This window comes from Helicoverpa armigera, chromosome 3 (genome assembly GCF_030705265.1).
Source record: "Helicoverpa armigera isolate CAAS_96S chromosome 3, ASM3070526v1, whole genome shotgun sequence".
NCBI classification, from domain to species: Eukaryota; Metazoa; Arthropoda; class Insecta; order Lepidoptera; family Noctuidae; genus Helicoverpa; species Helicoverpa armigera.
In genome coordinates this window covers 9,746,402-9,879,044 of record NC_087122.1, presented here as the reverse complement: position 1 = coordinate 9,879,044, position 132,643 = coordinate 9,746,402, and the positions used below count along the sequence as shown (strand labels likewise).

Sequence of the window (132,643 nt, the reverse complement as noted above, 5' to 3'; positions counted from 1 at the left end):
GCAGACACCTATGGCGCACAATGCCTTGATTGACGCACGCCACTTTATTGATCATCGTAATTTATATTACCGGAACATTGAATGCCACCTTTTTAAACCTGCAAGATTGATGCCCGCTGTATACGAAATATTTATTGAAGTTATCCAATTCGTCATGTTGTACCAATGAATGTTTGTGGGACCGGGACTTGATTCTCGGAGATCGAAAACGCGATACGAATTCAATTAAAGATTGATTGCGGCAATCAGTTTTACGTGACTGCCAACGTCGTATCTTCTGCAGTTGTACTGTTGAAATGATGGGCCATTGATCGAAATACTGTATTGTGTTTATAGTACCAGATCCTATTTTATACAGTCTACTGACTGGCAATTTAGATAGCTAATAAAAAGTATTCCAATTAATTCACAAATGCAGTTGTCATCTTTTTATGGAATAGGACGGACCATATTTTATCGACTGCATCCGGAAAGGTTGTTGACTCACGTAGAAACTTAGACATAAATAAATGCAATAGAAAGTAGTCGCTGCAAAAAAGTAAAGCGTGTGACATGTGGGTCTGATTTTCTTGTAAACTGGAAAAAAGCTTGACGCAAACTGCTTTAATGTCCTCAACCAATCAACAACTTTATAAACGGAACCATCTGCTCCATATTGGAGATTTCTGAGAGATTCTCTCAGAAATCTCCAATATGCAAGAACTTCTCTCAGAGAGAAGTTCTTGCACCCGACGAATAGATACCGTTTTCAATTCCCTTTACTAACTGGACCCAAATAGAAATCTGACAGCCTATACCCGATAGTTGAATTGGTTTATTTTCCTCTTTCCAAACACGTATCTACACAATGTTTAATAAATTACACATCTAATAAGTAACCGTGAACTTGGCGGCGGCCCATCAATAACCAGCATTAATATTGGCTTAGGTGCATTCATCGGGACCAATATGGCGGTACTCGCCGCCATTACCGTTTTGACAGTTGCAATCAATCAGTCCTGATGAATGAGGTTCGCGAGCTCAGAGCTGTGTGCGGTAGCCGAGCACACAAAAACTATAAACTACATTAATGTTTTGATTTCGAAACTGTATTTAGACATGCTATTTGGCCGTATAAGTCCGGAGTATCTCAATCAAGGGCTTATAAGGATAAGCGTTAAGAATCTTGATCGAAAGCGTAGGCCGACGAGAGGGATTATAGAATTGCTGTGTGTTTTTAATTTTGCAGTGGGCGCTGCGAATTTACATAATAAAGTTAATGTTGTACATGGTTAGGAATTTCAAACATTTCGTTGATTCGTTATTTAGTTCTAAATACGAATTCTGCTCAAGTCTCAATATTGCTCAAGTCCTTACAGAACCGTGTTCGTTTACAAGAATCTTGGAATCCTATATCTTGTAGCAGCCCTAATATCTCTATGTCTGCATCAGTCTTTGTCGTACAGTTGTTGAAGATGAAGGATTGAGCTGACAGCCGGTGGCGTGAGTCGCCTCGGGCCACCGCGCTCGGTTCATTCTCTGCCAATGAAAAGATTAAACGACTGTCCGTCAGCCGACTCGTACCTAATGTGAATTAAATTACCGCTCCATATATTACTCAATAGTCTGAATACGTGCAACAACTTATGTAATCGCATATATAATGTTCACGATATCTTAATTATCTTTGAGCAGTGTTGTAAATAATTAATTCTAGATACTAGCTGTGCAAAATGCAGCAGGGAACCTTATGCCGTTGCCTTATATGAAAGCCAATTTGTATGGGTTACCTACTACGTCCAAAGCTCTTTAACAATACAATGTGTTCTCAAAAGTGGTGTTGCGGTTATAACACAGCATTACATTGTTAGTGTTCGATGCACTCAGGATTAACCTCAACGACTTTCAAAGATGGATAGCCGTCATAAACGCTGAACAACAGCGGCACTCAGCAGGCAGGTCACGCGTGCGCGTCCGTGCCGATTGTCGCGCGAATTCGACGGCGCCCATTTAATTTGCAACATTGTTCACCAAACTGCAACCATGGAAAGTTACGAAGGCATTTGGGGGCTGAATAAGAAATCAAAACATTTTCGACTTGCAAATTAACACGTTTTAGCGTACCTAAGTAATAGAGCTCGGGCTAAGTTATGTAGCCAATGAGCTGGCACGTTCCAGGTACACTTGCATTCCCAAATAAAATGAAGGAAACCTAATACCTACGTACAAAACGACAAGCAAGCTGATCTCCATTCAGTCCCATTAATAGCAAAAGGAAAAAGAAAATGGTTTTGCGCCTTATCCCATATCTACGCAATTAAGGATCCTTCTAACTAAGCGTATTAAGCGTTTAATACGCTTAGTTAGGTTTTAAACCAGGAACTTACACAATATGCGTCACGAGCAAATCTAACGAATTAGAAGATGATACTGCTTATTGATAGTGAGTCGTTCAGTGAAATAATGGCGTCAAGTGTCTTACAAAAGGTGACAACAGAACAATACGTCGCGGGTGGTCGCTTTGCTAACTGATACACTTCTCGGAAGGTCAGACCTGAGTACCTTAAACCTCCAAGCTACTTGAGCTCGTAAACCTCTAGTCTGAAGCTCTGCAGCCTATAATTACGTATACGGAACTCCTTGGTCAGTATATGAGGAAGGCTTCGAAGGACAACCCTAATGATTGTTTAGAACGTTCCGAGAAATATTTATTGAGTTTGATGAGTTCGGAAATTAGTGATGAAAGTTTGCGTTTAGCTTTGTTTTCGGAAAAGGAATTAAGATATTAGATTATTGGTTATTAATGTTTTTAATGACTTTGAATTGAGATTTAAATTATGTATGATGTATTTTCCTTTTTGTTATGAAATACATACTTACATATTTCATAAGAAGAGACTATAACACAGGGTTGCGCTGGATTTACAGTTTCCTATTCTACTTTTAGTATTTTTTCCACAGATAAAACCTGAAAATGACTGGACTTTAATAATATACCTAGTAAAACAAATGCATCTAATTAAATTGGATATGCGGGTATTTGTATTAAATGAACCCACTGGCTATGTATAACAAGTCGTTAAACAAAATGTAAATTTTATTATCACCTGGGCGTTTCTCTTTATGGAAAATAATTAAAAGCCTGAATAGCGGTGGCGGCGGCGCGTTTGTTTAGTACCAACTAATTTTGGTATAAATAAGCAATTTGTGTGGGAGTTATGACCATAAAATGTAAACGGGTGACGATCGAATCCATATCTTTTCCTTTTGCAATACTGTCTCAAGTAGGTAGGTCTAAATACCGTTTACCTATTTTGAAATTATCCGACGCTTGACAAACATTAAATTTAATTTAATGGCAATTCTGCCAGCAGTAAAGTAGCTGGTAGACATAAAATCAAATCTAAATAGTAATCTTATACGATTTCGTCACGGCTTGTTGGTTGTTCGCGCCGGTCCGTAATGGCGGCGGAGATATGGCCTGGTAAATGTTCCGAGGTGACATATTATCTAGGCGCACCGGTGCACTAGATTTGATGTGACGCGAGATAAATCCCAACTCGCTATCTATTTCAATTTCATTGGAGCGCGCGATATCGTACAAATCTCGGCCTTATTCTGTCCGGCTGGCAGCGCTCGCGGGCCGCCGCGCGCCGACGCGGACCACCCAAGACGATTCACAACCACTCCTAAACATAGCGTCTGTCTATCTATCTGTTTATACTAAACGATACCAACAGATACAAGAATAACGAAATCCGAGATGAATGTCAGCTCATTCGTTTTATTATCGCCCAACGCGTACATTCGTATTTTCAGCTCGTGAAGAGTCCGAAATGAGCCTTTATTATTAGGTATTGCATATTCATTGTGACGTATCAGATGATTATAAAACCTGATAATCACATCATAATATCCACTTCTGAGATCAATAAAAGCAACGTGTCGTCGTAAATAAGACCTGCATAAATCTAAAAACGATTCATTATTATGAGGTCGTAAGAACTTAATTTACCCGAATAATAAAATGAGGTATGTGCCTAAAGCCGTACTTTGGCGGTGGGTAATTTACGTATAGCTTGTATGTAGGTTTATACAGTAACGTTTTGTGAATTTGAATGCGGTTATTGTATTATGTGTTTTATTTTTCGCGAGGTAGTGTGGCGACCGTCATATTTCACGATGTCTGGTCAAAGGGGATCGCGGTCGCGGTCTCGTGTTATACGGTCAAACCGTTGGAATTTTTGATTGAGAGCATAGCCGAATGATACCTCGGCAAAATATTTAACGATAAAATATTTTATTAATTTGTTATTGTCGTTGATAAATTAGAATGGATTTTAAGTTATTGATTGAAAAACCTTTGTTAAGACCTACCTGCTCGACCTCCTTTGGTAGGTGGACCTAATTTATTTATGCTGTTTTTTTATTTGTGTATTGTATAAAGGACAAGATGAAATCTGTAGATGATCAGAGGGGCGTACTTAGGTGCGGTAAGGCGTTGTCAGTGCTACAAGGAGAGAACTCGCTCTTATCGCGGCTGCAAAGTCGTGTGACACATCGTACGGTCGACGAGAAAACTGTTACACTTTCTTCAACGCATATTTTAGTCTTATATTTATAGGAATTTATGGAAAATTTTCATCAATAAGTTAAATTGTTTCCTTATTGTGCAGGTAACATTACCCATTCACCATGATGCAATTGAAAACTAATAATTGATTCGTCTAGGATTAATTGGCCGCAAAAGATTAATAGCTGCCGGTGGAAAATCTTATGTGGTATTTTGAAAATTTCACCTTGAAAGCATCAAAGCTTTTGATGGAAATGAGACTATCTCTGAGAAATGTCTTATACATAGATATCATGCCAAATGCCAAGTTATAGTTTCAACTGCCGTAACTGTCTCAGAACATCAAACATGAGAGCCAAAATTATTAATTTTAAATTAGGCTGAAGTTTTACAGTTCAACTTTCGTACTCATCTGTACTCTGGCTATGAGTTGAGGCAGCTCGTAATATCCGTCTTCCTCAGTGTCGTACAGAAACAACAGTGTGAACGCTAATGCTTTTATTTGACTATATCACTCACATCCATGCGAAGCCTTCGTAAATCGACGTGGGTGGTATCTCGCTCTTGTTTTCTCATAAAAACAAAAGAAAAAACTTAAATCCCCAAAGGAAATTAGTCCCTCTAAAACATGGTTTGGACATGTGTTACTTTTTTCGCTTTAAACACGTCTCTTGGTAAGATTTATGTTTTGGTTCCTCTCCGACATAAACTTGTGGTCAAGTAAACGTAAAACTTTGGAAGGATTAATTTTAAATAGAATGAAACTAAGTCTACCCACTCGTTCTGTGATCTTCAGAGCGTTGTTTTTTATCGCATTCGGTTTGTTTGATTTCGAAATCCTTCTTAGAGTATTTGCTGTTGGATTTTGTTGTATTTTATGGAATGATAAGGATTGTATTCGTTGCGCAGGTAGAGCGTAGCACAGGTAGCACAAACAGCTACTGTTCGGTCCTGAGTACACACTACACACAGCTTAGTACACAATGCATGGGGACGTGGACAACGAGACGAGGGAAAATATACAGGCTTCACTGCACACCTACCCTTAACTTACACCTAATACGAAGTTGCGTGTCGCACTTGTAATTATTATTATGTAAATGTAGGCACATGTTAAGCCTTGTTTAACACGTGTATTTACTTAATGATGTCGGTTGTAATTAAACAGATTGTTTATGAAATTAGCGGTGTTAGTGTCGCAATAACATATTACACGCGATAATGGTGTGCTCATGTCAGCAAGTAAGGTTTTGTAATTAGCATCAAAATTACAAACAAACAAAAATACGCCATTAATAACTTCAGATTAACCATGCATTTATTTCAGTGTAGTAATCTAGAGATTATTGAGGCGGTTATTTTCTCAATAAATGGCTATTCAGTCATAATATGCGATAATCCTTTTCAAGAATTTCAACAATGGCGCTTCCTATAAGGAGATTTTTTCCTACCCTAATACTCCAGAATACTTGAGAGTGCTTCTTATAGTCGATATTTAATACAATGCAAAAGTGTCGGCCAATTGGGCTGACACCGTCGCCGTTATTGTTTGTCTTATCCGGTGGCACTCGAGGTAACAAGCAGTTGCTAACTGTGTCGGTAAACAGCCCCTGACGGCTCCGTGCTAATAGTTCCAGCCAGACTGTTGATACAGGAGCAAGACTTCTCACAACTAACGATCACTGCTCACCGGGCTACGCGACAAAAAATCATGCGAAACTTTTGTGTCGACCCGACTGACGCTAAAAAGGTGTTAGGAAAGAATAAGATGAAGTGTCTGTAATTGAAATGTTTTCTAGTGTTCTTCTTGTCGTCATGTTTTAAATTTTACGTAATAGTAATTGATGACGAACTTGACTTTAATTGATAAATCATCATTCACGTGCACATCTTTGACAGTCGTTGCGGGCTTTCAGAAGCCAAGAAATACCTCTACATATGTAGGTCTCTCTATACTTTTTACAAAACAGAATTATTATGCAGCCTGTTATAAAGCAATAATCTTGTATTAGCTATACATAAGAGTAAAACAATATGCGCAAAAAAGTATTACACAAACCACCACGTCACCATGACTAAAAAGAACAAAATCGAATAGCATCTGGTCTGGAATTACCTCGCAATGCAGACTTATGAAAGCCTGCCACCGCTCTGAGCGATTACTAAAGTACAAAATGCAGATAAATCAATTAAGTTTAATACAAAAAACATTAAAGATAAATTCAGGAGCGAGTCGCGCTCGTCATCGGTCCCACGCGATGACAGCGCGACGGATTAATGTAAATAATCGCGCTGTGATCGCTCGCCGCCGCCACGGTGTGTACCGACTGGACTTACGCAGGATGCACGCCTATCACTGAGCCTTGCTGCCAGAAAATTGAGGGTTTCCATTCAAACACAGTTTTTCCATTATGAATGCGACGACCAACACGAGAATGATCTTCCATAGTTAAACCAAAGTATGGATTCTTAACACGCCGACGAATGATGGAGTTAAGTATAATGTAGAGGTATAATGTTGTGATTCCTCTCAAAAACTGTTCTAGAATCTGATATGACTTGATCTGCTCGAGCTGCAGAATTCTTCGAAAGATTTTCTGCAGTCCTGGCACACAAAGGGGTCCAAAATAATTGAAGGGTTATTTATCTTCAGTATAAGTCTCATACTCCCCATTGTACCGTACCTACTCATAGCGAGAGGAGTCCTTTCAATTTGAAGAGCTAATAAATGAAGTCAGCAAAATAAATATATCTAATCAATACTGCAAGTAAATCACAATTTACCTACTCTAAGAACTGGAAATCAAAGTGAGGACTTTATCCATAGTGCAAAATCTAGAATGAAAACCGTAACCAGTGGCAATGGAAACAGTAGCTTAGATATAGATTGAAGAGTGAATTATCGATGTTGCGCTCCAAGCTAAGTTTGTTCAGCAGCCAAATACCACCATGACTAAAGCAAAGATAAAAAAATATAAAAAATCTGGGAACGGACGACATCCTGCCCTTTCATTAAGTTTCAGTTTTTCTGAGCGCTGACCTGCGCCGCCACAATTATCCGTTAATGATTGATTATGCTGTTTACTTTCCATTTTTGTAATGTCACTGTTTGCTTTATCGTGAGATAGTTTGTACAAAGTTTCAAGTTTTTGTCACTATTTAAACATCTTTTTCCTTTTAGGATCATAATCAAGTCCAGCCGGCTCTACCCACGGCAATTTACAGCCCATTGTGCAGCCGGCCTTATCTCGTGCGTTCTGCTAATTGAGTCATTCTACACTAGGAATGGCATTGTTTGCAAAACTTGACCATAAGTTAGCCGCAAACTATTCCACGTGGGTGGTCTTCTAGTATGATCTACAGACGTTCATCCTACTTAACTATTGTATAATTTTGCATGAATTTAGTCGTGCACATAAACTTTAATTTAAATTACTTCGAAGTTACGGACAGTTTCGTAATGTAGAAGAATGACCAGAACAAATCTAAAATGATGTTTAATAATTATTACCAGCATAAAGTCGCAACAATATCTTTGTTACTGTCGGAATTTGCAGCTAGACTTTAGAGATACATTGTATATAATTATAGCCCAAAAGCTCTTCAGTGTTTATTACGTAAAGACGAGCTGTAGCGGCTTTTAAAGCTTAATTATGTGGCAAGTTTTTGTCCTGCCAGTCTCTCACGGCTCGTCTTAGAAACATATTAATAGACAAATGCGTACAGGATGCGTGACGAAAAGCGCATGTATGGTGCTCGTCGCTAGTGCCGGGGCTCGGGGTGCGCCCGCGCCGAACGCCGAACAAATTGATTATAGCGCGCTGAGTGACAGCCGACCACCCACGACGCTGATGCAACCGCATTGTGAGCTGCGACCAACTACAGCTATTGTGAGCACGCAGCTAGCAGCAATTTGCGACCATTCAAATGTCAGGCATTGAAAGATAATCCTGTTTATAATAATCAGACTTAGCACCAGAACGTAGGTTGGGTAGCCCTTTCAAAGATTCTTCTAAAAGACATATCTTCAACTTCATTTGATTTCGCTAGTCCGATTACAAACATGATTCCTGAAAGCATATCTGACTGGATCTCAGCATCGTAGAGATTGGGAAATGATAAGGAAAAACGGAACTTGTGAATAGCGTTGGAGTTACATCTACATCATATCCAGTGATAATGAAGTGATCCAACATTTTGTTTCTGAGATAAAACCTCATATTCTAATGTTGTCCTTGTTCAGTAATTAATCGGTGTGGTTTCTTGATATTTGAATACATCTAGTCTATCTTGTTCCTATCAAATTGTTTGACCTGTAAACTCTGAGGCTCAAAAGGAAACGTAACAGCTCTATTGCTGCCTATTCAAAAATGGAAAGTTGATGTAAATATTATGATATCTAGGATCGTAGAATAAACATGAAGGTTAAGCAGCGGTGGAGGCGAGCGCTCACGTTCCTTACTATCCTTTCCTGCTATTAGACTCCTTAATTGCTCTCAAATTGGTCATGTTACTCTCTTTTATGGCAATGCGGTCAAACATAATTGTTTTTATGTGTGCCTGTTTTTTAACTCTGTATTATTAGTTTTGTAATCGGACGTTGGTGGTCTGTCATTAGTGCTGCACGGCTCGTCTACGGCATTTTAATAGTGTAATCGCTAATTAATTATTTGGTAACGATTTCAATGTCAATCTTTATGGAAAGTGTTGACACTAGATAATGTAGATATTTTATTAAACTTTTATATTTTACTGTTAATTTATTCAAGCCTCATTTATAATGTTCGCTAGGTCGGTATAATGGTGTATTTCTATCGGAATGTATCCGCTGTATTTATGTGAGTTCCTCGCATAAGCTAGATATGTATCGGGAACATGCCTGCTATATTACGTTGATTATTTATTAGCGAGCAGATAATAAATAATTATAGTTTCGCATAAATATTTTATATTTATGACTACCCATATAAAAACTAGGTTTTTTGTTAGGAATACATATCGTATGAGCGTAAGACGGTGTTTCATATTCAGTGGTATTCTCGTAGAGAGTGAAAGTGCTCTGACAGAATGGGAAGTGAGCAAGTTATTTGAACTTGTCTGTATTAAATGGTGTATAGAGTACCTACAAGCAACAACCCCTATGTACACCGAGCGCCGCTTATTACCTTTAATGAAGCTTGACGAAAGAACCAATATGAGAGCAGGCACGAAACTCAAACACGGCGCGGGCGACATCCAGCGTGCGAATTGGTACGAGTTTAAAACTCACACGTAGCGGTATTTCCTTTGTTCCGCTGTCGTCCTGGGAGGCTACCGGCCAATAAAACAGGCCGTTTCGAACAATGGCCACATAAAAATTGGGAGTACTGAACAAATGACGTACGAGTATGACGAAGTGATTCGTAGGCGACGACTTAACGCGTTGACTGTTCGGCAGTCCCATACTCGTAAAAGTTATGACTGATCTTAGGACTAACATATTAAAATTGATTTCCTCTACCTTAAACAAAATCGAAGGGCTTAATTTATTTAGGTATATTGCAAGCAGCATTTGATTGAAATATTACGGGCTTAAATTAAGTATTCCTAATAGCTGCCAGAAATTACAGGACCTTCTTTCCAGCTACATCGTCTTTCACACAATCCATCCACCGTTTTTTTGGTGGGCCCTTTCCTACTTCGACCCAAGTTCGTAGTACCTAGTATTCTTATTCGTAGCTTGTGAAAAACCTTAGCTCCATTTTGATGCAATTTGTCAAATTGAATTGTTACTTGAATATATTTCAACAAAATTGAAAGGAATTTAAAAAGAAAACCCAACAAAGGTACACAGGTCGCACAGAATGGGAAAAATTGTGCAAAATGTGAGCATGCCCTGTGTGAGATCGGTGATCGATCAACACAGAATTTGACAGGTATTGCCTTTCAATTCGTCTGGACCATTCGAATCTGCCCTCAACATTCTTTTAGCTGTATCAATCATGTTGCATGACAAAAAGTTATCTTACTCATAGCTAGTTTCTGATATATTTCACTGATTGACCGATATAACCGTTTATTTTAAATTGCATCCTTTTACGGGCACCGGTATCATTAGGGCGAACGAGTTCTAGTTACAACTAGGCAATGGTGGTTACAATTTACGCAGTCGCCACTATCGGCTGGTTTTACTGCCTATTCTAGAGCTCCATTACGTTTACGATTGAATATTAAGTTATAAATCAAGGCGGCTGCGCTTGTGCCAACAGGCGTCAAGTTTTTGCGCCAATTAACTTTATATACGGCGAAAGATGAGTACACACTTTACGACACTTTAGTATTTTTCAATGAAAGAGCATACCGCTGTCGCTCGCGCTGCCAGAAACACTTTTAACGTTATTTTTAATGTTTTATTTTCTGCAAGTCTATTTCGAAAACAGAATAAGTCTGTATAAATAGAGCTCTACGAGCAACATTAGTTATCTTATAGATTACGGACATTTTGTTCTGTTTATTTCCATTTATATCGATACTGTTGGTAATCCAGTTGATGTCGGTGGTCTACTGGATTTTATTGTTAGTTTACTCAACAAATAAGACAAATCGTCGATTTGAAATGAGATACGAAACTTGAATGTTTACATTGTGATTTGGAGGAAGTTTATGATCCTTAAACTCGACTTCAGACACTTCAATGAATGAATAGGGAATTTATTCGTAAAATGTAATCGTATTGGGAAATTAGCGTGTTTGGATGGGAGGTCGTAAAGTGGGTAGTTTGTGTGGAGGTCCGCGAGCTCGCGGGCTCGGCGCTGGCGAGGCTCGGGCGGCGCGGGCGCGTGTCACTCGCCGCGATTCCTGCAATAATCTCCCCGAGCGATTGCTCTATCCGGTGACGGAGTAAAGTATCGCTAGTTGATTATTGTGTTTATTTGCGCGTCGGGAGCGTGTGTTGGTGCGGCGCGCGTGTGTGTGATGCGTGCGCGCAGTAGTGGCCCACCCAGCGCGCGGCCACACAGCGCGCCCACCCACGTCGCAGGGGCGCCGCACTCGCGGCCCGCGCCCCGCAGCCTGCATCCACTGGCACTCTCCCCTTACACCACGCAGCTACCGAACAGCGACCATCGATATGGGCTTTGATTGACATGTGACTGTCTCCGATACAACCGTCCTAATTGAAATTTGATTGGTGGGAGCTACTGTTACGCTCCGCATGAGGAAACATGCAACTCTCTGTGTAAATGATTTATTGCCCTCAATTCTTCGAAACATCTATCTTTTATGTTTATCCACTAGTCATTTCAGCTAAGTATATCTTTAATGCATCTGTTAAATAACGTCGGTATATTCAACTTTCAGACATACTTAACAAGAAGTTAAAGGTCAAACATAAGCAACTTACATAAGAAATGAAAATGGTAAGTGGCTTACTTTCACTATCATTATTTATGTCAAATATTAATAAAAACCTTTTAGAACAATACACATGTAAGTAAAAGTTTAAGTGCAATTGAAAGTGCAAGTTGAGCTTTCCTTAACTTTTCCATATTAAGTTTAAAATAGTATCCATCATCAAAAAACCAAATTGCAGAAAAAGCTAATGAAAGCGACCGCGGATGCGTAACACCTGCCTTGCTGGGAGTACGCGCGTGCGCCGGCCGCTGCCGAATTTCGCGACCGGCGTCCGCGCACTCCTAGCTCTCATTCAGTAACCCCTGCCCCGGGCACTCACTCCCCGACCACGGCTATACGCTACGTTACATGAACTCAACAAAACACTAATGTTCATATAATTTACCGAGAAATATTGTTCGCACCTAACGTTTCGGCCAAATTACTGTGAATAATTTGTAATATCGTTATATGAGATTTATTTTTAAATTGATGTGTCTTCCTCCTATCACAATTTATTAGGTGCAAAGATGTAATTTAGTTTTTGCCGGTAAATAACAAAAAGTTACACTCAGATTGGATCGGGTATCTTTACTGAGATAGTAATTATTTGATGTAGATTTATTTATGCAATTTGAATGATAGATAGCTCTAACCGCCTATCTAGTAACTGCTGGCCTAACCAAGCCTCAAAATAATTAAACTCATCTTCTTGGGTTAATTTAGCCTATGTTGGGAAATCGAATTCGAAAACAAAATGATCAATCCAAGAGATATATCTTTTTCAGGAATCATCCAAACAAAAACCAAGGACCGAAATTACAGGCAATAACAAGTTGACAAATAACAGGAACCCTTCCAAACACGCTTCGCTTCGGCGGCGACTGCTCAAACAGCGAATATTTATTGCGATCATTACCTGATCCTCTCCACTTCACACCTTCCTAGAAATTGCTCATTAACTCCTGAAGTCTTAATGTATCGAAATTCTACAGTTAGACCACCATAGCGTCGTGACTCACGCAGACAATATTTATTTCTAACCTTAACCTTTAATTGGTTTGATTGGAGCGTGTAGCCGGTATACTCCGTTAAACAGTTATTGATGTCGGAAAGTAAGCCTTGTAGCTGACATCGTCATATATTACGCTGATAGTAATGATGTTGTAATGTAGCTGTGTAGGTACTTCTATGTATAAAGGCCTTATTTCAAGCGTAGGTAGGTTATCAATCGCTTTTTCTTGCGCCTCTTTAGAAGAGTTGAACTATTGACCTTTATAAAATCTAATGGCTGTCGATGATTTCTGAGTGATCACTTATGGGTTTCAGGAAGTTATTTTGACCGCTCCAAGAATGCTTCGTCTCCGGCGTGGAATTAGCCCTAAAAGCAGTCTGCATTTCACTCAAATTCCCAGAATGGTCCACAGCTCATTAATATCGACCAATCATTGAAAAGACAAACATCCTTAACTGTTCTAGGAAGTGATGATAACTGATGATGATGTCTCCTTAATGACAGGTTGCATATGGCCTGCGATAATAACATTGTTGTTAGGCGATATTTTAGTAAGCTCATCAGTTCAGGTAGATCGGCAGGGCCGGTAATAGGGCGAGCCCATTACTAACCGTATTATAGGGCCTGTCGCCACGTAATCGCCGTGTCCGTAGATAAAGAGTATTTTGTTGTTGCAGACACTGATGTCATAGAATATAATAAAGCTGTAGAGGTGACAATTAGGCATGTTCACATGAAAATGTTAGTTGTTGGATACGGTTGAACAATCGATGGAGATGAGTCTATACTTAAGTGGATCTTGTAATTGAATAATTTTCTACTTATGATGAAACTTTGCAATGTAAAAGAGTAATCAGGAAACTAATTCCTTATCCCCGTTATCATCAAGTACTAATAAATGTTTAGCAAAGATTACGTGAATAAATGTGGGAAAATGCAGGAAATTGTTCGCCAGCAGATGTCTGCAGAAACTGCTATTAAATTAACATATAAGGAAAGTTTATAGCAGGAAACTGGCCCTCACATCTGTTATGAGTTTATGGCTGAATCTATGTAACATATCGGAGGCTGTGTGTCGTTTAATGTAGCCGCCAGCTACTGAGAAGCGATCGGGCGAGCGGCCGGGGCGTGCCCAATCGCTGCGCCATCAATCTGCGCCACCCTATAGAGACATTAGTTCGACAGACATTTTCGTTGTGCGATTAGTCAGGAATCCGTTTCCGCTCGTTTTTTACCTATCTTCCTTTAAATTTTTCACCGCCGCTTTGTTCTTTGTATAATTTTGAACAAATTTTTCAGTCCATAAATATCTGATGGTCGCCAACCTGAAGTGGTCTGCCAATCATTGTAGATTTATCCGATGTCTATACTTCTATACTAATATAATAAAAAGGAAACATTTTTGTTTGTTTGGATGTGGTCTCCAAAAGTACTTTAGGCACGGTTGAAATTGAAACTTTTAACTTTCTTTTATTTCCACCAGTATTATCCGCATTCTACGCTTCAGTCTATGCGCCGTCTTAGGGAAATAACTTTTACTAAATCAAAGATTTATTCGTTTTTGCGATGACAAAATCATAAAGTATAATTTTATTTTATGAATGCAATTCAAGATATAATAAATTCACACTTCAAGGAAAACTTAATTACAGAACGCGCGGCTACAGACCTGTAATTATTGGCAATAGAAACTTTTACTAGTAATAAACTTTTATGCAGTTATGCATTTATGCTCGGAAATACGAAGGTTTGACATACGAGTTAAGTATTTTTATAGCTGTTGTAACAAAATATTGCTTGTAAAGTTAAAAGACGTAATGCTAAAAACGTTAAGAGCGGACACTCGTGCGCATTTAAATTTCCGAGTACAAAGTGAGTTAATAATCTCAGTTGTTGTTCCGTCCAGTTACAAAATTAAGTCATTATACGGAACGACAAGTATTATTTAATTAATGCGTGGTTGGTACAAAACAATGGCTTGATTGTTCCACTGAGCGCTCTGTCAGCGAGACTCGTCGCCGCGCGCCCACTGCGCCCGCCCGAACCGCGTTTGCTCAAAATTTTTCATTAGACACGGATGAACTCATACGATTACATAACCATTACGACTGCGGCTCTAATGTAGCTATATTTTAATTTGTTGACATAGAAATTAAGTAAAAATTTATTATAATTGTTCATACAGATATTCTTTCTTTATTCTTTATTGCACACAAAACAGTAAATACATAAGGAATACAGACAGTTATGTACCTACAACGGCGAGCTTTGGCGAATTGGGTTCTCTTACAGCCAACCTTAAAGCGATAGAGATATTCGATAGAGATAGGGTAAATTGAATTGATATTTCTATTTATTTGTGGCGTGTTTTCTTACGAATGGTATTAATTGAGCTATACCTAATTGTGTACGAAGCTGGCTATCAATGTTTACATTGCTGCAATGAAGTCTTTAATTAAGGAATTGCCTGCAAGCACTAAAGTGCCAGTAAATTCCTTGGGAATATCGTCGCAATTATGTTTTGAAGTTGAAACGTTTATATGTTTTAGATGAGTGGCTGTGTTGGAGCACTGTGTGGCGTTACAGGCGGGGACGCGTCGCGTCTCTATGGCAACGGGTTGTTCCGCCATCTTGCTCGGCTTTTTGTGCCGACGACCACCCAACACGAACTCGCTACATTATTTTATTGTACAATAAACAAATTTATTGCTCCATATGGCTATTTATGTTTTTATTTATAAGGGTTTTTGTTAACAACCGAAAGAGATGTTAGTAATCTTTCGTGGGTAATTGCGTTTTAAAGTCGTTGTAGTTACGGTTGTAACCGTGACCCTTTGCAACCTAAGTCATAAATCTTCAGTCGATACAGTTTATACAACTGTGACGAATAACAAATGATATTTCAATGAAAATCTGGTTAGAGTTATTATTATGTACCATTCATGCTGAATCAGGTACAGGACCACCAGTTTTGGAATTTTCTTTCTAATCCCTTTAGACAAAATAATCGCAAATTACTTATTTAGACAGATATTCTTGAAACGAAATAATTTAGATTCCGTAAATTAAAAATTTACTTATCGTGGGAGAGTTAGAAAGAGTAGACAGTAATTATCGTTTTTTTGTATTGTTTGTTTTATTTTTATTTATTCCTTTATTTCAACTAGGGCCATGTTTTGAAATATAGATATTTTTATGTATAAAGTCTTACTTTCAAGACTTTTGCCAGTAAAAAGTCAAGTCAACCTTAGATTTAAAACTGTGCTCGAGTGTCAGTTGTCCGTCAGAGATGCATGATGGGCGTCTATCTGGAAGGCGTCCAGCATCGGTTAAAGTTGATGCCCTTACGTGTTTGTGAATACTAACTAGCTTCCTGTGTGTTCAGCTATTGTTCTAGTCAATAAATTACTTTACGGCTAAGCTTTGCTAAATCGTAAAGCACTTGAATATGCTATACCTGCATTTGTTTCTGTTTTATAGTGTAGGAAGAAAATCAAGTCTACTAAGGTTATTATTTAATAAAATGCTGGAGTCAGCAGTGACTTGAGTCTTATAAATGAAAAATATCCCCATGTCCTGCCTACTAATTATTGTTAAAGTCTTCATAAAAAATACATTATACCTAAGGGAAATGTATAGCAAACTAAGAGATTTTCCATTTGTAATAAACAACCTCAGTGATATCAATCCTTTCTTGTAGTTTTTAGTAGACAATAGTTTAAATTTTAATCTCATCGGTGAAAAAGCATGTTCCTATTTGCGATCAAGAATTGATCATTCCAATAACACTGGCCATGGTAAGGGAATTGCACCTAAAACACTGAGTAGCTGGGCTACCATTAGATTAACGATGGAAGCAGTCAGTTATAAACTTGTACGTTTCTACCATACCAGTTTATAAACGACTGCAAAAATCAATAAAGACGAGATGTAATGCCGCTCACAGACTCTTAATTGTCATCTTAATTAACCAGTACGTAAACAGTAATAACTAGAAGTGGAATACAAAGTACACATTATTAATATTATACTTTGACTGCGGATAATATCGCCGTGAGCAGTGTGCGGGCATTGATTAAAATAATTAAACTATCAGTAGGTACACGTTAAGGTATTATAAACATGCATTAAGTATTAATTAAGTTGGTAACAAAAAATAGATTCTGTATCATTAATGGAAAATATCAGTCGGGCTTGCATTATGGATGCGTCCTGAGACGGTGACCACACAAAAGCATATATTTTCAGGACTTCTCGATCATGGTATATGTGTTTTTCTAAATAAAATTGTTCTTGATTCACAATAATGTTATTTATAACAACACATTCAATTAAAACAATACAATGTTATCGCTATAATGTAAGTTTATTTACTGTTGAAACACATGATTCACAGTATAAATATTTCTAGCACAACATTTCCATTTGAGAAGCAATTGTGACAGCAATTTACACACTAAAGGCACAATATGTTTACTACAATTGATTAATACGTCCTAGGCCAGACCAAATACAATAAATCGGTCATGAATGAACATACGATAACTCAATTGTATATCGTAGTGTGACAGATGAATAGATAACTACCCCAAATATAGTAAACAATAAAGTAGTATTGTAAGATAATACTCGGCTATAAATTTACAACAAACGCTACAATGAGATCGCAATAAAAGATAAGCATTGAACGGTTGTCCACGAAATGCTCACGGACGCTATAGTAACCCGTTTTGCTTTTACTTACGCTGAATAATAATCGTCTGATTCATTTTACGTTTCAGGGTACAATAGAAATGTTCTGCATGTCCTGAATAAATGTGGAATGATGGTGCGCCTACATTGGAGCAAAGTGGCAGATGTAGTGAATTATAAGGACATTTAGATGCACGTCCATGGCCGGCCAGCATAGAGACGTCAGGGGACCACCCACCGCGCACCTGGCTACCCAGCCTACTCGGAAACAGACTTATCTTACTAAACTGATATTATTAAAATAACACTCAAGACGCGATGTTATGATTTGTTTGAATTGGACAACTGATAGCATATTGTTTGACTTTTATATGTGGTTTTTATGACGTGTATGTGGCGATGCATATTTTTTGTATCTGATGGTTTTAAATTCGTTAGTCAATAGTGATGATATGAGTACATATAATACTTCTTCTTCGAGAGGTCCTTAAAGTAAGGCCGTTGAATTGACGTTACAGAAAGTAAATATGTACAGATATTATTCAAGTCGTTAAATAATTATGTAATATCTAAAATAATTTTTATTTTTCTGTAATAGGCACTTGAATTTACCGATCCTTGCCATAACTTTTTAAAATACTCTTTACAATGTTTCAACATAAACTTAAAGTTTCCCAGTATATCCGTTAAAGTAACAGTAAGCTTGGCTCGAACATTACTTGGATGCGCGCACGCATGGCGTAAATGTTATTCATCGGGAGCTGATAGCATCAGATCACGTTGTGACACTTGACGCACTATCAGTACTTCCCTTTCCTTTTATCCACTTTTACGACTTGTACGGCATTTATGATGAGAACAATGTTGAAATAGGGACTTATTGCTGTTATTTTTAATTTGTTTTGTCAAGTGCTACACTTAAAATGTATACTAAAAATACAGGTGCAATATGAGGTTTCCGATATGTAATTTTGAAGGTTAACTTTAACACCTAATGAGGTTATAATCAGATGCTCAAACTGTTCAGCCTTAAAAAATATCACAGACCACAGATTTACCTTTTGAACAAACCGAGTGATGCGCTGTTAGAAACATGAAAAATACCATCGTATTCAATGTATAAATTTTTGGCATCTTGGCTGTTTCTCAAAGGTTCCTTCAGCTTTTCAAGTGCAATGAAGGTGAAGCAAATTGCACAAAGTAAAGAGCACGCCTGTCTGAGTCTCGTAGTTTTGCGGCTATTCCCCTGAACTGACAAGAGCACGTCGACTATTAAATATATACAGAGGAAATGCGGAAGTAACAACATCGATAAAATCGTTTATAGTACTTTAGATAACTTTAATAGTGGCTGATAAATGCTTCCATATAAGTTCAGTAAATACAAAATGGTAGGCTCACAGCCCACCGCGCTGTCGCCTGTCATCAAGTAAGCTGTCCTATTACCGCACTATTACGATAATAAATTGCACAGTTTTTATAGAACCAGTTGCTCGTAGAAGCGTAGCATTAGAAAAGTACATGTTTGTTTAATTGCAGGCTACGTCGTAGCGTCGTAGCGGTTACGCGATAGTTGCTCAACGGGCAGGTAAAACTACAAATTGTTTAATTCAGTGTATCGTGCGTCTAACTCGGCAATTCATCCAATTAGGCGTCCGCCGGACCACCCACCGCGCTCCACTATTAAACATAAATTATAAATAATTTGGTAAAGTTTATTTTGGCTCTCGGTCCAAACTGATTGCTGCGGTTAGGAAGCTAGTGGATGAAATGTGTTCCAGGATATAACTTTTGTTTGATTTGTTATTGTTAAGTTGTTTTGTGAAAAGAGTATTTTATAAGTAGTAACTTAGATAACTGTCATTTAAATTGTCGTAATTTTACCATCATTGAGCCATTACAACCATTTTAATCGCTTTACTTCATGACCATATTTCAAAGTCAATAAAACCATTGAAATAATGTGTTTATTATAAGGAAACGTGATACGTAAGATCAATTTATTAATTTGTTGCATGGAATCGTATACTTTAATCCATAAACATTAATATTGTTAATGATAGAGAAAATGATACCGTATGGCGCCACATAGCAGTCGCAACTTAGGAGGTTTATAGTAGGCACGTAAATTAACGGACAGTGAGTTCTAAATCAAAGAATTTATGGCTATAACTACTACATTATTTAACGAGGGGCCGGCGTGACATGTTTTTATCAAGATGTCGGTGCAAGGTGCGAAACCGAAGAGCGTGCAATTAAAATACTCCAAGTGGTTGATTTACGTCCGACGCGCACGCGCATACATGAGCCGCCCAACTAATGTATGTATCAACTGCGAACGCACACGTTTTATTGTTCACCCATTCATACATGTAAACACATTTTACGAGTCATCCGGACGTGGGTTTTGTAAACGACGACTATGTATCACAGACTGATTCATTTCCACTCTCACCCGCAGTAAGATGAGTTCAGGATTTAAAGCCCAAGTAAACTATGAGAATGTAATACCATTTCTATCTAGCTACATAGTATAATTATTGTTAATTAAATATCTCAAGAAAAAAATGTTAATATAAGTAATGAGTATTTCAAAAACATTATAAATTCAGCTGAAGCACTATTCATGCATGAATATGTAAAAGTTTTTAAAGACCGACTATTTAAGTGCCCATTCGCTGTCTTATAACTTATTCGAAGTGCCATTCTGTCCTTGATCTGTCTAATAGTGTGTGTGTGAGTGTGCAAAATTACCGTATTTCAGTATCTAAATTCATCTTGTGACACGTTTCTCAGTTTACGAGGACTATAAAATGGTATGGCGACATACGCGTCAGCCGCGCGCACTCACAACATGTCAATGAGCCGACAGACCCTCCACTTAGCGCATTCAAAATCTATCTGGAAGTGTCAGACGCCAGATAACCATCTAACCACAGATTACCTTACGCGATACGATAAATGAATAATGCTAATGCATGTTTAATTGTTCCCAAGGATGTCCGTCGCCTTTTCCAGTCATGTTTAAGTCTGTGTATGCATCGGCTGGCTAAAATTCAGGTCGGCACGGTGCACCACGGCGCCATAAATTTGTCAATGTCACGCCTGTCGACAGCACGACTACTGCTAATTTTTATTAAACATCGTGATCGCTGACCAGAATGACAAAGGGTAATCATGAATGCGAGTTAGATGCATATCGCATACGCTATTTTAAAGGAGTACATCCTTTCTACATCTATCTTCACTATAATTGGTCACTAAACTTTATTTATTCCTTAATAATCTTTTCAATTAAGTGCCACATACCGACTATTATCCATCGTTGCTTATTTCCCAAGCTCTGATCTCATAATTGAAACATTTCACAGGATGGTCTCAATCCCGTACCTCACGCGAGATTCTAAGAAAACGTATAGAGCGACACCCCGCTGCGTCTTCGGCCGAAGTGTCAAAATGTCCAAGTTTAGCCACCCTTAAGAAACCAAACAATGGGGAAACTTTAGAACGAATTGTTGTAGGAATTCGATTCTTATGTTCAGCGAAATACGATGTACCGTATTGTTATAATGGTTTATCTATTGTGGTGTTAGTATATTTGCGGTCCGTAATATCGCGAGATCGATCTATCTGTTGCATTATGGGTGGAATGGATTCAATAGGGACGTTTACACCTCCACGGGTTCTGGGAAGGTTGTGCACCCCGTGAAATCGACTTGTCGTCAGGTGTGGCTTGAGATGTTAATCCGATTCACTTTATATTATCTCCCTAATGTAGTAAAGTTTTATTGTTGTTATTGCTTCTCATCAATCAATACGTAAAGATATCTTTTATGGTTTTTCGATAAAAATGTACATGTAAAATTCAAACCGAGGAAAATAACAATATAATTTTAAGACTTAGGTAATTTAATAAATATTAGGGAAAGTCAAAACTAAAAACACGGATAATGAGCAAAGAGGAGAAACGGGGAGAACAATCCACAATTTCAAAGTAAAGGCATTTTTCATTAATCGTCTATTTAACGATTTAACACTAACGTTTTTTGAGTAAACGACGAAGCATTCTCTCTCGGTTCATTCAAGTTTTAAATTGTTGTCATGCCTTCAACCTCGTATGGGATCGGTTAACTTAAATAAGCTCACTAATGAAATGTTTTAGGCGCGTTTACGTATATCACATGCTTTGGGATTTTAAGCACACGATATCGGCTTCGGCCTTAGAATACTAATATGGCCGCTATATTTGGTAATCCCCTGGTTCTGGATTATATTCCAGTCGCGTTTCGCGAAAACATGGTACGGGTTAAACTTTGCTAGTTGAGGATTCAGCTTATGTCTCCTTCCGCGCCGTCAATCAATTGTCACATTTGTCATATGAATAGGGGCTTCGAGTGGTTATGGATTGTTGTGTCTCACTGTAAGAAAATGCATAAGTATTGTATATCATCGAACGTTATGCAGAATGACGTCACAATTAATTTTAATGTGCCTGTTTTGTGTTAGAACTCAAATTAGAAAAGAAATTGAAATAATTGGGTATTTAATATCTGGAGTCAATCGGGGAGACATGATTGAATGCTGAAGAAACAGGGGTGGGTTGTAACATTAAAGTTCTGTATGTGATCCTAGACTTCTTTACGCAGACTCGTAATATATTGCAACGGAAGAAATATTGAGCAAATACTTAAAGATCCAGCTGTTATTGTGCAATTTCCTGGTAATCAAAGATCAATTACAAGAGTGTCTAGTGTCGAGTGCAGGGGGACAACGCGGCAATCAGTCAGTGCGGCCGCTAAATAAATTCATTAGTTAAATCACCGCCAGCGGCGTTTTGTGTCGGCAACATCAAAGGGCCAGCCCGCCGCCCTGCCGGGGGCGCGCTCGTCCAACTTTTTACTCAGAAAACTCTGTAAACAAAATGATATGGTGCGTCCGAATGTTTGATCCGCCTTTATTATCTGTATACAGAGGAAATGTTTAGCTAGCAAACGTACTCTCTTTGTGGTCATTGTGGGGATGTAATAACTTTTGTGAGTGCGGGTAAACAACGCTTTGAAGTGTCTCTGAGTTTCATGATCTATCCTACACTCGTGGACACCAGTCTGTCAATATAACATTTCCTCATTACATCACTGTTTGCGTTTTGCAAATGCCCGAAGGCGCTTGTTGTTTGTATTTGATTTTCCGTGCCCTCGTTTCCACTACGGCATCAAATTATACCGTCGATATCGGTAATGATAGTGTATTCGTTGTGATCCGGTGGCATTCGTAGCAGCTTCATTCAATGCTTTTATTTTGCCGCTCAGCTTCCCTCTTCCTCTCAATTGTGTGAGCGAGACAGAATCAATATGTGTGTGGTCCTCCGGCGAGGGGGCTCGGCCGTTTCCGCCGCGCTTCGGCCGGCTTCGGTCCCAAGACGGCAACATAATCGCTCGAATCATGATGGCGGCTCAACAAACATTCAGTGTACGCATTCGAAGCTCGAATCAGTATTGCCCGAGCCGTGCCGCTGTCAACACGCGAACGCGACGTCATTTTTGTTATGAAACTCGGTATCGTTCCGTGTTTCGTACGGTAAAGTGATAGATAGAAGTGACGAATTCTGGTGTACAAGTGTGTGGTTATGTGGCGGCGAGTGATATGACAGCGTGCGCCGCCAGACGGACCCCGGCCGTCTTCATGAGGATACTGGTGACAAGCCTGGCCCCGAGATCATGGTGGCTCCCGATTCCGAGGCTCCTGCGAATCCTCGGATAGCGGCCGCCGCGCACGAGAGCCCCTCCGCCGCCGAGGCGCGCCACAGCGCCGACCTGTACATCCGTACCAGCTGGGTGGACGCTGCCTTAGCGCTCTCCGAACTTGAAAAGGTGCAGTGTTCACTACATACACAACAGTTCAGTGTTGAGTTTCAATTGTCATATTGCACGTGTGATTGTTTTTCTGCGAATGCCAATCGCGTTAAGGAACGCGGCAGCGCAAAGCGGTGGCGCCGACTAGCGGTAACTGTGCGTACTATCAAGGCCGCGCGTATTTTGTAATGAAAACATCTAGGCTACCTACTTATTAAGAAGACGACATTATCAAACTTATAGTGTGGCGTGTATCATTAAGTTTAATAACTAATAACTCAAGTGCTGAGCAAAGTAACAACAATAATAACAACAAGTGGCTATCCCAACTTGGTTACTTCTCCTCTCGAGGAATTAGAATAAATAGGCTAAATTATGGTCATTAGACAGTCTTCTGTTCCATAAAAAAATAACATAAGACATAGGTATATTAACGCCTCCTGCGATCCTCTAAGCTCTAAACAAATAGAATTAAAGACTAAAGTTTTTATAGAAATCCTTGCAATTGTGGAGGTGTAGGCACGTCGTGTAACATACCACAGTGGCAGACGGGTTCGGGGAAGGTAGCGCTTTCCTAGAAGGCCGCACGCACGCCCCGCGGTGGTCCGCACCCCTGCCAGCGACATTCGCGAAACTTCCACTCTGAAATGTCTCTAGAGAATATCTACAGAACACAGAACACTACAGTCCCTCTTAGCTCAAGTATCTGCAGATTTTATATATTTTTCCTTCAGTGAAACAATTTTCAAGACGCCTTTTTTTCACAAATACGGTCTAAAATATTAAAAACGTTTCCCAAAATCATTACCAATAGTTAAATTTTCGTAGCTACATCCATAGTAAACATTTAAAGAAAACATAAAAACAGCTGTACACTGTGGTAAGGTTAATGTATCGTACCTTTAGTGGATATGTAGTTACTTATAATGTAGGAACTTGGTCGGTCGTATGCAAGATGAAGCAATTAAGGCGCAGTGGGAGCAAGGCGCGCGGGGGGCTGCGCACGCGCAGAGCATCGGCGCCGATAGAGACATCAACGCGGCCCGCACCCGCGCACACTAACCTAACATATACAGCCTTATTATTTTTCAATACCATGTTTGTTTTGGAATGGATTAATCAAACGTTCGGTCAAACGAATAATCGGAAATTATATGAAGTAATTAATTAGGTTTCCTTTTCATCAATATTGATATGAAGCCTTAATGGACTAAATCAATCGTAACATTTACACAATTGTGATTAGAATATCATCAACCTAATTTAATTTCCAATATTTGAATCTAAATAGATATTAAAACTCCTCTCAAGTTATGAACAAACATTTAAATTACATAACTGCTTCCTCAATATAAAAATAAAAGAATGCTATTCTACGAAGTTTTATGTCTGACAAGACCGCACAGAGCTCGCCTCGTGGAATTGAGACATCTTGTGGTTTCCGATCTTATATCTCTTTCCTTCGTAGCAAAGGGGCAGTTTCTTTCCCTTTCTTTAAGGTTTACATTCCATCTCTTTTCCACTAGTTTTTCCCACATATCGTCTGTCTTCGTCCAAACATTGCGTTCACAGGCGGTCGGCAGCTGCGTTGGAGACCTATAAATGATTGTACATCCACAATTTTTAAAGGTGCGTCTTTCGGGACGACCTGCTCATTATGTATTGGTCCAAACATGGTTTTTAAGGCAGTCTTAAATCTTGCCAATGTAGCTTTTTGTGCAGACGATTTGGTGGAACCTTATAAGGATGTCTAATTTCGAGTGGATGGGAAGAATTGTTTGCTAGACTATGAAATGCATGTGGTGGCAGCAATCTTGATATCAGATTACGGTATGCATTATGCGGGGCGCCACAACACGTGGCTTACACACATCATTGCACTCTGCAATTTTCCCCATCACTGACCGTTGCCTCCGTCTCAGTAGCTTTACAACACCAGGTGTTTTTCCCCTTGTTTTAGCAGCCAGTCAAGTGTAAATGGAACTTTCTGGTTCCGCATCGATGTCAGATGTAGGGAAAGTATTTTATGACCAGATTTGAAAATCAGTACTTATTCCTGAAGATCTCCGCATATGGCTCGCAAAAACTTATATCTTCCATACTATGGAATGCGTTGATTCCCTGTCCCCAAAAGAATTTGGAAGTTCTTCCCAATCGACAAGCGGATCATCAAAAGAATCTTACAAACTTCTTCGATTAACGAATTTGATTAACACCGCATATCTGGAATGGCTCCAGAATTCCGACAGATGCGCCCAGATATTTTCTATCTTCCGATCTTAACTATTAACCTAGTGCTTTACCGATGTTATCGCTATCACATGGCCGCTGGAACCGGTTACGTGGTCCACCTAACTTGGCAACTTTCTCGATGTTATTGAATGCTTTCCGCTCAGGATTGACATTGAACAAATCTCTCCACTATTGATTTGCAAATACTAACTTACATGGTTATAGTAACTTGTCAAGCGATAGTCCATGTTTCTCAATCGAGGGCAACTTATATTGCGATACAACTTTGACTCGATTTCAAAACGTCTTTCTAATATAACTTAAACGTTATGGGAAATTAAAGAATCTAAAATATTATGGATTAGGGACCAGTTATTTGAACAGTTTCGTCGTTGCTATAATATGCAGATGATCATAGTACAGGAAATAAGAGACGTTGTCTCAGAAGGATTGTGTAATTCACAGCTGGTGCTCTGATTTATCATATCAATTGTATGTTAGAGAGAAAATTCTATTAAGTAGGTACAGTAACTTATGTGATTTTAACTAGCAGTTGATTTCATGAGTTTGATTTGACCCTCGAATGTTCTTTGGTCCAGTCACCATTATGTGGGACTATGTAATACAATGCTATCCCAAAAAATCTCAAACATTTCTTGTTTGTTTCGGTCTTTCATAAAATTCTCGCACATTATGAATATTTAGTACTACGTGATATGTGGACGATAACACAAAAGCAGTTTTCCTAGTACTGAAGAATGAGGCTCTTTGATGTCTCCTAGTCTGATATGTGCGTAGAATTACGTAAAGAATTTAAGAATGTCATTGACATTCAGTGGCATTGGCAAGTGCGCGCCGCCGGTGGCCGGCTGGACAATTGGCCAAACGTGATGTCCTTGACGAGGGCCATTCGAATCTTTAATCATACATGCACACTATACAATGTAGCCTGGAAGCGATAAAACATGTCATAAAATTTCTTTTTATCTTATAAATGGCTTTGTTTTTCTCTCGCCTCTTTTATTCACACACACGAATCATATGATTTCCGTGAGTACGAAAGCGCAAAACACATTAATGATAGAAGCAGTCATTATTATGTTAATTAAGGTTTCCTATTATGGGCAATATTTTAGCACGACTTACAGTTAGCTGGATTGCTTAACTCATTAAAGAACTGTTTTAGACAACGTTAAGTAACTTCGAGTCTATCAGAATCTCTTAAAAGGAATGAGCGAACTTTCTAGAGAAAAGTTTAAGTAGGTACTGTTCTTAACCTTTTGTTTTACATCGCCGTAAGTTTATTATTGTGAAATCTAAAAAGGCGTTTATTGTTGATGGAAAGTTTGAAACACAGGCTCGTGTATTGTAATGGGATGATGGGCGACACCCACGGGCCATTATATGCAGATGTAGGGAGCCGCGTGATGGGTGCACGTCGATGCCGCACAGGATGTCGGGATCCCGCCAATCACAGCACTCACTCTGCTCGTGTTCACTCTCAGCTCGCTCGATTGATAACTCCGACATGACAGATTTGAATGATGCATCGCCCGCACTCGCTGGGATATGGCGCACATTCCTCACGTGTTTTTAGATGCAATTTCAACCATAACAATATGAACAATATTCCTCAAGCATCTAAAAGGCAAAGTTGCTCTTCAAGTTTTGTTTGAAAGATTAACTTTGATTTATATTTGGAACTTAAGACCATAGTTTATTGCGTAATTCATTCAAGATTAATATTAATATTTCGTAGCAGTTTGAACATTTAATTACCAAACGAAAACTCACTCGTGTGTGGGCCACCAGATAAATTTGACAATAACTGAATATCACTATTTTGAGACACTTTATGGAGTAATTAAATTGAGACAATTATTACACCGCGTTTGACCTCAGATAAGAAACAAAGTCAGCCGGCGAGTACTTGCATATTATCGTACGGCCTATCGCTCGGTATTCATCACTAAAATTATCTCAGAACAGTTTCCTGTAGTATGATAAAGAGTTGTTTATGTAAGAGTTTATTAATAAATAGCAAATTATACAGAAATCGTATAGCCGTATCAAGTAGTGACAAAGCGTCGGGTAGTGTAGCCTTCACAGCGATCTGATTTGATGCTCGCTGGGAGCCGAGATCGTGAGAACGTGCTACTAGTGGGCCAAACTCTTATCTGCAGGAAGCGCGGTCGCCGGCGCCGGCGCATCGCGGATTACACATTGTAAATAATCCCGTAGTACTTGCGTCAGCAGTTTACGTGTGCGACCATAGCATGGTTTCTCGTTGCTGTTTGAATGAGACAGGTACAATTGCACTCGGAGCTGTTACCTCGGTGCATGTTATGCATATGTGTACCAAATTTGGTGCATGAATGAAGCAGTGTTGGGTGGTGGTGGTGTTGCGGCGTGGTAGCGTGTTGCGTACGCTCCACGTGGGTCGCGGGCGGCGGGGCGCGGGGCGCGGGGCGCGGGCGGCGCGGGCGCATTCCGGCCGTGACGTCACGCCCACCCAGCGCGCCCGACATTCACCTCGCCCGTTCGCCCGCACCGTGCCCGGACCGTTCTACGACTCTCCACTGTATCTGCCATTATTGCTGCTACGATTTATTTATTTACGCTCGGAAGCTAAACAACACGATTCGGTGGGAAATATCGGGCAGTTCAGCGAACTCACCGACTGCAGTAAATCAGGATGATTGAGCATTAAGCGCCTGCAACTTGCTGAAATCACTAATGATGTTTTGATTGCTGCAATATTTAATGATGTTACGGTTCCGGTATCCGGTGCTTATACGATTTGTAGCGTGTTTAGGTAAAATAATGAAGATTTTTTCTTAATCTTATAGGTATAGTCTTTATAAAATATATGGGTTTATGCTGGCCTGTAGGTATGTTAAATGATTGTTTTGGTTAATAACCTTACCCTTTGTCGAGACACAGAGGAAATTAATATCATATTAAGAAAGTAGGTAAATTAAATATGAAACTGCTAATTATTTCTACATTACCGTTCGACGTCTTATCGAAATGGCCATTACTAAAGGGCAAACGTACCCTTGATCGCTTAATCGCTGCGTTCAACACGAGACGTCGATTGAGTTATTATTATGCAATTAGTAAGCGCTTCACGAGATTCGGAGTGTGTCGGACGATGTGGTGCGGGCGAGCGGCGCCACTGCCGCCCGACTGCCGCCCAGCCCACTCTCATTAATCACAATCAACTCAGAAATTATTTCGACGTTTAAAGAGTTCAATGTTATTATATCTACCGCCAAAGCGATCTCATAATCTGTGTGCTTATTGATATAACATCGGAACATTCATAAACCGACATGTTTGGCCGGTGACACAGCATTTATGGCTGCTACTGTTCTGTCGATCCTGACTACTGCCTCTGATTCTTATTTAACAAAAAACACAGATGATTAATATTAGATCAGAATGGTGTATTGACATTTGTTTGTTGTTCTGCAGGGCAACATCGAGGGCGGGCGCACGTCGCTGTGGATCCGCGCGTGGCTGCAGGAACAGTTGTTCATCCTCGGCTGCTTCCTACAAGGCGACGCAGGAAAAGTTCTTTTCGTGGCTATACTCGTGCTGTCTACATTCTGTGTCGGCTTGAAATCCGCGCAGATACACTCAAGGGTCGACCAACTCTGGGTTCAAGGTACGTTAAATTGTACTTTACAGTGTATCTCTGATCTTTATTGGTCGTGTACGTTGTAGGGGTGAGGCACATCACGATAGAGACATTGTGGCACATTGTGCATCTTGTGGAATACCAATGCAGGTGACAGGCGCGTCTGTGTTGCCGCTTCCGTCTGCGCGGACATGCGCGGCATGCTCGCCGCCACTACACAGCGCGCCGCGGTCCGTAAGCGCCCTTATACGCGCTCTAAACTTGAATTTAAATTCGTCAATCAACAATCTGAATGGGCATTTGCGTCCGGTACGCCACTCGATTTAGTCTAATTGTATTTCAATGTCTTCGCATTGTGTTTAGATGTAATGTTATTTACATATATTTTTGAATGGTAAACGTTTCCAATAAACTCATTAGAATGTTGTATTGTTCAATTGGCTTTGCCTCAATAACTCTTATACATATATGCAATAAGTAGCAGTGTGCGGTCAAATATTCATAATTCAATATTACTTTATTGTTTTTATTCGTATTCAGTTGTTTAGTTAACGTTTAACATTCTGCTACGGCGTAGCAAACAGACGATTGTGATTTTGAAATGTAAATATTGCCTTAATGGTTAAATGGTAAGGAGACATGTTCATTTGAAACAGGAAAAGATATAGGAAACCAATAAATAACAATTCGAACTTTTTCGCCTTGATGCCTGATTTAAATAAATAAATAAAAATAAATATCTTCCTAATAATACCATGTCGTAGCTATAAGGTGCAATATGCCGTTCTCTTAGACGAGACTGTATTTGAAGTTTAAATCCTGACAGATACTATCTTTTCATCGATCAACTCTCAAAAAACAATTAAAAAATAACCAAAACCTTTTACGACTACGAAAAATGTGATTGATGTGATTTATTCGTAGCAAAATCTCGTAGCGAACAATTGAAGGGCGACAATGAAAAGTAAATTGCACCAATTTGTGATTTCATATTCTTATCTGCCAGGGATATTGTCCTGTTACCTACTGTCCAAATCCCATTTCTTATTATCTCAAATAATGTTTGTGCAATTGGTAAATATTACCATTATCTTATCTACGTCGTAACGCAGCGTAGCGGCGTAGCCTTTTTTACGAGCTAAAGAACATTAGTTTCTTCAGTTATTTAATCAATCATTTCGACAATAAAATGTCCGAAAAAGAAAGAAATGGATAATAAACATTGTCGGCATCCACCGGTGACATTTCGCACTCCGTCCACGTACGATCGTTGCACGTACTTGCTTGATTTATATTCATTGCCGTGAATTATTAATTTACCTAACAATCTTTTATTGATGTGGGGACAGGCGTGTAGTTTATTCACTTTCCGGGTTGGATAGCTTCTTATTATAATACTAAATATTTCGAAGAAAATCCTAGCCACTTCTTTGAAAAAAATAGCTGCCTTCAACATACGGTTTAATTAAGAAATAAGCTTGTGGCATTCCGAACATTCAGTTCTAAAGTTTCTTCGTGAGAAATATCGTCCCTTATGACTTGTATAAAAGTTTTCAAAAGCGTTCAATTAAATGAAACAATAAACTAAACAGAATTAAGTCATATAGTCGTTCAATAGCAATTAATTGATCGTTTTATGGTTTTATCGCATTGCTGTAAAATATCGCGTCGCACTTCAACTTGTTTTTATTTACTTTTATTTGTCAGTTCTGATGTCTCCATGCTATTAAATTGTTAATCTTTTAGTAATGTTTGTATTTCTGTTTTATTGGAAGCCTTCATACGACTTTCACCGTATAAACTTGAATGAAGGAAATACATTAAGTTTTATTCCAAAGTTCCTTACAAAGTTACTCATCTTAAGCTGTTATTTACCTTCAAAGAATAGAAAGTAAAGAAGAATAGCCAATGTTTTAAACTTCATGTGCAAGATTTTAAATCCTCAAAGGTTTAAAATTTATGTTTTAAGATGCATACGTTTATTATGATCCCGGAACAGCGACAAGACGTGAGCTCCGCGCATGCGCGCCCGAACACCAAGTATCTCTTATGGACACATTCCACCATTAAACTTTACTATTTATTATCTACCAGCGTTTGCTTTCAACTTCTTTGATGTAAAGCTCGTTAATCCATTTAATTGATATGGCACGTACAGCGTCCTGCGCTGTCACCAGGATGTTATTATAAAGTCTCCTTATAATAACCCAGCAATGCGAATTATTTACTCAGCTCAAACAATTAATTCCGATGAAAGAAACGACGGTTCATAAGTGGTACTTCAATCATGATATCTGAAAGTGGTTAAATCAGAGACGATTTTATTGACACGAGGAAAAATGTTATTAATACAACGCGAATAAAATAAGAAATTAAGATAACAGTCGTAAAATGTTCCGTCTTTAGTAAGGAGTATAAACAGCTGACGTTTACGATTGCGAATGGGCGTAACAACCATGTTGATGATACACGAAACTGTAACAGTGATATAACAATACTGCATTGTGAAAACTTTGGAATAAGAGCGCTTTTTAAAACAATTAAAACTCTTGGAAGCGTCTTTCAAAACCAAAAAGGATGCATAGCAGTAAATAACTGAACTTTTTTTCTTCATTTCGACCCTTTACAACGTTGGGTGGTCTCAGGTTTATGAATGTAAGAAATGGTACACATTAATCGACTAGTTTATTTTTCGAAGAGTATTTTTTAATTGGTGTGTGACGTCACGAAATAGGTTGGAAGGAAGAGGCGCGAGTGCAACTTCCGTGATTGCAACATCCCGTGGAAGGTGTACTTGATCACGGAGATAAAGCTGTATCAAGTACTTATATCATATTTAGATAAAGTTCCCAGGCTTTGGCCAGTATTTTAGTGATTACGTACAACTATTGCAGTTAGGTTTAAATATTACCTAGTGATTATTAGTTATACGTAAATAAATCAGTTGTATTATGATGATAATTTTTTATAAATTGTTTATGTACTTTCCACAATTTTTTTCCCGAATGATAAGGCTCTAAAAGCTTTGCGTCCTCGCACAAAAATCAACAGGAAAGGTATTTTAAAAAAAACTCGCAAAAGGGCGGACGTACAAAAAGGAAGCGAACGATTTTATTGAAGCACCTGCTTCGACACCGGCACAACACCACCACACAGATAACGAAACTTTATTCGCGATGTTACCAAAGATTTAAAGCCTTGTACCCACTTCACGATGATTTTTATCAAATTTATAAATCTTAAGCCTTTTCTCTGAATAATGCGATTGAAATGTCAATTTATATTAAATCGTCGGCTACTGTCCAAACAATACAAACACATCGAAAGGTAACTGCCTCCCAGACGTTATCGCGGAACAAAGCCGGCACAGTTAAACAATGCCGAAGGTCCCGAGTCGCCTAACAACTTAATTAGGTGGCCCGCGGCCGCCCGTAAATATCCCTACGTAAAATTACGACCAATAAAACTAAAAAAATGTATAACATTTCTATTGACTCACAAAAAACGAGGGATCTGATTGTCCGGCCGCTTTTGTGTGAAGACGCCTCGCTGCGCGCCACGCTCGCCCATTGTACGCCGGCCCCTTCTAACCTGAGCCTGAACCTCTGTTCTATTGACCATGGGATGTGGTCGAGTTCTATGTAAACTGGTGTTTACTTGTGCAGCGTAGAGAATCATTATACTACCTATTATTTGCGGAACTTGAAAGGACTTACGGTACCTATTCTGCTTGCTAGACAATTGAAAAACAGTTTACCTGCTCCGTAATTAAATTGTGAACTGCAAAAAAGTATTGTCTTAGCTCTCTTTTATGAGAATTAAAATCACTAGAAATTATAATATTCTAAATGATACTACAAAAGCGTCTATTTGGGTATGAAAAGAACAAAAAAAATATTGTTAAGTTACAGTGCCACGTAAAACGTATTGTAACATATGGTAAACCACACTCGACCTACTAAGCTTAAGTAAACACTCAAGTGCATCCCATGCCAATAAACAGAGATAGTGGCATAAGGCTATATTCATGTATAGCCGGCTAAAGTAGGCTGTAAATGTTCGAGGGGCCTCGTAGATGCAGTTACGTAGTTAAGTCAGTGTGGTTCGAATGTCAAATGAGATGTGGCACACGTGTTATTTGTAACTGATACATAATACAGCGTGGTATAATCTGTCGGTTGATAACACGCGCGACCACGCCACCGCACCGCACCGCACTCGCTCGACCCTCGCTCGTACTCGCTATGGAACTTCTAAATACGACTAGTTTTTGTCCAAAAACCGGCCTCAAGCTCGATCGATTTAGCGACCATGACCGAAATGTTACAGATTTCTCTTGTACAAATCTTTCGTTTGATGTAACATAGAAGTCACTAGACATCTACATTCGTACGGGTAGAAAGCTTTGGAACCAGTTCTTCAGTATGGAAATGCTTGTGTGTCGCACTTGATGTGTCAATTAAAGGTTCGGAGAGCGTGCGCTAACAAAGTCGCGTCATGGCTGTGCGACCGCTCACGCCGGCCGCAAAGGACGCGGTTTGTTTATTCCGCCATCCATCTGTTGTCTACGCTCTGGCTAATTTGCATAGAGGGCCAGCGGGGGCGCGCGGGGCGGGGGCCGGACCACACGGGCTCGGCACGGCGGCGCGCGGGTGGCCACAACCACATGCGCGAGCGCACGTACCGCCGCACTCCCCTCGTCCTCGGAGCGTCCGCGACGTCATTCATTGCAATTGTCCGCGGTGCTCGTCCGCTACCACATCGAGTAGAAATGTTGTGATTATCGACGCACACGCATCCAGAATGCAATAAAAGGTTTGAGATTCACATTGATTATTGTCAGCGTACATTGACAGATTTAGTTACCATTCAAGCGGTCATTACGCATTGTGTTGTCAGATGAGCTGATTGTTATGTTATGCAATAAGTATGTACGCTGTGCGATAAGCGCAAGTGTAGCTAAACTGTATAAAGACACCGCCCCCGCTGCTGCTCGGCCGATAACGCGCGATACGCCGCGGTGAGTGTGAAAGCTGTACTCTGGCAGACAGACGCGATAACCCTGCGTGACCTTGCGATGTTTCCGTGCTCACTGCCCGCCCTATGGCGTTATTATATTTGTATCAGAAATCGTCTTTCTTCGAAAGTTTTTTATGATGTCCTGAATGAGGACTGGATTTAAATTCTGAGGAATCAGAAGTCAGGGGTTTGAAGTCTATATTCGACGATAGAAAGAAACAGCGGCTCGGTAGTTTCCACAGTCGTTCGAACTTCGACTTAGTTTTGCTACAATGTGAGCACTTGGCTATGAACATCGATACTGATACTTAATCCAGGCTGACGCGATCCAACATAAGCGTGGCATGCGGAGTCGTAAATCGCGCCCACGGCCCGGTAGGTGTTAAAATAGAGGCGCCCTGTGCGGCCCAGCGGCCCACCGGCCCACCGGCCCACCACGCCATCTCGACACCACGCTCGATTCCATTCCACTTGCTTTATGATAATCCCTAATATCCGGCACGAGTGCTATGTTTAGCCTGAATGATTACGAAACGAACGCCCGCGCCCTTCACTTGGAACGACAGTACGACACTTCCAATGTTGATTTTTCTACGTCGATAGTTTTAACTGACGCTTACATTTTATGTGGGTTTGTTGGCTAAGTTAAACTTACATGAGCTTATGAGCGAGGAAGGCTGGAATATTCCAGATTATTCCTAGCACGAGTAATATAGTTGTTGTTTTTATTTTGAGCCAACTGATTGATTTAGAGCCTGTTTTGCACTGTCCGGAATGCCGGAGAAATTCAGCTACGACGTTGTTTGCATTGAAATAATCTTCATGCTCATGTATACATTCAATGAATACTTTGGTTTAATATAAATAAAAATATAAAACTTTAAGCATCACCAATTGTACACATAAACACGCAACCATTAGCGTTGTGTCACGAACATAAAACATTTTCGAAATTCCTCTACCTGAACTCTGGAGAAGACATCACTTCACGCAGTTTATTTTTGAACAGAAAAAGTTTATTCTTTACTGTCCGTTCCTCTTGAAAGCCCAAAAGGGATCGTATTTATTAGTAGAATTGTAGTTTAAGTTTCTTTGTAACATCAGATTATGGTAAATATCTTCAAAGTCCCTCAAATCTGTATCTTTACGATCGTACATATTAGTGGTTCTTATGTAAAGCATTTCATAAACTTATCATTGGGTAGTACATGTTACCGATATTATAAAATACTTGCAGAATTCTTATTGATCTGAACGTACTTATGCTAACTGGTACAACCTCATAAATACAGGTAACACAGCACGACTTTGTTTTTATAAGATTTTTTGTTCATATTCATTTTGTAATTTTATGCTTATTAAGCTCATTTGCATACAAAGTGTTCTGCGAAATGCTGATGACATTAGCGTTAGTAGAATATCTGTAGCTGTGAACAAATGACTGGCGACTGTCAGGTGGTCGAACATTAACATTACTGCCATTGCGACACTAGCCGCGTAACCACGGCACTATTCCTAGCCTAGCTTAGTGTAGTATACTGATACTAAAGGGCTGTCTACATATTTAAAGCTAAGGCACTTAATGTAAAGTTTTTCAGAAACTTGTTGATTATTAGACCAAAGTAGTATTGTTTAAACTTAATTTACTATTGTTATCCACACTAACTCACAATTATGGCACTTATGAAAGTAGGTGTATAGGTGTTAATAGCTCAGTGCATATTAAAGGTAACAGGCGTGAAATTGTTACACTGACCCTACTATTAGCCGCTAGGAATAAGTCATTACGCTTGAGGAGTTGGGGCTATGCAAATAGCTTCGTTATTCATTTGCGTATTGCTAAGTCATTGTGTTGTGAACGCTTTCTATGCACTACATTCACCGGTCACGCTATAAATTAGCTACAAAAATAAAATAGCATTCCGAGCGAGGAGCGAGGGCGTTAACTGCCACTGTTTCAGTGTTCCACGGAACACATGTGAGAAATAGTTCCCAATGTGGGATCGACGGGATTGTTTCAAGTGCCCCTCGCTTACCAACTACTCTCGAATAGAAGTTGCCGTGGACGTGTTACAACTTTTGAACTTTTTTGTTCGAAGTTATATTGCAACTGAAAGTTGTTTACGATTTTGATCGTTCAAAGACACTGCACCACTTATATTTTTGGCTTTAATAACAATGTTCCGCGCCAAGTTGTGTAATTCCTGAACGCGGACACAAAGTGCGTGCACAAACATTCATTAGTATCCTGCTGTTTTCATTATTATTCTCAGATGAATTCTAAATTTATACTCTGTAGTACATAAATACACTTTTTATACCCAGTACCCACATAATATAGTGTGTCTTCGAAAGATAATTTAAGGTTAAGCGAAGCTGTCAAACCTTTTTTTATTCTAACACGTCGTGCACCTAATTCGGCACAAAAAATGTTACAAACCGGCTTATAAATCAGCGGGACGGGTGTTAATTGGAACGAATTCTCTCGCCGATTCGCTGACAACATGCGAAATGACTCCGGCTTTACATGCGACAATCACGAACCTATTTCAATTTAGAAATTATTGAGTCTTCGCATACAAACTCATCGTGATTAACTTAAACGTGAATTAACTTGGTTTATGTTGCACCCAAAAATAAATAAGATCACATCACGTCAAGAATGTAATAAATAGTCGTCGAAAGATTCAACATCTGTTTTAATTAAAATAAATTTTGACTATTTCTAATTAAGGGGTGTCAGGCGACGATGCTCACTGGTGACAGTTGGAGCACAGTGGCGTCGGGTAGGAGCGCAGTAAATCACTGGTCGTATGTGTTAAGTATCGCGTTGTCGCGCCGCCTGCCTTGACCCTCGGCACTAATGTGGCGTCTCCACAATGCTAACCTGCGTACAAGAGGGGTGCCGGCTATATTTGGATGTTTCACACATTAGCTTTAACTATCTTAGTGAGAAAAACTACCACTATTGTTTATAATAAAAAGTCATCTGATAGTTGCTATTATTCGGTTATTCCTTATGCGTTATCTTGTTTAGTTTTTTACTTTTATTTAGTCTGACACTGGAGTAAGATAAAAAGTTTTATAGCAAATGAACTAAAAATAAATGACAACAATATTTGTTATTCACACCAAAATACTCGGCAGGAATGTATATAAATGACCTTGTAGAAAATTATCGCTACAGGTTACCGACAGGGATATGAATACGTAAATTAAGAGGTCTCCGCTCGTAACGAGTGTCGCATTAAACATAAGATTTATTTTAATGAACATATGAGGCCAGCACGCGATAAAGAAAAATATACTTCAATGCAAGTTAATTGCCTTTCCATCGATACATAATAAGAGTTTTTGCTGGACTCGCAAATTGCGCGCTAATTTGATGTTGATGTTAATACTCTGTCGCTTTCCAGAGCGGATCAAACGATGACATGTTATACTTATAATAAGGTCTCGTTTCTTTACACATTTTGTAACATGCAACTTCTTTGTTGACAGAGGGTGGCAGATTAGAAGCCGAGCTAAAGTACACAGCGAAGGCATTGGGAGAAGCTGACTCCTCGACGCATCAGCTCATCATACAGACTGCGAAGGATCCTGACGTGTCACTGTTACACGCAGGAGCGCTGCTCGAACACCTAAAGGTAATCTTTCACTCCAAAATAAATACATACACTCTATGATCAAGTCCTGAGCAGATCTGTGCTTAGAATTATCGGAAATTTTAAGTTACCCTTAATATATCAGTTCTATAAATATATTTTTTTTCGTAGGTGGTCCACGCAGCAACCCGAGTCACAGTTCATATGTACGACATAGAGTGGAGGCTGAAAGACTTGTGCTACAGCCCCAGCATACCCGACTTCGAAGCTTACCACATCGAGAAGATCATCGACAACATCATTCCATGTGCGATCATTACGCCCCTCGATTGCTTCTGGGAAGGATCCAAGTTATTAGGACCTGATTACCCCATTTACGTCCCGTAAGTACCTCTACTTTTCAAAATAATAACTGTTTACTTATGATGTCTCTGAACATTAAAATGATTGTTAACTGTCTTTCACAGAGGTCTTCAACATAAATTAGTATGGACTCAATTACATCCCCAAGAGGTGTTAGAAGAAGTGCGGAAGCTGAGGTTTCAGTTTCCATTCAGCACGATGGAGGCGTACATGAAGAGAGCCGGCATCACCTCCGCCTACATGAAGAAGCCGTGCCTCGACCCCACCGATGCCCACTGTCCAGACACAGCCCCCAACAAGAAAACAGGCAATGTAAGTTTCGCTAATCCTCATACTTTATAGTTCCCAAAACTTCTGGCAGTTTAATCTCCTTTGTATAGTTGTTGTGTATGCGTCATTTGTTACGGATACGTGAGAGACACATTAGGGACCATTACGACAACTCCCGGTCCTTTTATGAAGACTTCAATTTACGACAGTTTTACTGGCACATAAATAAAGCGTGTAGGATCACGACAAATAAAATATCTTTATCGAGACGAACGCATAAACTTTAAATACTTTCCATAATAATAAAATATTTTTGGAAACGGTAATAAGGCAGGATGAAAGCGGTCGCCGCCGGGCAGATGGTGCGACTACCTGCCGGCGAGCTCCACCCTACGAGAAAGTTATGTTACCAACTACGTGATAACATCATCACCAAATATACGTTTCGCAACCGAACCTTCCCTTGCTGCTCATCAATTATACTGTTTCAATAAAAACGTGAATCAGAAGAAACATATCAATCGGCTCGTCCAATTGTTCTTTAAGTAAACACATTTTCTTTAACAAATAGTGCATTCGTGGTGGTACTCAATTGCATTGGTTTGGTTTTTGTGCGTTCGCTGAGTGTCTGTCGCCACCCACGTTCGGCGAAGGGTCGGGCGCAGATCGGGCGCGCATTGTTCGGTGCGCCCGCGCAGCCGGACCGCCGCATTATACGGGCGCATTGTACACGCTTCAATGGGCTTCGTTTGCCGCAGCTATCGCCCGTCACAATGACACTATTATATCAATAATGCTCATCATCCGATGGAGGCGAGCACTTCCACGGAAAACTCATAAATTTTAAAGTTTACTTTGTTTCTCATTGTCAACGTTAATGACATTCCGGGAATTTGTATAATTTGTTAACTGTACATCATTCTGTAGTATACAATAGATGTTGTTGTTTACAAATATTAGGTCTGAGTAAACATAATTTTACAACGTTGATAGAAAAAACAAATGTCTACAGCAGTGTGTTGTTTTGAAGGTTCCAGACGTAGCTGCGGAGCTGTCACATGGGTGCTACGGTTTCGCGGCAGCATACATGCAGTGGCCCGAACAGCTGATAGTGGGTGGAGCCACGAGGAACTCCACGTCAGCCCTGAGGAGTGCGAAGGCGCTGCAGACGGTGGTGCAGCTGATGGGCGAGCGCGAGATGTACGAGTACTGGGCAGACCACTACAAAGTGCACCATGTTGGATGGACGCAAGAGAAAGCCGCTGCAGTCTTAGATTCATGGCAAAGGAAGTTTGCTTCTGTGAGTATAAAACATGATTAAAATCACCATTTTCTAAATTAATTAATTTATAAATTAAGACATTTCAACCGAAAGTTGGTCTTAATTACTTTTGTGTCTTTTGATGTTACAAATACTGAAGATTATTGATTAATAATAGAGAATTATCCTAAAAATCTTATACTTATTTGGAATTGATTTCCAGGAGGTGCGAAAAATGACAACATCCGAGTCGGTGTCGCCATCATATAGTTTCTACCCATTCTCGACGTCAACACTTAACGACATTCTGGGCAAATTCTCTGAACTGTCGTTAAAGAACATCTTGTTGGGATACATGTTCATGGTAAAAATTTTCATTTTTTTCACTGGCTTGTTTATTTATTTTGTTTTGTTGGCGTTATTTTTATGTTTTTTTATTTGGTTTATTTCAGTTAGTTTATGTAGCCGTGACACTTATTCAGTGGCGCGACCCTGTTCGCTCGCAAACCGGCGTGGGTATAGCAGGAGTTCTGCTACTTTCCATCAGTGTAGCTGCTGGATTAGGCTTCTGTGCTTTGTTAGGTGATTATTTTTATTTTATTTTGGTTTACTTTTTCTTCACGCAAGCTTAGCAACAAACACTTTTTCTATGATTTAATGTCAAAATTTATTCTGGTCCTTTTTAAAAAATGTGGTCTTAACTTACCGTTACATTTCGTTCCCTAGGTATACCATTCAACGCATCAAGCACGCAGATAGTTCCATTCCTAGCTCTCGGATTAGGCGTGCAGGACATGTTCCTTCTCACTCACACGTACGTGGAGCAAGCGGGAGATGTGCCGCGCGAGGAGCGAACTGGCCTGGTGCTGAAGAAGAGCGGCCTCAGCGTACTGCTGGCTTCACTGTGCAACGTCGTCGCTTTCTTAGCAGCGGCTTTACTGCCAATACCTGCTCTGCGCGTATTTTGCCTACAGGTAAGATTCCATTCATATGTATTTTCCGTTTATCAATTTTTATTACAAGCTATCTATATGTCCTTAAAAGTCTTTGCCTTTTTATGTAAATTCCTGCAGATGATATATTTTTTGTCATCCTAGTCGTATATAAGAATGTTATGTTATGTTTATAAATTAAAATGTTTTATCCTTCCCAGGCTGCGATTCTCCTCCTCTTCAACTTGGGTTCAATCTTGCTTGTCTTCCCTGCAATGATCTCTCTGGATCTTCGGCGGAGGTCTGCAGCCAGAGCCGACCTGCTATGTTGCTTGACGCCAGAGAGTCCCATGCCTAAGAGAACTAAGAAGCTTGGGGACCGATCCCGGGGCAGGAGCGGAAAGACTGATAAGGTATGTGTACCTCTATACTCTGATTAATATTGCGAAGTTTTTGGAAACTTCAAAATAATTTCTGGAATTCACAAATGTGTTTTTAATTACAGACTAATTGGAAAGATACGACGCGACAACCATTAGATCCTGAAGATACGGGGGACCAGTCGCAGGTGACGTGCTGCCTAAGTCTGTCGCTCACCAAGTGGGCAAAGAACTATTATGCGCCGTTCATCATGCGACCTTCCGTTAAGGTATATTTGGCATAGTATATAACTTACCCCTTATATCATGAAAATATTGTTTGAAGTACATAATCATTGTATCACAGACCACAGTTCTAATGAAAACGTTATTTCCAGGTTACATCAATGTTAGCGTTGATCGCAGTTATTCTGGCGAGTGTTTGGGGAGCTACGAAAGTCAAAGACGGTCTAGATCTAACAGACATTGTGCCAGAGAACACGGATGAACACGAATTCCTATATCGACAAGAGAAATACTTCGGCTTCTACAGCATGTACGCAGTCACTCAAGGAGACTTCGAATATCCCACCAATCAGAAGTTGCTCTACGAATATCACGACCAGTTTGTTAGGATACCAAACATCATCAAGAACGATAATGGCGGACTTACAAAGTTTTGGTTAAGTTTGTTCCGAGACTGGCTTCTAGACTTGCAGGCAGCTTACGATAAGGATGTGGAGAATGGATGTATAACGCAAGAGTACTGGTTTAAGAACGCAAGCGATGAGGGCATATTGGCTTACAAACTTATGGTGCAGACGGGACACGTGGACAATCCCATTGACAAGTCACTAATTACCACCGACACCAAGAATGGTCACAGATTAGTTGATAAGGAGGGTATTATAAATCCGAAAGCGTTCTATAATTATCTATCAGCATGGGCTACGAACGATGCCCTGGCGTATGGGGCTTCACAAGGAAACTTAAAACCCCAACCAAAGAGATGGACGCATTCCGCAGGAGACGTGGAATTAAAGATCCCAAAATCCTCACCTCTGATCTACACACAACTGCCATTCTACTTATCAGGTTTAAGTGATACAGAAAACATAAAGACCCTAATAATGTCTGTCCGAGATCTTTGTTTGAAATTCGAGGCAAAGGGATTGTCTAATTTCCCATCTGGAATTCCTTTCCTATTTTGGGAGCAGTACTTGTATTTGAGGACATCGCTGCTCCTGGCCCTCGCCTGCGCTCTGGCTGCTGTTTTTGTGGTAAGTTTCCCTAACCAATTATAATTATTATAGACTTTAATTACATACAATATACTGCTTGTCCAAAACCTGAACACAAATAACGTTGGCTAACCGACATCATTTTTGCAGGCTGTAATGGTATTGCTGCTGAACTTCTGGGCAGCCGTGCTGGTAACATTGGCGTTGGCTACATTAGTGCTGCAGTTATTGGGCACCATGGCACTGCTAGGAGTCAAGTTATCAGCCGTGCCAGCTGTTCTACTAGTCCTTGCCATTGGCCGGGGCGTCCACTTTACTGTGCATTTATGTCTGGTGAGTTGACTGATAATACACCTACATATTTTTCAAAACATGATTATCATTGTCTGTCATTTGTTTTCTTCTTGTGAGCTTTTGTACTAATTTGTGTTTTGTTTTATCCAGGCTTTCGTAACATCGATTGGATGTAGGCGTCGGCGAGCGTGCCTGGCCCTGGAGTCGGTGTTGGCTCCGGTGGTACACGGCGCGCTGGCTGCCGCGTTGGCTGCATCAATGCTGGCTACCAGCGAGTTTGGCTTCGTTGCCAGACTGTTCTTGAGGCTACTGCTAGCTCTAGTTCTACTGGGATTAGTGGATGGACTGCTGTTCTTCCCAATTGTACTAGCTATTCTGGGACCGAACGCTGAGGTTGGTTTTTAAAGCAGCCTTAATTATTAATTAAGGCTGCTTTAAAAAAATATTAGAGATTCGTTCGCTCGACTCGTTCGTGTGTGCATTACTACTTACGCTCTCCGTCTTTAAAATTCATAGAAGAAGTCTATAGTGTACTTATATGGACAAAAGTTACATAAGTTTAAAGCTCGATCAAAGTTCTGTGCTCTGTGATATTGTTCAATTAAATCGAAAGCGGATTACGAAGATATCGCTGTTTTTAGTGATACCGAAATCTAATAAACAGTGATCAGCTGCTTGTGACAGGTGAGTCATCGCGCGCGCCGTCCAGTCTACCGGTCACACTATCGCTGTCGCCGCCGCTTCCATACGTACGGCCTATTGCTGCGCTGCTTGCTCATATATCACGCACCGCCACTCACTCGGCGCATGTACTCGCCGTGCCGCTTGCTAGCTGAGTCACTGCCTTTGTTCACGAACGCTAACGTTGTTTTGCGATAATTCAAAATGAATATGATTTGTGATGTTTGTAGTGAAGATATATCTTCGAACAGATCAATTAAATGTAAACGGTGTGAGAAAAACTATCACCCGGTCTGCGTATATGTAACACCAGACTCCGCTAAATCAAATGAAAACTGGGTTTGTCCTTCTTGTTGGGCTAAAACACCACTCCATAACACCAACACACCTGTCTGCCCATCTTTTACACCAGCAGCGATTGACGTTACGCATGTAAATACCCAATCTCGCGCTTACAAACGCATGGCGAGTGATTCACCAGGCCGTGATAACCTGGAAGACTCACTCTCAATTGCCTTAGAGATACGTTGTCTTCGGAACGAAGTTAATGCGTTAAGGACTGAGGTCCGTGAGTTCCGCGAGGAGTTGATGGGCAGAGTCGACGCACTGGAAGTCCGAGTTACTACGGTGGAGGAAAAAATCGAGCAAACGGTCTCTCCTCGTCTTGCAGAGTTAGAAACGACTGTTGGTGAACTTAAGCTGCAGCTCAATGAGCGTGAGCAGGAGTCGCTACTCAATGACGTGCAAGTTTCCGGTGTGCCGGAGACTAAGGGGGAGAACACAACCCAGCTACTGAACGTCCTGGCCATTAAATTAGGCGTGTCGCTTGATGAGCGTGACGTGGTATTTGTAAGGCGCGTGGGTAATGTGCTGCGAGACCGCGTCGAGGGAGAGGATGCTTCTCGCCATCGCATTATTGTTGCCAGGTTGGCAAGGCGCACTACTCGTGACAGTATCCTGAACGCCGCGCGTGTTCGTCGGAATCTATGCACTGCTGACATTGAGTTGCCGGGGCATCACAACGGATCTATGTGAACGAGCGCCTGACAAAATCTAACAGGCAATTGTTCTACATGACACGTCAGGCTGCGACTCGTTGCGGATGGAAATATTCGTGGACAAGAGATGGGCGTATACTTGCTCGCAAGGAAGAGGGCAAATCGGTGGTGCAAGTTAGAATGCAATCCGACATTGAACGTTTTTTCCCCGTCAAATAAGTTGGCTATCATCTTCTAACATAATTACCGGAATTTATAGTTATATGGTACTTCTCGAATATTGTCAGTGTATTAGAATTATAACTTTGTTTAAATGCTTTGCAATATGTTTCGTGAATTTTGCTACTTTTAGGTTTTTAAATGATATTTTTATGATATTGTATGTGCACAAAATAACTTATTTTTGTATTTGCCTAGTGTGTACACGCATATTTGCTTATAGGTACTGTTGCATTGTTATGTTTGCTGTTGCTGTCGGTTCTAACTATTGTGTATTTCCATTACTGTATGTAGCCCACGGTGTTGATCGCTTTCTTTGTTCTGATTTAATTTATAATATATTTATGTTAAGAGTTACACGTCACAAAATCTGTATATATTTATATAACACATTTACAGTCTTAAGGGCAAAAATAAAATGACAATAAAATTACTCAAAGTTGGGCTTTGGAATGCTGGCTCCTTGGGAACTAAACACGATGAGCTTACGGTGGCTGTGCTACAGCGCGATGTAGACATCATGGCCATTAATGAGACCTGGTTGCGGGTCGGTGAAGAGGGGCGTGCACCCGTGATTCCTGGATATAGACTACGCCATATACCACGACCATTGTCGGTAAGGGGGGGCAGGGGTGGAGGCGTTGGTTTCTATATCAAACGCGGTCTCACTGTGCGTAGACATACGCATCCTACTGATCCATTATATGCCTCTGTGGAACAAATGTGGCTCACGCTCAGCGTTTGTGGGGCTAAACTCGCAATAGGCACAGCATACCGCCCGCCTTGGCAGGATGTTGATTTATTTTTGGATGCCATATCTTGCTCATTAAATAGTGTAACTCAGTGTGACTTTATAATATTGATGGGCGATTTTAATATTAACTTGACAAATGACTCTGACCCAAAAACAGGCAAGTTACAGTCCTTTCTAGATTGTATGAACCTAAAACAATTAGTGACTACACCGACACATACCACGGTACATGGAGACACACTGATTGATGTTATTTGCACAAATGTTAAGGCCCGCTCTGTGGCTGTGGAAGCTATACCTGATTTGGGTGCGCACGCACTCGTGACGTGTGAGATGAATTTCAAAAGACCAAAAATACTTCCTAAGACAATCTGTTATAGACCTTTAAATCAAGTTTCAAAGGAAGAAATTGAACAAGACTTGAATCTTTTCAACTGGCAGGCTATAACTGAATTACGTGACGTTAATGAAATGGTTAATACGTTTAATTCATTTCTAGTTGCGTTATTTGATGTTCACGCACCAAAGAAAACATGTACTATAAGAGAGCGTTCTTATCCTTGGATAACTGACACCATTAAATTAATGATTCGCTTGAGGAACGAGGCTAATGACGAATACCGGGAATATAAAACTGAAGGCAAGAAAGCTTGCTACAGTGAGCTTAAGTCTCTGGTTAATGTGTCATTATATCGGGAGAAATCTGCTTATTTCACGCACAATATCAACCATCAGGCACGGGACCCCAAATTGCTATGGAAAAACTTAAAGAATACTTTGCTTCCACCTAAAAATGACATTGAATTACCGTTGCATCTTAATAATCCAGATGCTATATGTGACCACTTTTTAAATGTGCCAGGTAATGATGAAGTCAGTCTTTCTGAACTGACCTATTTCGAATTTTCGCGACACAACTCCTCAAGTTTTACTTTAAAACCTACAACGCAGTCAAATATCGCGAGAATTCTGAATAGTGTTAAGTCTAACGCAGAGGGATGTGATAATATTAATATAAACATGGTAATTTTGACATTGCCTGCAACATTAGAATGTATAACATCTATAATTAATAGATCTATTGAAATAGCAACTTTTCCCGAGGTGTGGAAATTGGCAAAAATTCGTCCACTACCTAAAATACCTAATGCCGCAGATATTAAGGATCTACGACCGATTAGCATTTTGCCTGTGCTCTCCAAGGTTATGGAAAAGTGGTTTCTTCGCAACTGGTTGATTACCTAGAGAAAAATAATATCCTGCCCGATATGCAATCCGGATTTAGGAAAGCCCGTAGCACTACCACTGCGCTTCTGGATGTAACAGATAATATTCTATCAGCACAAGACAACGGGATGTGCACACTGTTGGTTTTGTTGGACTTTTCCCGTGCTTTTGACTGTATTAATATTCCTCTTTACTATCTAAAATGACTTTTATGGCTTTGACGTGGACACAGTAAAATGGTTCGATAGCTACCTTAACAGACGCACTCAGTTCGTAGAAATACGACATACAGACGGTTCCATAGATGTTTCTTCTTATCGTTCGGTTAGTAGAGGCGTGCCGCAAGGTTCCGTACTCGGACCTATATTATTTAATTTGTATTGCGCTGACATAACGACGAATATAAAAAAATGTAGTTACCACATTTACGCGGATGATACTCAAATTTACATCTCCTTTAAACCCCATGAGTACGAAAGAGCACTGAAAGACCTGCATGATGACCTGGAGCGAATTGTAAATTGGTCCAAGCGCAATTCCTTGGTCTTAAACCCACAAAAAACTAAGTACATGCTTTTTGGTACTAATACCCAGCTAAGCGCAATTAACGCCGCCACTTTCTGCATAAGAGTAATGGGAGAACCTATAGATCGTGTTTATGAGGCACGTAATCTGGGTCTGATTATGGACGCGGACCTTCGTTTTGAGAAACATGTCACTGAGGCAATCCAAAATTGTTTCTACAGGCTAAAAGTGATTTACAAAGCGCGTCCCTATCTGTCTGAAGATTTGCGTATTTTACTTGTTGAGTCTTTGATTTTATCTAAGCTCAATTATGTTGATTCTGTGTATGGCCCGCGCTTACTATCCAAAACGGAACGTATGATACAGAGACTTCAAAATGCATGTGCGCGATTTTGTTTCAACATACCATTTAGAAGTCACGTTACTCCATTTTTTAATAAACGCAACTTGTTAAAAATGAATGCACGACGAAAACTGCACTTAGCCAGCTTAATGTTTAGTGTCATACATTCACGCACACCCCTATATCTGTATGATAAGCTTGAATGGACACATGGTTACACTGGCAGAGTACGAAGGAATTGTGTTCCACAACTTTCTATCCCGAGACACAGGACCGCAGCATTCAGGGGGAGTTTTCGCTATGCAGCAACAAAGTGTTGGAATAATATTCCACCCCCCATTAAAAAAGCAAAAAGCAGTGTGACTTTTAAGGTGAAATTAAAAGAATTTCTACTACTGCATCAAAAACGATATGAAAATGTCTGTATAACCTCTTCTCCCATATAACCTTTACAGGCTTCGTATGGCTGCTGTTTGTTGTGGCTTATATTGTCTTATTTTTGTCCTTTCTGCACGTGTAAAACTATAAAACACTAGGTACACTCACACTCACTGACACACACACTAATCATTATATAATAATATCTATGATATGTATTTACTAACTATTATTAATCTTGGAATAAGGAGTGAATTTTAAGACGGTATCGGTAGCAGTAGATTTTAATAATTTCGAGCGTACGACACTCGTGGGTTGCAGCTGAAAACCAGCGTCGGGTGGCCAGTACTGTTGTACAGTGTGGTCACTTGACAATATGCTGAGCTGTGACCTTGTTGGCACAATTTTTATTATTATATTTTTAAATGTTGAGCCTATTTTATTATTATTTTTTATTTATTTTTTATCTGAATTGTTTTCGGTGATACTTTTATTTTACTGTTAATTTATGTTATATACTGTGTATGTATTGTGCCAATAAAAATATTTTTCTTTCTTTCTTTCTTTCTTTTTCTTTCTAATTTGATAACTAATTTCACTCGTTGAACATCTTAGTGTTAAAGAATTAATGACAATTCTGACCAATGATATTTTTGTAACTAGGTTCGTCCACTAGAACATCCTGAAAGACTGTCGACGCCATCACCTAAGAGTTCACCAATACATCCAAGGAAGTCTAGCTCAAGTTCAGGCGGGAGCGACAAGGGTGGACGTGGTGGCAAGTCAGCCCCGCGGCCCTCTGCCCCCTCACTTACGACCATCACGGAGGAGCCCCCCAGCTGGCACTCCTCTGCGCCCTCCGTGCAGTCTTCCATGCAGTCCATTGTTGTACAGCCTGAGGTGGTCGTCGAGACTACTACGTATAACGGCAGCGACTCCGCATCTGGACGATCGACCCCCACTTCGAAGACACCTCATCCAGGCGCTATTACTACTAAGGTTGGTGTTGGTTACTTTAGTGACATTGAAATTAAATATGAATCCAAAATTAGTTTAATATTTTATTATAATGATTATTTGATGTCTAATCGTATAACTTCTTTACAGGTAACGGCCACAGCTAATATAAAAGTTGAAGTAGTGACACCAAGCGACAGGAAATCAAGGCGATCCTACCACTACTATGATCGACGTAGGGATCGCGATGACGATAGGGAGAGAGACCGGGACCGAGACAGAGATCGGGAACGAGACAGAGACCGACATAGGGACCGAGACCGAGATAGAGATAGAGAAAGGGACAGGTCCAGGGAACGGGATCGTAGAGACCGGTTTAGAGATGAAAGGGACCATCACGCCTCACCTAGAGAAAACGGCCGAGACTCCGGCCATGAAAGCGACTCCTCACGACATTGAAGACGCAGAGACTGTTCCAAACTGTGTGTCACTTGATAAACGATCCACACCGTGTCAACACGCTGTGACGACTAGTTATACTTGCATGAATGCAACTAAATATACTGTATGTAATGATCTGATCAATGAATCTGACATCTTTACCTAAAGTTACGGAGTTATGTCTTATAAGCTGAGCAATCGTTCGTTAAACATGTGTTAAGGTTGGCAATGCCGCTTATAATCAGTAATTATGAGAATAGTAATTTTAAGTTTACTCTTCATATGGATGTAGTGGAGGCTATATTGTAATTCGGTGCATGATGGAAGTGCTTGTATCTAACGAGAACATAACTGTTAGTACATACAGGATGGTACTGAAATCATTCCATAGCGGGCACTAGTTGGCACTTCTATCTCGCGGTTCAGTATAGATGTGTTCCAGTGTCAAAGCTAGTGAATTCTTTACTGTATAAACCAAATATCATTTGTAGACGATATCTATACATTTGTTTGTGTGTTCCTATTTTAAAGACATTTCCATTTGTCTCCAAACTCTTTGTTACATTTATACTTCTAAAGACTGTGGTCAAATATTATTAATTTATAATATTATTTATTTGTATGTCTATAATTATTCTGTCACCAGGAAAATCTGTGGAAATCTCAGATTAATTGTACAAATTATTTAGGTAGTTATAACTGTAGGTTAGACGGCTATTTATGAGATTACTTAGTTATGTTTTATACCTAACTGTATTGTTGTGATCTTTAGGTAAACTTAGTAATTGTGAAGACTGCATTTAAAGATCAAAGCACAGTATTGTGTGTATGCGTGGCGATTGTCGCGTCGCCGACAGGAATACTGACCTCACGTTGTTACGTGTTACGTTGTAACGTTTTGTGCAAAGTACTTAGTAGCATATATTAATTTATACGTACCTATATAACTTAATGATATTGTGTAAATATAGCTGTAGTGGTAGCTAACTATGTGCGTAGGCAGCGCCCCCGTGCGGCAGCTGGCTACATTTGTATCATTTATTTTTATACAATTTTAACTGACATATTGTCGAAAAACTGTAGGTGGTAACTAAAAGGGAAGCGTTTATTAACTTTTGTAGGATTTTTTAAAAATTAACAAATGATAAAATATAATTTTTTGACAGTGTTCTTTAATGAGTATCAAGTAGCATTTATATACAACGAGTATTTGAATTTTATATTGATATTTTTGAACAAAAGTCTACATAGATGGGTCTTATGAAAATGAAGACATGTTTGTTACAGAAACAAGTACATTATAACTAAGTTATAAATATTGAAACAAGAAAAAAATTATATGTAATTGAAATCATAGAAAGTTATAATTTGTCAACAAAATTAAATTAATTATGCCGTAATATTTGTGACAAGAAATGTTTTTGTTAACACAAAAGTTAATGTCGACTGTATTGAGAAAATAAAATACTTTTAAACAACATATTATAATCTTTTATTTCACCTTAACCTTTGGAGTACACAGCCGTCAGTTAGATCAGGCAGTTTATAAGTAGATATGGAAATGAATGGCAGTACGCACATAATAACGATCAGGTATTTGGTCGGCATGAGACCGACTAAAAACTTCCATTGATTACATTTTTTTTAAGTTTTTTTTCTTACCTTCGCGCTAACTGTCAGCGGACTGTTAGAATGCTGTGTGAGGGTATTCTTAGATAAATTCTGATTTGAAAACCTACTTCAAAAACGATCTTCAGCATTACATGATTCGTTCGCAATAGCTTTTTCGCTGTAAACAGTAAATTAATCAAAGAAACTATATTGATTTCTAACACTTTACGCAAATAGGTATTAGATATTGAAATAAAACTACTTTTACGGATTTGATCGCCAATAATAGTCAACAAAATGTAGGGTAGCTGTGGGTAACTAAAATATCAAGACGACCAACGCCTTAGTATGCCCGTGACCATGGATGATATAAGGAATCCGAAACGTCGGGATTAAATATAAATTAAATGTAAAACTAGTTTTATTCAAAGAAACTATATCTAGTGATTGTTTGAATTACTTAAGTGACCACTGTTTATTAAGTGCGTATTTTGACGATCCCAATAGCGCAATGGTCACCATGCCGGACTGCCGAACCTGAGGTCCCGAGTTCGATTTAAGAGCGTGTACGTCAACCGCGCGCCATTTGGCCTAAAAAGGTACTTTTCAAACCACTGTTTCTCATTAACTACTTATCCTATAACTATGTTAATTTATAATAACGCAAGTTAATTTCACTGTCTATATAGTTAATTGAACATAAATTTCAATTTGTGTAGTTTAAATACTTAAAACCCCTATAACGTAACAGATGATTTATAAAATTCCCGTTCAGCGTCTATTTCGAAGCTTAAATTCATGTGAAAATAGTGGCATATCTAATCATATTTATTTTTTTACTCATAGACGAAATCCCCATGCCTATAGTTAGTTGAAAACATTTTTTGATTTAGGTCTCTATCTTTCAGAAAAAAATATTTTAACAATGTGAAAAGTTGTGAATTTCAAATGCTTTTTTTACTTACCTATCTTACTTAATTTAATATAACAATTATTTACTATAGTAATATAACTCTTTTTTTTAAACATAGACTTTACATTATAATTTAATCTCTCGTTTTTATTTTTTTATAAATTATTTAAAAACTACTATAAAACGCTGCACGCGAGTCAACTCAAACCAGACCGCCGCAAGGCTTCACAGAGAGAGGACGTGTCGCTCCGTCACATCGCGTAGGGTGAATAACCTCTGCCGTGGATACCGAGAATAGAGTACATTTCAAGCGCGACCAACAAATCTTGATACATTACTATTTTATTTAAAGCTCAATTTTGAAGCATATTTTTTTTTATCGATTGAGTTGAAATTTTGTTTGAAAGTTCAGTTTTAATGACAATGTATAATTCTATATCCAATATGGGGGTATACCCAAGATGGACACAAAAATGTTTTAATGCATTCCTACGATATGGGTATCAAATGAAAGTGCTTGATATGAATAACTCAACAAAAAAATGTGTCGCGAGTCTTAATCCAATATGGCGGACTCCTTAGGCTAGATAGGAGCAGAGCTATTTATATGTTCATTTTGGATGTACCCTTGACTTTTGATCCCGAATAACTTTTGAAGCATATAGGATAGATAACTTAAAACTTTAATTTTATTTATTTGGTAAACCCAATCTCTTCACCAATATTTGGCTTTCCGGCAATTGTTGTTATTTGACCACAATTTTTCGGTCTGGATGGACTGGACCATTCATATAAACAATCAATTTTTCAAATCGGTCCAGGCGTCTTTGAGAAATCGAGAACAATCAAATTGAGAACAATCACAAAACAATCTAATTGAAACCTCCTCCTTTTTTTGAAATCGGTTAAAATACAGAAACTCTTACATTGCCATTAATCATCAGTCGACTATTTCGTACTGTTGAAAATTGTATGTAATATACAGAAAATCCTCAAAACCAAGATTTTCATAGGTGTCCGATTTTTTTGCAAAAGAGTGTAAGTATTAACGACTTATTTTCACGCCTTTATATTTTAGTCATCCATAGACTTACACTATTTTCTCGCTATTAACTATTTACTAAATAATATATTTTTTGTTCTACTAATTTCACTCGAAAGGATCAAAATGGTTTGTGTGACTATACGTGAAGTATGATAGGCACGCACACAGCCGCGACGCTAGTCTGCGCGATTTTTTGCGTTGAATTACCTAAAGTTGACATCGCGCGGCGAGCGTACACGCTCTTAAGGTCGACATTTGTGTGGTGAGCATGCTTGCTGGTTGTGGTCTGGGTGTTATAGTATGTATGTATTTATAAATATGTAGGTCAGTTGTGTTAGCATCCATAACACAAGTTAATTAATAACCCACAATGACATGGGGCTAACCGGCAGTGCGTATATCAAAATTACTTTTTGAAAAAAAATATTTAGGTACATGTTGTGACTATCCTCTGAAATGATGGCTGATGTAACCAAAAAGTAACTTGGGTTTGACTTTTTATCCGGGTTTGGAAAGTAGTTCTCTTTAAACGTAGGTAAAAATGCAAACACACTAGTTTTCGAGATGCCATTGCTTTTTAACATTGGAATATATACAGATTTGCTATGCAAAGTGATACTTTGCCAAAAATAAGATAAATCTAATAATAAAAAATAAAAGGAATAAAATCAATAAACCATAATGTATTACAAGTTCACAAGTACATCGCTACTTAAACGATAACTTCGAAGTTATTTAGTTATCAAAAGTTACAAGTTAGAACCATGCATTGCATGTAGGCAGATAGATACGATTTAAGTGAAAACTCTGAAGTATCCAATTAGATGAAGGAAGCGGGTTTTACCCCTTGCCGTCGGTAACAGGCTAGTGAGCGTTGCGTAAGTAACAACCAGGTGTAATCTAGACTACCTGAGCCTTCAGACGCGCGTAGGGATGTCGTTTGTCCTTAATGGGTTCCTACTCTTAAAGCGTTTCTCATAAGAGTTCCGCAGCTTTCTATGTATGTAAGCTTAAAACAGTAATGTGGTCAATGAGGAAAACAACCGAGTTCCAAAATCATATAACAATTACTTACAACGAAGTCTTAAAATTGAAAAATAAAACTTTTGTCCCTCGTCGTTCGTACAAAATTTAATTCTTTTAATATCTTCTTTAAAGGAAAATCCCTTAAATTCGTTAAATGTAACGAAAACAATCTATGGAGCGTACAGTGATCCGCTTAACTCAAATTATAATAGTGGGAGGGTGAAATTTTGGCGGTAGCAACGCCTGCGACATTCCTTAGAAAGCGGGAGCGCGGGAATCAATAAAGGATTTCCTGGCGCCTTGCCCACGCATGTGCGTGGCGGCCGGTGTCGCGGCCGGCAGCTCCTCGCGCCACCAGCTCCCCTCGCCAGCGAGCTCGGCACCAGCTCGGAGCCAGCTCGCTGCTGCCCCAGCCGCCCTGCTGCGCGCCGCGTGCCACGCGCTGCTGCGAGTACTACGCCGGATGTTGTCGTAGAAGGGCTCGAGACGTTCGCCTCGGTCGCTGACCATCAACCCTATGTATGAGCAAATAAATCTCAGTAATAAGTAGTAGGCCGCTGCGTTATTGGGCGTATGATTCGCGCGCAGCGTCAGTGCGGGCGCGGGGCTGCGGGGCGGGGTGCGCGGGGTGTGCGCGGGGCGGCTTGGCGCGCGACACGCTTGTCCTCGCTCGCGGCCCGCCCGCACGACACCGGTCCCTAACCTGCCTGACACTACCACTCGATGACTCAAGCACAAACGTACGCCCTGTGTGACACTGTCGGGAGAGTTTAGTGCGAACGGTGTGTGCTTCTATGTAGGAACGGTCAGTGCTGTGTCGGTTGTCGTGTGCCCTTGTCATGTGGGGAGTGCGATGGCGCTGATGGCCGGCATGTGTCCGCGGAGGCCGCTGGGCCTGCTGCTCGCGCTGCTCGCCGCCGCCGCGCTCGCCAACCAGCTCGAAGACATCCCGCACAATGAGTAAGTCACCGCTAACCTAGTCTTACATGTCATGTACCCACACTGGATTTGTAGAGCACTGACATTTAATAATATCTCGTAGTAATAAGTTCTAGTAATAAGATAAAATTATTTATCAATTAACAATATTAATAGCATATTGCTAACACTGTGTCATGTTCCTAGAAGATAACAAGCTTATTATTGTAAACTACTTATGTACTTTGATTAATTTATCATCTAAGTTTATTACATTACGGATCCGAGCATTATAATTATTCTTCGCGTAGACCTTTTTCAGTATTGTCCCTTTTATACATGGAATGAATTTCAATACTACCTCTACTTATTTACCGAATTTCTTTCATGGTGAAAAGTTACACAACCAAGACAGATCTTACATGATACCTGAAATCCTACGTAACATTAGAAATTAGTTATTTTCAGTTGCGAATGCGGCTCACAAATACTAGGATTGCTGTCACCAAAAGTAATTATAGATTACTTTTGGTTTAGAGTACATTTGACATTGGATCTTTGAAAAATTTTATCAGTTTGTTAAAGCGTTTTCTTACTATCTACGAATAATGTATCCCGCGTTTTATGGTAGCAAGGATCATCGCCCTATGGAGGTGATATACCAACATTATGAAATGTAGCGTGGGGTCTACTTATGTGTAAAAAACATTGTAGTAATCGGTCGTGTAGCCCACGCTTTACTCCAATGTATCGTAGTACTCTGGTTAATGAGAAGCAATAGGAATTATGCGTAGGTGATATCCTTACAATGTGACAATGATTAAGAAGAAGATTAGATTACGTGGGCGCTGATTTTGAGAATTTACAAATGCCATAATGTCACAAACTCTGTTACCTAAGTACTAACTTATGACTTATTAAATCATTGGCCTGAAATGTTACAGTTCAGTAAACGTGGGATACATGTAAATCGCACTCATAATAAGTCAGTTGTCAAGCATTTAAAGTAAAGAAGAAATATGTAAATTAATTCATAGTGTCCGATTCTGATACAGAACAAGAGTAATTTAGTTCCACTGATGTATCCATATACAGTATAAACCACAGTTATATGGCATATTATATAACTACCATAGGCTATCAGAATTAAGGCAGTATTTCAACCTTGTCTTGTCAGCAAGAACTGAAATCGTTCCAAATAAGTTTCACCTGCTAATACATTCGATTACGTGAATGGCCGACATCTAAGACCTCTTCAAGGACACCTTGAAGAAGGGTCAAAAGTTTATTTCTTAATGTAGAAATATTTTCTTTACATAGATACGATTGATCTCTATTTGATACTTAACTTATATCATCATGATCCTCCTGCCCTTATCCCAATTAGTTTCTTTTCTCCTTTAATACTCTTCTATCTGCTGTCAAACTATTTCCCACAAGTAACATTCTTTCTAGCCATATCGACTTGATACCTAACTTATATGAGTTTATCAAATGAAACGACGAGATTCACTTTGAATTATAATATAAGATATCGATTTCGTTCGGTCTATATGTAACTTAAAGTTATTATAGGATTTGATTAATTCTTAATAAGTTATCGATGAGAACTCTTATGAGAAATTTGATTAACATTTCACCTTAATACATAATTAGAATTCTAATTATAGGGAAACGCCACAACAATATGAGAGTCTCGTTAGATTGCCCATTATTGTAGTACTAATAATAAGTACCCCAATGAAAACCCATAGCAAACATGGAATTCTGAAACAACAAGAGAAGAAACTAAAATTTATATTTATAAAATTAATGAATTTCATTTTTTTTTTTCTAAAAAAGATGCAATTTGTAGTAATTTAAAACGCAGTAGAACCTTTTAGCAGCTGATTCGCTTACGTCCGATATAAAATTTACGAACACACAGCAATGCACACAAGCATGGTTGCCTGCCTTCCCCGTACATAAATCATAGTATTTGTTCACCTGTTGCGAAATTCGCATCACATTTTCCTGTAATTATTCTATTTATGGTCATTATTCTATTTATGGTATAAAGCTTAAATAGACCTGGAATGTTTTGAAAGGTAATTGAGAATTGGTAATTATATAAGAGAAAGAATTGCAAATACTATTCAATTTATTACAATTCTCTAATTAACTCTTGATCAGCTATTTACAAAATTAAATGAGTCTACTTCTACTACTCTTGACATGATATTTTTTTCGGTAGGTTTTTAGTGCAGTCACTTGTTTTGAACGTAGAAAAATAAAAGGAGACATTGCAATTGACCGGCAGAAAAACAAAGATGTTTGCGAAACACGAAGGAAGTCGTCATAGAAACTAACCTAAAAGCTTTTGCTACAAAGTTACATATTGGACATCAAACATATTCAATTCTAAACAGTCCTGTATTAATTGACAATAGGTACCATTAATTCATCACAGTACTTTACTAAAGCACAATGACGATTTAAATTAATCTAAACCATAGAAACTGGTTTAAACAATACAACAAACTAGATCCGATATTGCTTTTAACCAAACAATAATGATGATTGGTCATGTAAAAACCATATGTATTTACATATTATTATAGGTATATAATTTCAGTTTTCAATATAGACTATACAAATATAAATGACACGCTGCCATTAGTTCCTCGGATGTAATACCACACATTACTATAGTCGATACATATAATTATCTGCCTACTTTTTATATTTTTTGTCATTTATTTTCCTTCAGCATCAGGTTAAAAAGTTTCCGAGTCAGATTGTTAACTTTAGAAAGTAGGTATTTTTCCGCTTTCATTCCGTAGTTAGGTACTGTTGCATGCTTTCAAAATGTTATAATTTTAACGTACTGGATCATTGTATTTGAAACCACATTTAATTAACCTATCTGTAGGTACTAGTTCTGTAATGAAATTAATTTAATTTCTGAATAGATTAAGCAATCCAAGCAAAAGTCCAGCGAGCCTGGCTAAAACGAATATCCCTTAATTCAGACTACAATATCTTGTATTAATGTAGGTGGTTAAAAACATCTGGGTAAAAATGGAAATTCATTATAAAGATTATTATTATTAATCGACTTTCAAAGTTTTTTTAATAAAAAAATATCTGTTTAATATCTGTTTCTCCCAAAAATTGTAAGATATTTCGATCGATCGATATTTAATAGTTGCAGGGTGAAGCCGCCCTCCCAATCTAAGTAAAGCGATGCGGTTTCACTTTAACTCTAATGATTCAATAGAAACTATTACAGTTAAATATGACTTTCACCACAAAAGTCAAACAGAACAATGTTTAAAACGAAACAATTGAAGCAAAGTGATTATTTATTACTTTATTGCAATAGATTTGCATTTAGATTACATGAATCATAATAAAATGGCGGAGGTGTGCTTGAAATATGTCATTAAAAAAATATTATGCATTCTTAGAAAGAGTATCAAGGCTGCAATAATAATCGATTGGAAAAGGTTCAATGGTAGATTTAGTTGTTATTTTAGTTGCATTTTTCACCACTCTAATCACAATTTTATCCAACAACTTCAATAATAACTGCCAAATTCAAATCTTTCCCTTGAGGGTTGATCTTTAATAAAACCTTGTAATCGTGGTGGCCAGGGTCCACCCGTTGCAAGGCCTCTTGCAGTGGTATGTAGGGCAGGACGTGCTCCGCATACCCAACCAGTTTATTGACAGCCAATTACAGAACCACATTCAGCCGCGAAAGCTTATGCCCCCGCTACTTCTAACGCCCTACAACTGTAACTTACACACGTAACATTTACGTCAAAAATTAACTCCCAATTAACTTACACAAACAAAATGTAAACACTCTAGTTGTTTACGTAATTCAGTTAATTTGTTAACTGTTGCGTAAGGCGTTGATTTTCCGATCTAGTTTTATTAAGTGATTTAAGTGTAATTTCATTTTTAAGTGTTACCAAAGTATTAAGTTAATTTTACTTTATGTAAAAGCTATGTTAGCAGAATTTAATATTGACGTTTCATAGTCCCAACGCAACGATTTGCTAAACGAAAAAGTTCACAAGTGACAGTCGGAAGTTTGGAGATGGATCAATTCGTGATAAATGGTGGCATAGAGGGTCCCCACGCCACTCATACAGTGGAGCGGTTGTAAAAACTTTGAATTATTAACGAGAATTCCGGTTAAAGTAATTACGTATCCGTGCCACTGATTAAATGTATTGGGCTGGTTCATTAATCTGTATTACGATGTGTATTTGTGGAGGGGTTGCCAGTAAAGATAATTAATTAATTAGAAAGCTTGCATGCATGGTATATGAAGTTTACAGTCTGCCAATTTCGTTCATCTTGCGCTATAAGACTTTGCAACATGTTCAAAGTTTCTTACTTGAGAGTATTTTCTCAACTTCTTAGTGTAATACTCCTTCAATAGTTTCAGTTGCGCTAAAAATGCATGATGGAGTAGTAGATAGTATTACAAAAGGCAAATGGCGCCTTTGGATAAAGAGCTTAAAACATAGTTATCTAATTCTTAAAATATATAATGTATTTTCGTTTCAAATAATGATAGCAATTTGGACCCATCATTATACAAATGGGGTTTCGTCTATAGGTGTGAACGACGTGGGAGTTTCATTCAATTTCCACACATGGGAGGGGAGAAAATCTTTTTTTATATTAAGAATGCAAATGTGAAGATTAAACGAAATCAAAAAAACAGCAAGCTCAGGCCGGAGCCGCGATCACGAGCAAACAAACTCTATTAGCTTCGTACTGTACACGAAGTACCTGCATTCTATTAAATTGTATTAAAACAGTTTTAGTTAAAACAGAAAGTATAAAAGCATAAAGTTTCAAGTAATCATATAGAAAAGAAGTTAAGTAAATGTAGTTTTATAAAACGTGTTTGAAATCTTTACTAAGTTCTTTTCGATTTACTAATAATAGAATAGTAATTACAGCACTATATTTTTTTACGAATACGATATTAATGAAACAAACCATTAAAACCTTTACGTACCAGTACGTCAAGTTTTTTTGTAACAGCCTGTTCATAGAAACAGATAATACTCTGCTAATATGAAAGGAAATTATAGATACTGATAATGGTTTCCGTCTGCTCTGAAACTTATCTAAATTCACCAAGGCCAGCTATTACAGCACTTATTTATGTAAATCTATAAAATACATATTTTAGAACTTTTGACACGTGTTTTGGTTTCATTTGTAATTGTGTGTGCGTATTCATTATTGTTCCACTGTAGCACATCCTTCTTCTCATATAGAGAAGGTACGCTTGGTTAAGGTAGATTAGAGATATCAGATTTTAAAGCCCAAGTGTCCAAAATGCTTTCAATCACCTACTCAGTCTTTGGTCAATATGCACTGACTGCGCCTTTCAATAATCGATCGATGCATTATTTTGCGATTGGCTATTGAATTTTGGTATATGCTTCTCGTCAAACCAGCTCTCATTTATAAACAACGGGTGCATCGGTTATTGTAATCCACAGTTAGTTCACATTAATAGACCTATAGATCAAAATATATATCATTGTTGTTTTAAGCACAGCTAGTCTTGATATCTCTATGTTTAATACGGATCCAATAGTACTTGCTAGATATACGGGCGAAGCTTGATTAGCCTGAATTGTGGACTAAGTAATGGTATTGCGGAATTGTTAGAAATGAATACGGAACTGATAATGAGACTATCGCATATCTGCGGCTATCTTAATTGGTTTACTAAGAAACTGAGCATACAAACCTTAGTTTGACTCCTGACTCACTCAGAAAAACGAGATGGAAATTAGTGTTTTATGTTAACTTTGAATTCAAAGTTTGCTTTACATAAGCATAGCGTTTCACGATACAAAGTTGAATATTAAGCACTTCTATCCTCCATGAGCATAAAATAATCTGTAATAACGAATATAGGACATATGACTAAGGAGAAACGTCTAGTAAATAGTTTGAAAAGCTCGAAGCGAGGCTGCTACAACGTTATTACTATCTTTAAACTGTACACATGCCTCGGGCGATATTAAATTAACTGGTGTCGTTATCTCTTGAGATTTTGCCGAGCTGGGAACATAGGCGTCCTATATTTATTACTACTATATCTACTACATAGGTGGTACATACATGGCTTATGTACTATGATCGTCACTTGTTTTATCTCGCGATTATTTTGTGTTGTTGTTGCCATGTAGGTTTTAATTGGGAGTAATTTTTCAAGGTTGATCCAATATGCATGGTGAATCAGACAATTGATGGTATTTTTAAACGAAACATAAAGTAATACGTGCGTGCATATATTGCGTTTTTAGTAGTAGTGCACAATACAAATGGTCTAGGTTTCGAAATACAGGTGCTTCTTGAAAAACGTGATCTTTCTGTCGAAAATATTCTAACACTGAAGATTCACGTGTCCAAACTATGGCCACCCAACATAAAACAAGTGACATTCATCCATTGTACGTGACAGCACCGTCTTGACCACTAGTGGTCGTTTGTAAGCAACACGTGGGCTGCAGGCGAGTCGCGCCGAGCCGTTGTAAACAATAGCTTATATGAGATACGGTCATAGTTCAGCGAATCGCGATGTAAGCGCATTTGTGCAGCTCTCACCACTCAACTATGAAACGGGTAAAGAGCTGTGGGCGTAAGGTCGAACGGTTAATGTTGGCTCCCACGGAATATGTTATTTATTGGTTAAATTGGGTACTGATATTTTGGTCATTCTATTTTCATCAGCATCGGCCTTTATATTGTTTTACTACTAGACACAAGTCCCGTCAGGCTTTAAATATAAGACTCAAGTCAAAACTATTGGTGGTCCCATGGTTATCCTAACTTAATATCATAAATACGAAAGTAACACTGTCTGCCGTACTTGCAAGTCAAAATTACTAAACTGATTTTGATGATATTTGGTACACAGTTTAAAGCCTGAGAAAGTAGTTCCCTTGGGAAGCAGGTGGAACCGCGGGAAGCAATCAATATAAAATAAATAATTTTATAAGTTGTATTAATCTTTTTATAATTACAAACATACTGCAAAATAAATAAAAGTTGATTCACATAATTCTGTGGTCAGTAGGATCAACCAATTAATGTCCCCATGTTCTACAGCTCACCAATTAAGATTAACCTAATCTTAAACGTCTGAAATCTGTTAAATATACTACATAGATGTGACCTAAGCGAAATTTCAGACTTTGAATGTTTGTCTATTCATCCTCACAATGTTAAAAATATATAAAAGTTGATTCACATCATCCTGTGGTCAGTAGGACCAACCAATTAATGTCTCCATGTTCTACATCTCACCAATTAAGACGGGGCTAATCTTAAACGTCTGAAATCTGTTAAATATATTACATAGATGTGACCTAAGCCCGAGGGTAGGAGCCAAAGGTCACACTCAGATGATTCGCCAATTATAAATAGATCCTTAATTCCCTGTAGCCACAGTTTCCAAAATAACGCGTTTGTCAATTTGCCTTTTCAAACTAAACTTAGCTTCACCAAAATTGTTGCTCAAGTATTTTGACATTTAATATTACAATGAAAATCTGAAAATATTGTAGGATTTCTATTTTCGGATTTAGAAATAAAAGTACGACTTTTCGTCAAATGTTTTTCGATATCTAATATTTCTGAACAAAGTAATAACAATAAAAACCAATTTTTTGACACGCTTTATTTGTTTTAAGCCTATTAGATTAGTCCTAGGTTTGTGCTAATGTAAATATGTGCATATTATAAAATCTAAATTACAACATGTTTTTGAGAATCCCAATAAATAGTTAGCTTTAGAAACGTAAGAACTGTTGCCTGTTATCAAAGAAGCGCATTGCAGTACAGAGTTCAAGGCTATTCAATGCATAAAGACTGTCTGCAGAACTTCACATTCACGATAAGACTGCCCATCATCGCCATATAATACCTACTTTTATCAACCTTTACCAGGTTTTTTAGAATACTCTTTTCAATTTAAAATGAGCACACGTTTTACAAAACCACAGGTGAATGTATGTAGACAGTCTCATCAAATCTATAATATAAAAATGAATCGCAAAATGTGTTGGTAAGCGCATAACTCAACAACGCCTGGACCAATTTGGCTAATTCTTTTTTTGTTGTGTTTATTATTGTCAGGAGAAGGTTCTTATGAAAAAAAAAAATAGGGTAAAGTAGAGAAGTCAGTTGACGGGAGCGAAGCCGCGGGCAAAAACTAGTATTATAATAAAATCAAGCTTGATGAGCCCAGACACTCAGGTTTGACATTATAAAGTAAAGTTACCTCGTGACTTTGTACGACTTTTGATGTTTTAAGCTAATATTTTAACAAATTAATTATTTTATATTTAATTGAGATGAATGCTTTCGTCAACACCCACACATTTGCAAGATGTGTATGTCTTAAAATAATTTGCTTTTAACTTAAATTACGACGTTGCTTGATGCAATATTCGTAATAAGTATTTTGAGAAATATCTTTCTATAGTTAGTGCCTGATACACCAACGCAAAACCTTAATTGCCCTAACGATGAAATCTGCGTTGGCGAATTTTTAAATAAAATCCTTATTTTAGGATACTTTTCACTTACTAATACTACTACGTAATACATAGTTCCCTGATAAAGTGAACCCATCCTTACACAATTTAAAACACATTATATGAAAAAAATTTATTTATTTAATTAAGTAGAATTCTTATTTAAAAAACCTTGTATATACAGTATACCTGATTATGTTTGCGTAGTAAAATGATCATAAAAGCCGCGTCGCTCGCTTAGTTCCCGAGATTGATCACAAAAGTTTCTCTAGACGTAATCATATAGCCCGGTTCAAGCTCTCAAGGATAATATAAATGAAAGTTCCATTAAAACTTGTCCAGTAGTTTTAAACATCGCTAAGGAAAAACGCGCAAATGCAGTTTGAAGTTTATTCGTACTGAGTGCTTTGCTGTTGCAGTTTGTTTCTAAGAATTCATGCAAACTTGCTTGCTGAAGATAATGTTATTTATTTGTACATATCTGGTTGTTCCCAAAGGCATCTTCTTCACGCACATGGATAAAAAGGAGCCTTTCCTAAGCTCTAGAGTAGACTGTATCTGTCCGGACAGACAGACAGAGTAATCTTCGAATTTATGATAGAGTTCCTTAGTATTGGTATTTTAAATTATAGAAATTAATACATTTTGCGTCTACTGCAATCTTAAATGATTTAATTTGTAACTTTATCTAGAACTCTGCAAAAACCTAGGAGCATTTCATAAAGACAGTACATATTATAACTAACCCAAAATCTTAGCTATAGACCCAACCCATAATTGATTTACTATTCATGCATATCATAGAAAACTACTAACTATACACACAGAAAGTGTAATAGCTTTAACATAAAACACAACAGCCTTTAATGGCAGTATTAAAGTCCGCGCTAGTTACAATCGTAACTCAATTAACTGTTTCGTAGAAGCGTAGACAATTTGCACAAGCGGGGTAGGCTCGTAGCTCGTAGCTCGTAGCATCTCCCGTAGCAGTCGATGTACTACGCCGCCGGTGCACTTTGTAGCGAGTGCGACATTCAATGCGGGTAAAGGGTGAATACTTTTTCACTGACAGTTAATTATTTATGAATAGTTGTAGTTATGAACTTTTTATATATAAATTAGCTTCAGTGCTTTTATTCAAATGATGATATTATAGTAAATGAATCTACAAAAATTAACATAAAGTTGTCACAAAAAGAGTTTGCTCCCGACATTTTCCAGTAACTGTAGAGGAAAGATAGTGAACGTTGAAGTTGTTATCTAAAGTATAAACTATTATTATACCAAATAAACGTTTCAATTAAAAATTATGGTGTACCCATATAGTTAATCCTGAATATAAATTAATTTAGAGTGTTTGATTTATCTGTTGGATTGCGGCTTATCAATGATTGGCCGACACCACATGCGGTATCAACGTTTTAGTTAAATTTACTCGCTGATTGAACCAAATAACAGTTAATTTGAATTGAAATGACTGTTATAGGATATAAGTGTTGAGCGAGTGTGCTATTAAAGCGTTAATTAAATCACTCAACGCTAAAAGCAAACAGTTGAAAAAAGCAATCAGGTTAAAGTAATTGAGACATAAATTAGACGTTTTGTCAATTAAATTGGTTTTTATGATTGTTGTCGTGTCGCGGGCGCCGTACAAACAGGCAAATGAAACTAGTTATGATCTGTTTCCACAACGTAAATATTTGCAGAGCGGCACGCGGCGCGGGGCACATGTCAAAGGCGCCGGCTCCGGTATTGATCTAGAGCGGGGCGGCGGGTGTCGCGGCGGGCGCGGGCGGGGGCGAGCCGGGGCGGGGGGGGTGAGGGGCGCGGGCCGGCCGCGTACTACGGAGGCTGCCTTACGTAAGGGCGCAGCGCGTCTGACACCCTGTCTGCCAGCACTCGCCGACGCTGATTAATAAAACAACCGTTATCGACTTGCTGCAACACAGATATCATCGCTTTCTATCTCTAATTAATTTACTTTCACTCTCAAACGCCTGTTCACAATCCCTATCGATCTATTAAATATTCACAGATTAGCCATCCATAACAATAGCTATTCAACACTTTCTGCAAAACAGGGAGGGTGAGAATGTAAGCAGCGCTTCTTTTCACACACTTCATCGCTTCTTGTTTAATCATAATAAATTAAACGGAGCTCGGTGCGATCCACCCTAATTAAACAGCAATCATAAATTAGATAAGTCATTTAAAAGGTCGCTTTGAAGTCACCCATTGCTCCGGTTCAATTTTCCCACGTTCCGACTAAGTCCCAGTATTTTAGACAGAAATTTGTCATACGCAAAGGAATGATATTAAATTCAGGTGAAACGTAAATCGGTTTACCCCCGCCCCGGCCGACGAAACCCTATGCTCAGCGCCACGGTTAAACCGATTACAGTAACAAGATATTTTAAGCGGATCACTGCAGTGTTAAGACCCTTTTCTCCGTTTGGCAACCTAATCGTATAGTTTAAATTTCACGAAAAAACAGCAACATAATTGTTTTATCTCACGTAAGGAGAGTACAACGTAGCACTGATAAATGACATGCCAGTAGAACCATTACTAATTTTGAAATAAAGACCTGGCTCCTAGTCATAACAGCCTTAAAAGTGATTAGTTGAGGATGGCGTGCGCTCCGCCGTGTCCCGGGTAACGGCCGGAGACGCTGCCGGAGCCGCACACCTGCCGGCTACCCAAACGAACGTTTAAAATAATTCTAAATTCCGAACCGGTGCCGGTGACGGCCGAACTTGGGCGAACAATGCCCGCGAAACATTCTCTGATTGCTAATGAGGACATTGTGGAGCAACTTGAATTAAACGAAACGGAATAAGGAAATAAGAACGAAGTTTTGCCCAAAAATTCGCTCAGCCGTTGTCGTCTTTTACATTTCCTTTATTATTACTTATGTTATCAACAAGATCTTTTAAAAATAGATAGGGGAGCGTGATACGGTCAGAAAAGGAATGAATAAAAGAAGGCGAAGGGTGGGGCTGAAAACATTGCAAACGACTTCGAAGACATTTTGATAAAGTATACAAAAAAATCAGTCCATTAGCTATCTACAGGGAAGTCGAAACCCTTATTATTTTCTTCCCTGTTACGTTGTTTATATCGATAGCAAAGAGATCGTATCAATACACTCAAGGTTCAGAAACCTTAAAAAATCGAATACAATCTCGTTTGAAATACACTTTATAAGTTAAGTCATTGCAGATAATAACTTCAAAGCAAAATATGAAACGATTGAAAGTTATTGTAATGTTAAGAAGACGGGTGCGGGTTGACGGCGGCGTCTAGACGTGAACTCGTACTTCATCTCGCTGCAGCGCAGTCTCCATCGATTTCTCATCACAGGACTGCTCAGGACAGGGATAATCCCGCATAGATAGACTGCTTTAAGCTCTACTAAATGCTAAAGGATGGAAAGAGCACTTTTATTATGTATTAAAATTGGAATTTCCTCCACGTAGATTGGAATTTTTAAGCCAGCTCTTATAAATTTTAATCCGAAAATATTTAAGGAGCTTTCACCTTAAAATAGCTATGGGGCGGCTTTCATATTTGGAATTGCTAAATGTTACATACTAGCAAATACCTTTACAATCAAACAGACTTATTTTTCAGTATTAAGCCGGTCTTTTAAATCTCATACCTGCACGCAACATTCAGGACTGAATTTTTAAAGTTATTAATAATAAATTTATGATACCAATTGGTTTCAAAGCACTTTTAACTGCCATTAGTTACTATGTCAACCGAAATATTAAATGTGAAATAAAGTGCTCTAAAGTTAGAGTTCATATTTCAGTAATACAGGTTGGCTCTGAGAGATATGTGCATGTCAGAATAGCAGTGTCGTAATTAAGATGGCACTATAGCTAAACTTATGAATACGAACAGTATCTTACAAACTATGTATTTTAAGATATATAAAGAGACACAGAAATATACCTAGAGAGCAATTTGACAATAGGGTCGACATTGTGTTAATAAAAACTTACATCTGAGTATATTACGTTCGCATATACTACTTACTAGAAATGCTAAACTGGCTTGAATTTATTACATTTAACTAAGTTTCATACTATAAGGTACTTTGAGCTAAGCACCTCCTTCATTTATTTGTACTTCAAGATGAAATACACAAGTGTCTAAGTTATCGCAAGTTATTAAATCGTTTTAAGTAATCCTGTGTGTGTTATAAGTAATCCTATTAATGAAGGCTAATACTTGGGGGGAGAGGGCGCGGCGCAGGTATCGGCCGAGACGTTCGTCAAATTGGTCTCATCCTGCGACAATCGCTATACATTTGTACGCTGCGGCGACAAATATAAATTGTACGAGTAAGCTCCCACCGAGTAAGGGGTGCTTGACGAAGTGGAAAAAAATGCTTAACCTGTTTTCCTGATCACATTTACTTCCCCGTCACAGACTTATGATAAATGTTTAATTTTTTTCCTTCATTTTTACCTTATTTTTTGTTGCAGAGTCAAGAATTGGGCGCTAAAATTCGGTGTCGACTTATGGGAGTTTGGCCGGCATTTCACAAAAATGAATCAAATACAAAACGTAAGTAAACGATTAATATTTATGTCACAAGAAAACAAAAGACACACAAACAGCTTTATATTGGTAGGAAAGTTTGCAGAACATTCTTCGTTAATCTCGACATTTGTAGTAAAAGTTTCACGTGAAAATCGGGATTGAAAAACAAAAAAAAAAGTTTCCATTTCCTGAGAGTCGTGCGTGGAGAGTACGTGTGATGTTTCTCTCTTGAAGGCGGCGAGAGAGCGTGTAGCAAGTAAGCCGGATCGCCGGTCCGACGCGTACGTACAAAAACTACGAGTCCGCTCCCGTGGCGCCCCCTAGCGCCTCCAACACCCCCCGACACCCCCAGACACCCCCACATCCCGCGACCCAGTTACGTGTCCGACCAGAGATAGGGATACAACGACTGTTACTAAAGCATGGTATTAGTCACTTATCGATGCATCTTGATCGCTTAATGGTTTCAATTAGTTGCCATTTGTAATGTTTATTATGTGGGGACTTTTACTAGTTTTTATGTTCTTAGGGCTGTCTCTGGCTGGGGAGTTTTTTTAATTAGAAATTTCCATTATTTACTTCTTCATTGGAATTACTACGTTGAGTACGCTGAGTTGGGTTTATAGTATGATTCAAGAAATATAACTTTATTTTGTAAGATATGTCTAGACTAGAAGTATTAGAACCTCTTTAATTTAATCCTTGGTAACATAAGCTCTCAAACAATAAGGTTCTTCTTGGAGGTGGTTCAAAAAAATTAAATACAATAGCTGTCTTCTTTGTTATATTGTTTATTTAGTCTAGACACCATTTGGCTGATAAAGGCACTCTATATCGATACATATATTGATGTTTATTCAGATAAATATTAGCATTGATATTATTACATCGAAATAAAAGTATCGAGTTTATTTTTCCTTTGGATATGAAATGATAGCAAATATTTGTAATTATTACCCTTGTATATCATATTAATAGGAACTGACTTTTTGTACTTGGAAATCAATTTGCGTATTAAACATAAATTCCCTTTGAAAACCGATAATTTATGTTTGCATTTTAATTTAATGATTTTCAGGAATTTTCGTTACAATTTATACCCTTTATATAATTCCATTTCACATAATAACCAAACGTATATAGAGGTATGCACATAGCATACATAAAATTATAAATCATACACAAGCCAATGCGAACATAAAATGAATATCAAAATGCAATATAACTAAAGTAATCCAATGCCAAAAGCTACAGTTTCCGTGTAAGCTCTTACCGCAACACTGAAAATCTTAACAAAAGTAACAGCGTGTAACGTATTGCCAGTTATAATAGCACAATCTAAATTCAGAGTACATCGCGCCCGTCGCAAGTAATAATATGATGTTTCGCGAGAAACTTAGCCATCGCAACTTATTCAATATTAGAGGGCTGATCGACCCCCGCTGACCCCCTCGGCTATCACTTCAATAAATCATTTATATTATTAACTTTCTTATTTATTTATTAGCTTCTCTATTGTTGTTGTTCAGTCTACGTGCCTATCTATCTAATGTAGTTTCTTTATTAACGTTTGCTTCAACAGATAATAAAACCGTTTGCGGTCGTTACTCTGTTGATTAAATTAATTGTTAGGTTTACAAAGAGATGTTTTTTATAAAAGACTTATCAGTTTCAATTGATTTTCTTAGGTATGTTTTATCATCAATTTTGACAGCTTTATGATTTCGAGTCATACAAGCATTACGCAGGCTCATGACAATTGTGTCACATAATTTCTTCGGTAGTATCTGTTGTTTACCTTGCCCCACATCTGACAAAGGGACGGAGCGACGTAAACCCAGTACTCCGTGAAGGTCCAGGCCTTCACTATTCAGTCTACAATCAAATTAGGTTAAACTCTGAACGTCCGCCAGAGTGCGCTAGTTGTGGCCGCGCGCCGGTTCCGGCCCGGGGAGCGACACTCTCGCTTCAAAAGATTACAAGTGGACAATTGAAATTAGCGGAGTTTGTTAAGCTTCGTCTCTTAATTTTATTAAGGTAATTACTGTAAGGGTTTAATTAGGGGTAATCTTAATTTATTGTAGCGTTATAGAACTTATATCTAGCAATGAGACGTTGATATCGATTCGGAAGTGGGTAATTGTTCAGCATAGTTGATACTAGAGGGGTGATTGATTCATTTTTTGTTATATTTCACGGACCTTGAAACTTGTTGATGATTCATAGTGTTTATTACACAGTGTAGTTTGCCTGTACACAAAATCGCTTTTGCTTCAAATAGTTGCATCGAGGTCGATTAAACATTATTAGGCCAAGGATACACATACTACGTTCGCTTCGAAATCTGATGCAGAAATGACGCTGAAAACATTTAAAAAACGCATTCAACGTTGCAATAATCTGATTCAAAATGAAGTTTCACAGTGAAATGAATCTCCAGCACGCTCAATCTCGACATTCTAACGAGAATATGAAATTCCAAGACGCTCGGTCCTCGGTCTTGCCTTTCGTAAACTTAAATTTCATTAGTAATACATTTTTAATTAATCGCTGCTACGTATTAAAAGTTTGGCATTTTGGCAAGCCATCGCAATTAAAATTTAATTGGCGGGGACGATACTTTGTCCCTGGAGGTGAATTACCTGCGTAATACATTTTATTGACTGATTCATTCAATGACACTGCTATAAAATTCTGAATAACATTAACAGATATATTATAGCTATAGACTAAGTCTTAAAATAAAAAGTATCCTAAACAAAAAATGCATAAAACAGTGAAAGTTCTCAAATTAGATAAAAGCACTTTCCCACAAGCGCTGCAGCAGATATATCTCAAAAAAATCCGAACTCATACAGGTATAAAGTGCGTGCTGGGGAGCGTTTGTTTCCCGCCCATTGTAGTCCACAATAATAGCAACGAACACCTTTCATTCTTTTTAAAACTTCTGCCAAAGAATAAAAGCGCCCATCCTTGCGTTACATATCGGCACTCACCTTTTTGGTCGTATTCTGACTTTAAAATAGAAAAATATGGCTTATATGTCTTTATATTGGCGTCTTTAAGCTTTTGAGACATTTAAGGGTTTAAATATTGTTTGCTTTCAGTAAATCATCATATATTAAATTTAATTAACCTTACTACAGATTCACAGTAGGTACGATAAATATCAGGTAACTACCTAAGTTGACCTTTGCGTAATATTTCTATAAAACATCTGAAAAATTGTGTAGTACCTACATTAAACGTACCATTGTACTCGTATTAATGGCAGTTAACGATACTTACTTTTGTTGATTCTTCGAAGCAAAGAAAGTGTTAATATTATGATAAAAATATTAAACACAAAAATTACGACAACGCTTTATTTTATAATTAATTCCGCTTTCAATCACCTCTTTGCGTACCATCATAATTAAAATTATTTCCTTTTCTAGGAAAATATTCTTTTGCAAAAATAAAACATTTTGAAGTCGAAATTACTTTGTAACAAAATGTTTACAACGTTTTAATTAACATTTCATTTTTTAACAATTTCAACGAATTCTTCACCCTGCTTCTGCTTTGTACGTTGAACATAAAATTTTACAACAGAAATAAACAAGACATACGACGGCAGATACGACTGCTTACAAACTTCAAACACTATCGATTCGCAGTTTCAGTTAGATATGTAACATAGTATGTAGGTACATAATGGAATTTCTCGCCATACAAAGGGTTTCTCTTATCACACAGAAACAAAGGAGCAACCGTCGTCCCATTAGAGAAATATTCTCTGTGATAACTTTAATCAATATTTCCTTTATTTTAAGATGTATGGGTAGATTTATATGTGCGCGGATAGGGTGTGAACGGATTAGATTGCAGCAGGCGACCACTGCCATTACTTATTTCGGATAGAAATAAATAATGGCGGCGGTCGCGGGCCACGTAAGCTCCACATTCGGAACTGTTGAGAGGCGCGCCCACCTAATATATTTCCCATCGGCTCGAGTTTTGGAATTCGCTGAGGATTGTATAGCACGAAAGGCGATCCTGCCCTTTTCACTACATATTTTTTGTTGGTAAATGGAGTTCCCTTGTGCGTAGTACGCACAAATGCGGCCGGGCGGAGTGGAAAATCCTGTCCGGTGCGTGCAAGAAACGCCCGACCGCCGGCCGGCGACCGTGACGCCGCGTTTTTGCAGATATTGTTTAGCATAGCTTGATTATTCAACTGCCCCATAAGGGTCTTTAAAATTTGTACGCCTCAGATAATGCAGAGCTTTTAAAGGTCTACTATTTTTCGTAGACATCATATGAAACATGATCAAGACTACTCAAAATTACGCCAACATCATACCGTACATGGATCACATATTGAGTTACTGATCGAGCTAGTGTCGTACAGTACAGCTCGGAAGCCGTATTCGCAGATGAAGTTAATTTCTAGCTACGCTGATATAGCACTGCTGGCGTTGGACGATGACCCCTCTAAATGTTCCGCGTTCCATTCATTCAGCTATTCGTAAATCGCTGGAGCTTACAGACAAGAGGTTTTCAATTTTATTCTGGAGTTTTAGTTACTAGGTACGAGTATTGATAGGTTAGTATTAATTTCTATCGGTTGATAACTTAAAGTGGTTAAACGACTAAGCTCTATATAAATTGTGTTTTGTTTTTTAATCTGAGTCAAAGTCATCATTTACTGAACCTCAAGGTTTGTTTAAATATCTTTGAAACATAGGTTATAGTGAATAAAAATAAGGTGTTAAAATATAAAATAGTCATCAGGAGGAATACTATTCATGAAAAAGTAACATGTAAATCGATAAATTTGTTGCTCGTACATTGAAATAACCAAACGATAAGGTGATTAGGCCCTAAGAACCCTAAAAGTTTACAAAAGTATTTTAACAAACGATATTATAAACAAATGATATTTACTAATTCGCTCCGTAATTAACCTTCATGAAACACAAGTAATACAAAACTTACAAGTAAGTATTTAGCGGGCTTAGTAGCTTCTTAAAATGTATCAAAATAGTTGAATATATAGGATTAATCATAGGTCCGCGAGGGTGGTGTTGACACACAAAGCGGATTAAATTAACTGCCTTAATTGAATTTAGGTTCCTTGTTAGCCAACGTGTCCGGGGTCCCGGCGGCCGGGGCGCGGGCGTTATGCAACCGCGCCGCAGTGATGCCGACCGAAGCTCCCGACCTACCGCCTGCCGATTAAATTACGAATTAAATACAACACCACCTAATAAATTGTCTATTTCGATGATGTTCCACCAGATTTGATGTTAATTGGAGATTGGGGGTGGGTTATTGGACTTACTGTGTCTAATGCCCGGTTTACACTTTGTTAAATTAACACTGCAGGTGATTAGTGCAGGTGTTTAGTAATCAAGGTGTGAACGGAAGCGTAAAGTGATTAGTGTTAAGTGATACGTGCGATTACTACTTATTGATTAGTGCGAGTGAATAGAATCAAGGTCTATTTTTGTTGTTAAGTGACTACCCCCTCTCAACTATTCTACTACCCTCTCTCGCAATTTGCCTGTACTAATCAGTGTGTAAATACGTGTGTGTTAAGTGCGCAGTGTCAAGTTCAAAGCGAAAATGAAGTGGACGGAACAACATACTTTAAAATTCGTACAAGAATACATAAAGTTTGAATGCCTATAAAATGTAAAGTGCGCAGAATTTAAATACAAACAGTTGAGAGATGCGGCCCTATTGAAACTGAGTGAAGCGATGGGAATTCCCGATTTCAAAATTGAGTTCATTTTCTATATCAGATACCACAACAGATACAATCTCCTTAATTATTTGTCTCAATATTAGGCGCTGTTCATCTTCCATTTCTAGAGACACTATGCACAACGCACAGTACCACTATGAGCTTCTTCCTAAACACTGTGTAAACGGAGATGGAAAAGACTTCTTAACACTTGAGACTTATCGCGTAAAGTTAACGCTTAACACTTATCACTTCACACTTCGCAAAGTGTAAACCGGCCTTATGACTGACTATATCGTAAGGTATCCGAGATTGTGAATGATAATCATCGGAAATGTTTAATAGTAAATCTCAAACAAAAAGTCAAAGATGGGACACAAAATAACTGCAACATTTTAGAAATAAAAAAACGGGATATAAAAACTTTTTACGAAAAAAAAGGTACTGGCCGCCATAACATGTCATGTGAGATGTCATTTGACAACTGGCATCAAATTGGCGGGACAGTGGATTTCTTTCATATTTGGTTTTTCCATTTTCAATTAGTATTGTTTATCATTTTGGATGATAGGTCTGTTATTATTAAAATTACTTCCATTAAAATAATTAACGAGGCACGATTAACAGGCCCCGTCCGTACATAATGCAGGTCTGTGGGCTCGGCCCAAGGGTCAGTAAATTCTCCCTCCCAAGAGACGCCCTAAACTCACGTAAGCACAATTTTTGTTTATTTTTCAACTTATTCAGTATTTTTAACACAAGATTTTTTCAAAATGTTTTATATATTGCTTCTCACAATACATGTAACTGAAATAGCTTTGTGATAATGTTTTAGTTATGCTTCGTGAATGCTAAGTAAAAATGATTTTTCATAGTTAGGTAATATCACGGTTGAATCTGGAATTTTTAAGTTATTGAATTGAATCCTTTTCGTAGTCAGGGGTTAGCAGCCCTAGCGGTCCACAAATAGGCCTCATGTGTAGGGATCAAATCAAATATCCGTCGGCCGCGACCCTTCCTCGGCCATTCGGCTCCAACTAGCCCGCCACTCTATTTGCGCAATTAATATAGCTTTCCTTGATAAACTGGGTACCGAGTTACAGGTATATTTAACTTATATTGAAGGGAGCTCTCTTTTTTATATAAGTCACAAGCTTGTTAATCAAATTGACTTTATTTTATAACTGTCTATAGTGTCCATGCGATTTTGATATTCCACATAATAAATTTTTTTGGCTGACACTCATGAATGTAATGTGCAAAAAGGATTTCACTTAGCCATTTGCCTCATTTTAAAGCTCAAGGAGGCTATCGATTAAATGGGATCTCCGGGTGTCGTTGAAGACAATGTAATATGAAGGGGAGTGTCGTCGTGGCCAGCGGACGGACGTCTCTATGGCGCGCCGCCATTTCCCATCCGCCGCCGATGGTACCCTTAAAACGAACTTTATTGACTGAGCGGCAGCTGGTTTCCCGTAAAATGTATTACCCCCTATCTATAAGCTGTATTCCTTTTTATTTCCTCGCTCATCCTTAATCTAAGAGATGTTCCGAGTTAACTCTGTTATTGCAGGCTCACGTTTCCGCTACAGATAAGCGGCGGTTTTGTTTAAGCGGTGGGCTGAAACGCGAATAAAAAATATTATAAGCACAGTGAGGCATCTCGTTAGATTTGATAGTACAACAAAGGCGACATCGGGCACATCCAAAATTCAATAACAAGGCAGCACGGAGCGGGCGCCTCTGCCGAATAACAATAATTTGGCAGCCAGCATCCGCCAAATTCCGGATGTGTTCGTTCCATTTTTAAATTTGACAGGTCTCGGCCGAGTCGCGCGCTGTTTGCCCCGCGCACCGCCGCGCCGCCATGTTGGGAACCAATAACTCAACGCGTAATGTAGCGCGAATGCGACACGATTGTTGTCATTTTCACAAATTATGCGAACGCTACATGCCTGCCAATGTTTATCTGTGCTCGTGAAAGCATTAAATTACGCGTGCTCTACGCAGATATTACTTGCACTAGTCTATTTGCTGTGAACTATTGTTATGTTATATATGTATTTGCTGATGAGAGATAATCCGGTTGCAGTTCATGATATCTCTACTATACTGAAATATAAAGGCTGACACTTTGTGTTCAGGTTGGCCACCGACACCATTTATGGAATGTTGCCATAACGACCATCGTGGTGCATAAATGACGGCAAGTGGTCGCTACCCTGTACGCTGGTTTTCTCTCGCTGCGTCTATATGAAAATACAAACATACACATGCTCATGTGATACCACAATAAGGCTTTTTGTGACTGTCAATGTATCACTACTATAACAAACGTTTTAAGCACGCTATGATATTGATATGAATTAAGTGTGGCTGTAAATATAATGCTTCAGTTTATTCATAATTTATTTTAAATGTGTTTGTATTAAAAATCCTAAAACTACCTACAAAATTATTCATACATTGTTATTTTTTTCTAAAACAGTCCACATTTCATGAAATATTACAAAGAACCGTAAACCTATCATATATCTGTGATAATAACATAATATTATCTTTACCCAGAAATACCACGAATACAACGTGGATGTGGTGCGCAAGGATGGGCTGCTTCTGGTGCGAGAGCTCGCAGCCGAAGTCAAGAACCACATGGACTTCAAGATCAACGCGGTCATGGTGAGTACTGTAGAGGTTTTACCTCGTAAGTTTTTTCAGTATTCGAAAAGCTAATGGGTAAATTGTTGAAGTAATTATGAAATTATATAGTAAACATGCAGACGCAGAGCTTTTTATTTTATTATATTCTACTAATAAAAACCGATGGTGAGTCATTAGCAATTCAACTTAGCAATATGTAAGTAGGTTCCTACTATGGCCTGAGTCATAACCCTTTACAGAAAGTACGTGTGACTCAGAAAGCTTAGGTGGTTAATGGACGATTCAGTTTTGAACGCTTAAAGAAAATCAATAAAATAAAAATTTTGGAATCGATATTTACTCGTGAAAAGAAACACATGTATATGGATTGTTAAATAAGATTTCATAAATAAGTACCTATTATTTATTTAAATCAGCCTGATGCAGTCGATGTATTCAGATGACTACTATTGGCTGGACTTCTATTCAAACGCTATGAAATTGTAGTCGCCTACAAATGACGGGACTTAGATAAGCTTCTCATTTGTATTTTGTCATGTCCCTTTGTTTACACTCCCTAAAAGCACTTTTTATTTGTCAGAAAAAGCGAAAATCATTTCTCATTGTGACATTTTGGATGAGCAGATCTTAGATTATGTTCAATTAATTTGAACATTCAAAGTTTTGTGGTAGCCAAGCACTGGTAGGTACCAAATTTAAAGAACATTTGTTTAATGAAAGGATATAAATGTATTGAAAGTTGAAAGAAAAAGCTTTTACTTTGTAAAGTAAGGTCGTCTAGAAGACGACTTTAAATATCATAATTAAGAGCTTTTGGCTATAGCTTTCAACTTCAATGTAAATAATTACCATTTAAGTCAGCCTTCGATATAATCTAAGACAACAAAAGATATATTGTTCACTCTAACAGATTGCGTATGCATCAGACATAACAGTCATACACAATATAAGCGCTGATATATCTTAGTAGGTACCTAGCGTAGAAAATGGTTTGTGGTTCTTTTTCTATCAAAAATATAAAGTGAAAGTTGTATATTGTGTTAAATTGTGTATGTTTATAGCAGCTGAACGGATTTTCATAAAACGTTGCAAATAGTTTCAGGAACGAAAGCTTTTAATTAAGTAGGTACATACAAGGATGCAGAACAAATCGTTACATAAATAATAACAAAATATGAAACGTGAACGTGTTCTTCTAACTGTAAATCCTTTATTAGTTTTGGCATTCGACGCTTCACAAAATAATCCTCACTAAAGTAGAAGCCTACCTACGTAAATAAATGTAATTGAAGTTAATTAGTAGCGAGTTAAATTTACTTAAGCCGAGCGTATTGCATAGTGAGAGGACGCGACGTGTAGGCACGGCGCACAGCTAACGTACGGCCGCGCGCCTGTGTTTGTGAATCTAGTGCACAATACAGAAATCCTTTCAAAGTGAATTGTCATGCGAGTCGAGATCGAGCGACGCTTACATTCCCTGTTATGTGTGGACTCTAAACGGATTGTTCCTCTAAGTATATTGGCTTATAACGTAGTATAGCGTCGTATATGAAGCAAAAATGAAAAGATCTAGGTATATTGACTTATCTTAATAATGATAATCAACCACGAACGAGACTTATCATACAATTAAATCTTCTATTCAAAATGTAACTATGGTATTGTCGCGTATTTTAATTATACGTGTCTAAGTCCAAACAGGCAGTTTTCAATTTGCGTAACAAAAGCAATAAAACCGCTGAGCTCCATTTCGGTATAAAACTCAATAGGAATGTGTTAACGATGAGGCAGGCGAGTTGCGAATTGAAAGTAGCGATATTGCGGCGACAGCGAGCGTGGCGTCTCCGACATTAACATATTCAGCAATGGTCGATGTGGAAGTTGTGCGGCGCCTCGCCGCGCCACCGCGCCCGCCACCGCGCCCGCCACCGCGCCCGCCGCAGCCGGCCCGCAGCCGCGGACACGAGTCTTCGCGATTCGCCGCACCCATTGATATTGGAATTCTTTTGAATCTCAACTAGTCCTCTGTCTGCTGTTGCTTGAGCAACTTTCAGTCGAATGCTAAGTTGACAATTTCGAGAGAATAAATCTCCCCAAGAGCTCTTTCTTTCCGCTATACTACCGTATAAGTATAAAAGGCTTCTTTCAGGAAAGTTTTGCATAAAACCACGACGCGTCTTTGCTGTTTGATTGAGTATACACGGAATGACATGCGACAAGTATTTAGGTACCCATGTCATCTTTTCACTTAGACAAAGTTTGTTAAGCACTTACGTTTTGGTAAAACATGTAATAATTCAGGCAGTGAGAAGTTGTACGCAAAGTTTTATGAAGGAGCGACGATGTTTGGAGTGTGAAAGCCAAGTTGAGCATGAGCCGCGGCGACGTAATTATTCGATCCGTGCCACCTCCCGAATGTCATTTGTGGTTTTTGTCGGTACCCCGACGTTCTCCTTTCCGTAAAAGTTCGTTTTTGTCGAACCGTCCCCCGCCATCTCTAATGAAGGCCTACAGGATTCAATTAACCAGAGGGATTGGAATGTTTTGTGATTTTTACCCGGTACGGAATTCTATCAACGCGCTTCAATTCAATGCCTAGCAGCCTTCGTGCAAATTAAATCGATCAAAAACTGAAAGAAATGGCCGTGTACCCTATGATTCACCGTCCTTTATTTAATGTGTATCTATGAAAAGGAGAAAATACAGCAGAATGTACGAAAATATTGCAACTGTATAAGTAGTATAAAATTGTTTGTAGTTACTTATGAACAGGCGACATAAACTTAGTAAATGTGTTGTAGGAAGAGGCGGGTGATACTTGAGCACGATATTCAAAGAGTGAGGCGGGCTTGACGCGGCGCGGTACGGCACCGGCAAATCTCGCTGAATGCACTCGTTCCTCTGTCGCTGTTTGCATTCTGACTATGCACTTCCAATTTGACGCATTGTTGAATGAACTCGAACCTTGTGTTAACATTGGGCTTTCTAAACTGCAATCACTTCTAGTTAATCGAGTTTTAGAAACTGTTCTTCTCCATTTACGTACAAAAATATTCAAACAACATACTGTTTAGGCGGTGTAGCAACAAAGCATATATTTTAGGCTGACAACCTCACATAAATTCCAGTTTATTTTTACATAAACTATTTACGAGTAGCTACCTCCGGCGTATCAAAGCATCTGATTCCTTTAAAGTTGAAGCATACTTGAAATTCCTGCATGTACGTGAAGTTTAGCAACATTTCGGTGAAATTACCCGAGTGTCTGGGGCGGGGTGGCGCATCGATTGAGCAATAAATCATAATAATATAATAGGTATAATGTAAACAGTGGCCGCGGGTGATGCCCACCCTCTAACCTCTGCCGCCCGGCCCCGCCTGCCACCATGCTTTATTTAAACACAAAAATTTACAGTGGAACAGGTTAGATTGAAAATTGGGGCCTTTAACAAATATTGGCACGATATATTATACTTTTTTGAAGTTCATACTCATATATTTTTATGTGTTTCAACAAAATCACCATGTAGGGTTATGTGAAATAGGGCGAACTTCGATGCATTTTTAATAAAGAGTAGATAGAGGAACGGAGTAATGATACTCACACATATTTATTTACTAATAAGAAATTAAGAGGGATATTTATCACAAATAAACTTAATCGATCACTGAAAATAAAGTTTCCACTTAGTACTTACACTTTTCTTATTTAAACAAGATACTGATCTTAATCCGTCATAGCAAACTTAAGTCTACGCGAAATCGTAGCATGCGCTACGAAGTGTGCTACGGATTAAAAAACTAAGAAAAATCTTCTATAAAGTGTAAGGTTTTGTTCTTTATTAAAAGTAAATAAGTGTAATATATTAATGAAACCATTTAAGTGTAGTTCTGCTTGCTTGTCATAATTTAGGCGGCGCAATGAACCGGTTGCAACCCAACTAACGGCCTAGTTTCAAATGCGCTAATTGCCAGCTCTGACCCACCACTATTTCATTACTCTACATACTTATGAATACGTACAAATTTGCTGTTTTTATATCTATTTGATTGATATCATCAGAGTACTTAAAAGCATATTATTCCTTATTGCACACTTAAAAATAACTAAACACAAAAAAAGAGTCAGTTTATGTACAATCCCAGAATTGGGTTCGTTCACAGCATATTTTTTTATTTCTGGATATCATACTTTGTGAGCCATAAATGCATTTTTTATGATAATTATAACCTTTAACTCTCTTGTAACCTATTCCAAAACCTGTAATCGTTACCAATATGTCTCAGTTAATACACTTGCCTCACTAAAAACCAGTCAGTAATTGAAAAAGTGGTGCTAGTTAAATAAAGACATAGTTCATTGGCTGGCTTATTAACAAACGCTGTGCTATTGCAGTCAGTTGAGCACTCGTACAATAAATAAGTTCGACGGAGCTATGGCTGGATTTACACGAGTTCGCTGCCAGCTCGCTATGTGAAATACAATTATTTCGGAACTAGTGCACCTACTGAGCGAATTCGTACATTTGTTTGTGTTTGTTGTTAGATTTTGGTAACACATTTTTTTATTTTTATGTTACTAAACAAGGTTCAAATATATACTTTGAATAAAACGTAAATAATATCTGCTAGTTGGCAGTATTATAGTATCAAGATATAATAATAATTTAAACACGCTATGATCAAATTCCTCAGCAACAGATTCCAGCAACAATGTCTTCATAATGTAACACGATGCACAGCTTCATAGATGCATGCCTTCGCGAACTATGATAAACTCATTAATAATTCGTGTAATGTAACGCTAACAATTCATCAAGTTTGTACACTCGCTCCGCGCTTGTCGCGTGTTTGATGCAAGTTTCTGACGTCGTCACACACAACTATGCTAACCCAGGTGCTGCCTTCGAACACTTGGAATACCTACATCGACTGCACTACCAAATCAATTTTGAATTCACAACAATTTCAAACTACGTCACTCCGCCTTATTTCGTAGCAACTACGAGTATTCGTAGCGAGGGCTTTATTCGTAGCGTAAGCGTAGCAGCTCGTAGCAACTTACTGGCCACTCATAAATCTTTTCGGCAGTGGTTCGTATTAAAAGGAAATGACTAGAGTTGAAAGTTAACACTAAAAGCTTAGGAGTGTAGTGAAGTGAAAGCAATGGAAAAATGGGAAAGTTTTTTATTAGTGCTTGGAATTGATTAACTTTTACAACGAAGTCATGTCTAAACTCGAGTTACACTTTTAACTCTTTGGTCATCAACCGTTAAGCTTGTCACTCTACTATGATATCTTGATCGGGTAGCAGTACTTTTCATTATCATAACATCGCATCTCGTTGGTATTCCCAAAAGGGAATGAGCTCTTCACATAGTTTTAAAATAAACACATATCTATGTGATCTAACCTGGTGGCTGAACCCAGATCAAAACGACTTCCTGGTAGAAGACTTAGCTTCCACACGGGTATTTTATTACTTCAACTTGTAACATACAATTCATATTTTCCGTTCTTTGTGCTCCGTGCACGTAATCTGTTGAAAGTATTTTATTTTTATTAAATCGTTTGAGAGCTAAAGGGATGGAAGCCACACAAGCGAGTACAATATCCGCTTGGCTTGTAAGGTAATACGTTACGCTTCCCACGCTATACGATACAACATGTGTATGCTTAAATTCCGTAGCAAGCCTAAGTGCAAGGCGCACCGCCAAATTCCAGCGGCGTGCCGCAGGGCGTAGCGGGGGACACCCTCCGCCGGGGGGGCGCGGGGAGGAGCACACCAAGTAGACCGCTGCACTTGCCCGACCTTAATGCCGCCATCAGCAAATTGCGAAACACCAGCTGTTTGTGACAAGAAATCTCTGACATAATTCACGCCATTGGACCGCAATCGGTGTCGGAAATTGCTATGACAATCATCTCCGATGCGACATTTATGACGACGTCGCTTATATTGCTTAAAAATGTCCGCCTTTGAACTTAAAAATGCGAACGATAAAAAACGCGTCCTCAGTATTTATCATGTCATAACGATTTGAAAGCGCATTTAAAAATCTTTCCGGCGCTCCATCGCTTACATTTAAACACGTCGCGGGCGGAAGGAGGATCGAGTAATATCTGTCAGAGCGTGTAGAGGGTTATTAAATACCATCTCGGGGGCTGAGTGCACCGTGACCCATATCCAGTCGCTGCACCGCCCGACTTATACGAGTGGACTTTATTGATTCGCAGTCTTGAGACGGTGCCCCGTCCCGCTCGCACGCGCCGCCCCTCGCCAGGATAGAGGGCGGTGATTCCTGTAGGCTACTTACTCAATATTCTAAAGCGCGCACCGACGCCTGCACTACTGCCACCATACACAGATACCACCTTTTATACATACCAAATGACAACACAATTTATAGCGTCCTTGCTATTTAGTGCAATAATAACATCTCCCTATCAGTGAAGTAGCAGCTTTTATATTGCTACATAAGAAAATAAATAAAATCCTTTAAAAGATTAATGGAAGTAGCGCGGCTTTCACGTTTTTCTTCTTTTTCCGTTATGACAAAGCGCACAATGCAGACCGAGTGAAGCTTAAAAGAATTATAAGTCAGTACAACGTAACTACACATTTGATTAAAACTCGTTCTGTAGAGAAATATTATTTTAAAGTGCCGTATATATTTTGCTAGAAACGTAAGTGATAAGGTATATAAGGTACGGCTTGAGCGTGGACGCAGGGCACCGGCGCCACAGGGCAGGGATCAATGACCTGCACCGCTACCTTCGATATAAAACTCAATTTAGCGACCACTGCCTTCTAATAAACGTTACAAAGTAATCATGTTATTGTTAGACGTGCCTCCCGGACTTTTTCTTTGGAACAAAACCGAACCAGTTCATTGAGATCCGACATGCGATCATTTACTTGAATAAATTGGAAAGAAGATTGACATTGTAAAAGGCTATTACAGTAATACGTCATATTATTCAGGGGCTTTATAAAATGTGAGGCCGTAAAATTCATAGCTATTCTCGCGCGAATGTAGCAATTTATAATTACTTATAAAATAACATAAATGTTTTGTGACAAGTATGTCGACGGCTATACGATTACATCTGAATTTACTAAAAAGGGTGACTGAATTTTTATTGCTCACTTTAGGAATAAATTAGTGGGCACGTTTATATTATGCGAGGTTAATAAATTATTACGGAACATGAATAATTTACTTTATTTAGCATTTTACCATACATTGTTGTCATAAAAATTCACCACATATTTTAATCATTCGCTCTTTACTTCATAGAAATATATGATTTATAGTTTTTTATTAGTCGCTAGAAGTACACTTAGCTGCCTATTCACAGTTGGATGCACGATTCCAAATTAAATGTGGTATCAAAAGTTCGCGGCATGTGACACGTAAATAGATTTAGTTTGCTGTAGCGATTCCCTCCGAGTTGAGCTCTGTCGACACTCGGGATTACGTTTGTTCATATTCCGTAGCTAGAACATGTAGTTATACAAGTACATAGGCACTAGTTCATCTCATTTCAGCTTCGTACCTAGTAGATTCCAATGTAATATGAACGGGGAAAAATCGGAAATACTTTTGTGTTATGTCGTTATGGAATATACATGAAAGTGCTACACGAATGGTTGGTTGATTTGTATGACAACGTGTAGGTATGTACACTGAACTTTTACATAGCTTTGAGAAAGATGTGGTGACGAAAAACATGGAGTTGAACAACCTTCACCTGTCAGAAACTGACATGCTGAAAACAAAAATAAAACTTTCTTCCTTTGTTTTTGTTTGTAGTCTTAAACAACATATTAATTGCTTCAAGATTTGACCTCTTGTAAGGTCTTTACTCCCGAGCGATTTCAGTTTTGTACCCTTATTATCATTCCGAACTGCAATCGTGTTTCTGCGGGCTCCGATTGGTCGCCATACACTGTCGATAGTACAGCTCGCGTCTACGTCTCCGGGCTGTCGAGTTCGTAACTTTCAAACCTACCTCTATATCTTGCACGTCGCGGAGTGTTTGCACGTGTGTCGCAATAACTGTTATGTATGTATTACTTATTGCACAACCACTACGTGATGTATTAGCACTACAGTCACTATGTAGATCAGACTTCGCAGAACTGTTATCTCCTTTAATTAAAATATGGCAGTAAAATATCTGTAAAGCACAGTTTCCTTGTTTTATATGGTTTACATAAATATTAAACTCCTTTTAATCTCCACTGAAGTTAAGTAAAACCTAGTAAAAGAACCACTCAAACAAACTAACTTCGGTGTGAAAGCAGTCTACAACTCTGTTGAGTTAAAGATTACTTATCCAATAAAATCAATTAGCTTAGCTCGCTCACGTTAGTTTGTAGTTTTGCTCAGCTACTATTTCAGTGCGCAGTGTGTTTGAAATTCATGGAATGTAGGGGAAAGTGGTATAAGATGGGGCCTTTAAGGAAAAGTGGCTGAAATACAAACAAAAAATTATTATACGAAATAGAAACTTTAATTGAGAAACAATCAGTCTTATTTCTCTTATATTCTAATCAACAATAACTCAAAAATTTAAATCTTCTTATGAAATTTTTTTTTTTCAAAACTGTGCCTTTCTCCATCTTGCCCCCGCCAATGGGGCAAGATGGGGGTATGATTGTGGGGTGCATTAAATCAATCACTGTCGCCACAATCGGGACAAATATGTATCGCCTCATCATCATCGTCTTCAGCTCCTGCACATGGACAATGCGCCCATCTTCCACACAACTGACAAGTGATCTATCCTTCAGTAGATTGAGAATACAAACCCTGACAGTATTTAACATTCAGTATCCTCAGTGTCACTCTAAGATTCATCATTTTTTTTTGGCTGGCTTTCTAGTTTCTTTATTGGTTTTCTTCTGTGTCTTCTTATTTTTCGTTTTCAGTTTGTTACTTCTTTGTCTTTCTTCTAGTTCAGCTTTGTATGGAGATTCCGTAAGTATGGCAGTTTGTACCCCATCATGCCCCAAACGACAATTTAGCAAACTTTATTTTTTTGAGATTAGAAAACCAAAGCTACTCGATTAAAACATTGCTCATAAATTGGCAAAATATGTCAACTTTACGAAAAAAATACTTCGTCTGTCTTATTGTCACATATTTCACACAGTAACGTAGATCACTTAATCGAAATATTAGATAAAAAGTGTCAAAATCAATAAATTACTTACGAAATCTCAATGCACGAACTTTTTGCCATGATATGAATGCCACTGAATAACTTACTCAAAATGCCATTAGATGACGTTAGTAGTAATTTCAAAGCATGTTTGGAACATTCTTTTTTTCGCAATCCCCATCTTACCCCACGACCCCATCTTATACCACTTTCCCCTACTCGTTCAATTTGGCCTTGTTGTTAAATAAAAACTTTGTTAACGTTGGTCTATATAATCTTTGAATGAAACATTTAAAAGAGCATATAACCATGATTGGGCATACATGAGAGGAGTGCAATGCTTAATAGACATAAAATTCAAAACACAGAGAGAGTTCATGCACTGAACCGCGGTACCTCCAAACTCAACACACATAGCATATCTATGCCAAAAAGTTGCCCATGTGTGCGGTATGTACTGTGAAAACGGATTATTCATGTGATGGGGAGGGACGACCGCAGCACCACGCTCATGGCTGCAGACTTATTGCATTATGTCACCGCTCCGGAGCCGTCCTCGGGGCACGTCGACAAACACCGACGCCGCTGCACGACCGCCCAAATTAGATGCTACACTTATGACGTGCCACTATTGAATTATGAATTAAGTTGCGTCATTAACACTGCCGTGTTTTGCTTGCTGCTATTCCGAGTGGAAGGGAACTTGCTCCAGGATTCTGGATTCAGAATAGGGAAGTGTTTTGAGATTATGTTGGGTTTCTACGTTAAATATATGTATTCACTGTCAGTGAATACATATATATATCAGTAACATAAAAGTAGTGTATAGATAACAGTGAATCACTGTTCGTCTAGTTACTCCACATTAGTATAGTTTATAACGTTGCACTAAAGCACCATTCTTGTTTTCATTATACCTCTAATATGTAGTTAGCGATGGCGATAACATAAATATTAATTTTGTATTTTATTTTCATTGTTCTTTTGGAATTAATTATCGCCTACCAAGCCTATGATGCTAATTAAATGTGTTTAGCTTAAACATTTGATTTTCTTTAAAATATATATTCAAACTTTCAAGCACGTGAAAAAGTATAGCGCCCAATTTTCAATATATTTGCACTAACGCTACTTCAGTATTTGAAGAACATACTCGAAGATGTGAGAGAAGTTCACTGAACCCTCGAGATCCACAAAGTGTTGCGCGATATCGTATGAACTTGTAGAAAAATATGTACGTTATATATATATTGAAAATTATTCAACAATTCGCCGACAAGTCTGTATAAGTTGTAAGTGTACATAGTAGCAGTTTGATTTCTCAACAGTATCTTTGCAGAAGGTTTAAGTGTGCTTTAAACAAAAATAGATCTGAACGAAAAGAGACTCTATAGTACGTCCCTAAAATCCTTTCAAGAGAAAAGCGTAATGTCGTGTTAACGTTGTATTCACGCTTCGAACTGACTTTTAAATCACAATATATGTTTTTATTCTACTCGGTTAAGTATTTGCTCAGTGAGGCTCGGCTAATAAGTAGGCTTAAGCGAGTAAAAAATATTCCGTATATTTGTCATGTTGTAGTTATTTAGAAGCGTGGGTGTGTAGCGACACATTGAGCGCCAACGAGACGGAATCATAGTGAATACATTGAGTTTATCTGGAGCGTTTATCTTCGCTTTATTCGTCTCAACCCCTCATCTTTACCGGTTGCTGCAAATGAGAGTGCTGTATCGACACTGCCTTCTTATTTCTTTTTAACACACTTATGAGATACGAAGATTCCATGAAAGTTTTTGCAAACGACGTTTTCAAAGTAACACATCTGTTTAAAACGCGGAGCACTTATTCAAATAGAAGATAAAGTACAATACAAGCTGTGCATTCCTTGAGGGTAATTAATGTCATCGCTACTAAAACAACAAAGTTGAACGAACAATTTGTAAATAACGTTGCAATTATTAAAATATAACAGCAGAACATTTGCAAAGACTCCATTTGTCTGCTCAAGAAGCCCGCCAACAGAATAGTTCGCATAATAAGTTGGGAATAGAACTCAGCAATAGTGGGCCGAAAGCGGCGGAACTTAGCTCAACAATAAAGTTGAAAAATCGAGGGGATTGCTGCGCTGCGGGCGTCGCACGGAGAAAAAACGACGCCAACATTTCGCACTTAATGAAACTGTAGCTGAAACAAAATAAAGGAATGTATTTACGGCCGGCACTAAGCATTGTTCCAAGAATACTCCGCGCTCGGAGCCGTTCCTAATGGCTCAAATAAAATATTTGAGGTGTCTTGTAATTATTTAATTGCTGCTTTTCTCTATTAGCCGTGTAAGCTGAATCACGATAATTCTGAATACTCATTCAAATTGATTGCATGTTAGATACTGGGTATAATAGAAGATATAATTACGGCATCATTATTAAGAGACACAATTTAACTTGTACTACAAAATACATTGTGTCGCACCCAGATTAAAAGATTTTCTCCTTATTATCAAAGGATTAATTTTAATAAAAATCCTTTTGCGTGGAGCGAGGGGTGTCGGACGCTGCAAGTGCGGTGTAGTGGTGTAGGAGGCGAGCTGAGCTCAGTGCAAGTTTTAATTACTTCGCCCCCACTTCGCGAGCTTGTTCCTAGGATGGGGCTATTTCGTCTCACAACTAAAAACTCTCATTTATAAACTGTGTTTTCCGTAGACCTTTTTTTAAGCTTCTGAATACGTAATAAGACCTAGTTAGAATAATGTACAGAAAAACTGATTGAGTACGCTTTTCGAATTCAAGTGTACAAAAGTTTCATCGTATACAAACATTAGCGCATATTTTCAACTAAGTTATTTGTTTGAAACTAAATGCCAGCCGCGGTTTGTTCCTAAAATATTTGAACTACTTAATTGTATGGTATGGGTGTGCCCTAATAGCCTAGATGTTGCAGTAACAAAGTTCATATAATCGACGTGGAGCCAACTAGAAGTATAGACGCAATCAGTTCTGGGTCGTTAAGATCACGCAACTCCTATCATTATTATCAAACACTCACAGGTCACAGGATTGCCAAATGTCTGCAATGTGACCTGACTACGACCTCATTTATCTACGAAATCTTATGTCTAAGATGTTGTCTAAGTACCATATTTTACGTGTAAATCGGCTTAATTAGATATTTTGACCTTAATCTGAACACAAGCTTATCCCGTTTGTACAGATTACGACCGCAAGTCCTATTTAGCGGGCTAATCCTGTTATTCTAATATTCCCCCAAACAAATGAAAAGAAAATATGAATTTAATATTAAATTTTGGCTATTATACCAAAATTAAATAAAGAGGAAGCATTCCCTCAAAGGGTAGATAAAACCTGCGCCACAAACATAATATATCCTATCTTAGGAGGAAGGTGTGGCGCATTGGGGCTGATTATTTTTGATCATTCGCTAATGCTTGGCTGCGGGACAAAGGCAGCTATCGATCAGCCCAATTCCACGGCGGCTAATTGCCGACAATTGTCTACCCCTTTTATCCGGCCACTCTTTGTGATAGCGGCCGCGGCTCGCTCCATGACTTGACTGTTTCAACCCTTGTAAATCATGCGACAGGGGAAATGTTGACACAAATATAAACTTTTATTTTAAACCGAGGTGCTTTTAATACTTTTACTTGTGGGAATACAGCCGTAGTTTTTATTAACGTGAGGCTTAACAATTGTCATCGTTAGGAACTGTTGTCGGCTTGTGTTACACATGTTGCACTGTAATTTTATTTGTTTGTTAGTGTTTTGTTGTTTATATGACAGGATGTATTCATGTCTTTCTATTATCTAGTGTTTTTCAATAAATGATTAAATGAAAAGTAACTTTTTTTCTACAAAGGTGTTTGTTAGATTTGTTCACATTTAAATACATTTGTTCACAATTAAACCCGCCAATTGTTTAACGGCTTGTTTATCTAATACCTACCCCAATTTTTTGTTCAGCGCATCATGGACAGCGCCGAAGCGGCAGCCCTGTCAGCCGGGAACGGCGGCAGCGACGGAGCACCCGGCTCGTACTATGACGCGCGCTGGCTGAACGTGCACGCTGATGACGGGACCCTGGCCGCGAGAGCCCGACGCCTGGCCCTCACGCCGAGCCGACACTTCGACCATATCGCTGTCAACACCAGCTATAGTGCCGTGCTTATGCCACCTTATATTAATACTGATGGTTTGTACTCTCATACATTAACTAGTATTTGTATCTAGTACTTTATAGTAAGCTTCTTTAGAGTCAATTCCAGCCCGTGCAAATTCAATAATTAAACCAATGCTACAATCTGCTGGTATACAATCTAGCTGATCTTCTTCTCACCTCTAACCTTCACCATAACTTAGGTACAAGGCCTTTGCTTAAGAAATGAAAATAATATTTTGATACAGAAAGTAATGAACTTGTAGAAAATTCAAAAGAATATTTTTTTAATTAAAATATTTTAGGTCAAGGTTAGAGGCTAATTAATGAATCTTTACATGAACTTTAATACTGAATCTACTTTTTAATAACTTCGTAACGGTTTCTAGAAGATCTCGTTAGTATATTTATTTAATAAGTTAGTAATGGCAATTAATTGATTTCGTCAGGTAATCATAGTTCATATCAAGCAAAGCATGAAAGTATCTTCAATAGGGTATTTTAGTCTAGATGAGAAAAAAATTAAAAGTGTATTACAATGATTGTTTAGAGGAAAAGCAATCGGGAAATGTTAGTTTCACTTCGTAAGGTACATAAATATATTTTTTATTGCAGTTTAAAGTTTTTAGGGTTTTTTATCTGTCTTTGAACACTACGAAATGTCGCCGCCATGCTAATGACGTCATTACGGTAGTCAACAACTTTTAACCAAGTGTTTCTCATATTTATATCCACTGGTACTTGAATCCATAATTTGTCTGGTGTTTTTACACTAGTGTTCTCACATTCAGAAACAACACACCAACGATACGGAGCATAATTACTCATTATTAAAATTTTCAATACATATCAAAATATGTATTACTGACAGCTGTAGTTTGTTTTCTTACGTAATGACGTCATGACCAAAAAACAATCATGGCGTCCGTTGTGTGCCGCGTTTTCGCGAAATACGCGCGAAATTTGAAATTATGATAAAACAATTAATTTATATTCGTACATAACGTGAGAAAAAAAAATATTTTTAATTTTTTTGAGATATATTAAGACTAAAGAATTTATTTAAGATATATTTCAAAAATGCATGTAATACCCTATTAAATTACATTCGAACATCATGCTTATTTACTTTTTAGAATAATGAAATGTTAGTTAAAAATACAACTAGGCTCTATCCCTAAATAATGGAAGCTAATATATTGTTGACACACGAGCGCGAGGGGGTCGGCCCCGGGGAGGCCGCCGATGATTAATGGACAGATTGACGTATTCCTCACTATTTAGTAGTGCTCACTCCAACAAATGTATTTCAAATCTACGATGAATTATTGTTGACAAATTACACTTGTCCATAGTTTTAAAATAAAGAGAAACTATGCCACGATTCTCTGCGGCCGAGTTCTAGAACGATACTCGAGATATCTTGAATAGAGCATACATTTGAATGCATTTGATTGGTTGAATCGAGGATTCAAGTCGGGATCCATGCTCGAGTATCGCTCTAGAATACCGACCTTAAAGTCGGTCGATTCGCTGCTATTATTTATTGTATAAGCCTAGGGTTTTATCAGTTCTGACTTTGTTTGTGCATTGTATATGGATTTCATTATTGATATAGACGCTATTGTTGTTGTTGTTTTAAATAAAGTTAAATACACACATAAAATAAACTTCCCACAAAATTCTTCACGCTTCCAAAAATCCCCAAATATCGTTTGGCAGGCCGTATTTAATTTAAAGGGCGTAATTACATAGGGCCTGGTGCGTTTATTTAACAAACCCATAGTACACAGGCGAACCATTAATTTTTCCGGCCGGCGGTCCAGGAGAAAGCAATCACGGCTGCCCAATGAACCAAGTTTGCCAATTACACTTCTTTTAATGGGTAGTTAAAGAAAATCTCCCTAATTGGTGGACAGAGTGCCAACAGTGTCGCGATTATCCCCTATTGTATAACGAACTTGCTGCATTTCATACATAATTCATAAGGTTAACAGCACGTGAAATAATTTACATATAATAAACGGAATTTAAACTTGTTCGTGCCTGTGGCCGCTTCATAAACAGTTTTATTGTTGTCTATAAAAATGGCTGCCAACTATTCAGATTAAATTATATTTTTAAATTGCAATAGGTTAAACTGTTTCCGTCTGCCGTAACTTCAACTAGGTTTTATTATATTTTTATTCGGTATATGCTTTTATAAAATGGGAATGTTGATTACTTTATAACTTTTTGGACCATTATTTTACAATGGTTAATTTTAAAAAACGACCTATAGATATAAATATTAGTGTTAAAGTCAGCATGTATTAATTAATCTACTGTATCATTTAAATCCCAGTAAATAACCACGTAATAGTCCAATTAAACATTCCCGCAAGAGTGGTTCGCAATAATAACGTGGGGTTGTAAAATATCGTCCAAGTTGGAGACAAGTTAAACTTGGCTGTTGTCGCAGATGGCGAGGTACAGAACCAGATCGCGTGGTCGGAGCACTTGGACCCCCTGTTCGTGAACAACTATGAGATCGACCCCACGCTGTCGTGGCAGTACTACGCCTCGTCTTCTGGATTCATGAGGCGGTATCCAGGTAAAAGAGCCCACAGAACTAATATACCTATTGCATTTTGCACAATTTATGAATAATAGTAGGGGAGGCCTAGAAGGGATTTCGGGATTTACTCAAGCGCGGCAGATTAGTATATAGGGAGGTACCTATTACCCCATTTAACACCTCCACCAAATATAAGCCCTGTATATGCAGCCGCGCGTCTAGAATAAAGGATCAGATTAGTAAAAAAAAAATTATCATCTGACATTCTCCAGCGCGTCAGATTAAGTTAGGGTAAGTTAGTTATATGCTAAAAAGTGTATATTCCACTAATCTGACAATTTGCGATTGACGATAAGAAGTAGGAAGGTTACAAACTTGTAAAAAAAAAACGTCATCTTGACTTTCTCGAGCGCGGCTATTTTTTTTTTATTTTGAAGGGAGTAATTCAACGTTCACGAAAAATATAAAATCTGACGATTCCCGTAAGCCGAAGTAAGGAAAATTAATCGATAAAGTTTAAAGCGTGCAGCTACGTGATGCCGGTATTCTCCTCCCAAGTTTCTATTCCTCTCTCTCTTTTTTCAATTCAATTCATTTGCAATAAGTGTTAGTACATTTTGGGTCTTAAATAATCTACACTAATATTATAAAGCTGAAGTGTTTTTTGTTTGAACTCGCTAATCTCAGGAAGTTACTGGTCATGGTATGCAGATATATTGTTTTTAACGAAGACGATTCATTTTATTGCATACTTTTGTTAAATACGTGTGCCTTCCAGTTGCATTGTTTGTCTATCGTGATACCGAGAAATGCCGTTTCGTATACTTCGCCTTTTTTATACAGGTCGTGGTGGCCTAGTCATCCGGTTAACATTGGCTCTACTCTGCATAACGTGGTTCACAAATTACGCGCGTAGTGTCGCTTCATCAATGAAAGCAACTGCTATCTCTTTCTATCTGTTCTGCAAGAGTGGCAATGCGCAACTCTACTGGATGGTTTTAATTAAACTAATAAATTAAGTCTTTATACGTATTTTTTTTTTGTACCTATGAAAATAGCTGGGAAAAAGGCTGGGCAGATTATTTAGATTTTAGATTTATCTATGGGTATTAAATTGAATAAAATTAGTTTTTGTAAGATTTACGCGTAGATTATTTCCGTCAAGCCATGTTATTATAGATTCTATTGTATTGTTTATGACACATGTATATTTATCAATGTCATTATAATTAAATGTAATTATTATAGAAATTTATGTAATGTATGAGCAGATTGATACACTCCGCTAATAGCAATCATATATATCATGTATTATGTGCCTTCTTATCGAGAACAACCTTTATTATAACAGCTTTGTTGAAATGTTTGTCCGTTCTGAGATATATCTCAAAAAGTGTCTTTTTGATCCATAGATCAAAAAGTGTGTAAAAGTTGATAGTACTTAGAAGACATACTCGTAGTAGCACTTAGATATTCCTTTAAAAACTTGAGATATCAATGGATTATTTAGTTTTAACTTTTACACACTTTTTGATCTATATCTCAGGACGGGCAAACGTCAACAAAGCTGTCATATTAAAGGTTGTTCTAGATAAAAGGCCTATACAATGATATGTATGACATTGCTATTGGTGGAGTGTACGAGGTTCCGTATATTTGTGTCCATTGTCCTTTATGTTTTTCATACTTATTTGCTTATAAATAAAAGTTTTGTACTTCAAAGAATAGGTACATACTGGTTTATTTACTTGCAATTTTTTCAGTTCTTCAATTTGTTAAAAGGTTTGCAAAAAAACTTTCCATTGTCAGATTAAGCGAATTCCTCCAGATAATCGTCAGATTATAAGATGATTACGTTAAGGGTACATAAATGAACCATATATATCTTAATCTGACGCGCTCGAGTATTTCAAAATGGCGATTTTTTTTTGCAATTTCAAGTAATGGCCACGAGTTTAGGTCACGTCTAAATCGTCAGATTATTGCATAAGAGCCTTCGTTTTGGTTCACTTAACACCCCTTTTGATAATCTGACACGCTCGATAAAATTATTTTTTTTCCCATTTTTAACCCTTACCTACTACCACCCCCACCATGGAAACAGTCAGATTAATATACGTATGTTTTCAAAATGACGTAGGACGTGCATGCTATTAATATCTGACGCGCTCGAGTATGTCCATGCAACTGTTTTTTTTTACATTTTTGAAAGTTTATAGCCGCTCCACCCACCGATGAAAGTGTGTGTATGTCAGGACATTTTTTTCTTCTTATCATCTAAGCTTCGCAATCTAATAGGTCTCATTGACGCTCGAGTCACTCCCGATTTAGCACTCTCGCCTCCCCTACTATAACCAAGTAAGTACATTTTAAAACTTTGCTACGAAAGCGGAGCGCTACGATTTCTACGTGCGCTACGAATGCTATGCGCGCTACATAATGTTTACTTATCCAACTTCGCTTACCTAGATGAAAATCAAACATTTACCTTATTTCGTCTCGTACTAAACAAACAAGATCTTTGATTGATTTTAAAATTTTAGCAAATACTTACCTTTATGTGCTGATATCGTAGCAAGTTTTACCTGTGATTAATGTAAGGGTTTGTGTATCGCAGCTATGTCCTGGCCACCAGAAGACGGTTACTCGCATCACGCGAGAGATTTCTACGACTTCAGGTCTTCAAACTGGTTCGTCGAAGCGGCGACTTCCCCTAAAGATCTAGTGATCCTCCTGGATGACTCCGATGACCTGAGCTCGTCGTACTGGCGACTTGCCAAGTCCACTGTATCAGCTCTCCTGGACACCCTCGGACCCAACGATTTCGTCAACATCTACAGATACAGCGACACAATCTCCGAGCTACACTCCTGCTACACCAAAGTTCTAGCTCAGGTAAGCATAACTTCACGTCATTTTATCTACTTAGCAAAAAAATCTTGCTCCACTGAATAAAGAATTCTAAAAACATTTGCTCTTTACGCTCAGATTGAAAACACATTTATCACTCAGATATTCCTCGAAAATCAAATCTTATTTTAATATTAAAAGTATCCTAGTTTTCGATCTGAGCTGCGATTCATCTTCAAGTTGGCAAGCTTCACTGAGATCGGTTTAAAAGTTCCAACGATTTAAATGATTAAGAAATGTGAGTAAAATAGTTATGAACCATCGTTTACTTGGAAAAAGCAAGTCAATGTTTTTTATTTGGAATGTAAATAATGGATGAAACGTGTAGGGGTATTTATAAGCTGATACAATATTATATTAATGGCGGCCGTGATATAAGTGTCATAAGTTCAACGCGGTCGTGTTGGAAGCCGCGACCTTTCGATCCAACATTTACGCTGGACGATCGACTATTGGCTTTTTATTAACTTTACTTTCGATATTGCGGCTTATAACTTTGTCAAATTGATTTTATTTCGTATTAAATATATAAATAAATGCTATCGAACTTCAAAGTTGTGTGGTCAACTCTTACTTGTTTGGAAAGTTGAAAAAACTAGTAACCTAAGCTGTCCAAACTTATATCTTCATCGATCGATATCAAAAGTTCTTTGACACTGCGATATAAAAGAATATATGTTGTCTATGTGCATAAAACTCAGGCACCGTGGAAATAAAGTAGTACTATATAAACTCGTCACGTGGGTAGTAAACCCAGCTAAACAAAACTAGTGGGTAGGAATATCCGCCGGCGCTGGAATCGCTATCCATCAGTGTTTACACTCTATTAGGATATTCGATTACCTGTGCGCTAATATTACGTGGGAGCTAAGCCCACATAATGCAGAGCCGGAACTCTGGGCTTATGGCGAGCTGACTTTTTGATACTAGTTCGTTTACACAGGGAATTTTAATTCCCAGGAGTTGGTAGATTAGTTTTATTTTGTAACCATATCTACACTATTGTTTTGTACATTGTAGAGCTTGTTTGGTTACTTGAACGCGCTAATTTCAACTACTGGGCTGATTTGAGAAATTCTTTCAGCATTAGATAGTCTCTCAATTGAGCAAGACTATAAACTACTTTTTATCCTGGCACACGGAGTAATTTCCACAGGACGCAGGTCCAACCACTGGCGAAAACTAGTTTATTAAACATGTGTCATTATAACAAGCTATTGCGATAAAGCAGAAGCGTCGCTGTGGGACCAATTTATAAATCATTAAAACGTTGCTAATAGTTTCTAACGTGTTATTAGCTAAGCGAGGCGACAATCAACAGTAAATACGCGACATAAGTTTAATTAAAACGAGGGTTGCAAATACAGGTACGGAACAAATTGTTCAATGTCAGTACTGATTTAACGTGACGTAGATTGTCCTCGAATTACCTACATATAAAGCTTTTAATATCGGTTTATGCGTGTCAATTACTGGCGGGCACATTGTCCACGTTTTTGCATTAACAATGCTGGATTTAGGTCACGCCAAGATAACATCACGTTAAGGATTATACACCAAAAATGTTACCAAAAAAAACTCTGACGAACATGGAAATTTCGAGCAAAATCGGGATGAAATTAAACGGCCGCGGTTGCGGACCGTGACAGAACGGATGCAGAACACAGGACCCGTGTTTTATTAATTATTTCGTATTCCGTAGAAATTCACAATCGGAAAATCATATGCGCTACAATAATCGTACTGAAAATCTGCTTTGGCAGGTTAATGCTACGTGCAGAACTTTGGCGATGAAATTACACTTTTTTGTTTGCATACAAATACATAGTTGATTATAATCTTTTCATGTGCTGTATAAAAGCTGAAAGCGTATAATCTTGATCTTTCTAACAATGAACATACTCGTTAGAATTTATGTATTTAAGATTCAATTAAGGTCTAGTTAATAAGAGGTTAGTCACCCGAAGCCCGTGGTTCCTATAGACGAATACAATAGAATACCACGCTTTGATATAATTTTCATTTAAGGTTCGTAACCACACAATGCCCAAATGGTCAAAAGACAAAGAATACCGCATCGTTTAGGAAATCGATAGGAAACGTGTAGCTGTAGTTACGTATATTCGTAATTATAAAAGTTTATTTCTACATTTGGAGTGCGGTTAACATGGCTGGGGGGAGGTTTGCAATAGTGGGTGAAGGCACTGTTACACTGACCAGCGGCTAGTCGCGGTTGTTATAATTACGACCAAAGGTATTTCATATAGAAATGTCGTGGGCGAGGCTGCGGCCGCGGCACTAGAACAGTTATACGCCTACACGTACGTGTAGTACGTACCTACCTACGCTTATATCCATTATACCTCATCGACAACATATTTGCAGTTTCTGAAGCACGTCCACGAATAAGCAATTTACTTGATGAAACTTCGTAAAAAAGCGACACAATCCGGAATTTCGGGCCAATGGAAAACTTAATAATATTCATATTGCGAAGGAATGCGGCAATATCGGCAACCATTTTCATTAATATCGTCAAATCAGAATACCATTATTTGACCTACTGCAAAAAGACGCATAAATGTTGTTAATCACTGTACGCACAGGTTGTTGAAATTCTCTTACTGTAATATCTTTATGGAACGTTGTATTTTATGTTTTATTAGCGTGCACTTGCTCTTAGATATAGAATAACGATAAAAAGTACCCAATTGTATTATTTATTGTGTAGTAGATCAAGCGGATCTAAATAACTGTGGCTCAATAAACCCGCCTGTATACAAGGATGTAAATGATGGCGACAAATGCAAGTATCGCGTGTCGGAACGCCGCGGTTGGGCTCCGATACTCATCTGTCATCGTGTGTACGCACCTTAATGGATTCAATGGAGCCGGCTTTAATGCGACGCCATTAATATTGGGTATCAAACCATTTTAGTTTCACTGTATACTAACGCAACAATTGAGTAAATAACAAACGCAACGCTGATCACTATCATCACAATTGATGAGATTTTGACTTGTTTTATAAGCCTTTTGCAGGGGAACATTTATTATTAAAAATTTGTTAAGCTTAGCAAAACCTCATAATATTTTCCTAATTCGGGTCCAACCAGAAGATTAAGTCCAGTTTCTACACGACATATATAAATTATGAAAATCAGAGTCAAATAATAAAATAATACAAGGATTTGCTACAGCCTAAACAAAAAAATTATAAAAAGGTGATATTTACACTAAAACCTAAATGGAATACATTAGGGACAAATACAAAAAGCACTTCATTATGACGGCGGTGCCACGCGAGGGCTGTATGCGGGACATTCATCAATCGAGCACTCACGCAGTGCCCACGGGCCTACCTACCCGATGTGGCGTGATGTGCGTTAAGTGACAGATAATATTTAAATATTTATTGTATTCACCACCCCGAACTTTTCACAACTGACTTCGATTAACAGTTAACCTGATTTTATCGACCTAACTCTTTTTGATCAGATAGGATGAATTGGGAAAGATGCGGTTACATACCTAATTGATTTTATATTTCGTATTTTTCTTGACTATTTTCATGCTCAATTAAGAGGCAAGAGTTAATGGAGTGAACATTTTTTAAACGGTTTTATTTAGCTCACCCTGTTTGTTTTATTATTTATTCTTTCTTGGGTCAAATTTAGTAATTCAAATTTAAGTAGCTTCCTGTTGTCAGATTGATCTGAAATTTGGTACACACCTTGAATTCCGATGACAATACAATATAGTAATATCAATAACATTGTAAATCCAAGATGGCCGCCGGTACAAAATGGCGGATTACATATTTTTTCCACAACCCCCTCAATATGGGTATCAAATGAAAGGGCTAGTCAAGTAGAATACTGTCAGCAACCCCAGCGGGGCCCAACAAGGCCAAGGCCTGCCTGGGCTGGGGGATTGTTCGAAAGAGTTACCGTGGTCTTGGTATATAAAAGGCCTACGACGAAACAAAACGGTTTTTAGTCAGTAAGAGTTTGGCACTCCCTCACCGCTGCTGACCCATATACAGAATGAGGAATATTCGGTATTTTCATTAAATACTAAAAACTAGAAAATAAAAAATCGGTAAAAAAACTTTTAAGTTAAACGGTTTTATCTTATGTGTCTACTAGGTCATATTAGACTAAAATAAAAACGTGGGGCCCTCTGAAATCCTACCTATGGCAAAGCATATCTTTATACTTTGGTAGATCGTGAGCTCGGCGTTCGCTGGTGAAGCCGCTACGGCTGATTATTTTTTGTCAAAATCTCCAGTTACGATTATAGTAAGTCGATGCAATCCACACCTATTATACCTCTAGAAGAAAGTATTACAGCAATAGTAAGGTAATAGGCCCCACGTTTTTATTTTAGTCTAATATGACCGGGACCACCTACGTAGGTTTAAGGTAAGTAACAGTTTTTTTTTATTTTCTAGTTTTCAGTGCACATAAGATAAAACCGTTTAACTCAAAAGTTTTTTTACCGATTTTTTATAATTTAAATAACTTGTTCCCATGTTATTACACAATTCATAAAATCAGAAAGAGTTCAACATAAGACATAAGTATGCATGGATTTCAAAAAGTTCAACGACCACGAACACATCGTAAGCCGGTAGCTGTCGGCTCAATCTTTCGCTGTCTAAACTGTTAGTTGATAAGACATCCTCGCATTTCCCGAGGTGTCTGTAAAGAACTATATTTCAACGAGAATATCATCTTGGCGTGCTCACTTTATTCAGTTCATAAGTCTCGGCAAAGTTTAGAGATAAAATCAACGGTACAAAGAAGAGAGCGGCGCGTAGCTCGTGACAGGTGGGAGGGTGGCGCCGCGCCCTTATCGCGCGAGCTTGCAACTTTGTTGCGATACTTGCACACTTTCCCAACAGCGGGTCGAGCCAAGTCACAAGTCCGATCGATGACTAGATAATACTCCAGCTCCATTCGAGCTGCTGCTATGTTTTCTTGAGAACAATAGCGGCGAACAGCAAAGAAGTTTCCCCGAACACTTTATTAATCCATGTAAACTATGAAAAACCGTGCATACTTTATACATACAAATTCGTGAAGGTGTGCTTGAAATCTACCAACTTGGCTAATATACGATCCAACAATTAGCTACATGGCAAACATTCCCAGCTTTATGTCGTCCCCGGGGAAATGAAACTTTGTATATTTAAGAGTTATACGCCCCATGTTTCATTTGTATATTCTGTGTTTGTTAACATTAACGAGTCGGTAAACGGTTTATTTGTTATCTAATGACTTATTTACTGTTCGTTAGTATAGTTACATTGGTTTTATTTGATATGTTAAATGCGCATGGGAATTCTATTTATTATATTATATGCTTTGATTATATAATATGGCTTCTGAGATGGAAAAAAATATATATTCTTGGACCCGTTTTTGGCTGAGTAGGTAACTACATAAAACTTAGTACGATTAATGGAAGCTACAACCTTCCTAGACGTTAGACATTCTAGTCAAAGATATCTAAGCAATAAACGCTAAACATGTTGGTGTTAGGAACTCATAACAATGGGCCTTCGCAGTAAGTTTCAAGGTTGCTCGCCTGCAACCAGGTGCAGCCTTCGTCCGCGGTTAGACACAACTTTAACTCATCGCTAGTTGAACACATAACTTGGCCAGTTTTATTAAACAGTACGAGCCAAGGTAAGGCCTTGTAGATTCTTTTCAAGATAATTCCAATGCTGCATTATGTAGCAGGGTTATTTAGCTTTTGCAAACATCAAAGCCTCTATTCTCTATAAACTACGCCCAGCAACGTAGCTGCGACCTTCTGCAAGGGTACTTTAGCCTAATATCAATTTTAATTATTCTCATAAAACTGATCGCTGCGATAAGGAAAGAAAGGAAAGCAATTAATAAATTAGTCACATTCCTTATCTCAATGGTATCGCGTAATGAAGAGAATGTTATGAATATTCATATTTTCAAACGTGCCTTTACGTTTTAGTACGTTTTGATGTGGGCGGAATATCGAGCAATAAAATTGCAGAATATCTCCACGGCCCTTGAAGGCACTTTGTGCGTAGCTCGTGTGAGCGAGCGCCGGATATCGTAAAGTGAACTTATTGGAGTTATTGAGTTACTATGGAATAAGTGCTATCCTAGATTGAGTTAGTCTTGTGCCGATAAACCAAACGATCTGCTTATTCTGCTTACATTTATAAAAGTAACGTATTACGTTAGAGATGGAAGTTTAGACTGAAAGTTTTTATACAAATTCTGATTTATAGAAAATTCTACTTAGGTAATTGGCATCGAAGCATCTTACATAAGAACATATTTATTTTTATAATTGTTGCAGGCTCTTCCAGAGACGATAAGAGAGTTGAAAACAGCTTTATGGAACGCAGAGCTCTCCGGAGGTGTGGCTAATCTGACGGGCGCTCTCACCACAGGCTTCGAAATCTTACATCGGGTAAACATTTTATTCTTAACATTCCAAAAAGCAGCGTACTATCTACGTAATGACCTGAAGAAGGCGAAAAATTACACTAAAAAAGCTATTATCATCATCATACTCCTGCCCTTATCCCAATTTTTTGGGGTCAGCGCAAAATGTTTTCTTCTTCCATACTCTTCTGTCTGCCGTCAACTCACAAGTAACGTTCTTTCTAGCCATGACAACTTTCACACAATCCATCCATCGTTTCTTTGGTCGTCCCCTATAATATAAAAACAAAAAACCTATAATATTTTCTTTCATGTCCTTACAGTACAACAGAACAGGTCTAGGATGTCAATGCAATCAAGCGATCGCCGTGATAGGCGCCGGCGGGGGTGCGGGCGGGGTGAAGGGGGTGTTCCGCACGTGGAACTGGCCACATATGCCTGTGCGCATCTTTACGTATCGTGTGGGAGGAGACGCTACTGCTGGACATAATATGAAGGATATGGCTTGCACTAATAAAGGTAAAGTTTAGTGGTCGTTGGTGAAAATAAAAGATGAATGAATTTGGGAGAATTATTAAGAACCTTCTACTACTTCTAATTGCTACAAGCTTGTTTCATAAAAAACTCAAAGTTATAATCATTCATACACTTACACATACATATACATTCAATGCTGTACTGGTTTTCCCTACATTATGTAAATATTCCAGGTTTCTACGTGACGATAAACGAGCACTCAGAGATCAAGTCGAAAGTGCTTCACTTTGTGGAGGTGCTGGCGAGACCACTCGTCATGTACCAAACCGTGCATCCTGTGCACTGGAGCCCCGCGTACGTTGGCGGCAGGGTATGTAGTCATTCTTATACTTGGTCACTATGGATTATATTAGGTGAAAGATGCAATACATAAGCAGGCACTTTCAAATACATACTGTTATGAAAATAGTTAACACCGAAAGATTCTGAGAATATTTCTAAATCAATGAATCAACATTGTTGATATTGACGGCATGCCATAATCCATTTTAATTGTGACGTAACATTCACATTTATTTCTTCATTTTATGTACTACCAATATTTAGAGCCATATCGGACAGAACAGATCCCAAAATCTTTTTAAGGGCTGGATCCTGCACTTGCAAACAGGCAGCTTAGGGCAGGCCTACACAGCATACCCTATGTGCCAACTTCAGAAATGAAATGCTCCTTATCTTGCAATTACAGAGCAGTAGCCTCGCTGATGATGGAATGGGTCAGCTGATGTCCTCCGTCACCGTACCCATCTTCGATAGGCGAAACCACACGGTAAGTATCACTATTCCTACATTACTTACTTTTTTCTTTTGTAGTTTTGATATTAAGCCTTCTTTATCTGTAAGAAAATCTTACTTAATAGAATTCCTTTTGTTTCCAGCAAAGAGAAGCCAATTTACTCGGCGTTGTTGGTACCGATGTGCCTATCGATCAAATAAAGAAGCTCGTACCACCATATAAGGTAACCTACCATACCTCATAATATACTTACATAATTTCGTCTGAAGTATACATTACAATCCTAATCAATTTTATATTTTTACAGTTGGGTGTGAACGGTTACTCGTTCATGGTGGATAACAACGGGCATGTATTGTATCATCCAGATTTAAGGCCGTTGGTATGTATTTTTACTATCTTCTTAATTACTGTTATAACTGCCCAGAGAGTCGTATGAAAGCTGTACAATTTGAAGTAGCAATTCACAATGATGTTGATGACGAACCAGATTATAATGTATTTTTAAAACATATTATTTCTATTGTTACAGCACACAAACGAGGAAGTAAGTACAGAATGAAGTTTTCCAAATCGTTTATCAATTTAATTATCAAGAAGGAATGTTAATAAAGTTAGTCATAATTTAGTAATACTAATTATATTATATTTCGTCTTCATAGTACACTGAGACGCTGCGCCCTCTATACTCGAGCGTAGACCTCACTGATGTGGAACTGCTTGTAGACTCGGATGAGAACTCCAGGGTCAATCTAACATCACTTCTACTTGATGTGAGTATTATTGATGAAATCATGATAAGCCTTTTAAAATTAATATTACCTATGTACCACAATAAAGATTATTTGTATTTGTAATGAGTCCGAGGGGTACCCCAAGGTTCAATCTTCGGTCCAACGTATCGAAAATTCATAAGTAGCAATCATCATTTGCTGTAAGTAACCGAAGGTTGTCTAATTTACATTTAAGTAGACGTTAAAATATTATGCCGTAGTTACTTTCCGTCAACACTTCGAACTTATGTGACCAACAAATGCAACAAATTGTAGAAATAAGAAGAACTTCAAAAACATAACCCTTCTTGGCAATTTCATATAAAAAGTATTAAAAAAACATAATTACTGAATTGCGAACTTACAGCTTCGCCACGACATGATAGAACAGCGCGAAGGCGAAACCGAGATCGCAGTCAAAGTGCAATACGACAACATGAGACGCGTCGCCACCAGACGACAGCGGTACTTCTACAGCCCGGTGGACGGTACCCCGTTCTCTTTGGCAGCCGTGCTTCCCGATGGGTATGGCATGTATGAGCTTCAAGCGGAGCAAGAAGTCAAACATAGTCCTGTCAATGGTGAGTGAGATTTTGAAGTAGAAGTCTTCTGTTTTGCTTGAGACCTTGTTGCTCCTTGATTTGAGACCGTTTGTGCAATAGTATCTCTATTGCTCTCAAATAGTGCTTCACTTTGGTGCTTCTATAAGGACTCCTCTATAACATATTCCTATAACCTAATCTTTGGTAAATTCTGTCTGCTTTTCCATTTGTTATTAATTTATGTAATTGCTTTTGTAACTAACCCAAAAAATTTCTAACTGCAGTCACGGAATACTTCAAAGGCGAAAACTGGAAAGTCCATCCCGATTGGTAAGAACTTTATATATACTTTACTAGCGTTTCATATATACTCTTACTACTTTACCCGCTTTGCGGGCTTTGCACGGGATAACAGTATTTCCCCACTATTGAATGGATGTTTTTTGAAGGTTTAAGCGTACAAAGGGACATAGGGATATAGGGACAAAAAAATACTTTGTTTTATACTAAGTATGCAATGAAGATTCAAATCTTCATTACTTCTTAACTGGACAACACTATCACAAAGTGTTGACATCAACATCACAGAAACTACAACACTTTGTTTTTGTGTGTCCAGGGTGTACTGCGAATACGCGTCGACATCCGAGCAGTCGTTCAACTCAGCGGAGGAGCAACTAGTGCACTTCTTGTCTCGCGCGGGGCGGCCGGGCTGGAAGTGGATGTCGCTGCGTCCGCGAGCACTCACGCTGCATAACGCGCACAAGAGGCAGGATAGGGACTCCTATTACTGTACGTATTTAATGAAGTATAACATATTGTTTCGACAGCGAAAGTCTGCTGTTTTTATTTCGAACAGGCCATTTTTTAAACTGTTATTTTGAGGAGCTTTTATATTACATAAAATATTCTAGAAAATGAGCCAAATAGGCCTTTGCAGTCTCTTACATTCCAAAAAAACGCTCGCATGAAGAAGAGCCGGCAAGAAATTTCATGGAAACTTTTTTTAAGAAAAAGTTAGATGTTAAGCTCGTTGCAAAATCTGGCTTTCAGAAAAGAAGGAAGACTTATAGATTGAATCAACCGTCATCGCTTATTCGAAGACTTCTCGTCAATAGTTAAAATCAAGGAACCAAACAACCCTCAACCCTTTATAACTTTTAGAACACTACATTAAAAGTCTGCTTCATTTTCAGGTGACAAAACTTTAGTGCAATCATTAATTAGGGACGCAATGGTAATCAAAGAATTGGACGCTCACACTGGACATGCTAGCCATCACTCACAGTAAGTATTTGTTCTTATATTAAAGCATGATTTGCACCCAACACCTGAATATATTCAATATTTGCAAACACTTATATTTTTGCTTTTGAGAGCAAAATTCTCAGTGGCGATGCTTCCTCTTTCAATATTTCAAAATTAATTGGATATAAGCAAGTTGATTTCGTTTATGGTACTGGGCTACATTGAATAGAGCATAACTATATCATCAAACATTTTCTATCAGGAGTAGTCTCCTAAAGTGAGGGATATAAGTCGATTCGACATCTACAGTACCAATTTCCTTTGCTAAAAAAACTGGCTTCTACTTAATTTCTATGCACCGCCACTAAAAAAGGAAAATAAAAATTAACTATCACAAAACTTAGGGGTCCTATATGCATGACATTTCAGCACTTTATTTTTATTTATGTGGATGACTAATTTGTTTGTGTTTGTCACACAAATAGCCCGATAGCGACTTTAATGGCACTCCTTACAAGGTAACGTAACTCATCAGATTGGTTCACTTCCAGTAGAACTGCTAGACATACCTATGCTAATGTTACTGACTAAGGACAAACGTCTGCACCTACACGGTTTGGCTATTGGAGTGCTGTGAAACTTGGGATAAAAAATTAGTTAAGGGCTGCCGAAATTGCACTTAATTATAGCACCAAAAGGCTGTTCGGACAAATAATGGTTTAGAGTCAATACGGGTTCCTATCTAAGAATTCTGAACATCGTTCTAAGAATCCTGATATACTACTATTATAAAGTTTGCAAGTAACGCCACCTCAATATAAATTATTCACTAATTATCTAGCTAACGAGGATCAGGTAAAGTGATATAATTGTTTTTGTTTTGTGTGATTTTTAGCCAGCACGGATTATTTTTACAAAAAACACAGCAGTTATTATAGACTTTTCTGTAGGCTCTGTTTTACAGTGTACCACGGTTGACATCGCGAGGAAAGCTAGCATATATCATTGATGTGTCTTGTAATAATTTACATAACAAGTAATAAGCCCTCATTGACATGTGACAAGGGTCTTCTAAATATTAAAGATTAAAAATCTTTACAATTGTCTCCAATACCGATCATGTCAGTAACCTTATTTGACTTCGACAAAAATAGCCACCATGGCCATGCATCCAAATAAATTCCCACGAAAGCTAAAATCGGGTTCATGTCCAGATACTTACCTCATCATATCTTTGCAGACAAGGCCGGTTCCACAAGTTCGTGGTGACGCTGTCGTTCATCGCAACCCGGAGCGGTCTACTGCGGTGGACGGAGAACGTTAACACTTCCAGAAGTTCTGATTCATCTGAACCGTAAGTAGAACCAGGACCTAAACAAACCTACGAGAATCTTGTTATTTATCACTGATTTCCAATTAAACCATGATTTCATATTACAGGCACTTCAGCGAGAAATACGCTCGCGCCTACGACTCGGAATGGTACCGTCGCGCAGTGGAGCACCACGCCATCGAGCCCGAGAGCTTCGTATTCTCCGTTCCGTTCCGCGATGGCTCTGAAGCCGAGGAGTTGAGCGGTCGGCCACCGCTAGTACTGGCTACCCACGCGGTCTTCGTGGAGTCCCGCGGTCACCGCGCACCCGCCGCCGTCGTCGGACTACATTTCCAGCTAGACTCGCTAGCAAAACACTTCTTGAATGTTACTTCTGCAGTAAGTCATACTCAAACGGACGACCGTCTCTATGATATCGGTCTCATTTCCCATTTTCCTTGCAGTGTACCGGAGGCACGGCTTGCAAGAAGACCTGCGCAGGCGATGAATTGGACTGCTATATTTTGGACGACAATGGCTTTATTATTCTGTCAGAGGATGTCTCGCAAACAGGACGGTTCTTCGGTCAGGTTGACGGCACTATTATGGATTCTTTAGTCCAAGATCGGATATACAAAAAGGTAGTGGTCCACGATCATCAAGGCCGATGTCCGGATTCCAGAAACTCGTTTAGTGGAGATGGTCACAAAGTTTCGGTAAGTACCTAAACGGAATTAAACATTCCTATTTCACTTAGACGAATTCTCCCTATACTACTTATTTAATACAATTCTAATTTATGCTCATCTTGAAATGACAGCCCCTGAAACCATTGTCTTGGCTTGGCGGATACCTAACCAGCCTAATCGCAATGTGGTTCCCTCTATGGGAACCAGTTCATGCACGAGCTAGACCTTACGCTGAGGAGGAAGTCGGTAAGCACAAACACTTGAAAGTATACATCACAGTCAGTACGAACACAATGCAACAAATTTAACTGATTGTCTTTTATGCCAGATTACGAAGACTACGAAAGCGAAGATGTCGAGAACGAAGACGACTTGGATAGAGACCGTGGGACTTATGAGATCATCATCGACGGCCTTGGAGAGACCTCTCGGGACAGCGGGCGAGCACATCCCCCGCCTCCTTCCCCCGGCGCCGCCCCTCCCCCGCCACCCCGCGAGGCCGCGCGCTCGGCAGCCGTGCGGCCCTGTGACACCAGCGCCGAACTGTTCACCCTGCAGTCTTCGAGACTCAATACTGCACAGCCGCTCAAGGGCAAGCTCACTAACTGTCACAACTCTGGCTGCGAGAGGTACGTACCAGTTAACTAAGCAAACCATCGACTTGTGATCAGTTTTCATGAAACTACATGAATCTGACCATGTGACCTAGTGAAAATACCGATTGGTAGCGTTGGTTATCAGATTTTCTCCTAGATTAACTCCTGACTATTTCAAAAGATACAAAACTTTCCATGTGGGACCCACAATTTAAACATGCCTTCCGAAACACAGACAAACTTATCTACTATGTCATAAATGGTTCAACCATACCATTCATTTGGCTGTTACTCAGGCACGAGTTCCTGGTAAATAGATTCGGGATTGATTGAACGTATTGTTGTTCGTCAGGCCGTTCAGCGTGCAGAAGATCCCGCACAGCAACCTGATCCTGCTGGTGGTGGACACGCTGTGCCCGTGCGGCGCCAAGCGCCTCGACGTGCGCGCGCGCGAGGCCGCCCCGCGCGCCGCCTGCCGCCGCGCGCCCGCGCTGCACCGCCGCCGCCCCGCGCACTGCGGCTCATACCATCCCGAGGTAGCATAACGAAAATTGGAGCAATACAGAAATTGTTTATTTAACTGCGGGGTTAAATTTTAACCATATATTGGCGAATCATGACGAGGCAGTTAGGGCCATATACATATTACCATATATGACCCTAACTGCCTCGTTGGTCTAATTGTCGAAGCGCGGCTGCTGAGCACTATTCGATTCTCGGGTTCGATTTCTCGGGCTGAAATCGCTTTGAGGGTTTTAAAAACTTTCACGAAGCAACCCGGAGCCTGGAAGTTAGTGATACACCCGTGCATCGGAAAGCACGTAAATGTCGGTCCTGCGTCTGATCTCTCTCCGGTCGTGTCGGATTATCGTCGGTATATCGGGCTATGAGAGTGAAGGAATAGTGAGTGCACCTGTGTCTCCGCAAATGCTTGTGCACTATAATATGTCCTGCTCAATTGGCTAATCTCCTTATATGAGAACAGCTGCCATAGCCGATAACTGGCTCGGCGGACATCACTTATTATGTATGACCCCAGTATACTTGTCCATTTTTACAGAAGTGATAACAAGAGATGATGATTTTAGGAAATCGAGATCCAGTCATGTGGTCGCGGAGGACGCTTGCTGCCGGCGCTGGTGGCGGTGGTGACGCCGCTGCTGCTGCGGCTCGTGCTCAGCACGTGACTGCGCCCGCTCATCTAAGCAGTACTCAGCACGGGACGGGAGCTTTCTCTACCCCACTACCACTCAACCGGTCGATTTTTTAACAGTTATCTCGTAGTCTCACGACATCCCCAGGGAAAGCTTCTACTATAAAGGCGTTCGAGTGTTCTTGCGAGTCATGTGTGTGAAGCGGCGTGCGGCTGTATGTGTGCGTGTAGCGGGCGGCGTGTGTGTGTGTGTGCTCGCGCCGCCACTCGCTACAGTTTTGATCAATTTTACCGACTGAAGTTTTGGTCCGACCAAGTGAACTTTTGATCTTGTTTTGAGACAGGATTATAGTCGAGTTAGGGTACGATGATTATTGAAATATTTTCTCCTCTCTGTTAAGTTGTCTGTTAGGGAGAATTCTTGGGCTGTAGAAATGACTGAGGCTGTTTCCGAAATATAGGTACTGGTTTATTCCAACGGATGATTTGTAACAAATTATATAATTAAACGGCGCGCGACGCGTACAATTTCCACAGCTGATCGGTAAGGTGTGTGAGCGGCCCGCGATCCTCGTACGTGGCTGCCCCCCGCGCCGCGCTGTCCCCCCTCCGATGCCATCGCCGGTGGCGCCTCCATCGACGTCGTTCCTATGTTCTAGAGGTTTCCGAACAGTCACTTTCATATTGTAACTGATGCAGACGCATACGGTAAATAGGTAGGTAACTAATATCTTGTTAAATTTAAATCGAAGATTATCACAAACTTGGAGATCTTATAAATTATAGCTAATGTTAATAGGTATTGAAAGATAATTAATGTAAAATATTAATATCGTTTAAACTGTTTTAGAAAAATTTACCTATGTTGAGACCTAATTCGATTTATTTCTCGATATCTGTCATTCAAATTTATCGCAAACTTATTGAATAGTTGCTAGGGGTTGATGTAAATAAGAAGAATATTTGTTTGTAGAGAGGTTTCTTTGCTGAATTTATGTGTGCCTGTGTAATGTAAAAAAGTCGTTGTGTCGTCGAGAAGGCGTCGCAGCGCTAACACGCACTGCCATACAGGGGAACAAACTTAATCATAGCACGTTGTTGTTGAGCTGCGAGTCGGTCGGCGGGCAGGCCGGTCGGTGGGTCGGCCGGCCGGTCGGTCGGTCGGTCGGTCGGTCGGTCGGTCGGTCGGTCGGTCGCTCGCGCAGGCGTGTCCCCGGGCGCGGCGACGCGTCTCTGACGACTTTCCATTCTAGTCGTTAGTGATTTTCTCGCCTAATCTTCGAGTAATGTCGTAAAGAAACTGTAAACAGTTTCGTATTTTTATTGTAAATATTTTACTAACTTAAATGGCCTATTACAATTTTAAGAAAGTGTGTTGCTAATATATAGGTCGTTCAAATTCGACTTCTGCTGTCGTAAAGAATAACTTCATCATATCGATCTGTAACAATAATTGTTTGCATATCATAATGTTCTCTTTCGAACGTTTCAAGTGAAAAGACAAGGCCTCGGGACATTGGATAAGTACTGACAGTCTACTTTCATACGTAAAATTTCAAGTTTCGGAGTATAAGAGAATAAGTGTATTTACCTATTAACTTGTTTGTACCTAACCTAAATGTGAATGTTACATAGAGTAATGATCAAATCCACATACTTACATACATTAAACATTGAATAGAGTTTTATATATCATATTACATATAATATTGAATAGTCGATTAATGTACACGAGTATACGGCTTGCTATTGTCCATTTTATTGCAAACTTTTGAAATAGTACAAAAGCCATACATGCCTATACATATATTCCTAACATAGCTGACAGAGATTTAGTGCCAAACCACTGTATTACAATATGTCATAGTTCACACGGATATTATTGTATGGACCGATAGTGAGTTTATGTGTCTGAGGCGCGTACGTGACGTCGCGTGACCACACGTACGCGGGACAATAGCAAGCTACACATTATATACGTAGATTGATTACAGTAATCTCTTGATGTGTACTTCGTATTATAATATTAAGTGGAAAGCGAACTGAGCGGGCTTAGACATGTTTAGAATAGCCTATTGTCGGCCAGTGTATATGCAGTTTACCAACATTTATATGGTACAGTAGTTAGCATACATTACCCAATAAAGTTTTAGATATAACAATTGTGTTGCGTACAATAGAGAAGTAGCAAACGAAAGCAATAATAAAGTAAACTCGGCATATCCCCAGTGAGTAACAGCGAGATTACTGTAGTCAGTGTGCTCAGGGCTCATGTCACCGGCCGCTACATACTCATATCACGGCATACTCACAATATACTACAGATATCGTTGATTGAAGGCGCTTTTGAGAAATTGTACATTTTGTATAAATAATACAGTAAGGAGTCGATTTAATGGCGTAGAGATTGTTTAAACTGGTGAGTGGCGAACGACTGGTAATGTATTGAAAGTGCTTCTAAGTAAGCGTCGAGTCTTCCATAGCAGTCGAACGCGGGGGCGAGTGTTTACTGTTACGTCTAAGTATTAAACGATAATAATAGCGTATACTTATCATAGCATAGGCGGAGCTCGCGTCTTGTACCATGTGCAGATATTTTTACTTGCACTTCGCGGGATTTAGTTCTATGTAACTATAGACACAAAACAAATACCTCGTTTAGTTACTCAAAATGTAATAGTTAGACAGAGTTAGCGTTTATTTCGCGTTTAGTTCTTGGACATATCAATTCAGGCACCAAATGAGACTATAGCGTAAGCAATTTTTAAATTTTTTCATGTATTACAATATTGATATCGATTATTTTAATAAGGTCTTTATCAATGTTTTGTAGAGTCGCGGGACTGGCGCGCAAGTTAATGATCCCACATTGACAGGGTCCTCGTTAAAATAGTTGTGTAGGCGGACTCTGGTGTACTCACTATGCCACGTTCACTTCATCCCTATATCTTACATTTTTGTAAACATTATGAATTCTTACTTTATGTCAATAGATCTGTCAATTCGGTTCTAATGCTTTTTAGAACTATAACGGTGTGGGTATTTTTTATAACGATTCGGTTTGGTAAGATATGACGTCACTTTGTTTTACGTATCTTAGTTAAAAGTTGTATCATTGGGCACGGCGATCTGTGTGAACATGGTTCTCTAGCGTAATTCTAGTAAAATACTGTTCTTTTTGTTACTTGCCAGTTCATGCTATAGATATACAGTAATTACAACAATAAAGTTCTCTTATAACATTGTGACTATGTGCTTTATTTACCCCTTCCCCACCCCATTAAAATATTCTACTTACATGTTTACTTAGTGTTGCCAACTACATTGCAAAAAATGGCAACCCTAGATGGAAAGCTTATAAGTAGAAGTGGCTAAATAATGTGTTTAACGTTTTGTTACTCATACTTGTAAAATAGGTGAGATAAATAATTTTAAAATAATACTACAAAAACTATAATAGAATACGCTTATATTAAGTCAAGGAATAACATTAACATACAGATTACATGTAGAGACTGGCGGCGAACACAATGTCTCTCTTCAGCAGTTTGATGGCTTCGCTGAACTTGTTCTCCAGATCTGTGTTGCCGATGTTCTTAGCTGCCTGGCAGAGCTGACGTAGTACTTCTTCTAGACGACGCATGCATCTGATTATGGAACCTGGAAAAGACGATAAGCTATTTAGAACTGCAGTTAGAACTCAAGAAAAACTGCCATACCGTATATGTTTAATAACATCATGTCAAACCGGTTAAAGAGCATTTTATTTCATTATATGGCGGACTGGCCACAAACAGCGATGGACAGAGAAAAATGGAAGGCTATGGGGGAGGCCTTTGCCCAGCAATGGGACAGCATAGGCTAATTAAAAAAAAAAAATGGCAGACATAAACCGTCCATCGAAGATCGATCTTTGAATCGATTAATCGACGCTCAAAATGGTAAAAACTAAAAAACAATTAATTAAAGTTAACTGAGCCATTTTATCAATTCATGGCATCGATCAACTGTCGAACTATTCTAATCTCTACTTATCGATTCTAATTATCTCTTAAAGTAAATTATTCGAATGTCTTGCAGGGTTCATTTCAAAACAAGGAAAAGAATTATATCCCTGGAACGGTAATTATTTTCTAAATCAACTGACCTTCAAACACATCAGTCATCTTACAGATCTGCAGGAAAGAGGCGCCCTTTGCCCACGCGAGCACGACGTCCATCAGCGTACACTTGAACTTGCCCACATACTCGTCTTCATCCACGTCCATCTTAGCGTCCTGAGACACCTTCGCTATTCTGCGGGCGTATTCCTGGAATATAATGATAGATGTTACAATACAGGATATTATAGGGATATGTACATTTTTCTTTTGAATTTTGGACGTTTCCTGTGAAATTGAGGACATAGATTGGAATACCTACGCAATGTGAATCGATAAATATTACATCCTCAGATTAGCAACTTCTATGAAAGTTCTCTCTCTCGCAGCGAATTTTTTAGTTAAGAAAGTTAGAAAGTCCAAAATGAATTTGGATATATTTTTTGGGAAAGTCATTATCCGAATACAGCCGTAAAATCAAACATTATTGATGAGACATTTTCAACCTTAAAAGTATATTCAGGACGGTTACTGTACCATCCAAGTAAATTGGCAAACCAGCAACAATGGGTATAGAATCGCAAAAAAAAATGTTTTTGGGATGTCTGTTAAAAACACAAAAGCGCTTTGATACTATTGGCACCAGCATCGTAAATCGTTGCTAATATTTATAATTTGATCTCTTCAATATAATTCCATCTACAAGTTCCAGTCACCTGCAGCTGCCGCAGCACCCCGCGCAGCTCCTCGCCGGAGGCGGAGGCCTGCGAGGAGTTCTCGTCGCACACGAAGCAGCTCACCAGCGCCGCGCTCTGCTCAGACGTCAGGCCGTTAAACACGCCGTTGAATATCAGCTCCGTTAGGAGCAGCTCGTCGGCACTGTTGGCGAAAAATTATATTAGTTATAAGTCCTGAACGAGTATAAAAATAATAATGTTCTTTTGAAGACCATACAATAAGTGTGTTTCAAAATTAATCTCAGTATATTGACTAGAGCTCACAACGTCAACTTTACACTTATCTCAGAAATACAATATGGTGATACAACAATACAATATGGCGTCAATGAGGTCACAAGCAATGGCCAATATACTGAGATGAATTTCGGAACACCGCCAATAAGCCTCAAGATGGAAAAAGCCAGATAGAAAACTTCATGTGGTTTTGGATGAATCCCTCAAAATTAAGTTATGAGATTACACTATTATAATATAAATAATAATAAATAACATTTATTTCAAGTAACTTTGACTCAAACATAATATACAAAAAATACCAGTAAACACAAAAAAAAACAAAAAAATGTTAGTATAACATAAGATATTTAGAATATATGTATAGTTTCTTTCATCCCATATTCATGTAGAGAGCAGATATATATCATCAAAAATTATTTTTCAACCTAACCTTCCTATTCCTCAATTAAAACAAAAGACCAACCTGCTGAGCTCGCAAGCGATGCGTCCTTTAAGTTCGATGACATCAGCGGCGGTACAGTAGCCCATTCTCCTGAGCACTCGTTTCCTCTTCTTCAGTTCGTCCATCTGTAGTATACTCTTGGCTTTCTTCAGCTCAGCTCTGGCCAGGGTCAGTTCCTCGTGAAGTTCCTGTTTCTTCTCGTAAGCCGCGGTTAGGGCGCCGCGGCTCTTGTCATTATGTAGTGGATGGGCGTAAAGTCTGATGGAAAATATGGGAATGGTTTAATCAGTTGGTGAATATGAGTGTGTTCGCTCGGAATTAAAGGTTTCGACGAGAAAATGTAGGTAAGGTATACATAAATATACAGACAATATAAAAAATAAACATGAAGGTAATCTAAAAAATAAATATGAAGGCAATATAAAAAGGCCACGTCGAATCATAAAGATGAATCATTAAGCAATATGTTGGGAATTAATGTAAACTCTCGGTGTTCACTATAGTATACAATGCTTTAATCTGAAGATGACCAAATATATAACTCACCTTTCTTCTAACAGTTTTATTCTCTCAACACATTCTTTAAACACTGATTCATTGATCTTCATGTCTTTTATAGGATTCAACAATGGCGGTCCGTCGGGGAATCGTTTTTTCACTTCGCCAATAGTTTTCAGGACTGATTTCCTGTTATCTGCTGGTCTTAAGTCTTTAGGATAATATACTCTGAGAGAACTTATTTGATAGATGAGTGTGTGGATTACTGGGACCACTTCCACATCTCCTGCCTGAGAAAGAGTAACAACTATGTAATGTGAGTAAAGAAATCCACAGTTTACGAAGTTAAAAAAAAAAAAGTGTAGCGTATTAGATTAGAAGACATTATTTTCCGACTCCACTTGGCATTCTGAGAATAAAACTTTTTTCTCTATTATTGGTCAACTTCTACAACTTCTATGGCAAATATCATAGTGAAGCCAAAGTTAGCGGCTTCCTGGACTCCTATAATTTATGAAAACCTGTGTGTATATATCCTACAATAGTTATGAATTACTCTAATACAGATGAAGCTACACTACTCAAATCTATACATGTAATAAAATGATAGGAAAGTCAAAACTGTACATTGAATATTTAAAAAAAAAGAAAAGTAGTTTTTTTTTAATTTTTGTCTGTATGTCTGTTTATCTGTTTGTCTGTATGTTTGTCCCTGATAAACTCAAAAAGTACTGCATGGATTGAAATCAAATTTTGCATGACTATTACCTGGGGGCCGGTTCAACACATAGGCTATATATTATCACGCTATCACCTACGGGGCAATGAGTGATCAAATGAAAGAAATTGGAAAATTGGAAATTCTATATTGCCCACGCAGACGAAGTCGCGAGCAACAGCTAGTAAAAAATAAACTAACATTTGATTACGGGATCCGCAATATATCGGGTGTGTCGTTCATAATCACATTAAATGAAATGCGTAAATATACTGGTTAATATACGTCGATTAACACAAAGAAAAAAATAAAATACGTAAAAATAAAAAAATGATTTTTTCAAACAAAGTAAATAGAATAAAAATGTGCGAAAATTAGAACACCATATAAAAGTCAGTCATTACAAACAACTGAAATTCTCCCTTGAAAACTGACAGCTGTCAAGTGATCAAAACATTCGATACTCCTAACTTTATCTCTGTTTTACACATGATGTTGTAAATTATAAAAACGAAAAATGACTCCTGTGGTTAAACCACTGAATGGATTAGGTTATTTTTTCTACAATTCGGCATAGAATATCATAAAGTATATGCGATAGGATTTAATGTGATTATGAACGACACACCCTGTATAAACATTTCTTACCTCGCCAGGTGGACACGGCACCTTCTCCGAATCTTCTCCGTCAGCTTTCTTCACATGCAGCAATATATCCACAATGATGACAGACTCGGATGACAGTGGGTTGTCCTCCCCCTTCTTACCCTTGCCTGTCCGGTGTCTGAAGTTCACTATTATACCCCAGTCGAACTCGTGCTTTTCTGTTTTTATCTGTATAATATAAAGAATAGGTCTTAAAATAGTCTGAATTATAATTATAATTGTTGGACTTTATAACTAACTTACAAGTTTTGAAATTCGCAGACAACTTTAACTAAATGCCTACAAGCGCTAATTGTAAGAAACTAGCTTATCGCCGTTCCGAGAGAATCGCTTCCCGTAACCAGGTAAAGTTTCGTTTCTCAAACCTCTAAACACGGCTACACATGTAAAGCAGGGGTTTAGCCAAACTTTTTGTCGTCTGGGAACATGACATGACACAACTAGGTCATTAAAAACCTTTGGCCAATAATCATAGCCTTGTAATAACTAACAACTAACCTTAACAAGACGTCCAGGTTGTAGGAAAGGCTTCAAGTATTCCGGCTTGGTGATGAAGGAGCGGAACTGCGCTCCTAACAGATCGAGCTGCGACCTGATGCTGCAGTACGAAGCTATCGAGTGCTCCTCCGCCACGGTCAAAGCGTTATACTCTTTCTGTTTTGATTTTACCTCTGTTATGGGGGAAAAACCATTAAGTTTCAGATAGTAGGGGAGACTTCTGCAAAGCAGTGGGACAATATAGACTAAAAAAAAGGAAAAAATAATTGCATAAGGTCCAATCTTGCGAACTTATTCGAATTGTTAATTCCATGTCATGACAGTGAAATGGATGCATACCTGATATAACTCATGCATGAATTGCCAAAAAAATGTAGCAAGAAAAGGATAGGCTTATTTTCAACTGTTTTCAGTAAATGTTGACGTTCTGAAGTAAAATAAAACTTACTATCTATTAGATCTGGAATAGTCGCTTGATTTTGGAACTGGAAGAAACTCCTCTCTAACATATACTCTGGATTTATTTCTTCCACTCGCAACAAATTGAGGACCTACAAATAACATTATTCAAATAATCCAAATACCATTAAAACTTTGAATTTATTTTAATTTAAATTTATAAATATATACCATATTATAAGTGAGATGGAAAGCAGAGTTAATAGGGTCAGCTTTACCCTGCACCATGCCCTTGACTACAGCAGGGGTAACCTTCTCGTCAATCATGAGTATAACGATACCCTTGTCGTCTAGACCTCGACGGCCGGCACGACCTGACATCTGGATGTATTCGCCTGAAGTTATCTATAAAATGACGTCACAATTAAAACAGTTTACAAGAATCACTAGCATAATATTATACTAATATAATATAGAGGAATATTTATTTCGTTTGGTTGCGTGTACCTTAGTCAGAACATACTGATCCAATTTGTAATAATCTTTTGCTAGTGGAAATTACACTATTCCCGAGTAACACAGGCTGCATATTTTATGCAGGTCCGAGAGTAAATTCCCCAGAAAAACAGGTAGTAGACATTAAAAAAATATATATATATTTATACGCCTTGTAAAGAAATATGAAGAATACTCACGAATCTAAAATCTTTTCCGTCGAATTTCTGGCAGTTGGTAAATACCACAGTTCTGGCAGGCATGTTGAGACCCATGGCAAATGTTTCCGTCGCGAACAAAGCCTAATATCAAGAAAAAATAATTAATTCTTTTCAAATCACATACTTAGTTATATGTAAATATTGGTTTCTTTTCTCTCACCTTAATAAGTCCCAAGCCGAACAGAATCTCAATGGTTTCCTTGAGAATGGGCAACAGACCTCCGTGATGTATGCCAATACCGCGCCTTAGCAACGGAATCACATTCTCAACCTGAGGCAGCTTTCGATCCTCCTCGGATAATACGTCCATTGCATTGTTGAATACTTCATCTACTAGTTTCTTTTCCTCAACTGCAAATGGTTGAATACAATTTTGTTTGAATAATAATCGGCATTTTTACAGTTATCAAATAGGGCGCGTCTAGACAAGCTACATTTTTGTCCAATTTGTGGCTGCAATTTGGCATTACATAGCCAGCCAGCCATTACAAAAATATTTTACAGACACTGACATCCAAGCAATCTATGGCTCAGTCACACATTGCACAAAAAGTGAAGGCACGGAAATAGCTGGCGGAAGAAATAAGTTCTGAAGGAGCTACATTGAATAATAGGCAGCAAGCTTCAAAAAATATGGATAATCATTTTGGATTATACGAAAAACCATCTCTACTCACTTGTATTAAAGTCCAATTTCGCCATCTGCATAGCGTACGACTCACAGTCCTTTTTACTGAAACTGAATATGATGACAGGAGCGAAGTTTCTTTCCATGATCATCTTGACGATGTTGAATATGTTTGTCTGGTTGCCGCCGCGGGGGCCGCCGCGGCGACCACGCTGGTCCCCTTTCGCTGCGTCACCGGCGTTACTTAGTACTGCCATAGCAGTGTTGAAGTTGTCTTCTTTGAATATACCCTAATTTAGGAATAGGTTATTAAGTTTTTTTTTGTACATATTTCAATTGTATTTACATACTCATGCAAGCTTATATTACAAAAGCTTTATAACTATACAGCTGTATAACGAAATCCGTATGACTGAGAATGAGCTTTCTTTATAAGCAAGCAAATATCAGTTTAGCTAGTTAGTTTAGATATTAATAATAAGCAAATTTTTTTGGGAAAGTCACTAAAATCATCATTGTGATAAAAACATAGTGACAGACCGCATTCATACCAAAAATTACCATATAATTTTATTGGACCATAATAACATCAGCTTACAACATGCAATAGGTACATTGTTTTTTATATTGTCAACTGTACCTTTTCATCAACCACAAGATGTATGCCATCTCCTCCAGCCGGGAATATATAATGCTGCAGTGGAGTAGGTCGGAACTCCGTGTACACCACGTGACAAGGTTGCGAGTGCAGTCGACACACCCACTCCGCAAATTGACGAGCGTTGGGAATGGTGGCCGACAGAAACACGTAGTGGACGTTGTCGGGCAGCAAGATTAAAGTTTCTGATGAAAAAAAATGAGTTACCATTTATTCTTGTAAGGCAATATCTTTGGAGAGACTTGAGTTTATTGTGGAAATTAAATTAAATAATGTTCAAACTGAAAATTGATTTTGTGATATTTAAAATGCTCAATGTGAATTTTATTTAACCTACCTTCCCAGACAACACCTCTCTCTTTATCTCTCATGTAATGAATTTCGTCAAATACAACCCAACCTACTTCCCGCATGATTTCTGATCCTCTATACAACATATTTCTTAAAATCTGAAATAAAAACGATTATTTACAATCTTCATAAAACATTTCATAATAGATAATACATTCATTTATAATTTGATATCATACCTCAGTGGTCATAATAAGACAAGAAGCTGAAGGATTTATGGTCACATCACCAGTAATGAGACCTACGTCATGAAACTCTTCGGAAAACTCTCTGTACTTTTGGTTAGACAGGGCTTTTATAGGAGTTGTGTATATGACCCTCTGCTTGTTTTTCAGAGACAGAGCTATAGCATACCTGAGAAAGAAATATTTCAATATGATTTTATTAAGAAAAATATCTGAGCTGTAAAGGAGTACAAATAGTCTCTCCTCATTAATCCTTTTTGAAATTGTTTTAAGTTGGTTTCTTAATATGTTGCAATCTTTTGACAAGCTGCTTTGATTCAATCTTTACAAAAGTTAGACCAACAAAGTGAATATATTATATACTTACTCAGCCACAACAGTTTTTCCTGCAGAGGTGTGTGCAGAGACCAACACAGACTGCAAGTTGTCTATGCACATTATAGCCTCCTTCTGAAAAGGATCCAGTATGAAGGCGTACTGCTTCGCCGGCTCTGCTGTGTTTGCTACGAGGGGCGCGTATTCATGGTTGGGCGGTATTGCCACCTCGTGTGTACAGCCCTCATGTGTCTCTAGTGTATGTATCACTATTCTAGCATTTAGAAGTTCTAAACTGAAAAAGTCATTATATATTTTTACAATAGGTTAAATAAGGATATGTACATTGAGGTTTTATTTTAAATAGTCTTACTTTATGTCACTAGTCAGCTCAGAGTCATCATCATCTTCTTGTCTTTGTTTTTTTGAAGATTTCTCAATATCTTCCACTTCATCGTGTAACCGCTTCAGGTTGGGAGTTTCAGTAGCAGACGAATTTGCAGCACTATCTTCCCTGTGAAACAAATACGCATATTTAACAAAACGCACATTGGAATGTAACGAGAAAGACAGACATCAACAACAACAAAGGTTAACTTACAAAACATCATCCTCCTTTTTTATGTTTGGAAATTGTACGGAAGCTTCATTTGGAGCCACTTCATCAAAACAATCGAATAAACTATTCACGTCTGCCATTTTAAAGTCCTATTACAATTTAAGTTCGAAATAAACATACTCCAACATAACCTCACGCGGCGCTTCAACAACATGACAGACTTGACATTATTGACATTACCACACCGCCACAGCCATGATGCAGCCATGCCACAGCCACATAGCCACAGATGCAACATAAAACATAGATGCGTTTATGCCTTGTTTACGCTGCAGCTTTTGGTGCTTTTGGGCGACTTGATAGGGGCGCGCTCCCAAGTGACCCAAAAGCTGCCCCAAGCCAATCAAAGAAATTATTGGGACGTACGTACTATATTTGTACGTATAGTACATATTATATTTGGACAGCGTGCGATTGCTTTCACGGTGAAAGAACTTGAATCCAACGCAGGATAGTTCCTTGGAGGTGAAGTTCAATTGAAACCTTGCTTAAATATCCTCTTAAAATTGAACCCCTCCCGGAACACAGTTAGTAATAGATAAAAACAATCTTTTCCTATATCACTTCTCTTCTGGTATTTTTACTTTAGAGTTATTTACTACCACTACATTTTTTCGGATGATGATGGTGCTACAGCGCCATTGGACATTTCTAGAATCTGCACCTGGCAACATTTGTTATGACTCAATGGTCACGTGACTACACAAGCTTGGGTTTATTACGATTTGATTGGTCGGCTGCGTTTAGCGTTTGCTTGCTTTTCGTGAGCTCTACGCTTGGCTGCTGACGGAGTGTACACTCGTGCGGAGTTAATAATTACTTGTGTGGAGTCTTATTTATTTGTGAAAGAAAAAAACATTAAGATGTCGTCCAAAACAAAAAAGACTGTTACGTCGTCCTCTAATATAAGTGTGGTGTCGTCAGTGCAAAGCCCGCAGCAGTCAAGCACTCCTGTGGGAAGCCGCCCTTCTAGTTCAGCCGGCCGGCCAAATAGCCCGCTGAGCCCTACGAGACACACCCGTCTGCAGGAGAAAGATGCGTTACAAAATCTTAATGACCGCTTGGCGGCATATATCGATAAAGTCAGACAATTGGAAACTGAAAATTCTGGCTTGCGTCGCGAGATCACAACCACACAGGAGGTGGTCACACGCGAGGTTTCCAATATCAAGGGAATGTACGAGCATGAATTGCAAGATGCTCGTAGACTCTTGGATGAAACTTCGCGTGAAAAAGCTAAATTGGAAATTGACATGAAGAGGTTATATGAAGAGAATGATGACTTGAAAAAGCGGTAAGTGCATTTCCTTTTGATTAACTTAGTGTTTATAACTTAGCTATAAATAAATGTGCTGCATGTGGTAGCAAGTTCTTCCGGCTAACCTTAGCATAGCAAGTTTACGTCATCGGCGGAGTTTCTTAGCGGGTGCGGTGTGACGAGCGCGGCCGACCTCGCTTTTACGACACTGTGACATCATAGCCCGATTTAACCCAACTAATCACATTCCTAACTATAACGATGCGACTATATTGTCTAAAACTCTGTTGTAATTTTGAATAATTTGTTTATAAACAATATATTTGTTTTCTATGTAAATTGGCCAATTTTCTAATTTATGCAATTAAAATTATTTTAATATTTCCCTTGATATCCAGATGGTATTTACTCGTAAGGTATCATTTGATTTTGCAGAGCATAGTACTACAGATTGGCAAAAGCTACAGCAGTTGATGCCAAAACTCTGTTCATACAAAACAAAACTTGTTTGTAAACAGTCATAACTACAACAAATTATGTAATTGAATATCGTAACACCAGATTAGTATATTACACTGTAGAAACTTTCAAAAATGAAATCATTACAACAACAGAGTAAAAATAGCCTAATAATATCAATTATATCCACTATGCCATCCATTCCTGTTTTATTATTAAAATACGTTTCCAAAACAGCTAACAATTTATAGTTTACCTTGTAACATGTTGTATTTGACACAGAGATTTTATTACAGAAGTAACTCAAAATAATAAATGTTGATTACAAAATGTTTAGTCTTAGGAAGCGGCCTAGATAGCAATAGATTTGTGTCAAGGTGAAATTGTTTACTCTGAAATTTTACTTTATTATATGATTTTGAATGATTTATACAGACGCAAATACTTTCAGTACCCATTTATTCTTAATAGTTCTATCTAATGTTTAGGATTATGATAGCCATGTGCTTGTAAATAAATTGGTTTTTATCACATACATTATCATATTGATATGGCTACACACCTAATAAATGCTTGCCATGATAAATAGATTAATCATTGTACATAAGTAATACCTGGAATTCTTTAAGCAAGTTATTGATGATCCTTCACTAAAGTGCAGTGCTAATTGAACAATGCATTGTGCAATGAGCTTCATCCATATGGTGATAATAATAATGTCTTTTAACTTCACCTTGACTCTGTTTGCCAGTTTCGGCAGACATTGAATGTTTCAGACAGAGGTCACACACATACATTATAGCCTTATTAGAAAAACACAAATAAAGAAGTGAAATATGTTTTTAAACTTCTGATATCATCACGTTATTGGTAGATGCAATTAATTAGCTAAGCATTAGGTAATTTTCAAGCTACTTCGGGCAAAAATAAAGAAGAATGGATAACTGTATACAGTTTTGGTGCATGTGTAGTGTCCACAATAAAAATTCAAAACGCACTATTTTATATAATGCTCTATATTTTCCCATTAATTATTCCTTTTTAAAGAAGCAAAATTATTTTAAAGTTAAGAGAAACCATTATGTACAAAGACAAAAGGTCTAAGCAAAGTCACCTACAGTTGGATATAGATAGGGATCCATGATAAGTTACCAACAATGTACCTGTACACAATCCATATTATTTACCAGAGCATACAATTTTACGATAACAAGGGGGGTTCGGGCTTTCGACCTTGACGCACGCAAATTTTACAACTGGGTCACGGAGCTCTCCTCGTAACGCAAACATTTCTCTAGCTTTCGTTTATTTTGCCATTTTATCTTATCGGTTTTTAAATACATAATTATTTAATCCCGCTTTATAAAGATAAAAATGCTTCATTAAGAAGTTGTTTTAAATTGAAATGTAAAGGATTTTACGATTGTATTAAAATTAAGCTGAAAGAGCAAAATTAAAATGACCAAAAAGGTCCTTTTAAATGTTGATTTAAAATAAACAAAATCATAATTTGAATCATACAAAAATATTTTTCAGTCAACCCACAAGTATCAAACCTACATAACCCAAGCTCGAAATAAAGTTCATGCCACAAATCACAGGCTATATTGAGTTAGATCAAGTTTCCGCCTAGACGTAGATTAACTTTGAAGGCGACGGCTGTTGACCCTGGCAGGTTTACAACGCGCGCGCTTCCGATGCCCGGCCCACACATCGCGAGCTTAGCGCGCTTTTACGAACATAATAACGATCTCATCATAGGTATTACCCAATATTTGACAAAAACAGTAAATACACACCATGTGCTATGTAAATATTACATACCTCACTATGTAGGTACTTATTATTTAAATCATCATCCACGTTTTGTGACTAATAACTTGACCAAAGCTTTGTCAATGACGTAATCGACATATTTACGTAGCTATGACATCAGTTCCACCTTCTTTGAATTCAAACTGGACACAATAATATCGCTGACGACTTCTTGAAAATATGTCTTATTATTGAAACACGCCAAGTTTTACTTGAATCGAATAAAATTGCTCTATTTTCAAGAGCCTCCCGCGTCGCGAATTGTACGTTAGACGCAACCATCTGCGTACTTGTTATCCTTATTCATTGTGTATAATCATAGCTCTAAGGATATTTCATTTAATGTCTCCTTGTCTGCTACTGGAAACTAGGTCACTTAAAAAGTGTAATATTTTGTATAGCTTTAGACATAAACCAAAATAGATCACTATGTTTAGGCGCCGCACGACGACACGCTTACGATTTTTTTTATTGTTATTTGCTGTTTCCGAGGCAACCACTTCCCGCTGAAGAAAAGCTTTGAGCTTAGGCAAATTAACAAAACTTAAGCATGTTACCCTGGATTAGTCTAAACATAAAATTAAATTTAGATCGCGACAGTATTTATTGAACAAACGTACCCATGGCAAAAATGTTTAATAGACAGAATAAGTTCGGTTAGGGCACGGGTGGGCGAGTAAGCAAGCACGCAATCGTTATTTTAGTGATTGACCTCGGTCGTTCGTAAATATCAGCAGTAGATATTATGTACCCCAAACGATAAATGACGTCATGGTTTTGTCATCTCTAAATAAATTCTCTCATAATCTACAAAAATATCAATTTTAAAGTTGCTTTGCAAAATAAAATTTTGGGTACCCTTATTTGTATGGTTATCTGCCATGCATTTCCGTTCCAATTTAACAATTGGTCTGAGACTCAAGCTATCACTCCTTATCGAGTTTATGAGTCATCGTTCAATTAAGTTTTAAATTGGCCAAGGTTTTACATGACGGTCCCGCGTCGTGAAACGAAGTGGTTTCATGAGGAGCGGGAAATACGAGAATCAAGTAACCGACGCATACATATAAAATGTTATTCATGGCAGCACCGAGAACACGCGGGAACTGGATAGTGGCGTGTTTACAAAAACATTCCGTGTGTGGTTGCGCAACAACACGCCGCATGGAAACACAACTTTATTTCTGAGGATTGTCGTTTAGATGTCACGGTTTCGTGTATTCAATAACTTGTCCATCTAATTATGTAAATGGAATGTTTACTCATCCATATTTATTTAAAAATTAAGTACGAAATACTCACAGGTATTATACCAGAAAGACCTTCATCTTTACGATGTACTTCTTACAATGAAGATACCAGAATATTTTACGGATGATATGACGAATTATGTTTATATTCCAGCTTGGAAAAGAAGACTAAAGAATGGCAACAAGCCGACAACATGTCGCGGCACTTCGAGACGCGCTACACTGAAGAATCTAACAAATACAACACAGCTCTCGCTGATAAGAAGAAGGCTCAAGATGAAGCCAGGGTATGTATTATTTTGCCCCAAGGAATGGTTCCAATGATTATCGCACAACGCCTCCATCCTTACTCACTGTACACCCGGAAATCCTAGGCTGCCGGCGCCATCCACACACTCGCGGGTGTGCGAAATATCACTGCTTGACAAATTCATGCTTGTTAACCTTGTTACTATATTTGATTTTAGATATGCACTAGGTCATGTTGCTATTTTCCTTGTAGCTTGGATGACCCCTAACAACTGTTGCCATTTCCTTATTCAGTTGCAACATTCGCAGCAGTATCGCGCAAGTTTTAATCTGTGTCCTGAACGATGCTTCATAAATATAAACTTGCAGGAGCTGGCCAAGGAATTGGAAAAGTTGCGCAAGGTGTACGCGGAGACCCGCAAGACCTTGGAAGAGGAGATGCTGTGCCGTATCGATATGGAGAACACGGTGCAGAGCCTGCGCGAGGAACTGGCCTTCAAGGAACAGGTGTACCAGCAGGAGTTGCAGGAGACGCGTACCAGGCGACAGGTTGAAATCTCTGAAATCGGTGAGCTTTTTATTATTTTTAATGTTGTCGATATACCACATTTAAAACCACACTGCTTAGCAGGTGCTGGATCCTTTCAAAATGTTCTTAGATTTAATTAGGTGGAAATTCTAACGAAATATAATTTTCGCAGATGGTCGCTTGGCCCAGCAGTACGAAGCTAAACTGCAGCAGAGTCTGCAAGAGTTGCGGGAACAACAGGAAGCTAACATCAAGGCCAACCGCGACGAAATTGAAGCTCTCTATGAAAACAAGGTATTTACTCAATTATGTAGCCTTTTCAAAATCCTATTTCGAATTATTACTATAGTAATTAAGTGGTTCTTGAATCCTCCAAGAACCTATTGAGTTAATATAACATTCAAAAACAGTAATCTATGCATTGGTTTTTATTAAACATTTCAAATAACTTGTTCAGATGAAGAATCTGCACAACGCGGCTAACCGCAATAGCACGGCCGCCAGTGTCGCCGTTGAAGAGCTGCGTACCATGCGCACACGCATCGACAGCCTCAACGCCACGCTCAACGATCTGGAGAACAAGAACGCCGCACTCAGCGTAAGTTTGCATTTTTTATACAATTTTATGGGCCATAAACCAAGTTCTTTTGCGGTTATAGTACAGCAAAAAATATGAATTACAACAGCTGGGTCAAAGCAGTTCTATTAGACTTCACACGGTAATGGTAGTTGTAGAGCATAATCAGTTTTTTGTTCATTACTTTTGCCATAAAATTTAATTTGCGACTGCTTTGGTGAGACAGCACAGAAGAGTTTTATGTCTATAAAATCTGAACTCTCGAACTTATTCCTGACGTACTTTACATTTTAATACTTTCTAACTTTAACATTCCTTGTATAGAACCGTTGCCGCGAGTTGGAGCGCCAGTTGGAGACTGAACGTGCCCGCCACGCGGAGGACCTGGCGTCGCTTGAACAGGAGTTGTCCCGCCTGCGCGACGAGATGGCGGCGCAGCTGCGCGAGTACGCCACGCTCATGGACATCAAGATCTCGCTTGATTACGAGATCGCTACATACCGCGCTCTGCTTGAGGGAGAGGAGGACAGGTAAGAGTTGGATAGGGATAGTTTGTACCTAGTATCTGATGATAATTAGGTCACAAAGTAGCTTTCTTTGGTAACGGCAATAATACATGTTAAAAAAAAAACATTTTGCATGTAAACATTTAATAAGTTTCTATTTGAAATATGTAATTTAAAAAATACTGTATTGTAAATATTGGTAAAATAATTCGCACATTGAAGTTTTGCTATGTGATTTTCACTTTCTTAAGGTTCAGTGCTGCATACTTCAAGATTTTTATATTGCACATGATTCAGTCTCTAGATTTCTATCTTTTGCTAGAAGAGATAGTAGTGTGTCTACGATTTAAACGTTAAAGACTTTGTGAACTAAGCAACACCTAACCACCATCTTGATGGTAGGCTGAACCTGACCACTCAGTCCCCTGGTCGCGAGTCCCGCGCGTCCGCCAGCGGCGTATCTATGAGTGCTAGTGGATCCCGCGGCACGCCGTCCCGCCGCGCCACTCCCCTGCGCGCCGCCCGCAAGCGCACCCTGCTCGACGAGTCCGAGGAGCGCAGCCTTAACGACTTCAGCGTCACCTCCAGCGCCAAGGGAGACCTCGAGGTCGCCGAGGCCTGCCCCGACGGCACCTTCGTTAAGATCAGGAACAAGGGCAAGAAGGTGAGTTCCTATTAATTTCTACTAAACTTATTCCCACAAAACAACTGGTTTAGCAATTTGAATGTGGATGGGCGTAATAATCTTTGTTCAATTAGTTACATGGCTACAATATTTAACACAGGAATTGAGCCTGGGCGGCTACCAAATCGTCCGTAAAGCAGGTGACCAGGAGACAGTGTTCAAGTTCCACCGCACCGTGAAGCTGGAGCCGGGCGCGATCGCCACCGTGTGGTCAGCTGACGCCGGCGTCGACCACGACCCGCCGCGTGACATCGTCATGAAGGGACAGAAGTGGTTCGTCGCCGACTCCTTCACTACCGCCTTACTCAACAACGACCAGGAGGTAATTTGTCAATTCCTACTTGTAAATCATATAAATGCGAAATAATACAAGCTGATTATTATCCAGGTAATGTGAGTTCTAATTCAAATGTTTATTTTTGTACCACAGGAAGTAGCGGTGTCGGAGAGACTACGGCGACAAATAAGCACCAGCGCCCAGAGACACCGCGAGTTAACGCACAAGTACCCTCGTCGTGAACAGGTACTTGACAAGAAACAAGCTTTTAAATATAACATCATAAGAGACTAATTACTTAATTGTAATTAAATAATAACTCGTTATTGTAGATTGGAGAGCTTCGTCAGGCTGGCGACGAGAACTGTCGTATTATGTAACAGCGGCGCGGTCCTGAGGCGGCCGGCCGCACTCGCCACACGGTGCCTCTCGCTTCACCCGGAGCTGTGGACTCTGCCCTATGGGCATCCTTCAGATTAACTAACATAGTTCCAGTAGAACAGTCTTTATTTCTACACCGAAACAAACCACATCTAGATTAGATTAAAAAAATATTTTATTATCAAATTAAAGCTAGCAAAGACTACAAATTGTTGTTAAAATATTGCAGTTGTTATAGTATAAATAAGACATTAAATAAATTCGGTGGAGTTGTGAAGAGACAGCAGGTACCATCTAATAGGCATATAGCAACAATACTTGCCTCAAGATATCGATTACAGGAAATGAAATATATCTGTATACCCACAAGTGTCTGTGTCACAAGGAACGAAATGTTCAGTTTAGTATTCTAACATGTACGAAACTAGCTATATGCCTATCAGATATTACTTACTGAAATAAATACATTATGCCTTCTATGTTCGTCTTGTCAGCGACAGTTTGTCCTGTTTTGGTTTATCTCTGGTCATCAAATTATAATATTTCAATTATAATAAGTTTATAAGCACTACCTAATGCGGCTTTTTATGATTATAATATATAGACAGTGAACAAAGTACAAAGAAATCGTTCACTTATTGGTGAGATGATTGCAATCCTTCAAAGATGTTGCGGAACATTTCCTTTCTGGTTCTAGCTTCAGTGGAACTCTGAATATTTTGCTAAAGTATATGAAATCGTTAAAATAATGCTTTGGGGGATTGCAATCCGTAGTGGGTAAGTATAGAAATACCGTTTTTGTTCACCCCACCCTTTCCTAAGTTATCATAAGAAATTTTATATCCATTGAAATACAATAATTTAAAGCATCCGGTTCATCAATACGTAGATTAAATCTACTAATAATATCATTATTCTTAGTTACTTTGAACTAGATAAATTCACTGTATTAGGTTAAGTTTCTGTTGACTATCACAATCGATGGCGATTTAGGTTAAGCGTTAGTACGCATCTGAGTATTTTAGGACTTCAAACATTATGAGCGCTTACAAACGCAAATATCTTGTGTGGTGTCTTTCAATAATAAATTGTTCAAGGTTATTCTTTGGTCTAAGGAGGAAATTAACTTTTGTTTTCAATTTGTGGTAAAGTAATCCAATCATGTAATCGGAAGATATGCAATTGAATAACCATTTCATGACTGATTGTGAAAAAAAATCCTTAAATGAATATGTAGGTGCAAGTCTCAAATGAAAGACTATGTCAGAATAAAAATAAAAATGAGAAAATAATAGCATTTATAGTGGGTTCTGAATAAAGTTTTGACTAAAAAATGATTATTAAAATTCACACTTAGTGGAAATTTATGTTTTTAATCATTGAGGATAGAATCTGATTCATTATCATTCTACTTTGTTTTATGAGTAATCATGAGACCTTTTTAGTTTGGACCCAGTTTATATATCTTCCATGTAATAAACCATATAATATTAAAATAAAGTTATATTTAAGTTTAAAATTGTTTTTATTTCTCCTTTCACCCTCTCTGCTTACAAATTATTTGTATTAGACAGACTGCTTGCAAATGATTCGTTGTGTTAGACCGAAATCTCGGGGCGTGCCACGTACGTGGCTAGAACGTCGATGTAGTTAACCTTGACTGACTGATTTTCCCATGGAAATTGATCGTTAATTTTCTTCTGCCTTTTTATTTAGTAAAGACATTTTTGGTGCCTGCGTAATGAACGATACTGTAATGGTAACGAACGCTGATGCAGCTTGAAATAAAAGAAGAAGAACCATTTATTTACACACAAATGACGCAGAAAACAAATACAAACAAATAAATCTATGGACAAAACAAACAGTGAAACAAAAAAGAAAAACGCTGCAGCTGCGTCACTTACGCGTGAAAAGGGGCAGCGCTCAGCATAATGCTGTGTCTCGCACACGCAGGCACGAGACAACAGCGCTAGTTTTCAGTTCTGACCCACAAATGGTCTCACATGGCTCCAGCGCCATTTATATCAGTTGAAATCTAAACTAATATGATAGAGGAAACTTTTTTGTTTGGTTGTATTGTACCCTAAAGGCTCTGGAACAACTGAAACGAATTGATTTTTTTGGAAAGCTACACTCTTCCCGAGTATCTATTTTTCTATATTTTATCCTGGTACGGGCAGTAGTGTCCATGGGACGCGTGCGGGTGAAACAAGTTGATTGATGTAGATAGAAATGTTTCGAAAGGCGCATGTGGTTCGCGACTTCATTTCTATATTGTGGAAAATCTCTAGACTACAATTTAATTTCGCAATGTTAGGTACCTATTGTGTAAAATTGAACGTACAAAGTTAGAATTGCTTGAAATTATTGTGCACTAATGAGGGTTTTTGAAATTTTTTCTGCCACCGGGTGGCGCCACGTATGCGTCTGGTCCAAACAGCTGTCAAATAGTATGGAATTGTAGGTGCCGAACTTATTGTTTATTGAAATTCTGTTATATTGGAAGTGTTATTGATTTTATTATGGACTACGGTCAGAATAAGGTTTCCGAACTAAAAATTGAGCTAAGAGAGAGGGTGCAAAAGTCACTGGTACTAAGGAAAAGCTTGTTGAAAAATTTTTTAACACAATATGATTTAGTTTTTTTTATTTACTCAACCGCAATAGTAAAACAATAATGCAGTGCTTTAATTATAAAATAAAAAAAAAACACTAAAATCGTTCACTATTCATAGTAAAGATAAGCACTTTGACAGTTATTTGGACCTGACGACTCGGTGCTGCCACCTCGTGGACGCCATTTTACGAAACCCTCATTGACTTCTATTGCACTGTTTTATAATTGTTAGTCTAGGGGTCGCCTTAGCAATCATAACCACAGAACCCGGTGGAAAAAGCTTTTCAAATATAAAATATCCCTTTTCTCATTCAAATCAACAATTCAAATTGAAATTGTTGTACACATAATACAATCAAAGTATACAATATTGACAACACACAGATAATTTTAATATAGAGCAGCGTCCACACTACACGTAAAGTACCTTGACACAACGAGGAAGGAGTAATAGAGAGGCGAAGAAGTAAGCTGAGGTGCGTCTCTACTGTCCTCAAGTCCTCATATTCGTCTAATCTTGGCCAAGTCGGCACTTGTAGTGTAGAAAAGCTGCTTGAAATGGAGGATCCTTGATATAAGGCGCTCCCTAGACGATCCATATTACGATTAAAATATTGATAAAAATATTAAAATATTTCGTTTCAAGCACTAGTCGCCGTCATACGCTCGTACAAGTCAATGTCACTGTCATTAGTACATTAACGTCAGGCCTCGATTATAAAAATAAAAATAACCTCTCTTGTCTTGAAACAATTTTATTTTGAAAATTATTTATATAATAATGTATGCTGTGTGATAGTCAGTTTAAGCCCAAAAATCCAGGAGAAATAAAGTAAGAACTTGTTATTTTGTGACGCTTAACATTAGGTGTTTATAGAGTTATTCAAACACTGGCAAATAGTTTACACATATATCTTTAACATAAATAAAGCAGTTAGTTATAATAATTGTTATCTTTTATGTCTTATGTTCCTAGCTGTGTCATGCCAGTCAATAGAAATACATATGTACTTTATTTTTAAAATTTACTAAGACAACCCACTGACCCAAGTTCCTTAATACCGCAACCAGCAACAACAACTTCTATTCAGTATTATAATATACAATAAATAACAAAATAATTTTCAATATTATAAATGTGAAAGTTTCTAAAGATTTTACTCTTTGCAATGGCAATTTTATAGCA

General features: G+C 38.4%; 5 protein-coding genes across 7 annotated transcripts in view; 4 read left to right on the top strand and 1 right to left on the bottom strand.

Moving 5' to 3' along the window:
- The first annotated feature begins 23,033 nt into the window (after nucleotides 1-23,033).
- Nucleotides 23,034-50,704, top strand: LOC110377759 (protein patched). Its single transcript, XM_021336763.3, has 16 exons — nucleotides 23,034-23,500; nucleotides 29,192-29,384; nucleotides 37,878-38,023; nucleotides 38,153-38,364; nucleotides 38,449-38,656; nucleotides 39,645-39,914; nucleotides 40,099-40,239; nucleotides 40,328-40,457; nucleotides 40,602-40,849; nucleotides 41,029-41,220; nucleotides 41,313-41,456; nucleotides 41,565-42,446; nucleotides 42,558-42,740; nucleotides 42,852-43,094; nucleotides 48,490-48,825; nucleotides 48,934-50,704. The coding sequence occupies exons 1-16, from the start codon at nucleotides 23,348-23,350 to the stop codon at nucleotides 49,240-49,242; spliced, it is 3,990 nt and encodes a 1,329-aa protein (XP_021192438.3). The 5' UTR covers nucleotides 23,034-23,347; the 3' UTR covers nucleotides 49,243-50,704.
- A 3,720-nt stretch (nucleotides 50,705-54,424) lies between these two features.
- LOC110377785 (voltage-dependent calcium channel subunit alpha-2/delta-3) lies at nucleotides 54,425-112,329 on the top strand. 3 transcript variants are annotated; one of them, XM_049835942.2, is made up of 26 exons: nucleotides 54,425-54,779; nucleotides 67,801-67,882; nucleotides 76,158-76,268; nucleotides 89,396-89,624; nucleotides 92,050-92,181; nucleotides 94,763-95,040; nucleotides 101,407-101,520; nucleotides 101,819-102,014; nucleotides 102,206-102,342; nucleotides 102,721-102,801; nucleotides 102,911-102,991; nucleotides 103,076-103,150; nucleotides 103,301-103,315; nucleotides 103,431-103,541; nucleotides 103,909-104,122; nucleotides 104,368-104,413; nucleotides 104,703-104,875; nucleotides 105,280-105,370; nucleotides 105,817-105,849; nucleotides 106,572-106,685; nucleotides 106,772-107,039; nucleotides 107,108-107,359; nucleotides 107,464-107,578; nucleotides 107,661-107,961; nucleotides 108,281-108,464; nucleotides 109,017-112,329. In XM_049835942.2, the coding sequence occupies exons 1-26, from the start codon at nucleotides 54,673-54,675 to the stop codon at nucleotides 109,113-109,115; spliced, it is 3,639 nt and encodes a 1,212-aa protein (XP_049691899.1). In that variant the 5' UTR covers nucleotides 54,425-54,672; the 3' UTR covers nucleotides 109,116-112,329. The 3 variants fall into 3 exon arrangements, with proteins under 3 accessions (XP_049691899.1, XP_049691898.1, XP_049691900.1); XM_049835941.2 differs by having other exon boundaries at nucleotides 54,427-54,779; nucleotides 106,772-107,042; XM_049835943.2 differs by lacking the exon at nucleotides 105,817-105,849 and having other exon boundaries at nucleotides 54,430-54,779; nucleotides 106,772-107,042.
- A 204-nt stretch (nucleotides 112,330-112,533) lies between these two features.
- Nucleotides 112,534-121,027, bottom strand: LOC110377767 (exosome RNA helicase MTR4). Its single transcript, XM_021336773.3, has 18 exons — nucleotides 120,834-121,027; nucleotides 120,606-120,746; nucleotides 120,285-120,527; nucleotides 119,912-120,086; nucleotides 119,719-119,830; nucleotides 119,364-119,566; nucleotides 118,773-119,013; nucleotides 118,256-118,446; nucleotides 118,075-118,176; nucleotides 117,611-117,784; nucleotides 117,429-117,531; nucleotides 116,981-117,153; nucleotides 116,465-116,650; nucleotides 115,147-115,388; nucleotides 114,622-114,858; nucleotides 113,898-114,060; nucleotides 113,229-113,391; nucleotides 112,534-112,741 (listed from the first exon to the last, which is right to left on the bottom strand). The coding sequence occupies exons 1-18, from the start codon at nucleotides 120,929-120,931 to the stop codon at nucleotides 112,584-112,586; spliced, it is 3,105 nt and encodes a 1,034-aa protein (XP_021192448.3). The 5' UTR covers nucleotides 120,932-121,027; the 3' UTR covers nucleotides 112,534-112,583.
- A 521-nt stretch (nucleotides 121,028-121,548) lies between these two features.
- On the top strand, nucleotides 121,549-130,356 carry LOC110377751 (lamin-C). Its single transcript, XM_021336752.3, has 10 exons — nucleotides 121,549-122,145; nucleotides 125,788-125,920; nucleotides 126,252-126,450; nucleotides 126,584-126,705; nucleotides 126,869-127,009; nucleotides 127,313-127,518; nucleotides 127,897-128,158; nucleotides 128,280-128,501; nucleotides 128,610-128,702; nucleotides 128,789-130,356. Exons 1-10 carry the CDS (start codon nucleotides 121,715-121,717, stop codon nucleotides 128,834-128,836), a joined length of 1,857 nt encoding a protein of 618 aa, XP_021192427.1. The 5' UTR covers nucleotides 121,549-121,714; the 3' UTR covers nucleotides 128,837-130,356.
- A 1,782-nt stretch (nucleotides 130,357-132,138) lies between these two features.
- LOC110377786 (UPF0489 protein C5orf22) overlaps nucleotides 132,139-132,643 on the top strand; it is a 4,805-nt gene continuing 4,300 nt past the window's right edge. The window contains exon 1 of the mRNA XM_021336804.3: nucleotides 132,139-132,289. The gene's annotated coding sequence lies outside the window, so the exon portion shown is untranslated. The remainder of the gene's footprint in view (nucleotides 132,290-132,643) is intronic.

Excerpts from the sequence above, each read along its gene's own strand:
- LOC110377759 (XM_021336763.3), top strand. The coding sequence starts at position 23,348 with ATGGTGGCTCCCGATTCCGAGGCTCCTGCGAATCCTCGGATAGCGGCC. Across the intron at positions 40,240-40,327 it reads TGTTGGGATACATGTTCATG|TTAGTTTATGTAGCCGTGAC; the intron begins GTAAAAATTTTC and ends GGTTTATTTCAG. Across the intron at positions 48,826-48,933 it reads CAGGCGCTATTACTACTAAG|GTAACGGCCACAGCTAATAT; the intron begins GTTGGTGTTGGT and ends ACTTCTTTACAG.
- LOC110377767 (XM_021336773.3), bottom strand. The coding sequence starts at position 120,931 with ATGGCAGACGTGAATAGTTTATTCGATTGTTTTGATGAAGTGGCTCCA. Across the intron at positions 119,567-119,718 it reads GAGAGGTGTTGTCTGGGAAG|AAACTTTAATCTTGCTGCCC; the intron begins GTAGGTTAAATA and ends TTTTTTCATCAG. Across the intron at positions 117,154-117,428 it reads TATTCCAGATCTAATAGATA|AGGTAAAATCAAAACAGAAA; the intron begins GTAAGTTTTATT and ends CCCCCATAACAG.
- LOC110377785 (XM_049835941.2), top strand. The coding sequence starts at position 54,673 with ATGGCGCTGATGGCCGGCATGTGTCCGCGGAGGCCGCTGGGCCTGCTG. Across the intron at positions 104,876-105,279 it reads GGATAGGGACTCCTATTACT|GTGACAAAACTTTAGTGCAA; the intron begins GTACGTATTTAA and ends CTTCATTTTCAG. Across the intron at positions 107,360-107,463 it reads GAGATGGTCACAAAGTTTCG|CCCCTGAAACCATTGTCTTG; the intron begins GTAAGTACCTAA and ends TTGAAATGACAG.
- LOC110377751 (XM_021336752.3), top strand. The coding sequence starts at position 121,715 with ATGTCGTCCAAAACAAAAAAGACTGTTACGTCGTCCTCTAATATAAGT. Across the intron at positions 126,451-126,583 it reads GGTTGAAATCTCTGAAATCG|ATGGTCGCTTGGCCCAGCAG; the intron begins GTGAGCTTTTTA and ends TAATTTTCGCAG. Across the intron at positions 128,703-128,788 it reads AGTACCCTCGTCGTGAACAG|ATTGGAGAGCTTCGTCAGGC; the intron begins GTACTTGACAAG and ends TCGTTATTGTAG.